Raw genomic sequence first — 144179 nt, forward strand, 5'->3', positions numbered from 1 at the left:
AGAAATAGTATAAACTGAGAAGAACACATACTTTTGTGGTTATGAGAGGGGTAGGGAGGGAGGGTGGGAGAGGGTTATTTACTGATTAGTTAGTAGATAAGATCTACTTTAGGCTAAGGGAAGGACAATACTCAATACATGGAAGGTCAGCTCAAAAGGACTGGACCAAAAGCAAAGAAGTTTCCAGGATAAACTGAATGCTTCAAAGGTCAGCGGAGCAAAGGCGGGGGTTTGGGGACTATGGCTTAAGAGGACTTCTAAGTCAATTGGCAAAATAATTCTATTATGAAAACATTCTGCATCCCACTTTGAAACGTGGCGTCTGGGGTCTTAAATGCTAACAAGCGGCCATCTAAGATGCATCAATTGGTCTCAACCCACCTGGATCAAAGGAGAATGAAGAACACCAAGGTCACACAATAACTATGAGCCCAAGAGACAGAAAGGGCCACATGAACCAGAGACTTACATCTTCCTGAGACCAGAAGAACTGGATGGTGCCTGGTCACAACCGATGACTGCCCTGACAGGGAGCACAACAGAGAACCCCTGAGGGAGCAGGAGATCAGTGGGATGCAGACCCCAAATTCTCATAAAAAGACCATACTTAATGGTCTGACTGAGACTAGAGGAATCCCGGCGGTCATGGTCCCCAAACCTTCTGTTGGCCCAGGACAGGAACCATTCCTGAAGACAACTCATCAGATATGGAAGGGACTGGACAATGGGTTGGAGAGAGATGCTGAAGAAGAGTGAGCTACTTGTATCAGGTGGACACTTGAGACTGTGTTGGCATCTCCTGTCTGGAGGGGAGATGGGAGGGTAGAGAGGGTTAGACACTGGCAAAATTGTCACGAAAGGAAAGACTGGAAGGGCTGACTCATTAGGGAGTATGGAGTATGGAGTAAGGTGTATATAAGCTTATATGTGACAGACCCACTTGATTTGTAAACGTTCACTTAAAGCTCAATAAAAATTATTAAAAAAAAAATGATGAGTAAAAGGAAAAAAAAATGAAATGGAACACCTAAACATCGATATCCTAGGCACTAGTGACCTGAAATGGACTGGTATTTGCTGTTTTGAATGAGATGATCATATGGTCTACTACACTGGGAATGAAAGATTGAAGAATGGCATCACATTCAACACCAAAAAGGACTTATCAACTTCTGTCCTGAAGTACAATGCTGTTGACTATAGGATGATATCTATAAGCCTACAAGGAAAACCAGTTAATACTACTATTTTTCAAATTTATTCACCAATTGCTAATGCCAAAGATGAAGAAATTGAAGATTTTTTAAAACTTTCTGCAATCTGAAATTGATTGAACATGCAATCAAGATGCATTGATAATTACTGGTGGACCTTGCCTTGCGGGATGGAATACATAGAAATCAAATTGATTATATCTGTGGAAAGAATATGGAATATAACATGGACTGCCAAAACAATGAACAAATTTGTCTTGGAAGAAATGCAGACAGAATGCTTCTTAGAAGCAAGGAAGGCCAGGCTTTGTCTCACGTACTTTGGACATGTTATCAAGAGAGACCAGTCCCTGGAGCAGGAAATCATGTTTGGTAAAGCAGAGGGTCAGCAAAAAAAGAGGAAGACCCTCAATGAGATACCTTAACACTTTGGCTGCAACAATGAGTTCCACAAGCATAACAACGATTGTGAGGATGGCGCAGGACCAGGCAGTGTTTTGTTGTGTTGTACATAAGGTTGGCTATGAGGTGAAACCAACACGAGGGCACCTAACCACAACAACAACAAATATTTTTTCTTAATATTTTTTATTGAATGCAATACTAATATTTTCAAATGGCTGTTTATGAGATATAAATTACTTGTTAATAATATTAAATCAAGTGGTTACAGATAATTTGTCTGAATAATGTAAAACATACTTTTGTAGTCACTGACTTTTATATCCTTATACAGAATATGAAGCTAAACATTAACTGTGTGTAATTATAATTATAACAGCCTAATGTCAGAATATGACTAGTTTCAATTTTTCTTGATTTAATTTTCCTTAAAATTAAAATTTTACAAGCAAAACCTCTCCAAATATAACATCAATGCATAAATACTAAACCATAGCATTTTTATTTTAAAGGAGTGAAAAATATTCTCTGCATTGCCTTTCAGATTTACAAATATTAAAATGATTGAGAAAATTCTGTGTTTGCAATTGTATTATAAATGGCTACAGCATGGTACAAATGAAACAAATCAAGGAATCAAGGAATGAGGAATTCTCTCTCAGTTAAGTAACATTTCCTGGTCACTGGCTGGCTCTTCTCCATGTGGTGATTCATGGAAATGTGCATCTAGTGGCTATTTTATACAAGGAGCTCATACTCATTCACTATATCAAGCCAACATAAAGGAAAAACAGAGACTAGGAAAGGAAACTTTGCTTATTAAAAATCCTGGCCCTGATAAATGAATATCCCTGGTTGCCCAACTCATGCATACATAAAAGAGACCAGAAAGAGCACAAATTATACACACATCCCTAGGTACATATTAAGGATGTGAAAAATGCAGAAAGACATGCTAGTGCCCAGTGGAAAGGAAAAGCCAAGGAGGACATGAAAACTGCTTTAAATTTGATGTACTCCCCAACCAACATATATATCCATCCTTACTGGCTTGAAATATTTGACCACAATGTGTAATCAACTGTTGGCTGAACACTAAGCTATATAGACAAAGAGGCAACACCTAGGAATTCAAGTTTGAAAAAAAAGAAAAAAGATTAACACCACCACAACAGCATCGACAAACTGAGTCACATACGAAAAGGAGACAGACTCCTGGAAAGCTACTAAACAAACAAACAAACAAAAACCAGGGAAGGTACTAAACAAACGAATAAACATAAATGGAACCAACCCATGAGGTGAGGGAAAAATAATGCAGAGTTACTTAAATATATTACCTAAAATATCCAGTTTCCAACTAAATATATGAAAAATGCAAAGAATCAGAAGCTTGTGACCTGTATTTAAAAGCAATTAAAAAACAAACAAGCAAACAACAACAACAACAAAAAAAAATCCTGCTTCCGAAGGGGATATGAAGGTGTCCAGATGTTCTATTTAGGAGATAAAGCATTCAAAGTAGCAACTGTTAACATGATTCTAGGACTAAGAATAAAATAAAGTTTAAAGAGTTTAAAGAAAGTATGATGACAATGAATCACCACTGAAAATCTTCATAAAGTGGAGAAAGGCAAAAAAGAAAGGACCAAATGAAAATTTTGAAGTTGAAAAGTATAATACTTTACAAAAATATATGGCTAAGAGGCAAAACAGCAGATTTGATGTGACAAATGACATAGTAAGTAAACTTTCAAATTAATGAAGAGAAATTTTCCAATCTAAAGAACAGAGATAATCAAGTTTAAAGAGAAATAAGGAAACTCCCTATGCCTGTGGGGCAGCAAGTGTATCAACAAATGTGTAATGAGAGTCTCAAAAGGTAAAGGAGAAAAGAACACCTCAGGGGGAAAAAAAGAAATACACCCTACAAACTTCCCAAATTAGAGGGAAAAAAAATTAATCTGCCAAGAAACGCATCAAACCCAAATTAGGATAGTTCAAAGTTATGTGTATCTTGACACACAGCATAGGCAAACTGTTGAAAGCCAAAGAACAACACAAAACAAAAAAGATGCGTCATATAACTGGAGTATGCCAATACACATAATGCCTGACTTCTCACCAGAAGTAATAGAGGACAGAAGAAATAGAAATAATATATTTGAAATGTGTTACTGATTGGGGTCCATGTCCCGGAGCTGTTGAGGCAGTGAAATGTATACCAAGTCAGAAAGAGATAGAAAGTTTATTAGGAGGTGACACCAACAGGAAGTCTGGCAGCAACACAGGCTGTCTTTATGGAGTCCCGAAAAGCAATCTCTACATCAGAGCTTATATATCATTTTTGCGAAGATTACATAGTCTTCAAGCATGTGGCCCACAGATGGTTGGATGAGTACACATCATAAAACAACTACAAGAAACTCTTTTATCAGACCAAAAGTATGCATGCCAGTGGAACTGGCCTGCCATGTTTACTCTAACTGAGATAAGCAGCAAGAAGAAAGTTACAGACCAAAATTGCCAGGCAGCCTTCCTAGCTGCAGCCTTCCTAGCTGCCGCCTTGCAGGCTGAAGGCCATCTCCCAAGAGAACAAAGAAGAGGAGGGAAACCAAGGTCACAAGAGCCAAGAAGACCCCATACTCCTTTGGAAAGAGACCACTGCAGCTGGTGTAATACAAAAGGACATTGAAAGTGAGAGTGCACAACATTCAAAAAAAAAAACTTACAGGTTACTTACAGTATCATTATGGCATTAGTTATGTCAAGCTATCTATCGCCCATTTTGAAAAGGAAAAAACAAGTTGGGAAGCATTAGGGTCACAAAATGTGAAACTAAAATAAAATATGTAAGCCAAGAATTATATATTTAACAAAATCTATGTTGTTGTTGTTGGTAGGTGCCCTAGAGTCGGTTCTACTTCATAGCGACTCTGTGTTCAGCAGAACACAACACTGCCCAGTCCTGTGCAATCCTCATAATCATTGTTATGCTCGAGCTCATTGTTGCAGCCACTGAGTCAATCCATCTTATTGAGGGTCTTCCTGTTTTTCACTGACCCTCTACTTTACCAAGCATGATGTCCTTCTCCAGGGACTGGTCCCTCCTGTTAACATGTCCAAAGTACGTGAGACAAAGTCTCACTATCCTTGCTTCGAAGGAGCATTCTGGCTGTACTTCTTCCAAGACAGATTTGTTTGTTCTTCTGACAGTCCATGGTATACTCAATATTCTTCGCCAACACCATAATTCAAAGGCATCAATTTTTCTTCAGTCTTCCTTATTCCTTCTCCAGCTTTCTAATGCATATGAGGCAGTTGAAAACACCATGGCTTGGGTCAGGGGCATCTTAGTACTTAAAGTGCCATCGTTGCTTTTTAACACTTTAAAGAGGTCTACATGCCTTCCAAAATGAAGACAAAATAAAGACATCTCAAGATAAACAAAAATTAGGATAATTTTTAATTTACAGATCCATTTTGTAGGAAATATTGAAGAAAGTCATTGGAGTAGAAAGGAAATGATGCCAGATGGTAACTTATAACTGAGTGTGCAAATATAAAAGACTGTAAACATATTTTTCTCATTTCTGCTTTTATTTAAAGCACACAAAATTATTTAAAGGTATAATTTTGGGCTTTTGTTATATACAGGTTCAATACACATTGCAATGATAGCAAAATGTAGGAAGAAAAAACAAAGCTAAAATAAAGCAAAGTTTCTGTAACTTACTGGAATTAAAATAGCATTAAATTAATTGGATTGGGGTAAGTTAAGATGAATATTGACACCTTTGGATAAGCAATAAGAAAATAACTGAAAAATTAGTAGAAAATCACCAGAAAAATTAAAATAATACACAAATTTTTTATATGAAAGGAGATAAAAGAAAAATGAACAAATAAAAAGACATAGAAAACAAATAGAGAAATGTTAGATGTAAATCCAAATGTATCAATAATTACATTGAGTTATAGATTATACATTGTAATCAAAAGGCATAGTTGTCAAATTGGATATAAGAGCAGGACGCAACTATATGCAGTCTTCAAATACACGGAATGGCTGTAAGAAAAAATATGGCACATGCACTTTGAAAAATCATTTGGCAGTATCTTAGAAAGTTAAACATAAAATTACCATACAGTCCAGCAATATCACTCCTTCATATCTACCAAAGAGATATGAAAACATATCTCCAAAGATTTACATGAGATTGTTCATAGTATCACTAACCATAGTAGCAAAAAAGAAAAAATAACTCTAAATGTTCATGGTATATTCATTACAATGCAATAGTATTCAGGAAGTAAAAGAAATGAACTACTGACACGTGAAACAACATAGATGAGCCTCAAAAACATTTTAATTGATGAAAGAAGACAGACAAAATGAATATATACTGTATGATTCAATTTATATGAATTCTCCAGAAAAGGCCAGTCTATACACACGTGGTTGCCAGAGGCTAAGTATATTGGTGGAACTGACCACAAAGGGGTAGGAGGGAATACCTTTGGATAATGAAAATATTCTAAACTTGGATTATGGTGACGGTTATACAATTCTACACATTTACTAAAAGTCATTAAATTGCATATTTACAATGGATGAATTGCATGGTATAGAGATTATAGCTCATTACAGTTGCTAAAATTCCCATAAATTGCCCACATCATTTCCATTCCTATTCCATTAAGAGGTTTTTGCACACCCCACTACAAGCTGCAACAGGGGGTGGGAAAATCACCTTGGCTTGAGAATCATCTCTGAACTACAATTGTATATTCTAGAAGAGGACAATGAATTTTGGGAGACAGCAAGCTTTTAGAAAATTAGGTGCTCTTAGGTGATGACAGCATAAATTAGAACAAATTTTTTAGAGCTCTTTTGGACAATCTGTTCACAGCTGGAAATGCATCCTATGTAGAACAAATAATTGCATCCAGGTAAATCTATCAAGATAAGTTGCATAGTGGTATATACATACTATAGTGAATCATCTGTTAATGTGTCCCTGAAAAACTCCTCCCGTCCTAGTACACACACATCACTCCTCCTATTGAAGGATGGAAACTACTTTCTCTGGTCTGAATCTGGCCATCCCAGCCATTCCCCCGCGGGCGTTTTTGTGGATTTTCCAGGAACAGGTGAATGCAGCTGCAATGAGTAGCCACAGTAAGGCGAAATGAAGCAGAAAAACTCTTCAGCTATGGAATAATATATATTTGTGAGAAATAATGCGTAGTTCTTGATTTCGGCCACTAATTTTTTGGAGTGGTTTGTCACACAGCAATAGATAATTGAAAAATATACAAAAAAATCCGATGCGTTATTGAAGAATAATGATGATATATGTTGGTAACATTGTTTATTGAAAGAATCAGATTAAAGAGCAATATGTTTAGCATAAAGCTGTTTATGTAAAACTGATGCTATAAGCACATGGGCATTGAAAGATATCTGCCAGAAAGTTCTCCAAAAGCTTAATAGTGTATGTATCTAGAGAAATGAGATATTAGGTGACTTTTCTTATTTCTGAAATACTATCATTATTATTTAAATATTAGCAAACAGGAATAAGAAGGTCATTAAAAATTAATGACACCAGTTGAATATAATCCAAGAAGACTAATGCATCTTAGCAATAGTTCAAATAAAAATATTAACACAATTTAAATAAGCCTTCCAGAGTCAAACTCCTTTCTTATTTATTTTACATGTCTCTGAATTAGGAATAAACATGATAGAGAATAGATAATCTCAAACCAACAAACAATGTCATCTATATTACTATTTATAATAAGCTTGCATAACTTTTAACAAAAAGATAAAACTATTTGAGTCAATATAGTTTTTTGCCATTATTTTTAGAAAAAAGGATATAAATTTTTTTCTTATATAGGGCATTAAATGCTGGATAAAAACCAGCCCAAACCCATTGTCATCTGGTCTATTCCAACTCATAGCGACCCTATAAAGTAAAACTGCCTGCATAGGGTTTCCAAGGAACTGCTGGTGGATTCAAACTGCCGACTTTTTGGATAGCAGCCAAACTCTTAACCATTATGCCACCAGGGCTCCAAATGCTGAAGGAAAAAAAAAAAAAAAAAACCCATTGCTTTTGAGTAGATTCTGACTCATAGTGACCCTATAGGACAGAGTAGAACTGCCCCATAAAGTTCCCAAGGAGCACCTGGTGGATTTGATCTGCCAACATTTGGTTAGCCGCCATAGCTCTTAACCATTAGCCACCAGGGTTTCCAGAGAGCCTCTAATTAAGATGGACAGCAATACAGTTTAGAAGACATGATTTCAATCATTTAGAAAACCAAAACCAAACCCATTGCCACTGAGTTGCTTCTGACTCTCAGCAACCCTATACGATAGAGTAGAGCTGCCCCATAGGATTTCCAAGGAGCAGCTGATGGATTGGAACTGCCAACCTTTTCATTAGCAGCCTAAGCTCTTTACAACTGCAAATCCATATTAACAAGAATCTTTCCACTGCCATTACCGTGTGAAATCATCATTTTATTACGGAGTTGTAAGCCATTGTAAATTGCTACACAGTTTTGTGGATTTACAAATATAGATCTCTTTCACAATTCTGCCTGTAATGTTTTCTACCCTCACTACTTGGTGTTTCTCATTCTGAAATCTGGGATTTCTGTTTACCTCATCCCTTGATATGATATATTCTTTCAGGGCTGTTGGTAAAGTTTTGTTCTCATCTCCAATGATGACTACTCTTACACAACAGGTTTTCGCTGTGTCAAGTCCACTAGATAATTTATATATCATACGCAGTTCTTTTGGCAGGTCTCATAGATTACATTTTCAACCTTTAACATATTTAATAGCTAATCCATTAAACATGTAACGCATTTAAAAGCTCACAGCTTTAAAACTCAAACAATGTATTTAAGAAAAATAAACATTTCCCACAGCTACCAACTCCTTTTCATTTCCCTGAGGTAAAAAAGATTAAAAACCTTCTGTTTATCCACCCCAGTAATTTTCTCTGCACGTTCAGGTATACACAACCCTAACTGCTAATATTTTTCACACCCACACAGAAAAGGCAATTTACTCTGACTTAGACACACCCCCAGATCAATAGATACAAATGTATCTTGAAATTTAATCATAGTATATACATCATACATCAATTCTAATTCTTGGAACTTTGATTTGTTTAAGCAAGCAATACTATAAACAACATTCTTGCACATCCTTTTGTTTCTGTAGTCTAGATTACCCAACATCGTGCCAAGAGGGCATGCAAGTTTTTCTAAGTAATCATATTTCATAAACACACATATTTGGTACTTTAAAAATAGGCATAACATATTCATAAATATATCTTTTATGTGTCTCTATAAATTTATACTTCAACCGCTACTGTTTATTTTTAGACACGATGTCCATCATTAAAATTCATGAAATTAAAAAAATTAAGAAACTTTAAAATAAGCAGGAAAATGAGATACATATTTAAGACAAACCAATCAATATATTCATAGACATTTTAGTTGATAAACTACTAAAACTTATATTTTCCTAGTTTTTATATATTATGAAAAAAGCATCTATGAACATATGAACTCTGGGATAGTTGCACGAGGGGACTTTTTGAGGGCATTAAAATGGCCTACATATTTATTTCAGTGGTAGTCTCCCAGATGTATACTTTTATCAAAAGTAGTAAAACTATATATTTTAAACATATTATTTTATTTAAATTATATCTCAAAAGAGTTTATTCAAAAATGTTCAGAGCCAAGGACAAAATATTTACAATGTATAACAAAGAGCTAATTTAAAGCCCTTCTTCAAATTAATAAGAAATAGACCAATAATTAAATAGAAAATTGGACAAAACAAAGGGAATAGAAAAATGGTTAAAGATATGAAATATACTTAACCTCACTGACATGAGAAACATTTTTTATTCTTAAGTTTATCCAAGAACAAAAGTTTCAAAGTATCATCTAGGGGAAAGTATTGAAGCCTCCACGGAGACTTCCCCCCACTCCACTGTGGCTCCCCCCCCCCCCCCCCCCCCCGCTCCACACAGCCTGCCAAGCCACAGCTTCTAACTGAGGTTCGGCCGGGCCACACTGCGGCCCTAACCACAGTTTGAATTTGGTGCCAGAATCAAGATTTTAGAGCATGCGCAGGACCTAAGAGCTGTGTCCTCAATCTGTCCTTGGACCTGAACATCACCGACCTGCTTCAACATCCGGACCTCCAAATGTGGACATGGGAGAGCTAAGGGCAGAGAGTTCTGGGCACCAAACCCAACCCCTAGACACCACTGGAAATAAGCTCCCCCGCCCCCTCAGACAACAAGCATGTGGCTTTATGGTTACTGGACCCTGCACTGCTCCTTGTCTCTGCTGACAATAAATTTCCACTTTCTGTTTCCCTTGCAACTGGCAGTGTGGTGTCTGTCTTATTTCAATCCGATAATAAGACAGGACAAGAACCCTGGCTCGGTTGCAGTATGAGCCCCAATTTTACATTTATAATGCAAATAAAATTGTTACAATCTCTAAACAAGAAAATTTGGCAATACTTATTGAAATATAAAATTCACTTGTCCTTTGAAACTCTCAGCTGTTAGTTTAATCATCGGTTTTCATTGGCTGATTTTTCAGAAGTAGATGATATGGCATTTCTTCCTAGTCCATCTTATTTTGGAAACTCTACTGTCATGTGTTGAATTGTGTCCCCCCAAAAATATGAGTAGCAATCTGGCTGGGCCGTGATTTCCTGGTATTGTGTGATTGTCCACCGTTTTGTCATCCGATGTGATTTTCCTATGTGTTGCAAATTCTGCCTCTATAATGTTAATGAGGGGGGATGAGTGGCAGTTGTGATGATTAGGCAGGACTCAATCTACAAGATTGGACTGTGTCTTGAGCTGGTTTCTCTTGTGATATAAAAGACAGAAGTGAGTAGAAAGACCTCATACCACCAAGAAAGCAGTTCTGGGAGCAGAGCCTATTCTTTGGACCCAGGGTTCCTACACGAAGAGGCTCCTAGTCCAGGGGAAGACTGATGAGAAGAACTTTCCTCCAGACCCAAAAGAGAGAGAAAACCTTCCCCTGGAGCTGACACCCTAGATTTGGACTTTTAGCCTACTTTACTGTGAGGAAATAAAATTCTTGTTGTTAAAGCCATCCACTTGTGGTATTTTGTTATAGCAGCAGTAGACAGCTAACACATCTACTGAAGCATATTCGGTATCATAGCAACATGCAAGCCTCCACTGACACACAGGTTGTAGCTGCAATGGGGTGCATTGGCCAGGAATTGAATGGGGTCTCCTGCAAGGAAGGCAAGAATTCTACCACTGAGTCACCAGTGTTTTATAAACCAATTGCCACAGGGTTGCGTCTGACTCATGGCAACCTCATGCATGTCAGAGGAGAACTGTGGTCCGTAGGTTTCTCAAAGGCTGATATTTCAGAAGTAGATCCCACCAGGCCTTTCTTCCAAAGAGCCTCCAACCTTTCACTTAGCAGTTGAGTATTGTAACCATTCACACGATCCAGGGTCTCTTACTAAAAGCGCAGAAAGCTCATTCACTTTTATAGAAGGAAGGTAGATTGTTTGACGACAGATATCCTTAGGTTGTCAGAGCTGGTAAAATGACTTTTTTTCTTATTAATGTGGTTAAGCATCTTTCTTTCTATATATTTAAAAGCCATTTGTATTTGCATTCCTTTGCCTAAGTTGGAGAACGAAAAACTTCCTTCTTAATTCCCTTCAATGAGGTAATCAGTGGCGAGCAAATAGCCAGAAGAGCATGTTGGAGTCTTAACAAGATGAAAAGTATAAAATTGCCCTCTTCAATATGTGGTAGATGAAACCACACTGGGGTGACATGATGCATTTACAGGGATATTAATTCCAATATTAAGAGCAAAAGATGGAAAACTTTTGAAATATCTATCAATAAAAGGCTGGTTAAATAAATAGAGGTGAGGTATATACATTAAAAGTTATACAAGATATACACATTGTAAAAGTCAAAGTCAAGATTATTTTATATATAAAACCAAAAAACCAAACCCGTTTGCCATTGAATCTATTCTGACTCATTGTGGCCCTACAGGACAGAGTAGAACTGTCCCATTGAGTTTCTGAGGAGCACCTGGTAGATTTGAACTGCTGACCTTTGGTTAGCAGACGTAGCTCTTAAGCACTATGCCACCGGGGTTTCCATTTTATATATGAAAAAAAATAATTATATTTATACATTTATTGGCATAGAATATATCTGAAATAATAGCAAAAAATAATAATTGGTAACAGAGATCACACCCAACGTGTGAAGCTGAATGGATTGGGAACCTGGAGGAGAAGAAACCTTATTTTTCCTCTCTATTCTTTTGCTCCTTTTACATTGGTGCCTATTTTGCGTGTATTTTACAAAAACAAAATAAGACATTGCCTACTTGACATATTTTATTTGTAAAATATATATTAGAATAGCACATGGTAGGAAAAAATGGAAAAGAGAAAGAAACAGGGATTGAAGTTTCTGCCTTAGTTTGTAACACAGTAACACCTGGTATAAAGTAGGTATTAAAAAAAATAGGAAATTAATGAATTGATTAAAGGATAAAGGAATGCTCTTTTGTAAGCAATTTTTTGTTAATCTATGGAATGTTAAGTATCATCTGATATACATTCCTTTGGAACAACCGCTGACCCTCAAATCAAGCTTGTTGTATTTATAATGTATATTATTCACAGTACAGATATTAATTTGAAGTGCAAACTTTTGATAAAATACTGTTTCCATTTTACTTATTATGTTAATGCCCCATTCACTAGATCCTCACCTGCCATAGCTTTCAACATTGAAGTAAAAGAAACAAAATAGAAAATAGTAATAATAATAGGCCACAATTTAAAGAAAATGTTATGGGACTTCAGCAACCACCGTTACAGTAAAACTTTAATTTTTTCATTTGTAAGGAATTTCAACTGCATCAGTGGTTGTGTTTTTATGCACATCCCTCTTTATCACTGAAGTGCTGTTCCAAGGGGCTGAAAAAATAATCAGGTCCTTTGAAATCATTTGGTTAGAGCTAAAGAAGTCCTAGTTCCAATGACACTAATGAAGCGGTGAAGGGAACTGTTCCTTTAGCTATACTAAAGTGTCTGATTGTTGCTCGTACAGCAGCCTGCAAGACGTACATATTAATGCTTTAGAGTTCTATAGCTGCAGCTGAACTTGGTGAGTCTTAATAATATCCCCAGGGTTAATAAATCTGCATTTTTTAAATCAGTTTGCCAATGAAATTCAAATTTATATATTTAATGACTCTCCAAAAACTATGAAAACGGTTTGTTCATTATAATATGTGGACTACTGTAGGCTCTTTGTTTTTTGGAGATTTATTTGATTCTAATGACATTCACAATGGTTGATGTGAATTTTTTCTCGCTGGATTGAACTACTATAATCTACCTCTTCATATTGTTCATTCTTCTATGCATCATCTAATATCAATCTTTTGGCTATTGTGTTTGTTTTATTGAAATGGGGTGTAAGACATTAGTTTCTTTGATGAAAGACCTTTTTTTAATTATTCTAATTTTAAAGAAAAAGTGAAGCATATGAATTTTAACTATTTTTTAAGAACTACCCAAAAACTGACCTCCTCCATTGTGGGTTTTTCAGGGCTAATGGTCAGAAACAAACTCACTCTTTCCCCACTCACATTTCACAACGTTTTCTCTAGTATGTCATTTTCATATTATGCTTTTTGATAGAATTATTAAGAAAATATATGTGTCCTTCATTAAGCTGAGATGCAGGAAAACTAGAGACCTAGTCTTACTTGAATTAGTTATCAATTCAGTATTCTAAGTAGAACAACATCATGATTGCTCTGAATTACTCTACTACAGTCCTCTATATTACAGTGATTTGCCCACCACAAGCTCTACAAAGGAGGTAGAACTTAGTAGACTTATACTTTCCCACTGCCTCTTATAAGGCCTATGTTGCACCATACCAAGAATTCATTGAATGGTCGACGCTTTGTGGTTAAATATAAAATAATTTTTTTAACAAATTCAAAAAATATATGCTTTCTAAATACAAAGTCTCTAGCAGCTGATTTACATATGTCTGTTAGCTCCCCTCCCCAACCCTTTGTTCACATATTTCTATTGTGAAGTATTCCACTGAGGGATGAAAACAAACCAACATCTGTGTAACCTTAGACTAGTACCAAAACTAAGACGAGCAAGGTCAGTGCCTGTGATCAGTGTCTAATATATTACAGAAACAATGAAATATGCATCTAAAAGTAAATGATCAATTGTGAGACCCTTGACAACTAAGAAGAAAAAAAGTATTAGAATATGTAAGCTAAATAATAATTAATCAATAATAAATTTAAAAGGCATTACTTTTACATTTGATATGGTGGAAATTATTTCTCTGGTGTCAACATGTCCTATTTTTGTTTAAAATTATTATTATAAGGGAAATATCTGCTTAATTTAGGAACTTATAAAATACTGGGAACTATAATAAACACACAAAATAACTATAGTAAATCCATATCCATAACAATACCACTACATGTAACACTATTAACAATCTGGTGTAGTTTTTGAAATTTTTCAGACTCGAGTCTCTATAAAACAGTGGTGTTTTATTTATGAGTATGACCTTTGAAATCTATTCAGCTCTTGTACTTACTAGCTGTGTTTTATTGGGCAAGTCATTCAACCACTAAATATTTCAGCCTGAGTTTCTACCAGTAAAACGGAGAGGATAAATATGTTAATATATATTAAAAAATGAAATAATGTGTGCAACAGTTATTGTAGCTTGGATAATGGTGATAGGCATGATGATAATGATGAATTTTCCCCAAAAATTAGCCAAGTTTGAAAAAATATGGGAGAAATACTACACATAAAATTGTTCCTCTATTCATAAATCAAATATATAGAAGGTCTATATATTAACTACTATGTTCAGTGGAAGGCTTTAGAAATGAGTTAGAATAAATTAAAATATCTTGGAAGCTGGGTTAAGTAGAAAACATTTTGCTTTAGATCCTTTATAAAATGTTTCTAAAATATTCATTCTATGTGTTCTTCAACAAGAAGCGAAGCATAAATAATAAAATTAGAATTTATTTTCACTTTTAAAGACTGCAAAAAATTCCAAGTTCATGCTTCTAAATCCCCAAAACTTTTGGATATGAAATCATCATGTACTCTTCTACTATTTTTCTTCTATTAAAAACACAGCAGACTCTCTTTTCACCGGAAGAAAAAATAAATAAATACAGCTAAAGGTTTTGGTTAATTATGTTTTTTCCTTGGCTTGAAATAGCCTAAGCTCTATGCTCAGTGTAGGAGGCAAGATAGACAAACCTTGGTCAGCTTTGTTTTTGTCAGAAAAGGGGAAGGTACTGAAGAGAAAGAGGATGAAGGAAGAGATGGTAAAGGAATGGACTTGGGGAAGGTGGATATGGAGGAAATACAGCCATTGGAGGAAGGGAGGGCAAGAAATACAAGAATAATAAGAAAAAAAAGAATAATAAGAAGTCAGCAATAATTTATGAAAGAGCTTTTTCTCTTCACTTAATTGATTAATCTTCAATTAATACTTCAATAATGAAATTCCTTTCCTTACAGCAGTTGTACCCATTGCTCAAAGCAGCATTCGTAGTGTGATGATTTCCACACTCTGGCCACGTTCTCCCACTCCTCTGCAGAGGTGCAACATGACTTAACGTGATGGCTCCGAGGAATGCTAGGGAAAGCTGAATGGATATTGGATTTCCTATTACTGCTTTAGAATGCAGAAAAGTTGGTTGTCAGTGCACTTATATTTATTTAATTTGAAAGTATATATATATCAGCAGTGGGAAAAAAAATGAAAATCTTTGAAAGAGTGAAGAACAGATTTTTTTAGTTTTTTTTTTATACTTTTTATTGTGCTTTAAGTGAAAGTTTACAAATCAAGTCAGACTCTCACACAAAAACCCATATACACCTTGCTACATACTCCCAACTACTCTCCCCCTAATGAGACAGCCTGCTGTCTCCCTCCACTCTCTCTTTTCGTGTCCATTTCACCAGCTTCTAACCCCCTCCACCCTCTCATCTCTCCTCCAGGCAGGAGATGCCAACATAGTCTCAAGTGTCCATCTGAACCAAGAAGCTCACTCCTCACCAGCATCCCTCTCCAACCCATTGTCCAGTCCAATCCATGTCTGAAGAGTTGGCTTCGGGAATGGTTCTTGTCCTGGGCCAACAGAAGGTCTGGGGGCCATGACCACCGGGGTCCTTCCAGTCTCAGTCAGACCATTAAGTCTGGGCTTTTTATGAGAATTTGGGGTCTGCATCCCACTGTTCTCCTGCTCCCTCAGGGGTTCTCTGTTGTGTTCCCTGTCAGGGCAGTCATTGGTTGTGGCCAAGCACCATCTAGTTCTTCTGGTCTCAGGATGATGTAGTCTCTGGTTCATGTGGCCCTTTCTGTCTCTTGGGCTCAAAATTACCTTGTGTCCTTGGTGTTCTTCATAAAACAGATTTTTTAGAGAAATGTTTATTCTTGTCATGGCCCAATCTGTTCATATCGGCTTGTGCAATGTTATCTAAGTTAATCACTTTGGTTTTGATTTTGTTATCCACCTAGTAAAATATACAATTTTAGTGTCCTCCTAGGAAACTCCAATTTAGCTTTGCTATATAACCAGAAACCATACAACATTTCTTAGTCTACAAGGCTTTTAAAGACACTAGCATCATTTAAATTTAGATACTACTTGGATCCCTTCACATAGTATTGATACTGGTTGAATAAGGTATATTTATAGACATAATATATACAGGCATTCAACTGTGTGGATCATAACAAACTATGGATAACACTGCGAAGAATGGGAATTCCAGGACAGTTAATTGTGCTCGTGAAGAACCTTTACATAGATCAAGAGGCAGTTGTTCGGACAGAACAAGGGGATACTGATTGGTTTAAAGTCAGGGAAGGTGTACCTCAGGGTTGTATTCTTTCACCATACCTATTCAATTGTATGCTGAACAAATAATCTGAGAAGCTGGACTATATGAGGAAGAACGGGGCAGTAGGATTGGAGGAAGACTCTTTAACAACCTGTGTTATGCAGATGACACAACCTTGCATGCTGAAAGTGAAGAGGAGTCGAAGCACTTACTAATGAGGATCAAAGACCACAGCCTTCAATATGGATTACACCTCAACATAAAGAAAACAGCAATCCTCACAACTGGACCAATGAGCAACATCATGATAAACCGAGAAAAGATTGAAGTTGTTAAGGATTTCATTTTACTTGGATCCACAATCAACAGCCATGGAAGCAGCAGTCAAGAAATCAAAAGATGCATTGCATTGGGCAAATCTGCTGCAAAGGACCTCTTCAAAGTGTTGAAGAACAAAGATGTCACCCTGAAGACTAAGGTGTGCCTGACCCAAGCCATGGTATTTTCAATCACATCGTATGCGTGTGAAAGCTGGACAATGAATAAGGAAGACCAAGAAAGAATTGATGCCTTAGAGTTGTGGTGTTGGCAAAGAATATTGAATATACCATGGACTGCCAAAAGAATGAACAAATCCGTCTTGGAAGAAGTGTGGCCAGAATGCTCCTTAGAGGCAAGGATGGTGAGACTGTGTCTTACATACTTTGGACATGTTGTCAGGAGGGATCAGTCCCTGGAGAAGGACATCATGCTTGGCAGAGTACAGGGTCAGCGGAAAAGAGGAAGACCCTCAACGAGGTGGACTGACACAGTGGCAGCAACAATGAGCTCAAGCATAACAAAGATTGTAAGGATGGCGCAGGACCAGGCAGTGTTTCATTCTGTTGTGCATAGGGTCGCTATGAGTCGGAACTGACTCAATGGCACCTAACAACAACAACATAGACATAATACTGAACTTTAAGCAAGCAGGAAACCATATGACATTAGAAAACCCTCCATTTGAGAAAGACTATTTCACATAGTTATTATGATTAAGCATCTATGTTTGAAAAAGTGCCTTGAATGCGGATGACTAACAGAATTTTTGCACAGGAGATTAGTGATGCTGCCTATCAGTCAAGAAGTAAGTAAATAGTTCCAATTCCTAAACAAAGTGTTCAAGGTCCTTGGACAGCTGGCCTCCTATGCAGTTCCTGGGCTTCACATCCCATCAGTGCTTCAGAGCAGCCTGAATTCTAGTAATCTTAAACTATTCACTTATCTCCCAAGGCACTGTGTTCTCTCATACCTCCAAATTATGCATTCCTGCCTTCTCCATAAACTTTACCTAAGCAAGCATCCTTCAAGACTCACCTTATTTGGGCAGCTTCAGTTGATGCTCCAGGCTGAGTTAAACTCCCTCTTCTTTGAACTTTATTAGCATCCTGATAATAGTTTCATAATTAATTATATTTTATTATAATTACCTGACAACAAGTTATGTGAGTCACTGTCTTTATCTTAATTATTTTTATCCCTGAGAAGACACCTGGCATATACTATAAAACAATTAATATTTTTGTGTGATTCTTGTTACTCCTATACTTCACGTTTATTATTTCTTAGACTGACTTAGAGTTATTTGAGTATACTTTTTTTTTTCCCTTCCACTACATAGGGGTGAAGAATGGGAATGATGCTGGTATATCCAAAGGTGTTTGGGATCCTAATCTCCTGCACTGTGCCTGAAGGTTGCATTTCAAAGCAATTACAGGGCTCTTTATGTTTCAAAGGGTGAATGAACACATTGTGAAAATATTAACATAACATTCTTTTAAGTCCTTAACTTTTCTCCATGCTATAGCTTTCATGACAAAAAGGAGTTTGCACGGCATAAGAAGCAACAAAATGCAGCATAGTTTTTAGACTCCAGAAGGGATAAAAAAAAGTAAATAAGAAACATAGCAAATGTTAAGGAAATGTTAATGTTGTCAGTTTCAGTACAAAGTGAAGAAATATAAAAGTTAACATTCTCATAATATCATCAGGTCATCTATTCTGAAAATATATACTGCTTTTTTTTTTTTTTTTTAGTACTTAGTGCTAAGGCTGATTCCATGTGATGCTTCATATAAAAAATGTGAATTTAGATAATAAAAAACCACCTTATTCATATTAAGCACTAAAAAAGATCAGGAAACAAACAAAAAATACAATACTCTTTAATTTTAAACCTTGCAGTATTTAGGTCACTATATGTAATAAAAACAAAACAAAAAAAAAACCCTGTGGACAGAGTAGAACTCATTAATAATAAACACTTCAGATGAAAATTTAGAGAAAAAACATTATTATGCTCTTAAATTGTTTATATTAACAACATAGCATTTGGTCTATTTACTAAATATTTTAGGCCAATCTTTTATTATGTAGACACCCCTGATTTCTTTTCTGAAAGAGACATACAGACAGACCCAGAGAAAGGGAGAACAAGAAGGAGGAGGAAGAAGAGAAGGAGACAGGCAGAAAGGGAGAGGAGAGGGGAGACGGGAGGGAAGAGGAGAGAGGATGAGAGGAGGAGAGGAGGGGAGAGAAGAGGAGGGGGAAGGAGAACAGAGAGGGGGAGGGGGAAGAGAGGAGAGGAAGAGAAGAGAAAAAGAAGTGGTTTCTTTTTAAAATGCCTTTGACAAGGTCTTTGACTAGCTAAAAACATCAAAAGCTTTCTGCTGGAGAATGACTTGCAATGATAGGATTTAAGAAAATTTGAAACCTATGTATGTCAGAGTAAAGCAGATTAAATATGCACAAATTATACTTTGATGATTTCTAATATCCTTAAGCCTATTCAAGGGAATGGAAACCCTGGTGGCGCAGTGGTTAAGAGCTACAGAGTGCTAACCAAAAGTTCAGCAGTTCGAATCCACCAGGCACTCCTTGGAAACCATATGGGGCAGTTCTACTCTGTCCTATAGGGTCCCTATGAGTTGGAATTGACCCCACGACAATGGGTTTGGGTTTTGGTTTATTTAAGAGAATTAGTCAATATTAATCTAAATTTATTGAATCATAATTGTCAGATGACTCACCTTAGATCTTATGTTAGTAAATACAAAATCATTTGCTATTCATGTGACTATATATAATAAATTTTAAGTATTGTTTAAACTAGCGCAATACCCACTATCCACACGTAGCTATTAAATTTAAATTAAAATAAATAACCTTCACGATTCAGTTCCCTGGTCAATGGCTCGTGTGCTTCGTGGCTACAGTATTGAACAGAAAAGATTTACAGAACATTTCCACCAACACAGAAAGTTCTAGTGGTTACCACTAGTCTAAATGACACAAAGTCCTTACTTCTTGTGTTGTTGTTATTGTTGGGTGCTCTCAAGTCAGTTCTGACTCATAGCGATCCTTTGTACAACAGAAGGAAACACACTCCAGTCATGCGCTACCCTCACAATCTTTGCTATGCTTGAGTTCATTGTTGCAGCCACTGTGTGAATTCATCTTGCTGACGGACTTCCTCTTTTCACTGACCCTCCACTTCATCAAGCATGATGTCCTACTCCAGGGACTCGTCCATTCTGATAACATGTTCAAATTACCTGAGAAGAGGTTTCATCATCCTTTCTTGTAAGGAACATTCTGGTTGTACTTCTTCCAAGACACATTTGTTCATTCAGTCCATGGTATATTCAATATTCTTTACCAACAATGTTATTCAAAGATGTTAGTTCTACTTTGGTATTCCTTATTCATTGTCCTATGAGTCTGAATGGACTAGATGACAATGAATTTATTTTTCTGTTTTGTTTTGTTTTAATTCATTGCCCAACTTTTGTGTGCATAAGATGACTGAAAATAGCGTGCTTAGGGTCAGGTGCAACTTAATCCGCAAAGTGACATCTTTGATTTTCAACACTTTAGAGAGATCTTTTGCAATAGATGTGCCCAACACAATATATGGTCTGATATCCTGACTGCTATTTCCCTGGGTGTTGGTTGTGGATCCAAGTAAAATGAAACCCTTGACAACTTTAATATTTTCTCCATTTATCATGATGTTGCTTATTGGTCCACTTGTGAAGATTTTTGTTTTCTTTATGTTGATATGCGATCCATACTGAAGGCTGTGATCTTTGATCTTCATCAGCGCATGCTTTAAATCGTCTTCACTTTCAACAAGAAACGTTGTGTCATCTCCATATTGCAGGTCATTAATGCATTGTCCCCCAAGCCTGTTGCCCTGTTCTTCTTCATATAGTCCAGTTTCTCAGATTATTTGCTCAGTTTACAGATTGAATAAGTATAGTGAAAGGATACAACCCTAACACACACCTTTCTTGACTTTAAACCACACAGTATCTCCTTGTTCTGTTTCTAAATGAAGTAGAATTCCCATTATTCACAATGTTATCCATAATCTATTAAGATCCACACAGTTGAATGCCTTTGTATAGTCAATAAAACACAGGTAAATATCTTTCTGGTATTTTTTGCTTTCAGTCAGGATCCTTCTGACATCAGCAACGATATTCTTCCTTCCACATCCTCTTCTGAATCCCACTTGAACTTCTGGAAGTTCTCCGTGGATGTACTGCTGCAACAACTTTTGAATGATCTTCAGAAAGATTTTACTTGTGTGTGACATTAATAATATTGTTTGATAATTTTTACATTCTGTTAGATCACCTTCTTTGGAATGGGCCCAAATATGGATCTCTTCCGGTCAGTTGGCCAGGTAACTATCTTCCAAATTTCTTGACAGAGATGAGTGAACACCTCCAGCACTGCATTAGTTTGTGGAAACATCTCGCTTGGTAGTCTGTCAATCCCTGGAGCCTTGTTTTTCACCAATGAGTTCAGTACAGCTTGGGCTGCTTCTTTCAGTAGCATCAGTCCTTGATCATGTGCTACCTCTCGAAACTGTTGAAGGTCAATCAATTCTATTTGGTACAGTGACTCTGTATATTCTTTCCATCTTCTTTTGATGCTTCCTGTGTCGTTTAATATTTTCCCTGTAAAATCCTTCAATACTGCAACTTGAGATTTGAATTTTAATTCAGTTTTTTCAGCTTGAGTATTGCTAAGCACGTTCTTCCCTTTTGGTTTCCTAATGCCAAGTCTTTGCACATTTCATTATAATACTTTGTCTTCTCAAGCTGTCCTTTGAAATCTTTTGTTCAGCTCTTTCACGTCATCATTTCTTCTGTTCACTTTAGCTACTCTACATTCAAGAGCAAGTTTTAGAGTCTCTTCTGATATCCATTTTTTTTTCTGATATCCATTTTAGTCTTTTATTTCTTTTAAATTAACTTTTGCTTTCTTCATGTATGATGTCCTTGATGTCATTCCACAATTTGTCTAGACTTCGATCATTAATGTTCAAAGCATCAAATCTATTCTTGAGATGGTCTTTAATTCAGATGAGATGTGCCCATGGTCATATATTGGCTCTGGTAGATTTGCTCTAATTTTCTTTGGTTTTAACTTGAACTTGCATAGGAGCAATTGATGGTCTGTTTTTTTCTACATTCGGCCCCTGGCCTTGTTCTGACTGATGATATACAGAAAACTACGATTTCAATAAAAACTTCCTTAAAAAAGTTTGAAGAAAAGCTTTCTTTCCTTCCAAAATCAATGACCAATTTCATATTATTTAAATAAGTAATTAGAGTATTTTTTTAGGTTAATAATACTGAAGATAAACTGAAGTAACTATATCCTCATGTTATTAGTTAATAAAAGGTTAGTAAAACGCCAATCACTTAGAGACGCTATACAAGAAACAGCGTAAGTTTCAATTCCATTGTTCTTGAGGAACTTGCAAGTAGGGAAAACATAATAATTAATGTGAAAACATATGCAGTTTCAAAGAAATTTTATGATTTTTTATATAAAATTGATATTTCATGTACAGCAGGGATTTCTTCAATCCTACCCAAAAAATGTTTTCTCAATTTTCAATTTGCTGTCAAAGAATGTGGAAGCTAAATGTATTATTTGTGATCATATAAGGCAGTCACTTTATTTTACAAATGTAGTGAGAAAGATTAAGCATTATATTTTATTAAGAGTTTTAAAATATGATGCCCAATTAGATCCTTTTGTGCCATTCATGCTGTATGAATTTCTTATCCTTGGAATGATGAGTCAACACCTACATGTCACATAATAATTTGCCAACCATTTTATCAGTGTTTCATGAATACAAATAAATTAGGAACCTGTGCAAGGCAAGAGATATGAACTTATATCTATTACTGTGATGAACACAACTGAATAGTTTGTAATTTTTTTCACGGGTTTCATTGTCGCATCATCTTTTTATGATTAAATTAGACTTAGTATTTTTAAGGCTGCACTCTGTTAAGTCTATAGCTTTTATGCAACTAGGAAGTTACAAATGTGTTAATACCTATGTATACTTTTGGTGAAATATATTTACTTTCATTCTGAGAATTTTTTTTTAGTGTTTTAGTTGAATCTATTCATTAGAAACTCCTTTAGGATATCTCCAGTAGAATTTCAAATACAACACATATTCCAGAGCCTGAGACCATAGTCAGCTAAAACTGTGTTCCCATACTTCTTTAAAGAGCTCCATGGGAGAGAAAAGAAGGTTATGTGAGAAAGATCTAAAGCTCTGTGTAGAAGGTCAAACAAAAATATAGTACTTAGAATTCAGTGCTGATTCCTACAATCTTGAAAATATTTTACCAAAGACACTTTCCTATCATTCCATCCTAAGGGCATTCTTCTTGCTGTACGTTTGAATTTTCCTTACCACTACCACATCTACATTGTGGCATGCAGGAAAAGGGAAAAGGAAAAAAAAAAAAAACTTCAATGACCCGGTCATTGTTGTTATTTCAAGCTAGTGGAAAATACAAACAATGACCGCATAAGCAAAAAGATTATAAGTTGCAGACTGAGATATGTGTGCCAGACACCTCATAGAATTCTCTTTACTGTCATGAAATGCTATAAAAGGGTATGGCGCATATAGACTGTAGGATCCTACCCATGTGCCTTGTATTATTTAGGATATTGGTTTGCTCTGTTTAACAGAAGTTAAATAGAAGTCTGAACTGGTAAGACAGTCCAGAAAGACAAGAAGACTTGGAAGCACAAGGTCCCTTGAAGATGAATGTTCCTTCTTTCTTGATTATAGAGTGTCTTTTTTTTTTTTTTTAGCAGATAGAAGATACTCAATAAGTATTTCAAGTGAATGAATGAATGGCATAACCCATGTATTTGCTCATCCCACACACACTCAAACTGTCTCTTGCTCTCACGCTGTCTCACACACACAGAGAAACATAGAAAATAGTAGACCAGGGTAGATCTTAATTTAAACAAGGCCCACCAAACTCTGGCAGTGTCATTAGACAGTAACCAGATGGTGCTGGATAATTCATGATTTATCTAATTCATATTTTCATTATGTATCTAGCTGCGTGCTCTGGAACTTCTAGTGACTGCCACACCTTGTCTTCCTACAATATGTTGCAGGAGGGAATTCTTGTTGGAAATGGCATGACCCTGATCTATCTAATTATTAGGGTATACTATGAGTCGGAATCGACTCAATGGCACTGGGGTTTTGGGACTCCCAAAAGACTTCTGTTTTTGGAAAATGCCTTTTTTCAGAATCAAGAATTTATGATCTGCCTCACTTCAGATAGAAACAGGAATGTATGCAATAATGTGCATTGCTACTGCCAATTAACCGAGCTGAAAAATATAATTTATATATTTGGCAAAAATGAAGTGAGGATGGGATGTTAAAGAAAAGGAAAGAAGATATAAAAATAGAGTTTAAGAATCAACTGCTGGCAGTTTATAGCCAGCAATGGATAATGAAAGAAACACTTTGTTTTGCTTTGTTTCCATGGTTAGTTATAACAATGTTTTTTTCCTCTCAAGAGCCAGTTATTTTTGTTATCATTGTTGCTGTTGTATTGTTGTTACCAATTGGGGAAAAAGGGATAAATATAAAAGATGGAATATAAACACTGCCAAATAGGAAAATAATACAAATGTCAGATAAATATTAATGAACGTTGAGAACTGTATAAATCGGTCCCAATTGAAGATTGTACGTGTTTTTAAAAATACATCTGATTTTTTTATTGTACAATAAATATCTTCCTGTTGGTCGAAGAGATTAATGAATTCTGCAACAAATGAGGTATACTTCAATTTGTGCTACATTTTTACGGGAAAAGTATCAGGTGAAAAACAAAATTAGATTTAAAAAAAGACTCAGTGAATGATGTTAACTAAGAAGATGCATTGTTCACATCTCAGGGAATTTGATGGGGATACAAAGTCCAAAAAGACAGCATTTTCAGCAAATTTGAGGTACCTGGTTTCTCATGCACTTTGTTGGCTATTTTTGTTCTTTTTGTGAATGCTTGATCTTTGACAAATACGAGAACAAAATCCTCATAAATGTGTGATGTTTGGTATTTAATTTTGAAATTTTGTTAGGTGACAAAATGAATACTTTTTTTCTAACTTAAATATGTACACAAATATATAGGTGTTAATATAATAAAATGTCTCATTTTCTACGAAAGGTATTATTTGTTAGTAAATTATTTAAGGCAACTAAAATTATGGGAATGAATTATTTTCTCTTATCTGTTTTTTATGGATAAAAGAATTTAATTATGTTAAAGTATAATTTTATTGGAATTTGGGGTTTTCATTATAATTCTATTAAATCTGGATAAAATACCTACTGAGTGAGAAAGCTGTGTTCCTTTCATGCATTTGCAATTAATAGAGAGTAAAGGAAAACAAACTGCTAACACAGACACTCCCTCTTCAGGTTCCTATGCAGTGTAAGTATCTGTGAAATAACAATGATAAAACTAGGGACAGCATTATCTCCACTAAAAATGAATAATCCTCTGAAGCAGATTTGTTGCATGTCCTTGGCATTTTTTTTTTTAATGTAATGGAAAATATACTATTTTTTAATTTTTCAGGAAGTACTTTTCATTATAAAATCTATAGTTATTTTGTAAGCTGTTACTCCTAGAGATAGTAGAGTTAACATTAAATGAAAAAAGAACAAGGTAAGGATTTCTGAAGGATGACAAAAGAATATCAATTTTTTTCCCTTTATTTAAATCATAACCTGATTTAACTAAAGATACCAGAATAAAAAAAAAAAAAAAAAGAGCAAAACCACCAAGCAACAATGTAATATGTGACCTGCAGAATATTTTCTTACTGGCCAATCTTAGAAATGATTTGCTTTCATTTGCGTGTCTAGGCTATTATGTTTCTTATAGAATGTTGTCGTTGGGTGCCATGAGTCAATTCCAACTCATAGTGACCTCATGTGACAGAGTAGAACTGCCCCACAGGGTTTTCTTGACTGTTGTCTTTACAAAAATAGGTTTCCAGATCTTTCTCCCACAAAGCCACTAGGAATAGAATAACAAATTGTTCCACAGATTTGTTAGGTCACAATTGCAAGGGCTCGTGAAGTAGAAAGGGAGGTGTAATTGTAGAGGGACAGTGAAGGATCATTTGGTTCTTTAAACGTGTGCAAAGCTCACTGCATCTCACAAAGCCCCACTTTGTGTAATGTATGCGTGTCCTGGCCTTGACTCAGATTTCAATATGTTTAGTCATGCCTTTGGATGGCCCTGGTGTGACAGCTGTCAGGTATTTAGTTGAGGTAGAGGCTAAGCTGCTGCAACGAAGAGATCACAGTAAATACTGGCCAAAAATTAAACAGAAATTTATTTTTCTCTCACAAAATTGTTCAAAGGAAGGAGTGAATTCCAAGGCCAGTGGCACTGTTCTGCTATCCTCAACATTTGCTTCTATCTCTGCATACAAGACAACTGCTCCTGTTATTGCAATTCTGAGTGAAAAGAAAGAGGAAAAAGAAAACATAGGGCAAGCAGCCTCCCTTTAAAGATACATTTAAGGCAACAGCTCATACCAAAAATAATGGTGGGTAGCCAAGGACAATTCTAAAACTAATTTCCTTTTTCTCTTCCCTCCAAAACTATGATTTATTCTGCAGGGTAGCTACAGTTGCTAGGCTGGAGTTCAAGGAAGAGAGGGGAAATGATTTCTTCTACTTGCTGGCTGGTCTTCCCTTGACCCCTCAAACTCCTCTTCCAATCATTCTAGGGAGACCCAAGAATAAATACCCACTTGTTCCTTTTCTTCTTTGGGGTGGACAACAGATCTCGTTCATCCCCCGTACAAGCTTGGTGTCTGCTTCACCTTTGTCTTTCCTCCACAGCCACTCTCTAAGGTCTAGGCACTTCTTAAAGTGCCCAACCCACTCCAAGTGCACAGGGACAGATTACCCAATAAGCAAGGTAAGCACACATTTACTCCCAACACCCACTGCCATGAGTTGATTGCAACACATAGTGATGCTATAGTGACCCTATAGGACAGAGTAGAACTGCCCCATAGAGTTTCCAAGGAGCACCTGGTGGATTCAAACTGCCAGCCTTTTGGTTAGAAGCCATAACTCTTAATGAATACACCACCAGGGTTTCCAAGCACACAGTTAAGGCATCAACAAAACAAGGGCACCAGTTGTACAAAGCAAAGACCCAGAGATGCCAAACAGACAGGACACAAGGAAAAATGAGCCCTGTATTTGAAGGGAACTGGCAGGGCACTAAATGAAACTAATACCAGGTCCAGTGCATGAAAGTGTGCCAGCCAGAAATAAAGTTCACATTGGGTCACAAGTGCACCCACAAGCAAGGTTGTTTAATATGTGAGGGCCCTACCACTTCAACACCTTCATTGACATCTGTCTCCTACAGTCCCCAGACCCTTCCCATGTAATTGAAACTCCTTATTTCAGTGTGTCTATTGCGAGTGTACTATTTCTAATAAACAAGAGGTGGGGGTGGGCTGTCAAGTCTAACTCTTGCTACCTTCACCAGCTAAAAATTTAAAATCCAGTTACCTCATTCTGCTAAAATAGCGTATGCCAATTTTGCATTCAGTCGCTAATATTATAGTCACATTTAAAAAGAAATTACATCATGGATAGCCAACACAGATACACAGACACACACACACCCATATATATATATTTGGGGGGAAGGGAGGGGGAGGGGAGGGGAGGGGAAGGGAACCCTGGAGGCACAGTGGTTAAGAGCCTAGGCTGCTAACCAAACAGTTGGCAGTTCGAACCCACCAGCAGCTCCTTGGAAACACTATAGGGCAGCTCTAATTTGTCCTATAGGGTCGCTATGAGTTGAAACGGACTCAGTGACAATGGTTTTTTTATCGTTGTTCATATATATATATATATATAATTCATGTATCCCATTTGAATGCATAAGCAGAGAAGGTGGAACCACAAATTATCAGTGTTTAGGGAGCTCGCATGCCTTAATTTGGCCCCGAAGGTGCTCCAGACCCGTCTCATTGCTAGCTTCATTCTTTAAAGTTCCCTAAAGGAACCTGAGCTTCATGATCAAGTTCAAATTTAGAATTATTAGACTCCTCTTCAGTTCTGTGTTAGGAACATGGTAGTGTGTGGAGAGAAGGATCAAGGTTTCCTCCTTTTCCTACCCCCAGGCTCTTTCCACAGAATTCATATCTAGGTCAATTGGCCCCCACCTTTCATACTTGCTCAAACAACTGTTGCTTACCTGCCCCTCAGATATAGATGGTGTACCCATTAATTCCACCCTGGTCTTCGCTCTAAAAATATGGCCCAGGAGAAAGCAGGCTGAGGGACTTTGGGGCTGGAATTTTGCAATGGCTTACCCAGAGCATGGTCTAAAGGGCAGAGCAAGTTCCATGGACCCCATGAATTCCTTTGCTGCAGAGAAGAGCCAGTGATGGGCTCTCTCAAACCATGGAGCCTCCAGCAGGGCCCCTCCCACCTGTATAGGGTCAGTACTGATACTAGGGAATTACAATAGAGATATACCCAGCTAGATTGGAAGACTCATAGTCTTGATTCGACGGCACCGGGTTAGATGGGAAGAGCGGTGGATGGAACACTGCAGAGAGGTGCACGTGCTGAAACATGGTTTTAAAGAATGAGTGTAATTTAAGGACACATTTATTTTCTATAAACAGATACCTGCCTCAGGATCCCTTTTCCAGTGTTGGTGGCAATGTGTCCTCCAGAAAACCATAACCTACCCATCCTGTGTCACAGTATTAGTTTGAAATAGTCATTGCTTGAGTGTTCAAAGTTTGTTTCCTTTTCATTCTTATCATTTCTTATACAAATTGTTTCCTTATCAGTTTTATTTTACTTTCTATTCAAACATGTTTAAAATATTTTATTCTGTTTTTATCCTTTACATTTATATCTTCTTTCTGTGTTTCTCAGTATGCTTTTGCTACTCACTTGCTCTCAGCTAGGACCAGTTTTCCTTTTAAAGATCTTCATTAACCTCCTTTAACACACATTAATAAGTGTTAATCATCAACAACTTGAAAAGAATTAACAAAAGAAAGATGGAAAGGAACTGAGGCAGTGCATTGAGTTTTCTACAATTCCTGTGATGATTTCTATCCATTGATAAAATCATAAGTGTGGATATTAAAGCTTTTGATACCAAGAGATAGTTTCCCAAATTAATAATCAGGACACTATGAAAAAGTAAACACACTTTAAGACTATTTAGAGCAAAACCACAAATCACTATCTTGTCACTTGTCACTTTGTTTCATTTCTATGTCTGAGGGTCTCAGTAGACTGCAAGGCCATTAATGGCACATTTCATACCGTATTTATTTTTAAACTTAAGAGAGTGCCTGGTATGTGGTATGTAGACCAAGTTGACAATTGGACGCTAAGATATGTGTTTTTAAAATTTATCTTATTCTCTCTCCTTGTCAATAAAATTAAAGCAGCAGCAAGTGTATATGCACTAGCTTCAGAAGAATGGTGACCAAGAGAAAAACTCCTTGCTTTTGAATCCTAAATAGATGCCCTTGAAAATTGTTAGCAGAAACAAATCTTGCGAGCTATGTCTTTGAATCATTAGACCCAGTTGCTTAAGGGGTACAAGGGAAGCTGTGGAAAATTCCAGGCCTCCAAAAAGGGGTATATAAGTTGCCTAAGGACTAACAGATAAAAACTCTTCAAAATTTAGAAGAGAATGACTCAGAGTATTCTAACCCAACAACTAGATCTTGGAACAGAAATTATCAGAAGCTAACATCACAGGGACAGGGGAGACCTGCCCATACATCTCAAGATGACTTATGTCTCAGCAGGGGCTATTAAGGAAAGAATACAACCATGAACTGGCATGTATCTCAGCCTGACATCAGGATATATTGTAAGCTCCTTACAACCCACATATCACCTTGTGAAACGGAAAGGGATTGGGAAAGATATGTGAATGTTCAATTATTTAGTAGCTATGAGTCACAATCGACTCGACGGCACTGGGTTTTGGGTAGGGACACACCATGAGTTAGAATTGACTAGGGCTAGGGACACAAAAAAGAGTGAGTATGAATATTATTGTTTGACCATTCATGTATCTCTTGGTTTCCATGTTAAAATAACCATCTATTTGAGATGTACCTCATCTTGATCAGAAATACTGCTCTTGCATAAAATTCTTGTTGTTTTAATCTATCCTGCATACCACTGAAAAACTGTTGATTTTCTTCTATCAATCCACTTGCTCTAAAATCTCCACCACATTCCTTTTCTATAGGAAAAAAATCCAAACTTCCTAGCCAAGCATCACCATAATTTTTATATCTTAACGTTCAACATTAAACTGCTTAACCAGGTCCATGTAATTTTTACTTATATTTATTTTGCTCCATTTTAACTATGATTCTTTGCTAATACTCTCAGTCTGAAATGTCCTCCCCTCTCTAGTGCATTGATCAATAATATACAAATATTTCTGTATTTCAGGCAATATAAACATATCACCTACTACATTAATATTCTGGGTTAATAGAAGAACTCTTTGATTCCATATAATCACATCCTGATTGTAAAGGAGACAAAGCAGTTTTCTGTAAGTGCACACTTCTTTCTCTCAAGCATGATTGTAAGTTCCCAGATATACAGAAAATACCACAAATACTTTCCTAGACGTTTACAAATTCTGTGATCTTGAGTAATTCATGTAATCTGAGTACTAATTTTGTCATCAGTAAAAGGGAATAATAATAAATGCAACTATCCAGTTATATGGTAAATTTAAGGCAACGTATTATAAATCCTTGCATAGTGTCTGTTACATAGTAATCGTCCAATAGTTCATAGCTATTAATATTAATAATATAGTTTTTGTTGCTGTCATTATCTCATCATTACACTTTTTAACAACCTAAATTTTTTACATAAATGAATCAATAAAGAGAATTGAGACAAAACGTTACCACATATTTCTTTGTTCAAATGTTTTAGCTTTTTAATAGATTATTTCAGGTTGCAAGTAATTTATAAAGGCTTAATTTTAATTTTTTTTTTTCATTTTCAGATGATATTTTGTCTTTTAAAAATCTAAATATGGATTTTCCAGAAAAGACTATTTTATACTTGTATAATCTGTACATGAAATAGTATCTCTTCACCTGCACAAGTGATCTGCACATTGTTTGCCCAAAATTGACTGAAAATAAATTCTGATCCCAACATGACTTTTTTTCCATGCTCATGTAAAGCATTTGCTTCATTCTGTTAGGTCTATACCCACAATTAGGCTTCAAACTGATATCAGATTCTTGGTAAGCAGGCTCTATGTCTAGCACTTATCATTCTGCCATCAAGATATGATATTGATAAATAACAGGTGTATTTTTCAAAATCTCAACGGACACTCTAAGGTGTGCTTGTATGGAACTTTACATGCAAGGTGACATTTCGATTACACGTTATCACAAACATAGGTAGTAACATCGTGGGTCCAGAGTGAATTTTAAATGCATCTTATAATATACAAAGCTGGAATTTCAGTAAATTTATATTATAGTACATGAAAGGGTCTAATCGTCTTTTAGAAAGACAGGATAAGTGACCTTAAGTAATATCTTTGATTATTACCTTTATCTGTTCTTTCATTCCTTTTTGGTGCATCTGCTAAAAATAATAATAAAAAGAAAAACTATTACAAAAAAATTCACAAACTTTATAACAGCTTTAAGGAGAACTGCAATTTTTATAAAATTTCTGGATTTAAACATTACCAAGGCGCCTTTATGGTTTGGCTTTGTTTTGAATACAAGAGACGTTCCATGTCAGCAGTTGCAGGATTACACACAACTTGAAAACAATGCAATATCCACAATTCAATAAAAATTCACTCAGCAAATATTAATTGGCCAGCTGCATTACTCAAGATCTATTTTAGATTCTAGAGATACAGGGAGAGCCAAAATTGTCAAAAGTCCCTGCCCACCTAAAGCTTACATTCTAGTTAGGCAACATCAATAATAAACATAAGAACAGAGTTATATAATTTGTGTGACAGTGATAAGTGCTATGGGAAAAAAAAATTAGTAAGGAAAAGTGAAGGGGACTTTAGAAGAGTGGTTTGCAATTTACAAAAGATAGTCACATTAGCCCTCAATGAGATACACATTCTCAACATTTTATTCTAGTGCTGGGATTAATATAAGATTGAGAATCAGGGCGTTGTTACTTTTGCAAGAAGAAATAAAGTAAAGCTGAAACAAAATGAGTTAGAAACATATACAGAGTTTTGAAGATGTGCCCAGCATAAAAAATCAAAAAGGAAGCATATATTAGCAATCTTTTAGTACAAATATTCAATAAAAATGTGAACTTCATGTGAAACTTTACTAAATATCTGGGAACTTGACGTCACAGAAAAAAAAAAAAGAATAGCTAAAGCCCTATATCTAATAATATTTTGAAAGTATTATATATATTAGATACAAGAATAATTTTTCTTTCAGAAATGTTATAAAAAAATAAAAAACATCTGTTATAACATCTTTCCAAACTCATCATATATAAAAAACTCATTGCTGTTGAGTTGATTCCGACTCATAGTGACCCTACAGCACAGAGTAGAACTGCCCCATAGGGTTTCCAAGGAGAGGCCGTTGGATTTGAACTGCCAAGTTTTTGGTTAGCAGCCTTAGCTCTTAACCACTGTGCCACCATGATTCGCATCATATAAAAACCAAAAAACTTGTTGCTGTGGAGTCGGTTCTGACTCATAGCAACCCTATAGACAGAGTAGAACTGTCCCACAGGGTTTCCAAGTAGCTCCTGGTGGATTTGAACTGCCGACCTTTTGGTTAACAGCTGTAGCTCTTAACCACTACACCACCAGGGTTTTTAAAGTCAGGTAAGTTAATGGATATAGCCTCTGCCATTGATAACTTAAGAGGAATAGGCTTTGTGAAATTTAAGAAAAAAAAAATTACTTTTGAGAACTTATAAATTCATCAATTATATCAAGAGTGAATTTATATGCAAAAATGCTAGTATGTCTATATCTTAATATCAAAACAGGCTCTCATTTTGAGGCAGCTTTATAACAACAAGACAAAAATCATAATACCCAACCCAGTGCCGTCGAGTCAATTCTGACTCAAAGCGATGATGAAAACCATAATAGAAATTAATTTTTATCAGGAAATACTATAAGTACTTCACATATATTTTATTTTTTAATCTTCAAAACAACCTTATAAGGTAGGTAATGTTATTCTTCCCAACTAAGGCAAATAAATGAGTAAGTGGTTAAGAATGAAACGCCCAAGATGCACACCCACATATAGAACCCTTCACCTACTCTTTGCTGTGTTCTCACAAAGATCAACCAAGTTGGGAAATGCATGAAATGCAATCAAATTGGAAAACATCAGCGTGGCAAAATGAAGAAACTTTGTCTCCTCTGATCCTTCCTTTTCTTCCCATTCCCTCTTTAGCATCTAGCCCATACTACCTCAGGTGCCATGATACACCAGATGCTAGACTACATCAAAACAGAAAAGGATCTGAAAGACATTCCTACTTTGATTAAAACTCATTTCAGTGTTTTTCTCAAATAATGTGTAGTTTTAGTCTTCTCTCTGTAATTATATAACAAGAGTGGCTTGCTTTTAATTTTTTTTTTTTTTTTTTTGCCACCAATAAACCTGTTGCTATCGAGTTGATTCCAACTCATCCCTACAGGACAGAGTAGAACTGCCTCATAGAGTTTCCAATTAGCACCTGGTATATTCAAACTGCCATCCTTTTGGTTAGCAGCTATAGGATTTAACCACTGTGCCACCAGGGTTTCCTTGCCACCAATAGTGTATGGGAAAGTTATTAAGAAAAAGGACATGGGAGCTAGACTATTTCTAAGACTAGAAATGATGGCAGTTCTGATACTGCATCTTCCCTTTGCCTCTTCCTCCTGCTCAGTCACTGTTCCTCTCCCTTCTCTATCCCCAAACTCCCAGGTTCTACAGATGATAATCAGGCTGCTACAGTGCTGTGAAAATTCACAGACACAGGTCCTAGAGTCCTGCTGCCTTAAGCCTTCTAACACTCAGGATATTAAAAAAAAAAAAAAATTGTGCCACAAGTTATCATCTCCCTGATGTAAGTCTGTGAGGAGCTGTGAGAAGGGTTAGTGAGGCAATGAAATCGCAGCACATAGCCAAGTTTTAAAATGGCTTCTTTTCCAGGTGGCCTAAAAAAATACTTGCAGTAGTCTACAATCTACTTTATTTGTCATCTAGCAGTAAAACTCAGCACATTACTCCTCAATAATCTGATTTATTTAAGACTTTCAAGTGTGTCACTCTTTATATACGTTAAAAATCTTACAAATAAATGGATCTTAAGGAGGATTAAATAATAAAAAAATAAATTATAGAGGTTCTTATGTTTCCTTCCAGAAGCCCTATATGTTTCATTGTGTACACCCTAATGTGCATGCAATACGCTTTGAAGACAAGTGCTCCATAAGTCTCAGGAATCTCTCTGACTTTTCCTCATAAATTCAGTTTTAACCTCCCTTGATTTATTCTGGCACTGTTTCCTTTTCTACTTCGTCCTGTTTAGGAAGAGGCAGTCTAAACAGATTCTACCTCTATAGAGTCATTTTGAATTTTCTACTTGGCTTTTCATTTCCTACCTTGGATGTTATTTAGGGTATTACTATGATTCATGTTTTTTACTATATGGATAGCCCTGCTCTTAAAAGTCCAAATTAGACCCACTGGAACCGGTATCGGGCTATAGTCATTAACATGAAGTTGTCAAAGGTTGTATGTGTGACAATGGTATTAATATAAAGTTGATAAAAATTCATTCACTTACTAATTTATTCTATAAATATTTGAGGGCCACTATTTTTATGAGCTAGATGTGGGAAATCTTGGTGGCGCAGTGGTTAAGTGCTATAGCTGCTAACCAAGAAGTCAGCAGTTCAAATCCACCAGGCGTTCCTTGGAAACTCTATAGGGCAGTTCTACTCTGTCCTATAGGGTCGCTAGGAGTCAGAATCGACTCGATGGCACTGGGTTTGGTTTGGCTTTTTATGGGCTAGACAGAAACCCTGCTGGTGGTTAAGTGCTATGGGTGCTAACCAAAGGGTCAGCAGGAATCCACCAGATGCTCCTTGGAAACCCTATGGAGCAGTTCTATTCTGTCCTATAGGGCCGTTATGAGTTGGAATCGACTTGAACTTTTTTTTTTTTTAATGGGCTAGACAGAGCCCTGGTGGTACAGTGATTAAAATCTAGGGCTGCTAACCAAAAGGTGGACAGTTTCACCTGCCACTTCTTGGAAGCCCTGTGGGGCAGTTCTACTCTGTCCTGTGGGGTTGTCGGAATCAACTTGACGGTAACTTTTTTTTTTTTTTTTTAATGGCTGGACAATATTCTAGACAATGAAATTTAGCAGGAAAAAAACAAACGAAAAAGCAACAAAGCACTACTGTATCCGAGCTTACATCCTGGTGGGAAGAGAAAATAAACACATGCATACATATTATGACAAGTGACAATAAGTTCCACGAACGTATGGTTGTTAAGATCACAAATTCCAGAGCCAGACTGCCAGGTTTTAAAATCTAGCACACACATTACCTTCCCCCAGGCTTACTAGCTGTGTGCCATTGGCCACATTACTAAGTCTCTGCATGCCTCATTTTCCTGGTTTGTAAATCACAGATAATAATATATATCTCAATGTAGTTGCAAGGACTAGACAAATTAATGTCTGTTAAGCTTTTATAACGTGTTTTTTTTTTTTAGCTATATTATAGTGCAATATGTGTTAGCTATTATAAAAAATCGGAATACAGAGCACAAAGAGAACAGAACATAGCTTCAGGGAATGTCATTTCATATAGGAAGGTAATAGAAAACCCTTAGGGTAATGAGGCATACTGTACTTGATCAAAAATATCTATATTGACATTTTTTATATGTAGACTCATGCTAGGTCCCATGCTTCCTGGGACAACAGTAATTTCCTTCCATTTTATTGTCAAATATTGAGACTCAGCTTAACCAATAAATTATAGATTCATTCCACTTATATAATGGAGAAATAACAATATGAAAAAAGGCAAAGCTACAGAATTACTTGGGAATTATACAAGTTATTACAATTGTTTTTTGTGTTAATGGACAAAATGTATGCATTAAATTATCAGAATAATAATACATACTTAAACATTTAATATTTTAGATAAAGTTGAATGTGCTGATTACTTAATTTAAAAAAAAACAATACGCAACTTACTAAACCCTTGCTAAATATACTGAATGAAGAAAGGACAAATGTATAGCTCTTTTCTTCAAGAAATGTATCACCTAGTCAAGAAAACAGACACATAAATAAACAGAATGAACAGAGTTAGGGAAAATATAAGTAGATATAGTGAGCTGATTATGAAAATACACAGAATAAGAACATTGGTGCTTTTCTGTGTACCAGACTTAAACCTACTCCTGCATCAAAGTATATGCTATCAGGTTCTTCCTGTATCTGGGCCACAGGGGTATATTTCACTGCAACAGTCAGTTCAATACATATATGCGTAGTCTTCAGAATTTGCCCCTCAGCTCTATGGCTGCTCATCTACAAACAGTCACAAAACTGGAGGTGATATTAGTCTCTACACCGTACCATTTTTTCTTCTGTTCTTCTAGTACAACTAATGCCGTTTCTCAGACCTTGAACAAGAACATTAAGTGACTCTTACTTACTTCTGCCCAAAATAATATTCCTTGTCCTCTTTTCCTGCATGAGAAAAAATAATCAACCTGTCTCTCAGCATTATCTTAGTTTGGATACATGCTATCTTTGAAATTTTTTATTTTGGAATCCAGCTCTATACCACAAGCCACAGAAAACCACTTACTTTTAATTTAAAACAGGAACTTCAGTTTGTTAGACTCTACAATTTATTAATGTTTTCTGAAACCCTTAATTTTTTCTGCCCAGATATACAAAAAACTTTCAAAACATAAAATTTGTGTTATATAAATCATTAAATATTTCACGTTGAAAACAATCATATGAATCCATAATCAAAGAAAAATTAGGTTAGAGATCTTCATTATCATCATGTTTGAAACTTCTGTTTTACAGGGCACCTTGCCTTAGCTGGAGCCCTGGTGGTGCAGTGGTTAAGAGTTACTGCTGCTAACCAAAAGGTTGGCAGTTCAAATCCACCAGCCATTCCTTGTAAACCCTATGGGGCAGTTCTACTCTGTCCTGTAAGGTTGCTATGAGTCAGATGGGCCACAACGGGTTTGGTTTACCTGAGCTAGTGAGTTGGAACCCAGCCTGAAGGCACTCAGTCTGTTCTGTTTTCCTCTATTCCTTCAATTCAGGCTGTTGAGTTTACTTCCCAAAAGAATATATTTTGTTTATTTTTTTGAACCAAATAGCTTATTTTTGCTCTCTCTGAGCCAAAAAATGTCCGAAGTGTTATGCTGTGCCCACTTGCAGTGGGAGGGGCCAGATAGGGCAGAACTTCTGGCTTCTGAGCTGAGTGGGGCCAGCAGGAAGTCCATCCCGGCCTGCAGATCCCATCAGGTAGTGTCACAATTTGGGCAAGGGAAGACAGTGGCTAATTTGGCAAAATATACTGAGAGATGGCCTAAGAACCTTGTGGAGGAGTTAGAGGTGATGGAGAAGGAGCCCCTAGGATGACCTCCAGGACTCCACTAAGAGCTACACATCGTTGCTGAGTTTTGTTATTGTTGTTTGTTGCCATGGAGTCACTCATGGCGATGCCATTCACAGCCGACCAGTTCTATGCCATCCCTATTGTCTTAGTCTGAATTCTCTAGATGAGCAAAACATATATGGATATATATTTACTTCGAGGAAACATCTCACACAATTGTGAGAAAATGGCTCATGCAGTTGTAAGGGCTGAAAAATTCCATATCCGTATGAGGACAGACTGATGATCTCCATTGGCTGTAGGGCTGACAAATTCAAAACCTGCAAGTCAGGCCACAGGCTGCAGGCCTCTGCTGGCTTATATCCCAGGAACCAGGCTCAGAAGCCTAGAAGAGTGCAGGATCACAAACAGTGAGTTTTGCCAGAACATTCCTTTTTATCATGGATGTAGGTCACACTCCCAAAGAAACTCCTCCCCCAACTGATTGGCTGCTCATATCAGATCACAAAATAAGAGGTGATACATAGTGTCTGCCAAACCACTGAGAATTATAGCCTAGCCATGTTGACACATAACATTAACCACCACACCTATGATTGGGTTTGGATCAGGCTATTTCACAATGAAACCACAGACTTTTCATTGGCTGATATTCAGAAGTAGATTGTCAGGCCTTTCTTCCTGGTCTGTCTTAGTCTGAAAGCTCCACTTTAACCCGTTCAGCATCATAGCAACACACAAGCCTGCAACGTTAGATAGTGGTGGCTGTATATGAGGTGCATTGGCTGGAATAGAACCCAGATCTCCCACATGGAGAGTGAGAATTCTACCGCTGAAACACCCATGTCCCCTTCATAATCAGATTAGAGGATTCTCCTCAGCAGATGTAAACAATCAATCAGGAACAGTTATTGAAAATTGAGTATTTGACCAAAAGGTGGAGCTTCTGAGGCAAGTGAATCAACAGCATGTAAAGGTTTATGAGGTATTAGATGTTACAGTAAAGGAAATGGAGGGGGCAAAATGTTTTCTGATGGCAAAGCACCATGAGAAAAGATTATGAATCTTTGCCACACAAAAGTATAGGGCCGAGTGTTTGCAGCTGAGAACTGGGCAGATGTACTGTAATCCTCATGAATAGGGTTTTAATATGTCTTTTTCTTCCTAAATGCCCATCCTAATATTTCTGTCATTTTTGTTTTCTTTAACACCTTTGGGGCCTCTTTATTCTTTATAAGATAGTTAATATGTCAAAATGAGGTGACAATATTTATCTGTTGATTTGCCATGAACAGCCCTGACAATTATTTTTGAACTTTATATTCCTATGTCACATATACACAATTTTTAGAGGCAACATTATTTAGTAGCAATAATATTATTTCAAAGTCTAATGTTAAGTTTTTTAAAAAATGGTCTTAGATCTACAATAAGCAAGAAAATTATATTTTCTATCAACAAAGTAAATCAAAGTAAATGTAAAAATACCACAAAACTACAGACATAAAATATATACCCTAAGTTGAAATTATTTTCAGAGATATGTTGAACATTTTTGGTAGGAATATTCAATTAAATTCTACTTGTGTACTAAAACTTTTATAATAAACAAGACAAAACAGTAAAAGCAGTGTAAATTGAGATATTTTTTAATACCTGAAGAAATTAATTGAGCCTTTAAATATGCTTTGTATTTCTTGAAATTATGTTTTCATTATTTTAACCTGAGCTATCATAGAACTTTTTTTAAAATTGATGATTTGACAATACCATATTATGTCCATGGGTATATTATTTTTTCAAAGATAAAAAAGCTTAAATATTATATTTTTAATTATTTCTAGTCTATCATAATTTTAGTTTAATTCTTAATAATTATTGCTTGAGTAAAATGCCCTTCATCATTGTAATGATAACAGAATTTAACTAAAAAATAATTAACATCTGTTGGTCCCTTGCTATGAGCCAAGCACTGAGTTAAATGCCTATGTGAGGAATTACTTTTAATGATCACAAAAACTCTATGAAGGAGACAATTTGTTACTACTATTTTATAAACTGGGGAATTGTGGCTGATAAGAGAATTGCTCAAGGTACTAGAGCTGATAAATAACAGACACAAGTTTGTTTGAAACCAGCACCTGTGCTCTTCATCTAGAAGTTACAATACATCAAGGTATGTCCACCTGTCCATGAGACTGAAGAGAAAACTTTTCATATACAGAAATAAAAATTGTAACCAACAAAAAAATCCAACCAGAAAAATCAATCATTATTCTTATATACATCATGACCCAGTTGGTAAAGTTCAGTAGAAGAGGAGAAGGATGCTGCGAGTGCCCACCACCAGTCCATTGTCATCACTGGATTCTGCATTTGATCATACTTCAAATTTCTCAGGGCAATCAGCAATCAACCTTAGGGAGAAATATAATTTTGTATTATTAGGTGGTGGGAGGAGGACTGTTGTTACTTAGCAAAAATCAGCTCTCCCACAACTTTCATTTTTAAGTCTTTATTTTTAAACATATATTTGAAATATATATATATGTGTATATATACACATGTGTAGATTTATTTCAAGGAAATTGCTCATACAGTTGTGGAAGCTGGTAAATCCCAAATCTGCTCATCAGGCATCAGACTGGAGGATTCTCCTGGCTCAGGGGGCTGCAGGAACTGATGAATCCCAAGATCTACAGGTCAGGTAGCAGGTTGCTGGCTCACAACCCAAAATACGGAGGTCAGAAGAAGACAAGTTGGATGCAGGATTGAGACAGTGTGAGCTTTGCCAGAACATCCCTATGTATTGGATGCAGGCCACACCCCCAAGGAAACTCCTCCTACATTATATCACAAAACAGAGGATAATTACATAATACTGAGAATCATGAGAATCATATATATTTTCACTGATTTTGCTCCTCTAGAGATCCTGGCCTAAGACATTTGGTACAGAGAAATGGGGCTGCTGCTCTAAAAAAATACCTAAAATGTGGAAGTGGTTTTGGAATTAGGTGATGGGTAGAGGCTGAAAGAGTTTTAAGAAGCCTAACAGTAAAAGCTTAGATTGCCTCGTATTGGTAGAATTATGGACGTCAAAGGCAATTCTGGTGAAGGCTCAAAAGGAAGTGAGGAGAACTATAGAGAAAGTCTCTATCATATTGGAGAATACATATGGCACCAGCAACAGAATGTTGGTAGACGTGTGATGTTGAATGTGCTTCTGGTGAGCCTTTAAAAGAAAATGATGGACACATCATTGGACAGTGGAGGAAGGGTGATGCTTTTATGCAGTGGCAAAGAACTTGTCTGAACTATGTTCAAATATTTGGTGGAAGGCTGAACTTGTAAGTGATGAACTTGAATATCTGGTTGAGGAGATTTCTAAGGAAGATATTAGAGGGGCCTCATGGCTTCTCCTTGCCACTTGTGAGGGGAAAGAAATGGACTTAAAAACTAACTGTGAAACATGAAGACAGAACTTAAAGATTTCGAAAATTCTGTTATACAAACTAAGGACACATGTCCTAGAATGTTCACCAAGGATGTGGCTATGCAATATTTTTCTAAAGAGATTAAGCCTGTGACTGATGGATCTAATCAACTACCACAACAGAAAACACATCAGCTTAGACTGAAGTGGACAGAGAGAGGACAAAAGGAAAGAAAACTGTCGGCCTCTTGGATTTCCACAGGCAGGAAACAGGCGAAAGGAGCTACATCTGTTGTCCTCCAAGAAAAGGAAAGGACTATCTGTGGAGTAGCTCAGAGATCAGCAAAAATGTTTGAAGGAACGCAGGAAGCAGGGCTTCTTGGTTTTAAAGGGTGTAGCCATGGTCTCCTGGATATCAAAGAGTGGGGTCACAGCTGCCTAGGTTTCAAAGAGTCAGATCTTTACCAAGTCATTTCTGGAGAATGGGGTCACCACCCGAAGCAGATGGTGCAGGGCTGCCTTGCCCAGGAGCCATAGAGATTAAACAAGCAAGAGAGGCAGACATGGGAGAAGACAGATGACGTACCACATGAAGATCGCCAAGGAACAGAAGCTCAAAGAGACAAGGACCTTCCTCTAGAGGCTACTGAGAGCCTTTCCTTGAACTGGCACCCTAGATTCGGAATTCTAGCCTCCAAAATGGTGAGAGAATTAATTTGTTTGTTAAAGCAACCGATTTGTAGTATTATTCAATAGCTTCTCTAGATAACTAAGACAGGGACTGTACACATACGAGGAGCTGCCATATTTTATCCTATTCTTACGTATAGTTTGTATGCATAAGAGGCATGCGCTGTGTGAATGAAAGGAGCTGTATGAATAGCATTGTCCATATAGTATTAAATGGAACCACATGGCTGAAGTGAACTTTAACAAGATGATTTTTTTTCAAAAGAGGAATGCAGAACATCATTAGTGTTAAAATATAGATTTATGAGGAAGCCAAAAGAGAAAACTGTAAGTTTTCCTTATTTATTTACCCAGTAAATATCATTTCTTTGGTTCTTCTTTATATGTTGCAATTCAGTATAACAATGATTTTGATCCAGATGAGATGAAGCATGATTGTAGAAGATGTCAACAGGCAATACACGATACAAACAACTTATTGCACTCTTTGGTCAGACTAAAAATATTTACACTCAAATTCATTCATACATTATGAGTTTTTGAAGTCATTATAGAAATACTGCGTGTGTATAATCTTTATTATTCCAAAAGAAAGAATCCACAATCACAATCCAGGTTCCAATCTGCTTTCCTTTCATTGCTTTGACTTTCTTTAATTTGAAGTAAACACAAGGCCTTACCAATTTTATGCCTCATAAAACTTGCTAAACTCATTTAAAAAAAAAAAAATTGCCTGTAATATAAAACCGAAACCAAACACACTGCTGTATAGTTGATTCTGACTCAGAGCAACCCTATAGGACAGAGTAGAACTGCCCCATAGGGTTTGTAAGGATATGCTGGTGGATTGGAACTACCGACTTCTGGGTAGCATCTGAGTTCTTAACCATTGTGCCACCAGGGCTTCTACTGTAGGACTATGTTAATGTTAAACGTTAATGTTATTTCTATTCTCATCTCCCTAAAACTCCTGCCTGTATTTCCATTTGGAGGCCCTGACTTGTCCTTAAAAATCAACATGTCTAAAACTAATTTATTTCTCCTCTTACAAATCCAAACCCTGACTCTTGTAGTTCTGGTCTTTGAACCACCATTTATTCTCCAATTTTCCCAGGCTAAAAAATGTGTTATTGTCATTGATTTTTCTCCTCATGGGTAACTAGCCAATAGACACCGCTGACTGAATATTCCTTCGCAATTCACTTGGAGTCATCTAATCATTTTGATTTCCTCAACCACTACCAACATTTTTGCTACTTTTTCTCCCATTCTGCACAGTCCCCTAAACTCACTGTTCTTTAAATATATCTTATATCAAAAGAGCTAAAATTGAAAGATAACTCTGTTAGGACTCTAATTATGCCATTAATAGCTGTAGTTATTAGAAAATTACTTAAGTCCTTGACCTCAGAATTCTCAGCTAGAAAAGGGCAATATTAATACATAACCCAAACATAGATTACGAGGATTAAATAAAATATTTTGGGCAAACACCTATGTCATACAGAAATATGGACATAATTGGAAATATGACTTATTCTCTAACTTATATTTTTTAGTTTTCTTTTTCTTCAATCAACAAATCAATCCATTTAGACATTCATTATTTTCATCTTTTCAGCCAACAATCACATAGGTTCTACTCTGTGGGAGACATTAAGCTAGGCCCAGAAAGTACAGGTGTATTTTATTGAACTTAGAGTTTCACTACGAAGTCTCTTGTTCCTCACAACGAACTAAACACATATCCATTCCAGAGCCCAAACACATGCCATTACATTTCCTGACTCTCTAATTTGATTCCTAGCCTCAAGAAACTTATATCATACTGGGGCAATAACTATATATGTAATTACTTAATGTTTAAAATACTATAAAATGAAAGTATTTACAATATTTTTCAGCACAGAAGATTTGGAACACAGATTCTCAAGGTAGGTCAATGGGAGTGATGGTAAGCAAGGTCACTCCTATTTTCAACACCTAATTCATGGACAGATGTATTCTACTCAGCCGGGAGAAAACACCATGTAATTTTATTGCTTTAGGGTATATGCCACATCCTCAAGGATGATACCCAATCCTCACAGGGTATGATCTCCAAGCTGAACACTGCATCTCAACCACTGCACCACCAGGGCTTCTAAATATTTAATTACAACAGAAAAAAAAAATTACTGCAATATTTGGACATTATTGTTCTCAAGGGGAATGAAAAAAAATGAACAAATAAAATAATTTTTTAAAAAAGGCTGGCTAATCCCAAGGTACTCTTACTCAGCCGTTTCTTAAAAATAAAGTAAAAACGTTGACGACCGAGACTGAAAGGAAAAGCTCTAAAACCAGGTGGTTAAATAGCAAACAAAAAGATGGTTGTCATGAAACAGGCTTCTCAAAGTTCATAGAAATTATAGTGAGATGCATAGTACGTATACTTTGGCATATGGTGACTTTTCTATTGCTTTGTTTTTTTGGGTTTTTTTCTTTTAAATTTCTCCTCTAGTATTCAAGGAGCCCTGGTGGCGAAATGGTTAAGAGCTCAGGCTGCTAACCAAAAGGTTGGCAGCTTGAGTCCACCAGCCACATCTTGGAAACCCTACAGGGCAGTTCTACTCTGTCCTATACGGTCGCCATGAGTCACAATTGACTTGACAGCACACAACAACAACTAGTATCCAAGGCATAATGTTCAATGATCTCCAAACTCCAAAAAAGTTAATGTTAAGAGGAAACGTTTATGAATAAGCCATGAAGACAATTTAGATAAGCAGATTTAGAGAAAAGTTGCAAATTGGCTGGGGGTTAGTGAGAATGTTTCTCCTTTTATTCTGTAAGCAGCCATAATTTGTTTTAGGCCAAAACTCTGGGGCTTCTGTCTCTGTTAAAAATGGAAAGACCATTATAAATTATACTTATTTTGAAATCTATTTCTATTTAGTACTGTAACAACTTTTTATAAACCTAAAGAAAACCATTGGTATTAAAAAAAAAAAAAGCTACCTTATTATTACTATGGACTCCCAGTGGTGTAGTGGTTAAGAGCTCAGGCTGCTAACAAAAACCTCGGCAGTTCGAGTCCACCAGCCACTTTTTGGAAACCCTATGGGGCAGGTCTACTCTGTCCTATAGGGTTGCTCTGAGTTGGAATCGACTCAATGCAACGGGTTTGGTTTTATGGGCTTATTATTGCTGTTTTTGTTTTGTGTTTTTAGAGAACTTTAAGGCTCGTAAAGCACATTTGCCTAAAATATTTGAACGCCACAATGATTTCAAAATATGTTATAATATGTAAATAACACTAACCTCATGAAAACAAAGAAATTAGGGTTTAGATGTTGTCGTTGTTAGCAGATATACGCTATGTATAGCAGAACAAAACATTGCCCTGTCCTCTGCCATCTTCGTGATACTTGGTATATTTGAGTCCATGGTTGCAGCTGTTGTGGCAATTCACCTAGGAGATGTTTTCTTTCTTTTTCCTTGTCCCTTTACTTTTTTTTTTTTTACTTTATCTGCCTTTACTTTGGTAAAGTAAGGATTCAAATAGGATAGGTCAAAAGACAGATTTAGAAACAAAATCTCTGGTTTTCTACATTTTCTTAGCTCTACAAAATGCAAGGGTACTTGCAAAAAGGAACAGTTCTCTGTGAGGCAAAATCACCCAGGCAGCCTATGTACAGCTTTGAAATGCATTCTTTTATTTACCTTTCCATCAATCAGAAATAAAATTGAAATCACTGAAGATGACAGAGTTAGATTCTTACCAGTAAATAATTGTCCAGATCCACTGGGAAACAATCATCATATAGTTATAACTCCCTACTCGGTGCTGTTGCCATTTAGCCTATTCCGACTCACAGTGATCCACTCGTAAATGGGGCATTCCTAAAAGCAACATGGGGAACGTAAAAGGAGTGCCTATGTGATTCAATGAAGTAAAATTTCCAGGAAGGACTTGCATATTCTTGCATCTTTATACTAGTTATTCAATAAAATGTACTGTAATTTCTTTTTTAAAAGAATATTTTGAAATCCCAGAAAATACAAAAAAAAATATATAAAGTAAAAACACTGAGAATTGAGTCTAAGACCCAAAGCAGATAAAACATATCATGATTTCAAAATTAGGCTTAGTTTGAATAATTAGCAACAACATATCTTTACAAATGTCCAGGAAGCAGAAGAGACATACAAATATCTTCTGTATCCACAAGTATACAAAAATTTCCTACAAAACCATAGATACCTGTGATTAATAAGATATGGTCAAATAGTATCATTATACTATTGAGTACAAGTAAATTAAGACACTTAAGAACATTACCGATGTTCAAAGTGTTATTCTCTACAGAAAAATCATCAAGATGGAGGCCAACAAGAACAAAAAGTCAGCGAAGAGATGAATGCCAGTTTTTTTTTTAATCCATAAGGAATATGATAGACCTTTTGTGTATATTTTAATTTTCACATTAATTGGAGTTATACAATGGTTATACGCTGAACACTAACGAGCATGTTAAGCATTTGGGAGATATAACATGGAATGGGCACATACCTTAAAATGTTCGATAACAATAAACAGAGTCCCCTTTATTTTTCATTGACTAGATAGCTTTTTTTTTTTTTTTAGTTATGGAATATTTAGGAAAGTGTGTGTGTTTTTATGTGTGTGTATTACCAGTTAGTTATTGTATTTTACTTCAATTGTTCCTCTCTTTGACTCTCAGTCTGAAGAACTCATTTTTAAAATTCAACCAAAATGGAATTTCTTAAATTATATTCAATGGAAACAAAGAAACCAACTAACCAACCAGTTAATCAACAAATAAACAAACAAAAAAAGGTAATTTTCACAAAGACCCAAAGGAGAGATGTTATAAGAGGAAAGAAATGATTAGTTTTGTTTGAGGAAAGAAAAGAAAAAAAATCACTTCACTGTAGAGGAAGCCAAAATTTAAAATCTTTTTTCCTAACTCTGGAAATGCTATTTTTAAAACAATGCTTTCCATATCACAAAGCTCTTTTCTCTTTCTAATACTGCTGGTGAGTGTAAGATGAAGCTTAACTACTGGTTTGGAAAGTTAAAAATTATTCATCATATCAATTCCTCTATATTGTGATCGATAGTCAAAATTGAAAAATTATCCCGATATGTTTTAAAATAGTAGAAATGAACTATAATCTGCAATTCTCAGATAAGTTTGTTGCCAACACAAGGAAAACAACAACAACAAAGACTGAATAGTGAATATCCATCAAATATGACAAAAGTAAGAAGCCTGAATTTTTTTTCCTTTTGTTTGTTTTGTTTCAAAATCAGATCCTTGAACTTCCTCTGTAATGCAACTATTAACAATGGTAGCTATTTGCTAGAATAAAGCTGATGTACATTTAATATTCCAGAGAGAATAGAGTCTAATGATAGACTAATGATTCCTTTCCCCAGCCTTACTGATAAAAGTGCTAACTTGCTAATCAGACCACTTATTAGTATTTAATAAGCTAATTCACTTGCTCTCACAATTAGCATTATCAATTATGTTTCAGAATATTCATAATAGAAACAAAAAATATTCATGACCAAATATTAAGTTGTTATAATTTTGGAGGTTTTTGCTTTTTATCCAATAATATAAATAAAGTCTAAACAAAAATCCTCACAACAGGACCAATAAGCAACATAATGATAAAAGGAGAAAATATTGAAGTTGTCAAGTATTTCATTTTATTTGGATCCACAGTCAATGCCCATGGAAGCAGCAGTCAAGAAATCAGACTACGTATTGCATTGGGCAAAAATGCTGCAAAATACCTCTTTAAAGTGTTAAAAAGTGCAGATGTCACTGTCAGGTCTTAGGTACACCTGACCCAAGCCATTGTATTTTTAATCACCTCATACATGTGCAAAAGCTGAACAATGGATAAGGAAGACCGAAGAAGGATTGATGCCTTTGGATTATGGTGCTAATGAAGAATATTGAATATACCATGGACTGCAAGAAAAAGGCATAAATCTGTCTTGGAAGAAGTACCGCCAGAATGCTCCTTAGAAGCAAGGATGGAGAGACTTCATCTCACATACTTTAGACACATTATCAGGAGAGACCAGTCCCTGGAGAAGGACATCATGCTTGGTAAAGTAGAAGGTCAACAAGAGAGAAGAAGATCCTCAGTGAGGTGGACTAACACAGTAGCTGCAATGATGGGCTCAAGCAAAGCAACAAGTGTGAGGATGGTGCAGTACCTGGCAGTGTTTTGTCCTGTTTTACACAAGGGTGCTATGAATTGGAACCTACTTGACCGCACCTAACAACAATTTTAATTCATTCAAAATTATTTTTAAAATACTTCATGTAGAAACAACTGAGAAATAGTTTCTTAAATGTTTTTATTATGTACATGAAATACTGAAAAAAAAAATGAATTTGTAACAATAGTCAATATTTTCTCTTTTGACTCTCTCCACTTAAAAAAAAAGGCAGTGAAGTATAGAAAAGTATATGTTTTCTTTTTATACATGCATAAACATTTCATGAATACTGTTTTTTCCTTTGTTATAAATACCACTTATGACTAAAATTAAAGTTTTTCCTTGATATCGATTACGTCCATTAAAGTTTGGCTAGATTCAGTAAAGTTGCTGTGCTACCTCCATAGCCTTTTTCTTCTCTTTAATATCTTTACTATTCTTCATAATCATTCTTTTTCTCCTGCCCTTCTTTGGTCTACTTTGTTTTCTTTCATAGTCTTTTTATAAAATTTAATATTAGCTTTCTCTTTTTATAAAATTTAAATATTTTTCATTGTCATATATTTGCATCACTTATATCTAAAGAAAAAATTTGCATTCTATTTACCTAGATTGGATTTTAAAATTTTGATGGGATAGAATATATATTAGTAAGTGTACTTATTATTTACTCTCTTTGACCAGAAGATGGTTGTTCAGAAGCTGAAGATATTCTTAGAAACTATTAATATTACAGATGGCCACTTAAATAGCTAAAATATTATAAAGATTATAAGAGATGCTCTGTTTAAATATTGTCTGTTAATTTTTTCAAAAAGCACATAAAATGATGTAACCATTGGTAAATAACCTTTAAATAAATTATTTACATTTTCAGTAGTATCTATGCTTGTTGAAAAACAGTTGCTCTGCAGACTGGTTGAGCGCTCTTTTTTCTTTTTTAATAGTCCTGTTTTTCATGGGCATAATGAAAGCAAAGGAATTTTAAAATAGGAAGCTACTAAGTTAGTAGTTGATTCTTAGGCTTATCTCCAACATAAATTGCTAAATCATAAAATAATCTTCATAAAACATTTGGGGGAGAATAATGTGTGGTCTTTTGATGAAGAATTATCTAGCTTCCTAGCTTCCTATGAGCCATCAAAAACTAACTACATACTTGTGTACTTTCAGTGACTATTCATATTATTATTACCCACTATTATTATTCTGTGGATTGTGTGATGTTCCTATAGATATTTTACTTTTTGATATTAATTGTACAATCGATATCTTTTAGGAAGGCTTGATGAGATCATCTTACGTAAGCTGGCTTGTTATATTTCTTATTTATTATAGAACATTAAGTTTCATGGCATAACTTTGTATTTATGGTTGTCAGAAGAAATTGAATTTGCTCACCAAAATTGCAATGTAAAATTATAACTTCATCAATTTAATTATATTTAATTTTACCACTATATAAACTACATACATTTTCTCAGCAGTTAAGGAAATACATACAAGTCTGATTCCTTCTTTGTCCTTTGTGCATGGAAAAATAAAATAATATTTATAGAAGAGTCACATGAATAAAATGCAAAATATTATTTCCAAAGTGAATAATTAGGTATATAGCAGCAGTGAATATGTTGTGCTGAATCTAGGATCATTTATAGGATTCTGGCATAGATAGGCAGATAGATAGACAGACAGACAGATAGATACTACTTCTGTTTTCTGAAATAAGATTGCATGAAAAAATACAAGCCTTTGGGGAAATTTGACAAGTTCAACTCTGAACAGGCTGAATTTAAAGACTCTGTGGAGAATCAATATATCCATTAAGCAACTGGATTGTGGATGAGTACTCATAAGACAGATGTGGATTGGGAAATAGATATAAAATCATAAACAGGTGAGTGCATTAAATAACCCAAAGATATTATGTAGATTAATCCTCAGATTGAACTAGGATACAATGCTGAGAAATACCAATATTTAAGGTGTGGTTGAAAACAGACACCTTAACATTCATATACATAGATCACAATCCACAATAGAGTAGCATTATTAGAGCCAGTGGGAGAATATACTTCATGGCTGAATGACCAGAGGTACCAAGCACTTGGAAAACTGTGGCAGCCTAATGTGATTAATATCAGCAGAATTATATGTATGGAAAGCACGTTTTAGAGCATGGTGATAAAGAGAGGCAGTGTATATAGACAACTCTTTCAATAAGCACACTAGTGCACCATTTGTGGCTAAGACTTAAAACGAAACTGTAGTTCAAGAGAGTAATATGTCTACGAAGACTAGCAATGAAGTTGGGCTTTCAAAAATATGTCATAGTCCTGAAGGTGACTTGGAGGAAAAGATGGGGGGATCATCTAGAATTACGAACCAACTCTGTGTTTCAAATTCCAAAATATTTCTGATAGTAGGTAGTGTTTATATACTGCTTGCCATGTGCCAGGCACTGTTCTAAATGCTAAACCCTCACTAGCGGGTAAAACTGTGATAATTACTACCTGAGGTAGGTAGAGGATCTATCATCATCTTTATTCTACAGGTGAAGAAGCTAAGATCTAGTAAAGTTAAGTAACTTGTCCAAAGTCTCTGAACAAAAGAATGCTAGAACATTATACCCCAGCCCATTTGATCCAGAATCTAGGCCCCTAAACATTATGTTCACAGCCCCTCCTTTGAATCTGTATAACAAATGAATATTTATTGGCTGACTAAAAGAATGAAAAAATGGTGGATAGTGACTAGGAAAGAAACAAATATGGGCTGGGATAGGGGTTAATAGCAGTAGTCCTGGATGGGCTTTTGGGCTTTTCTTTTATTTGCTTTACTTCTTTGAAATATTATTAACAGTCTATCTTAATCAAGCATTTTACATTAAATAATCATTCTCAAAGTCCTCAAATGGCAAAACCCTCTGCTGAATTTGCAAATGCTATCATCATCAAATAGCAGGTTACTACGCATGTGGTTATGTGAGAGAATGTTCTTGTTTCTAGAAAACATACTCTAAGAAGAGATTGGATTGGTAACTTATTTTCAAATGACCCAAGAAAAAAAAAATTTTATACAGTACTTCCAATTTTTTTTGTAAGTTTGGTATTATTATTTTTTAACGAGCAGGTGTATCAGGAGAGAGGCCAAAGTGACTGAAAGCAAAGATATAAAATAATTAATCAAAATAGACCTTACCTAGATTTAGCTGAAAATAATTTTTAAAATAACTATGCTGGGGATTTCCAGTTTCTAACCCAACATGTCAAGAGGTTGGAAGTCACTCCTCCTGTCCTCACAATAAAAATAATACAGGTGAAAACTAAAAATTAACAACTCTTGTTAGATCCCTTAAAGAATTGAAGTCGCCAAAAGCAGTTTCCTAAATAAACTGAATGCTTTGAAGGCCAGCATAACAGGGGCAGGGGTCGGAGGACCATGGTTTCAGGGGACGTCTAAGTCAATTGGCATAATAAAATCTATTAAGAAAACATTCTGCATCCCACTTTGAAGAGTGGCATCTGGGGTCTTAAACGCTAGCAAGCAGCCATCTAAGATGCACCAATTGGTCTCAACCCACCTGGATCAAAGAAGAATGAAGAACACCAAGGACACAAAGCGATTTCGAGCCCAAGAGACAGAAAGGGCCACATGAACCAGAGTTTACATCATCCTGAGGCTAGAAGAACTAGATGGTGCCCGGCTACAACCGATGACTGCCTTGAAAGGGAACACAACAGAGAACCCCTGAGGGAGCAGGACAGCAGTGGGATGCAGACCCCAAATTCTCATAAGACCAGACTTAATGGTCTGACTGAGGCTAGAAGGACCCTGGTGATCATGGTCCCCAGATCTTCTGTTGGCCCAGGGCAGGAAACATTCCCGAAGCCAACTCTTCAGACATGGGTTGGACTGGACAATAGGTTGGAGAGGGATGCTGGTGAGCAGTGAGCTTCTTGGATCAGGTGGACACTTGAGACTCTGTTGGCATCTCCTGCCTGGAGGTGAGATGAGAGGGTGGAGGAGGTTAGAAGCTGGTGAAATGGACACGAAAAGAGAGAGTGGAGGGAGAGAGTGGGCTGTCTCATTAGGGGGAGAGTAATTGGGAGTGTGTAGCAAGGTGTATATGGTTTTTTGTGTGAGAGACTGACTTGATTTGTAAACTTTCACTTAAAGCACAATAGAAATTATAAAAAAAAAAAAAAGAATTGAAGTCACAGGGTAAACTGCTACCCTGGAATCTGGGAAGAATCACATCTTTCACAGGTTTTTAAATTATAGTTTATTAATTGCCTTTATCAAATTCTTTCTTTCTAAGCTAAATCAAACTGAACACAAGCTTATGGTAACTATGTTATGTGCAAGCTGGAGCGGAATCCACCACTAGAACTGCATCAGGTAGTCGGGCGTAAAGGGTAATTGACTAACTGCTAGAAGACTGCTGGGCTCCATTGCTCAAGTGGAATAGCTTGCAAAAATAAAACTTCTGGAGTTCCAGCTTCAGGGAGGACGACTCACTTTTGTGAGTTTTATCACCACGAGCCTCACCAGGTGGGGAAGATCAGTAATGCTTGCCTTGTAAAATGAGTTAAAAAGTGGTCCCTCTGTTTCTGTAGGGTCGCTATGAGTCAGAATCTACTGGATGGCAACGGGTTTGGGTTTTTTCTCTGTGAAAATTGGAGGAAAATCCCCTAGTGCTTCCAGCAGGGGGAGGAGAAAAGAAACCACTTTTTTGAAACATTTTTTTTTTTCTTGTCGAAAATAAACCAACCCACTGCCGTCAAGTTGACTCGGACTCATAGCGGCCCTGTAAAGTATACACAGCAAAACACACACCAATTCAACAGTTTCTACATGTACAATTCAGTGACACTGATAACAGTCTTCACGTTGTACATCCATTCTCAACCACATTTCCTCCTCCTTTAATATACATTCATGTTCCCTCCCCGTTAACATAAACTCGCTGCCTTCCCCCAAACTTCCTATCTAACTTTTCTAGTTGCTGTTGTCAATTTGATTCCATATAGACAGTTCTTTAAAAAACCACAATGTTTAAGACAGATATTCTTTACTAATTAAGCTAAACTACTCTTTCGTTTAAAGACTTCGGGGATATTTTTGGTTTAAGGTTTAAAGATTATTTCAGGGAAATAGTTTCATGGGTTCATCCAAGCTCAGTGGCTCCAGAAAGCATAGATTTCATAGGAGTTTGAAATTTTGTTCTAAAAAATTCTTCCTTTTGGTCAGAATTCTTCTGTAGAATCTTTTATCAAAGCATTTAGTAATGGTAGCTGGCACCATCCAGTTCTTCTGGTCTGGTCTCATGGCAGAAGAAGCAATTGTATAGTACAAAGTGGCTAATTCTACATAACTTTTTCCTTTTTAAGTCCAGATGTGGTAACAGATCGGCTGCTACAACTTGTCATTCCCCTACCCCATGCCTTTAAAAATAGGCTCGTTTTAATTAGACTCTCCTTGAATTCTATTTTGAATTTCTAAATGTTTTCTGTTAAGTCACTGACCAACATACTAGATTTTGATGAGGCAAGCATCATATTAAGGCTTGAGAGACACAGTACTTAGGATATTTTTAGAATTACACTGAAAAGAAGAAAGCCTCAAAATTAAGACTCTTTTACTATGTAATTCATGAATTTAGAAGAAGAGCAAACTACAGCAGAAGCAAGTAGACGGAAGGAAATTCCAAAGATAATAAAATAACCAACCAGACAACTAAGAAGCAACAAAATGAAAATAAAAACATAGTTTTTTTTTTTTCTCTCCTAGAAAATCAATTATGAAATTACCAAGCATTTGACAAGCTCAATCAAGGACAAAGAGGTAAGAAACAAATTAAGGAATAGAAATGAAACTAGGAGGCACAACAGGTGGAGTAGAGTTTAGACAATTCTAATCCTTCTCAAAAGTGAGACAGTTGAGAAAGTATTGTCATTAAAAGAAATGTTGAATGTTCATAGCTTTATATACACTAACAATTGGAGGAAAAATCCACTGACAATTGAATGGATAAACAAATCATGGTGTACCAATACAATGGAAAGCATTGTACTATGCGTACACATCAAGTGAAACACAAAATAATTATGCTGAGGAAAGAAGCTAGACAAAAATGAGTACATGTTACATTATTCATTCTTATAATAACGCTGTTGTTGTTAAGTGCCTTCAAGTCAGTGCCGACTCACAGCAACCCTATATACAACAGAAGGAAACACTGCCCAGTCCTGCACCATCGTCACAATTGTTGTTATGTTTGAGCCCATTGTTGCAGCCACTGGGTCAATCTATCTTGTTGACGGCTTCCTCTTTTTTGCTGATCCTCTACTTCACCAAGCACAATGTCCTTCTCAAGCGACTGATCCACTGATAATATGTCCAAAGTAAGTGAGACAAAGTCTTGCCATCCTCACTTCTAAGCAGCATCGTGGATGTACTTCTTCCAAAACAGATTTTTTCATTCTTCTGGCAGTCCATGGTATATGCAGTATTCTTTGCCAATACCATAATTCAATGGCATCTATCAATAAATAGACTCCACTAACTCCTGTAAAAATTTTCTTGCAAAACCAACTAGTAAACTTATAGCCTTTTGTTGAGGTGTCGAGTGAGGCAGAATATTTTTCCACAGATAAATACATTAAGTGATTTTTATTCAGATGTACAATATCATTCAGTTTTATTTTGTATTTAACAATTTCCAGAGGAGAAAATTAGGGGCATATCAGTCAATTGATATAGTAAAATGAAGTGTCTTTCCATTCTGTCTTTGCCTAATAACAAATGCTGATACTCTATATGTGAAATTCAGCTTATTTACTAAAATAAAAATTTGGATAACTTTAGAATTTGGCTTCTGAGTGTTCTTTAACATGGCACAATAAATTTGTAATGTCCCTATTTAAGAGTTTGAAAATTTGAATGTAAATATATATGAAGCAGCTTGGTATACATTTATTTCATTTCTCTCACTAATAAATGCTAAGGGATGAAAGCAATTGGAAAAAAATAAACATATCATTGGAAAGTATGCATACATATACATAAAAACAAACCTTCAAAATGACAAAACAAGAAATTTACTTATTCTCTGCCAACCAATAATATCTGAAAATAATTGTAATGATCCTTATACCTTAGAGAAAGCAGAAAATTTCTCTAATACTATGATAAAGTATGATGTATAATTAAACAATGAGCATTATGTACGATTTAGGAATCTATTAGTAATTAGAAAACATTCCTTAGAGAAACGCAACTTATTTGCTTTTAGGCACGGTGTTTTTAAAATGTTTTTTACCAGTTATTCATGTGTATTTTTCCATAAATAATGTTTCCAAGTATTTATTTATTTTACTGTCTGATGAAACAGGGATTGTATAGCATCAGAAGATACATATCTTTTGTTAAATTGGCATATCAGAAAGCTCAGACCAAAATAACAGATCTTAAGTTGATCAACTTTTACATTAATATTAATTTTCCATAGTGGACAGCGCACAAAAGTGTTAAAGTTTAAAAAGAAAAATAATTCTTTGCCTTGAATTTCTTCCTAGAAAAGATTTCATTACTTTTGTATGCTAATATCTTAGAAATGATGGGAAAAAAAAAACCTGAAATGAAATCTACAGATCATATAGGGGATTGCTTTAATACTTTCTCTCCTTAAACTGCTCAACCACTCATCTGCCTTAGTGTATTCACATATTATTTTTCAATGAACTTTTGCAATGATTCATCACTGAATCCTCTACCCATAGATGTGTATTTCTGTGTCCCATAGCAATAATGAAATTCTGAAACTAATTTTTCTTTTCTCCTTGGATAGAAATATTTTATTTGTAAAAAGTATAGTCTTCAACATTCACATTCAACTTGAATTAATAACTTGCTAAACATGACAGTGGAAAAAAAGCATAAATATGAAGGAGTATAATTTAAAAAATATACATGCAAAAATTTTGCCAGGAAATATGAATTCAATTATTGACATACCTGCTATGTAAAGCTAACAGTATTTTTTATTTATTTTGAAGGCAGAATTTAAAAGTAAACCTAAGAGTTAAACCACTGTGTTGCATTTAAATTCTCCATGTTTATAAACATGCTGATGTTTTTGTAGTCATTATTAAAAATATCACATTCATAGCGCTAACCCAAACAACCAGTAAGTTCTGCTCAGGAAACTAAAACCTACTTTGTTCTTTGTACTTTATACATTAATTTAGTCTAAGCATCTAACAAAATATTAATTTAATTTTATAAATGAAAAAATTGGAAGTTAACATGTATTGGATTACTTGTCAAAAACACACACCTTGCAAATAGTGAGACTAGGACTTGAAAACAAGTCTTTACGACATTAAAATTCTGGTGTATCTTGCTGTACCAAAAATTCTCTTCTATATTTGTTGTACAAAGAAGTGTAGTTGATTAGATAGCATGCTCAGGGTACTTAATTATTTCCTAAAATCAATGAAGTCAATAGGCAACTGGGATAATTCTCATTTTGCATACCACTGTATAGATTCCCTAGCGGCATAGTGGTTAAGAGCTTGGCTGCTAATCAAAAGGTCAGCAGTTCAAATCTACCAGGTGCTCCTTGGAAACCCTATAAGGCAGTTCTATTCTGTCCTTTAGGGTCACTATGAGTCAGAATCGACTTCGTGGCAACAGGTATACAGATTCCAAAGTTCTTTCACAAATATTGTTATTAACTCTGTGAGTTTTATCTTTCTAGCCTATTTTACAAATAAGAATGCTTGTATGCAGACTTTAGCTGAATTGCTTCATGTTTCCCAACTGGAAATTTCTACATAATTCAGGCCCAAAAAACCCAAAGCCTCCCCACAAAAGCATAATAAATCTAAACAAAATAGGACAAAGACAAGAAACCTTATCTTTACTCAACCTCTGTCATTCCCTCCCCCGCTCCCGCCCCCCAAAACAAACAACAGCTGAAAAGGCCAAATAAACATAAATGAATAGAGAAAAAAAACTTGCACAATTTTAGGAAACTAAGAATGCTAGAAAGTTTGGGGAATGTCTTCTAAATTCAATGGGATCTGCTGGAGAAAAATGTAGAATAAAATTCTAACTCACAAAAAGAGAACAGACTTACTGGCTTGACAGAGACTAGAAAAGCCATGAGAGTATGGGCCCCCAGACACACTTGTAGCTCAGTGATGAAGTCCCCCCTGAGGTTCACCCTTTAGCCAGAGATTAGACAGGCTCATAAAATAAAATGAGACCAAAGCGGCACACCAGCCCAGGGGCAAGGATTAGAAGGAAGAAGAGGATAGGAAAGCTGGTAATAGAGAACCCAGTTTTGAGAAGGGAGAGTGCTGACATGTCATGGGGTTGGTATCCAATGTCACAAGACAATATGTGTACTATAGTGAGAAGATAGTTTATTCTGTAAAACTTCATCTAAAGTACAATAATAAAAAAAAGAGAGAAGAAAAAGAAACTATAAAAAAATTTAAGCCCCTACATAGTGCAAACAGTCAATGCACTTGACTGCTAATAAATAAGTAAATAAATTCACTGGGATCAAATTAAAGAAACCTTGTAAGACAAGTCTCACATTTGCTTCTGAGAAAGAAGCCTAGTAACTTGCCCTGGCTGTTAAATGGAAGAGATAATGCACTAATTATCTTCTAATTTGGAGGTACTAGGACCTTAAACTAGCATAGTGGTTAAGAGCTACGGCTGCTAACCAAAAGGTCGGCAGTTCGAAAACACCAGGCGCTCCTTGGAAACCATATGGGGCAGTTCTAATCTGTCCTATAGGGTCGCTATAAGTCAGAATTGACTCCATGGCAACGGTTTTGGTTTTTGGTTATTGGTAGGATCTTAAACAGTTCTATTTATATTAGACTATTATATTTGGACTGCCCTTACAAAATGAGAGCATTCATATTGAAAGGAGGGAGAAGATAATGCACTACTTATTTTCTTTTTCTCCTACAGCCATCTCTATCACCTACTACTTCAAAAGATTCAAGTATTTTCCTAAATGCATACCTAAATGGAAACTACCTCAGGAGTTCTAGTAACTAATCATGAACACTTTTCTATAGTAATACATCATTAACTTGAAATCTAATACTTTGAATCATCACTTTGCTGCAGATGAGAGTTGAAATGTTCCTTCACAGCTAAGCTTTGATCTGCTTGTCAACAAGGATTAGGTGATATTTTATATCCCAATTTCCCAGCACAGTATCTTACACCAAACAGTTATGCAATGTTTATGTATTGAATTAATGTTGAATGTTAGGTAAAATCTTTATTTGTAAATAAGGAGAAAATACGTATTGAGTAAATCTTTAAAATACACTAATAAATTAGCTACACAAAACTTTATAATAACTTTAAACCATTTTGGCTATTCTGTGAAATGTATTTACTTAGGTCCAGATTTAGGGGTTTAAACTGTTTGATAAAACTGAATGTTTCACATATTTAAATTTTAAGTGGTTTTTTTCCTGTCTTTCTTAGTGAAGCAGCCAGACTGTACTGTATTTACCCTAATATAAGTTGAAAAGATGGATATGTTAATTTTACAACTGACAGAGAATGAGTCGATAAAATAATAAACTTGAACACCAGAAGAGATTTACAACTTGATATTTATAAAAAGATAAAATATGTAAGAAGGGCATATGTATTTCCTTTCTGTCTTCCTATTATGACACAAGGAAAGTTTGCGTTAAAGTGTGGTTCTATAGAAAGGATGTCCAGTAGGACCCATAGATCTGGAAGGTAATGACTGCATGATATATCTGCACTGACTATGCTTCTCAGCTAAGTTAGAAACTTGCCATTTGTGAATCAAAATATTCTCTAAATTTGTTCAAAGCAAAACAGCCATATCCATAACCTTTTATTATGACTAGTAATTTTTCAGTGAACTTGAACATTAACTCACCCATTTGCAGCCTCCTTCTATCCTCTGAGATTGATTATGGCTGACATTCTCAGCAGTCAAAACATCTTGCAAATGACTTCTTAGCCTGGAGAGCCCTTCCAGAATGATGTTCACTTTGCTGCCTACCTAGCTTGTCTCCCATCTAGCCATTGAAGCATTTACAGAACAATTTTATTAAATTCGTTCCAACATGTGTTCAATTAGATGAAATCTTCTTAAATGTTGCACTAGATGTGAATTGGGAAATGCTAAATTGTCTCTGTATTTGTTAAGCGTATTCTCAGAGGTAGATGAAACCATATTATATCATTGGATTCAGGCAATAAAGTAAATAGAAGAAAAAAATGTGTTATTTTAGTTTGGCTATGTTTACACATTGTTTTCTTTTCAAGGTATATTTGACTCTAGTAAATAAATTGAATTTAAATTGGCAACCCTGGATGAAATGTTACACTTTATTTTCTATTTCTTAATCAGTGGAAAAATGTGTTCTAGAACATAACATAAAGAAGAGTATAGAGGAGAGAACTAAAAGTTGACTTAGAGGATATCATTAATTCTCCTTAGTTTATAATTTCTAAACTAAATAGTCTTTGTTTAGTCAAAAAGCAAATACTTTTAGAAAGAGTAGAAATTTCAATCATATCATTTTCTAGTAATACAGACTTGCATGTTATACAGAGTATGTTAATATTATGCACTGCAGATCATATCAATTTGATTTTCTCAATATTAATTGTTATTTTATGACAAGTATTCCTTAGAGGGATATTTAATATGAGTAGTAGGATACCCAGAAAGGGCCAGGAACTCTACTTCTGAAAAAAATTAGCCAGCGAAAACCTTATGAATAGCAGCAGAACATTGTCTGATATAAAACCCAAACCCAGTGCCGTCGAGTTGATTCCAACTCATAGAGACCCTATAGGACAGAGTAGAACTGCCCCATAGAGTTTCCAAGGAGTGCCTGGCAGATTCAAACTGCTGACCCTTTGGTTAGCAGCCATAGCACTTAACCACTACGCCACCAGGGTTTCCCTTGTCTGATACAGTGACAGAAAATGAGCCCCTCAGGTTGGAAGGCGCTCAAAATATGACCTGGGAAGAGCTGTGTCCTCAAAGTAGAGTTGACCTTAATGACATAAACGGAGTCAAGCTTTCAGGACCTTTATTTGCTGCTGTGGCAAGACATAAATTGAGAACAGCTGCAAACATCCATTAATAACTGGGATGTAGAATGCACTCAGTATGAATCTAGGAAAATTGGAAGTCATCAAAAATTAAATAAAATGCATAAACATAAAAAAAATTAGTATCCTAGGTTTTTTTTTTTTTTTTTTTTTAGGTATTAGTGTGCTGAAATGTACTGGTATTGGTCATTTTGAATCAATCATATGGTTTACTATGCTAGGAATGATAAGTAGAAGAGAAACGGCATTGGATTCATCCTGAAAAAGAATATGTCAAGATCTATCATGAAGTACAATGCTGTCAATGATAGGATATTATCCATACGACTACAAGGATGACCAGTTAGTACGACTACCATTCAAATTTACACAACAGTCACTAAGACGAAAGGTGAAGAAACTGAAGATTTTTACCAACTTCTGCAGCCTGAAATTGATCAAGCATGCAATCAGGATGTATTGATAATTAGAGAGGATTGGAATGCAAAAGTTGGAAACAAAGAGTAAGGATTGGTAGTTGGAAACATGGCCTTGGTGATAAAAAAACAATGCCAGAAATTGCGTAATAGAACTTAGCAAAACCAATGATGTCATCATTGCAAATACTTTTTTCAACTATATGAACAACAACTATATACATGGACCTCACCAGATAGAATACAGAGGAATCAAATCTACTACATCTGTAGAAAGAGACGGTGGAAAGGCTCAATATCATCAGTCAGAAAAGGCTAGGGGCTGACTGTGGAACAGACCAACAATTGTTCCTATGCAAATTCAAGTTGAAACTGAAGAAAATTAGAACAAGTCCACAAGAGCCAAAGTATGACCTTGAATGTATCCCATCCAAGTTTAGAGACTATCTCAAGAATAGATATGAGGAGGCTGAGACAAGATGGCGGAATAGACAGATGCTTCCGGTGAGCCCTCTTTACAACAAAGACCAAAAAAACAAGTGAAATGAGTATATTTGTGACAAGCTGGGAGCCCTGAGCATCAAAGCGCAAGCTTAGACAATGAACTGAGGCGCAGGGGGAGGAAGAGACTGTTCAGAAGTGGAGAGGAGTTACAAGATCTGAATCGCAGGGAGCCCTCAGGCACCATTCCTGGAGTGCCGGAGGCAGCAGTGGCAGGCTGGTACTAGCATTTGGCCGCAGTTGTCTCAGGGAGAAGCAGCCATCCAAGCAGCCTACTCACACCTCCGGAACTTGAGAATGGCGCTCTAGGCAAAAGCTAAGCACTTGTGTAAAATTTACTGCACCCCCCCTTCCCCCGGCAAGCCGGCTTCAGCGGCTAAATCCCTGGGCCTGAGATAGGCCCTGATGAGCACCTAGAGCCATCCTCCTGGCCTTGGGGAAGGAAAAAAATTGCAATGGGGGGAAAAAGATAATTTGCCAGCTCCATTAATTGGGGGTGCTCAGGACAGAAGTGGCTCCTGTCCAGGCATAAACCGTCCATGGACCTTGAGCACCTTTCCCTTCTGCATGGACCTGTGTGGGCCTATTTGGAGAGAATAGTCCCTTCTTGGCAAACTCCAACCATTTCAGCTGTGCAGTGGAGAGGTGGGTGTTTGATGTTTGACATTGCTTTGCCTATTAAACAAGGTCCTCACCTACACACATCAGGGACCTAAGGACTGGTAGCTCTACTCAAGTCACCCAGCCACCTGCGACACGGGTCCAAAGATAACTGGCACCACCCAGTCCTTACAACCAGAAACCTTGGGTGCCTATGGTCCGTCTGCAGAACCTACCCACCAGCACGCTCTATGAAGCAGGGACGTATTTTCCTCAGAGACACTTGGGGGTCGGTTCTCAGCCCCCTGCCTTGTTCAGAGCATGACCCCCTGCTGCAATCAGATACTGGTATATACACCAATCACCCCTGCCCCTCTAAGACTGTAGGACAGAGCCTGTACCACACACTTGATATCAGCTACCTGGAAATCTAAGCTGAATTCACACAAGAAAACCGAATGGACTCCTGGACTGATATACCTAGTAACAGCTCTAGCCAGCTGGGGATAGAACACCAGAGTTCCAAAGGTGAAAATAATCATGCTAGCTTACTCAAGCAACCCACAGGGGTATACCAAAACAAAACAAAGCAAGCAGCTACGACACAGTAAGCAAGCATATACTAATACAATAGCTTATAGATGGCTTGGAGACAAGAGTCAATATTAAGTCACATAAAGAAACAGACCATGATCTCCTCAACAGGATCTCAAAACAAAGAATCCAGGAATCTTCTAGATGAAATTGCATTCCTGTAATTACCAGATGCAGAATACAAAAGTTTAATATACAGAACCCTTCAAGACATCAGGAAGGAAATGAGGCAATATGCAGAACAAGCCAAGGAACACACAGATAAAGCAACTGAAGAACTCAGAAAGATTATTCAGGAACATAATGAAAAGTTTAATAAGCTGGAAAAATTGTAGACAGACAGCAATCAGAAATTCAGAAGATTAACAACAAAATTACAGAAGTAGACAACTCAATAGAAAGTCAGAGGAGCAAAATTGAGCAAGTAGAAGCTAGAATTTCTGAACTTGAAGATAAATCACTTGGCACTAATATATTTCAAGAAAAATCAGATAAAAGAATTAAAAAAAATGAAGAAATCATAAGAATCATGTGGGACTCTATCAAGAGAAATAACCTATGAGTGACTGAAGTACTAGAACAGGGAGGGATAGCAGAAAATACAGAGAAAATTGTTGAAGATTTGTTGGCAGAAAACTTCCCTGATATTGTGAAAGATAAGATATCTATCCCAGATGCTCATCGAACTCCACATAAGGTAGATGTTAAAAGAAAGTCACCAGGACATATTATAATCAAACTTGCCAAAACCAAAGATACAGAGAGAATTATAAGAGCAGTGAGAGATGAACGAAAAGTCACCTACAAAGGAGAGCCAATAAGAATAAACACAGAGAACTCGGCAGAAACGATGCAGGCAAGAAGGCAATGGGATGACATATTTAAAAAAAAAAAAAATGAAGGAAAAATATTGCCGGCCAAGAATCTGTCTCTTACTTATGAAGCTGAAATTAAGATATTTCCAGATAAACACAAGTTGAGGCAATTCATAAAAAGCAAATCAAAACTACAAGAAATACTAAAGGGAGTTCTTTGGTTAGAAAATCAATAATATCAGGTATCAACCCAAGACTAGAACACTGGGCAGAGCAACCAGAAGTCAACCCAGACAGGGAAATCCAAAAAAACAAAGCAGGATTATTACAAGAAAAAAAAAAAAAAAAGCCCCAAATAGGGTAACAGTGATGTTATTATATAAAAGAAGAAAACATTGAAATAATAAAGAGGGACTAAGAAATGTAATCATACACCTTCCATATAGAGAGGAAGATACAGTGATACAAAGAAATAAAAGTTAGTTTTAAATTTAGAAAAATAGGGGTAAATAATAAGGTAACCACAAAAGAGACAAAATATCTTACTCATCAAAAAGAATACAAGGGAAAAATAGAGACTCAGCAGAAACAAAACCAACAACAAATATGAGGAAAAGACAATATATAAAGAAAATCTACTCAGCACATAAAATTGAGTGGGAAAAAGAAACTGTCAACAACACACACAAAAAGACATCAAAATGATAGCACTAAATTCATACCTATCCATAATTACCCTGAATGTAAATGGACTAAATGCACCAATAAAGAGACAGAGAGTGGCAGAATGGATTAAAAAACAAGATCCGTCTATATGCTGCTACAAGAGACACACCTTACACTTAGAGACACAAACTAAAACTCAAAGGATGGAAAAAAAAAGTATCAAACAAACAACAATCAAAAAAGAACAGGAGTGGCAATATTAATTTCTGACAAAATAGACTTTAAAGTTAAATCCATCAAAAAGGATAAGGAAGGACACTATGTAACGATTAAGGGGACAATACACCAAGAAGATATAACCATATTAAATATCTATGTACTCAATGACAGGGCTGCAAGATACATAAAACAAACTCTATCAGCACTGAAAAGTGAGATGCGCAGCTACACAATAATAGTAGGAGACTTCAACACACCACTTTCGGTGAAGCACAGGACATCCAAAAAGAAGCTCAATAAAGACACGGAAGATCTAAATGCCGCAATCAACCAACTTGACCTCGTAGACATATACAGAATACTCCATTCAACAGAAACCAAGTATTCTTTCTTTTCTAGTGCACGTGGAACATTCTCTAGAATAGACCACATATTAGGTCATAAAGCAAGCCTTAGCAGAATCCAAAACACTGAAATATTACAAAGCATCTTCTCTGACCATAAGGCCATAAAAGTGGAAATCAATAACAGGAAAAGCAGGGAAAAGAAATCAAACACTTGGAAACTGAACAACCCTGCTCAAAAAGACTGGATTATAGAAGACATTAAGGATGGAATAAAGAAATTCAGAGAATCCAACGAGAATGAGAACACTTTCTATCCGAACCTTTGGGACAGAGCAAAAGTGGTGCTCAGAGACAAATTTATACCAATAAATGCACACATCCAAAAAGAAGAAAGGGCCAAAATCAAAGAATTATCCCTACAACTTGAACAAATAGAAAGAGAGCAACAAAAGAAACCCACAGGCACCAGAAGAAAAATAATAAAAATTAAAGCTGAACTAAATGAAATATAAAACAGAAAAACAATTGAAAGGATTAAAAAGACCAAAAGCTGCTTTTTGACAAAATTGATAAACCACTGGCCAATTGAGAAAAGAAAAACAGGAGAGGAAGCAAATAGCCCGAATAAGAAACGAAGTGGGCGATATTACAACAGACCCAACTGAAATTAAAAGAATCATATCAAATTACTATGAAAACCTGTACTCAATTTTTTTTTAATAATTTTTATTGCGCTTTAAGCGAAAGTTTACGAATCAAGTCAGTCTCTCACACAAAAACCCACATACACCTTGCTACACACTCCCAATTACTCTTCCCCTAATGAAATAGTCTGCTCTCTCCTTCCACTCTCTCTTTTCGTGTCCATTTCGCCAGCTTCTAACTGCCTCCACCCTCTCATCTCACCCCAGGCAGGAGATGCCAACATAATCTCAAGTGTCCACCTGATCCAAGAAGCTCACTCCTCACCAGCATCCCTTTCCAACCCATTGTCCAGTCCAATCCATGTCTGAAGAGTTGGCTTCGGGAATGTTTCCCGCCCTGGGCCAACATAACGTACTCAAATTTGAAAGCCTAGAAGAAATGGATGAATTCCTAGAAACACACTACCTACCTAAACTAACATAAACAGAGGTAGAACAACTAAATAGACCCATAACAAAAGAACTGATTGAAAAGGTAATCAAAAAACTCCCAACAGAAAAAAGCCCTGGTCCGGATGGCTTCATTGCAGAGTTCTACCAAACTTTCAGAGAAGAGTTAACACCACTACTACTAAAGGTATTTCAGAGCACAGAAAAGGACGGAATACTACCAAACTAATTCTATGAAGCCACCATATCCCTGATACCAAAACCAGGTAAAGACACCACAAGAAAAGAAAATTATAGACCTATATCCCTCATGAATGTAGATGCAAAAATCCTCAAAGAAATTCTAGCCAATAGAATCCAACAACATATCAAAAAAATAATCCACCATGACCAAGTGGGATTCATAACAGGTATGCAGGGATGGTTCAACATTAGAAAAATAATTAATGTAATCTACCACATAAATAAAACAAAGGATAAGAATCACATGATTTTATCAACTGATGCAGAAAAGGAATTTGACAAAGTTCAACGCTCATTAATGATTAAAAAAAAAAACTCTCAGCAAAATAGGAATAGAAGGAAAATTCCTCAACATAATAAAGGGCATTTATACAAAGCCAACAGCCAACATCACCCTAAATGGAAAGACCCTGAAAGCATTCCCATTGAGATTGGGAATCAGGCAAGGATGCCCTTTATCACCGCTCTTATTCAGCATGGTGCTGGAAGTCTTAACCAGAGCAATTAGGCTAGATAAAGAAATAAAGCACATCCAGATTGGCAAGGAAGAAGTCAAAGTATCTCTATTTGCAGATGACATGATCTTATACACAGAAAACCCTAAGGAATCCTCCAGAAAACTACTGAAAATAATAGAAGAGTTCAGCAGAGTATCGGGATGCAAGATAAACATACAAAATTCAGTTGGATTCCTCTACACCAACAAAAAGAACATTCAAGAGGAAATCACCAAATCAATGCCATTTACAGTATCCCCCAAGAAGGTAAAATACTTAGGAATAAATCTTACCGGGGATATAAAAGACTTACACAAAGAAAACCACAGTACACTTCTGTAAGAAACCAAAAGAGACTTACATAAGTGGAAAAACATACCTTGCTCGTGGATAAGACTTAACATTATAAAAATGTCTATTCTACCAAAAGCAACCTATACATTTAATGCAATTCCGATCCAAATCCCAACGACATTCTTTAATGAGTTGGAGAAACAAATCACCAACTTCATATGGAAGGGAAAGAGGCCCCAGATAGACAAGACATTACTGAAAAAGAACAAAGTGGGAGGCCTTACTTTACCTGATTTTAAAACCTATTATACTGCCACAGTAGTCAAAACAGCCTGGTATTGGTACAGCAAAGATACATGGACCAATGGAATGGAACTGAGAAACCAGACATAAATCCATCCACATATGAGCAGTTGATATTTGACAAAGGCCCCAAAACAGTTAAATGGGGAAAAGACAGTCTTTTTAACAAATGGTGCTGCCATAACTGGATATCCATCAGCAAAAAAAAGAAATAAGACCCATACCTCACTCCATGCACAAAAACTAACTCAAAATGGATCAAAGACTGAAATATAAAATCTAAAATGATAAAGATCATGGAAGAAAAAATAGGGACAACGTTAGGAGCCTTAACACATGGCATAAACAGTATACATTCATTATTAAGAATGCAGAAGAAAAACTAGACAACTGGGAGCTCCTAAAAATCAAACACCTATACTCATCCAAAGACTTCACCAAAAGAGTAAAAAGTCTACCTACAGACTGGGAAAAAGTTTTTAGCTTTGAAATTTCTGATCAGCGACTGATCTCTAAAATCTACATGATAGTGCAAAAACTCAACTACAAAAAGACAAATAACCGTATTAAAAAATGGGCAAAAGATATGAATAGACACTTCACTAAAGAAGACATTCAGGTAGCTAACAGGTATATGAGGAAATGTTCACGATCATTAGCCATTAGGGAAATGCAGATCAAAACTACAATGAGATTTCATCTCCCTCCAACGAGGCTGGCATTAATCCAAAACACACAAAATAATAAATGTTGGAGAGGCTGTGGAGAGATTGGAACACTTACATAGTGCTGGTGGGAATGTAAAATGGTACAACCACTTTGGAAATCGATTTGGTGCTTCCTTAAAAAGCTAGAGATAGAACTACCATATGATCTAGCATTCCCATTCCTTGGGATATATCCTAGAGAAAAGAAGCCTTTACACGAACAGATACATGTACATCCGTGTTTATTGCAGCTCTGTTTACAATAGCAAAAAGATGGAAACAACCAATGTGCCCATCAACGGAAGAATGGATACATAAATTATGGTATATTCACACAATGGAATACTACGCATTAGTAAAGAACAGTGAGGAATCTATGAAACATTTTGTAATGTGGAGGAAACTGGAAGGTATTATGCTGAGTGAAATTGGTCAGTTGCAAAAGGACAAATATTGTATAAGACCACTATTCTAAGAACTTGAGAAATAGTTTAAACTGAGAAGAAAACATTCTTTTGTGGTTAGGAAAGGGGGGAGGGAGGGAGGGTGGGAGAGGGGCATTCACTAATTACATAGTAGATAGGAACTACTTTAGGTGAAGGGAAAGACAGCACACAATACAGGGAAGGTCAGCACAACTGGACTAAACCAAAAGCAAAGAAGTTTCCTGAATAAACTGAATGCTTTGAAGGCCAGCATAGCAGGGGCAGGGGTCTGGGGACCATGGTTTCAGGGGACATCTAAGTCAATTGGCACAATAAAATCTATTAAGAAAACGTTCTGCATCCCACTTTGAAGAGTGGTGTCTGGGGTCTTAAAGGCTAGCAAGCAGCCATCTAAGATGCATCAATTAGTCTCAACCCACCTGGGTCAAATGAGAATGAAGAACACCAAGGACACAAGGTGATTACTAGCTCAAGAGACAGAAAGGGCCACATGAACCAGAGACTACATCATCCTGAGACGAGAAGAACTGGATGGTGCCTGGCTACAACCAATGACTGCCCTGACAGGGAGCACAACAGAAAACCCCTGAGGGAGCAGGAGAGCAGTGAGATGCAGATCTCAAATTCTCATAAGACCAGACTTAATGGTCTGACTGAGACTAGAAGGTGGTCATGGCCCCCAGACCTTCTATTGGCCCAGGACAGGAACCATTCCCGAAGCCAACTCTTCAGACATGGGTTGGACTGGACAATGGGTTGGAGAAGGATGCTGGTGAGGAGTGAGCTTCTTGGAGCAGGTGGACACTTGAGACTATGTTGGCATCTCCTGCCTGGAGGTGAGATGAGAGGGTAGAGAGGGTTAGAAGCTGGTGAAATGGACACAAAAAGAGTGAGTGGAGGGAGAGAGCGGGCTGTCTCATTAGGGGGAGAGTAATTGGAGCGTATAGCAAGGTGTATACAGGTTTTTGTGTGAGAGACTGACTTGATTTGTAAACTTTCGCTTAAAGCACAATAAAAATTATTAAAAAAAATAGATATGACACATCGAACACTCATTGCAGAAGACCAGATGAGTTTGGAATGACATCAAGGACATCATACATGAGGAAAGCAAGAGGTCATTAAAAAGACAGAGAAGAAAGAAAAGGTTAAAATAGATTTCAGAAGACACTCTGAAATTTGCTCTTAAACCAAACAGAAGAAACGATGAAGTAAAAGAGCTAAACAGAAAAATTTCAAAGGGTGGCTCGAGAAGACAAACTAAAGTATTATAATGATATGTATAAAGACCTGGAGTTAGAAAACCAAAAGAGAAGAACATGCTCAGCATTTCTCACATTGAAAGAACTGAAGAAAAAATTCAAACCTCAAGTCGCAATACTCAAGGAGTCTATGGGAAAAATATTGAATGACGCAGGAAGATGCTTTTGATGAAAGAAGGTGGAAGGAATACACAGAGTCATTGTACCAAAAAGAATTGGTTAACGTTCAGCCATTTCAGGCGGTATCATATGACCAAGAACTGATGGCACTGAAGGACGAAGTCCAAGCTGCACTGCAGGCACTGGTGAAAAACAAGGCTCCAGGAATTGACAGAATACCAATTGAGATGTTTCAATAATTGGATGCAGTGCTCTAAGTGCTCACTAGTCTATCCCAAGAAACTCAGAAAACAGTTACCTGGCCAACCTACTGGAAGAGATCCATATTTGTGCCCATTCCAAAGAAAGGTGATCCAAGTGAATGTGGAAATTATTAAATGATATAATTAATATCACACACAAGTAAAATTTTACGGAAGATCATTCAAAAGTGGATGCAGCAATATATTGACAAGGAACTGCCAGAAATTCAGGCCGGTTTCAGAAGAGTATGTGGAACCAGGGATATCACTTGCTGATGTCAGAGGGATCCTGGCTAAAAGCAGAGAATACGAAAAGGATGTTTACCTGTGTTTTATTGACTATGCGAAGGCTTTCAACTGTGTGGATCATAACAAACTATGGATAACACTGCGAAGAATGGGAATTCCAGAACACTTAATTGTGCTCATGAGGAACTTTTACATAGATCAAGAGGCAGTTGTTCGGACAGAACAAGGGAATACTGATTGGTTTAAAGTCAGGAAAGGTGTGTGTCAGGGTTCTATTCTTTCACTATACTTGTTCACTGTGTATGCTGAGCAAATAATCAGGGAAGCAAGAATATATAAAGAAGAAAGGGGCATGAAGATTGGAGGAAGACTCTGCAACAACCTGTGATATGCAGATAACAAAACCTTGCTTGCTGAAAGTGAAGAGGACTTGAAGCACTTACTGATGAAGATCAGAGACTTCTGTATGGATGACACCTCAACATAAAGAAACATCAAGGATCAACATCAAGGACCAAAGATCAAGGACTATCAAGAAACAATTGGATCAATAAGCAAGATCACAATAAATGGAGAAAAGAATGATGTTGTGAAGGATTTCAGTTTTCTTGGATACAGAATCAGCATTTATGGAAGCAGCAGTCAAGAAATTGAACAATGTGTTGGATTGGGCACAACTGCTGCAAAAGACTTATTTAAAGTATTAAAAAGCAGAGATTTCACTTTAAGGACTAAGGTGAGCCTGACCCAAGCCATGGTGTTTTCAATCACCTTATATGCATGTGAAAGCTGGACAATGAATAAGCAAAACTAAAGAAGAATTGATGACTTTGAATTCATGGTGTTGGCAAAGAGTATTGAATATACCATGGACTACCAGAAGAACAAACAAATCTGTCTTGGAAGAAGTACAACTAGAACACTCCTCAGAAGCAAAGATGGCAAGACTTCATCCTATATACTTTGGACATGTTATCAGGAGGTCCCGGTCCCTGAAGAAGGACATCATGCTTGGTAAAGTAGTGGATCAGCAAAAAAGAGGAAAACTTTCAATGAGATAGACTGACACAGTGGCTGCACCAATGGGCTCAAGCATAACGAGGATGATGAGGATGGCGCAGGACTGGGCAGTGTTTCGTTCTGTTGTGCATGGGGTCATTATGAGTTGGAACTGACTGGAGGGCACCTAACAACAGCAGTAGGGTATCTGGGAATTTCTGAATTAGTGAAATAAAAGTGAGATAAAACATTGTTTGGTAAATTCCCAATGTCCAAATTGGGACAAAAAAAAAAAAATTGCCCATGATTTTGTGTTTACTATGGTTATTTTGTCATTCTTCCAATCTCACTGGACACATCTAAATAATATCCAATGCTAAGTGTAGGCAGTTCTGCACTTTTTAATGAAGCACATTTCCACAGTATTATTCTTTACTACCCCATTATCAGGTATTTACTTATGTATTCTTTTCTTCTGAGGCTGTTTCTATTTGATCTGTTAGCCAAAATTGAAATTCTATCAACATATTTATGTTTTTTTTAAAAAACATATACATGCTAAATTTGTACATGCTTCTTTTTATGGGAGAGAGTGTCAGAGCTTCCATTAGAATCTTTAGAGGCCTGTGACCCTAACACGAACTGAAAAAACAAAAACAAAAAAAAACGTGATTTTAACTATTTTATGATGGATATTTCAATTTTACTTTATTTTACATACTGTAGATCAGATATTATTTAATTCTGTATAGAAAAATGTTTTTAATTCAAACACCTCATTTGTCTTTTTATCCTTTTTGCCTTTATTATCTTGGTTATCTTTATTCTAACTTAATGCAAGATAGTTTTGAAACAGTTTGTAAAAGACTAAAATGAACACAACAAATTCACAACAAAGGTAATATAAGGGTTAAATAAGAGAAGAGTTCTTCAGAACAGAAATAAATAGATTTCGAAGGAAAATTTCGGGCATATATGGAGTAGTTGGTTGGTGAAAAGAGGGTTTATAAAGGATCCTAAAAAAAAAAAATTACAAAGAAAAGTACGTAATTTGTTCTTATAATGTTCCTTCCATTATCATGTCTAAAATGAGGGAAGACTGTAACCTGAAGGATTTAACTCAGGTATCAAATTATCCTGTGCAACATCTGATTTTAAACCCTTTCACTAAGCCTTCTCTTTACAACTATAATTCACAGACTTTCTTTAAATGAATAAATAGCACTTATTTTGTCATTTAGGCTTGCAAAATGGTAAAGAATTAGAGTTTTCTAATTTTAGATATGCACTTTATAAAGGCTTTAAATGAGGTCTAATCACATTTAGCTTTATTTCAAATCTCAATTATGACATATTGGTATAGAGAAATATAATATTCATTATGTGTTGTATCAGAGTAATTATTAATTATAAATGGGTAAAAAGGACAGGAGATAATACAAAGGCAATAACACTCTGAAATGTGCTTTTGGGGTATACCTTCATAAAGCCATCTGAGTATGCATATATTTAATTTGGAGATACAAACTGGGATTTTAATTCTTTTGTTTTCTGCAGTATTGCCAGGAAAGAATACATGGCATATAATAATAACCAATAAGTATTTGTTGAACAAATGAACAAAATGAGTATCTGCTTTAAAAAAATCACTATTGTAGATATCAAACAGATTTCCCTGTACAAAGAAGAGGGAAAATTCTTCAAAATATCAGGGTTAACAAAACCTTTTTTAAAAAAAGATGAGAAGATGCATTTAAAATTCAAAAAATATTAAGGTCCTTGCATGCTGGGACTTGGGGTTGAAGGCAAGAACAATATGAGGCTGTAGATAAAAGCATCTAAATATCTATTTTAGGTGAGTGTCGATGGTGGAATTTGAAGGGAAGAATCAAGATTGCGAATTGTACTAGGGTAGTTAACACTGGAAAAGAGGGAACTACACGTCAAAGCAGGTTGTAGTACAAAACTCTGGAAAGGACATTAAGAATTCCAAAGATTTAAGGGCAGACCAAGAATCAGATTGTATGTTGGGGCAAGACTCAGAGTAGAAACAGACAGTATTGGTATAAAAACAGTCCAGGAACAATGGAAGAATGTTTAGCCCAAGTGCCAAAAATAGTGTGGGAGAGTTCATAATTTGACCCTAGTTACTGTCAAGCATTAAAGGGCAGACATTCAGGGGCTAGAACACGAACTATCTTGTAGGCCAAGCTATAGAATTTGAACTTTATCTGGAAAACTATGGGGAGCTTTGAAGGATTTTTAGCTAGGGAGTTAGTTACATGATTAGTTTTCTGTTACAAAGGTCACTCTGGCAGCTGTGTAGAACATGTAATTGAGAATAGTAATAAACTTGGAGAACAGAATTTAGACTTTCCTGGAGTAATTAAACTTTCTTTAATGAACAAGAACACTATTGCCTAACATCCAGATATATATACATATAAAACTTTATCAATAAAAGATACAAGAATTGCTGCTATAAAAACCAAATCAATAAGCCTATTAATGCAAGCAATTTCATTGTGTATTTAAAACCACTATTGCATATCATAAATTTGCTCTACCTTTGTCTTATCCTGACTCTAAATTTTGATGTTACTTCAGGTTGGATAAAAAATTAATATTGTGAAAGGTGGTCTAAGTACTTGTAAGGAATTTATTTCACAGATGTTCAGGTCCTTTGTGCCATACATATTTCCCTAACCAAGGCTTAAATTATGTAAGTGACAAGAGCTTCAGAACCTCCATGGATAGACCATGCCATCTTGACTCTTACCATGCCCTTTCTTATATAACACAAGCATGCCATTCACTTCCTTTTACCCATTGCTTCTCTTCCTATGCCAGGGTTTAAAACACGCTACTTTATTCATAAATTGGCTGTTGATTTGTTCCAAGGAGATGAAATATTTATTTTCCTTTAAAATTAAATACCTGTTCACAGTCTGCAGGTATCTTGTATATTTAAATATTTTAGCAATAATAATTCTCAGTCACAATGCATAATGCTAACAGAGGGAATGACAAAATAAAGTGGCACAATGTGTTTATTTCTGGTCTCTACAGATGACGAGTAAGGAGCCATGGTGGTGCAGTGGTTAAGTGCTCAGCTGTTGACTGAAAGGTTGGCAGTTCAAACACACCAGCTGCTCCATGGCAGAACGATCTCAGCCTTGGAAACCCTATGGGGCAGTTTCACTATGTCCTGTAGGGTTGCTGTGAATCAGAATCCACTTGAGGGCAACGAGTTTATAGGTGACAAGTAGTAAAATTTTCTCAAGGAGTTTTGTAGTGGAGAAGAAAGGGTCAATATTAATTCCAACAAACACTAATTAGAAGTCTATACCGTCTGCACTTTTCCTTGGAATATTTAAGGAAATGTGATATGTGACATGCCCCATTCAGATAAGAAGCTGGCATAATTCAGAATTCTTGAGGTTTCTTAAGTATAAAAATAGGAATATAACTCCTACTGTCCAATATTAATATTTTACTCTTCTTTATTCCTGTTTCTCAACAAAATCAACACCAAAAATCTTTAGCCTCATTCAAGATTATGGCTATTTTTTCAGGCTTAACTCATCTGTACACAAAATAAACCTATGCTGAAAGCTTATAAAATATGCCTGACATTATAAACTAGATTGAAAGATTCTATACAGATATAATAATTTTTTATTTTTTATTCAGCCATTAGAATCCTTGTTGCATACTATGAAAAGAAGAATGCCTCTTACAGTCAAAGCTAAGAATTACAATTGCATCCATACTTTGTTTTTTAATTATGCTTTAAGTAAAAGTTTATGAATCAAGTCAGTTCCTCATACAAAAACTTACACACACGTTGCTATGCACTCCTAATTGCTCTCCCCCTAATGAGACAGCACACTCCTTCTTTCCACCCGGTATTCCTTGTGTCCATTTAGCCAACTTCTGTCCCCCTCCACCTTCTTATCTCCCCTCCAGACAGGAGCTGCCCACATAGCCTCACGTGTCTACTTGATCCAAGAGGCTCACTCCCCACCAGTATCATTTTCTGATTACAGTCCAGTACAAGCCCTGTCTAAAGAGTTGGCTTTGAGAATGGTTCCAATCTTGGGCCAAAAGAAGGTCCAGAGACCATGACCTCTGGGGTCCTTCTAGTCTCAGACCATTAAGTCTGGTCTTTTTATGAGAATTTGAGGTCTGCATCCCACTGTTCTCCTGTTCCATCAGGGATTCTCTGATGTGTTCCCTGTCAGGAGAGTCATCGGTTGTAGCCAGGCACCATCTAGTTCTTCCAGTCTTAGGTTGATGTAGTCTCTGGTTTATGTAGCCCTTTGCGTCTCTTGGGCTCATATTTACCTTGTGTCTTTGGTGTTCTTCATTCTCCTTTGCTCCAAGTGGATTGAGACCAACTGATGCATCTTAGATGGCCACCTGCTAGCTTTTAAGACCCCAGACACCACTCACCAAAGTGGGATGCAGAATGTTTTCTTAATACATTTTGTTATGTCAATTGACCTAGACGTCTGCTGAAACCATGGTCCCCAGGCCCCTAGCCCTGCCACTCTGACCTTTGAAGCATTTAGTTGTATAGAATTGCATCCTTACTTTCATCCTAGAATCAATATGTAGATTTGTCAGGGGGGCTGTTAAAATTCAGTGATTTCTTAGTTGAATGTTATGTTAAGTAAGACCACAGCTTGCTAATTCTTATCACCTCTGGCAGAATAAGCAATAGTTGTCCACTTTGAAAAATGTTTTAAAGAGTTCACAAGTACAAAACTCAATTTGCTTTTCAATAGAAAGCTGGGGTAAATTGAAAATATCTCATTTCAAAATACAATTTGAATAGTTTTGCTTTCTTTCTTCAAAAAGAGCTTTCAATACATTATTCCATTCAGTGAGAAAAGTGATGGTGGGATAATACAGCAATTAAAATTTAATGAAAAGCTGTAGTCAAATTCTTTAATGCTACAGGATATTTTCTATTTCCAACAGTGTAATTTAAAGGCAGTGTTCTTGTAATTTAATGATTAACAAAAATGAATAAAGAGTTTAATAAACATTTAAAAATAAAAACGTGCCATTTTAGGGTTTCCATTAAATTAAATTACATTAATAATAAAGTAATAAAATACTTATCCATTTTACTCTTGGATATGAAATTCCAAATAAGTATGTGCTATTTTAGGACATATTTTTGAGATGGAAATTTAAAATTGTAAACTCTGTGAAATAACTGTATGTATCTAAGTTGAAAGGAAATAATAACAAATTCAATACCAAATTTTAGGACCTAAGATGGACTATTGTGAATTTTCCTTTTGATAGTGCCTCATGATATTTCAAGGCAAACACTCTTCAATGAATTCCTTCACCTTTCTATACCCTATCATTTTTTAAAATAAAATAAATGATGGGAAATGTTCTGTATATAAGAAAAAGTTGACTAGTTATAAAATAATAGCCCACAATACAATATGAATGCCCACCCACTGCTGTAGAGTCAATTCTGACTCATAGCAATGCTGCAGGACAGAGTAGAGCTGCCCCATAATGTTTCCAAGGCTGTAAATCTTTACAGAAGCAGACTGCCACATCTTTCTCCCACATTGCAGCTGGTGGGTTCGAACCACTGAACTTTTGATTAGCAGCCTAGCACTTTAACCACTGAGCCACCATAATGCTGTAAATAAGATACCTATAATTGTTTCCTTTTGCCTACCCTGGCAATCCCTCTCCACACAAAATCAAAGATTTCCTAATCTTCTCAGATATTGACAGATTGAGATCAGAAGCTTAATCCCTAAATAATGGACAATCAGCTAATTGGTGATTCTAAATAATGTTGTGTTTTACAGGTCTTATGTTATTATTCCTGCTTAAATGAGATTACCATGTGATGTGTCCTGCCAGTTACCTGTAGAATGATACATATAAATGATCTATTATCTTTACAACTACTAGGTGATCGTTGTGATTATCGTTTAAGGATATGCAAGCTTCTCCATCTCCCTTTTCTTGCTTGACTTGTACAAGTTTCCCATTTTTTTTTTTTTTTTTTTAAGAAACGCAAGCAACACTTTTATAAATGCTTTAGTACATCGCTGACATTCCCCTCTCGGTACTAAAGAACTGAGATCAAGATCAATCACTGCAAGTACCGTAACTGTCCTCTACTGATTCAGACACATGAAGAGCCCAAAATGGATGTGCGATAGTCTTAACTTCCAGTTCAGTTGAACTATTGTTTTGTCTCTGGTGGAAAAATTTGTTCCTTTGAAACCATTAGATCAGGAGAGCATGAAGTCATGGGAACAGAAACCAAAAATTTTGCTAGTGGATTACTAGGGATAATAGTAAGAGATGCCCCTCTCATTTCTACGGCTTAATTCCTGGACCTGTGAATCTTGGCTGTGGTAGAAATAGTTACATATAGTGGATGCTGATTTACAGCATGTAAAGTTTCCTGGAGAGCCTTGTCCCAGTGCTGCGTGTGATGTATCACCCTGTAGCTGGCTTTGTAACTGAGTCTTCAAAAGGCCATTCTGCCAAACTATTAACCCAGCTGCTTCAGGATGATGGAGAGCATGGTAAGACCGGTGAATTCCATGAGCATGGGTCCATTGCTGTACTTCATTTGCTGCGAAGTAAGTTCCCTGATGGAGGCAATGCTGCGTGGAATACCATGACGGTGAGGAAGGCATTCTGTAAGTCCATGCATAGAAGTTTTGCCAGAAGCACTGCATGCAGGGAAGACAAATCTGTATCTGGAGTAAGTGTCTATTCCACTAATAACAAAGAAATGCCTCTTCAATGATAGAAGATTATCTTAGGATATGGTGTCATTTTGGGGACTCAATTTTGGTCTCTGCTCTTGGCAGGTTGGGTACTCAGGTCAACCTTGGTGAGTGGAAGTCCAGGTTGCTAAAACCCTATGATAATACCCCTACACTGACTGATTGACTACAGTGATGTTTGGGGTCTTCTGGAGCCAGTTCCAGTAACTCGAAAAGTATGATTATTTACTTTTCCTAATGTATATTGAAAACCCTGGTGGCATAGTGTTTAAAAGCTACAGCCGCCAAACAAAAAGTCAGAAGTTCAAATCCACCAGACACTCCTTGGGAACTCTATGAGGCCATTCTACTCTGTCCTATAACATTGCTATGAGTCAGAATCAACTCGGCAATGGGTTTTGAGTTCATCGTATAGTGTAATGGTTAAGTTTCTGTGTCAACTTGGCTGGACCATGATTCTCAGTGGTTTGGCAGTCATACAATGTTGTGATCACTTCCATGATGCGATTTGAAATAATGTGATTACCTCCATGATGGGATCTGCTGTGAGTAACCAATCAGTTGAAAGGGAGTTTCCTTGGGTGTGTGGCCTACATTGAATATAAGTGGACATTGTGGCAAGGTTTGTGGGCTCCTGCTTGCTCTGGATCCTGTAGCTGGCTCCTGTTCATCTGACCTCTGTTTCTTGGGATTTGAGCTAGCTGCTTACCTGCCTATTTTGGGATTCACCGATCTTTGCAGCCTTTGAGCAAGAGCTTTGATCTCTGACTTGCAGATATTGGGCTCAAAAGCCCCTGTAGCTACATGAATCAGGAGATGCTTCTATCTTGTCCCATGGACTTGGGACATTACAGCCTCTACAACCACGGGGGCCATTTCCTTGATATAAATCTTTCTAAATATATATATTTATATGCTTTACTGGTTTTGCGTCACTAGAGAACCTAGCCTAAGACATACAGTCACCCTGGTAAAAGGCTGTATGTTCCTTTGGAAAGACTGAGAAGAAGATTAACAAGATAAAATTTTTGATGTGTATCATGCTCCTTCCTCAAGAGGACCCAGCCTCCCCTCCAGTCAAAGGGTTCTGGGTCTTAAACTAGCTCAAGTCTGAAAATTGATTGGGGAGTCATGGCTCTTTGTTGGTGATTCAAATAAGACTTCACTAACTTACATAGATCAAGTAAGTATTTAATAGACTGCCTATCTATTTCTCTTTTAGGGACACTGTAATCAATAGCCAAGACTGGTTGTCAGTGAGTCAGACTGTTCTGATCAGTGCTTTGACTCTGCTGTCCATTAGAGTAACTGTGTGCACCTTGTTTTTGGCTATTAAGTACCACCACTTAACTCTTGTTACCTCAGGACTCAATTATCCCCTATGCATTTAAGGATTCCAGTTCCATGGCAGCAGTTTCCACTGTAATTTCCAACCTGCAGGGAAGAACAACCATTCAACTTTTCATAAATGTGGAGTTGCCATCACTCATTTACTTTTCACAGTTGTGGTGAAATGAGTGTCCCCTGGACCCTCACGAGTAGGTGACCTGGTCTTATGTGGTAAATATACTCTAACATCCTAAAGTCCCTAAGCTTTGGATAACTTCCTCTATAGTACGCCAAGGCAATTCTAGAATTTCAGCTTCATTTAATGAAGGCCATCTTTTGGTCCATGTTATTTCCAGCATTTATAGTTGGAAGAAATGAGGAGGAGTGGGGAATAATGAGTCCACACCATTTGCTCAGACTGAAAGTCTTCCATTAATGTTCAATGAGAGTTTTGTGTTTTTGTTTTTGCTTTTGAGGACAAAGAAAGGTATGCTTGTACAGAATTAAAAAAAAAAAAAAAAAAAAAAAAACTTATCCATTTTGACGGCACTGGGTACTGGGTATTACGCTAAAAATGCTAAATATATGATAAGGTTGTTTCCTCATGGGAACCTCTTATATAAAATAAAAGATATCCTGAGTTTTACACAGCAAAATTATACTTTATTAAGCATTTCTGTATACAATCCTCATACAACTCCAGCAAGGTAGTGGATGCTAGAGTTCAAGTGCCTGCCACCTAAAGAAATGTAGGAAACTTCTATTTCAAAGTTAAGGCCATATTCAAATTATTTCTGTTGTAATTTTCTATAATCTTTAACTGTTCCTAGGTATATTTGGAGCTTCCTCAAAGACCTGATTAGTTATTATTGATGCCTATTAATAGTAGGTTCATCTGTCTTCCCCAATCCTAGTGACAAGGGAACAATAAACTATAACTGAATATGCAACAATATAAATTTGTCCATTGAAATTAAGAATCTCTGCTAACTGGGAAGAAACAAAATAGAAAATCACCTACTGGCCATAGAGAAGCCTGAGCAACAAGGGATACATGAGACAGAAGATAGACGATTAAAGGGCATCTGTTTGTATGCCCAAAAGAGACATTACTGTGCCAAAACTATGGTGCTACTTTCAATGCTTGTAATTTTACATATTATCTACATTGTGCACACTGCTAGCTTTTCAATATGCTTATTAATGTGCTTATTAATACCTCAAATAAAAAAAAGTACAAATGCTAATCCTAAACTAAGATTAGACTAAGAAGTTTGAAAATGGGTCAGAAAATTTAGAGTGGGAGCAGGACTTAGATCTGGAAATTTTATGTTTAGCTTCTGTATTCAGCTTCCCCTGCCAACAGCTGGCATGTGGCAGTCCCTTTGATATTCTACACAAATGAGGAAATAAAACTCAACAAGACATCATCGTATCATAGCCCGTATATGCCTATGAAATACGGAGACAGGTTAGGTTTCTTGAACACTATCCGTAGGCAACCTTAGCAAATAAGAGAGTAAAGGACAAGAATATATTCTGCCTAGAAACCTAGGGAGTAACATAAATACCCATCTGCCTGAAATAGTTTAGAGAATGCCTCTGCCAATGGAATGGTCAAGGTAACCTTGGAGTTTATTCCAGCTCACTGGTTTCTGGCTCTTCAGCAAAACAGAGGATGAGACAGAGCTCAAAACTAAGAATGCTGAGCCAACCATTCCATGAGACTTACCCTGAAGCCTCTCTGGAGGAACACCACCTGTGCATGTCAGACAGGCAGCAGACACTGGTAGCTTGTAATATCTCCTCTTTCCTTGTGCATCATATGCATTTGTACTTCATGTTTTCCTCAAAGTCATGGTAGGATGCTGTCTGTGCTAAGGTGTCATACATATGCAGCTACCTCCTAAAAATCAGTCCAAATTACATTTTTGAAATAGTCCCTGATAAAAAAAAATACATAAGTAAATATTCCTATCAAACTTGTAATATTTCTTGATATTCCTATTACATAAATTGACTTCCCTGAAACCAATATTTGTATAATGACCCTGAGTTTGTCTGGTCCCATCAGGGATATGAGCCATAAGGCTTAGAAGTCAGGGCACTGGGGCTGCAGCCTACTGGCCAGCAGCCTGAGATTGTGCATACTGCCAGCTAGCTTACCCAAGGCCAGCTGGCAGAATGAGATGTGGGGACAGATGCATCTTACAAATGGACATCTGTGAGAAGGCTGTATTCCAGGTCTTCCAGGTTGGCATGGAATCAAAGGGATCATTCTTCTTCCTGGATGATGGGAAGTACGACCTAACCAAAGATGTGATACCCAGTTGGCAGAGAAAAGACAGAATACTCCAAAGGCTGAGATGTTAAATGGACCAAAATTGCAATCTCTTAACCCCATTCAATAGGAAAAAAAAAAAAAAATCCTATTAGAATGGTGAATTTGTTTTGCCTTTCCTTGGTCTATAAGATCGAAGCAATAACAAGCTACAGAAAAATAAATAAATAACTTTGATCATTATATGTAGTTCTTCAGAGAGTAAAAGCTGTATGTATTTCTACATGAGCTGCATGTATTTGTGTATACGTGTGTGTGTGTATACATGGTACACATTCCTAAAATTTCACAGAGAAAATCTTAGCCTTTTTATGTCCTTAAAGTTTAACCATGACTGGGCACTAACTAAACGGAGCCCTGGCAGCACAGTGGTTAAGAGCTACGGCTGCTAACCAAAAGTGCAGCAGTTCAAATCCACCAGCTGCTCCTTGGAAACCCTATGGGGCAGTTTTACTCTGTTGCATAGGGTCTCTATGAGTCAGAAACAACTCAACAGCAACAGGTTTTCTTCTTTTTGCGGGGTGGGGGGGCACTAACTGGTGGGCCACTTTGTACAATGGATCTCTCAGAAGTATTTAATCATGAAAAGAAAAAAAAATCTGTTGCCATTGAGTAGATTCCAACTCATAGCAACCATATAGGACAGAACAGAACTGGCGCACAGGGTTTCCAAGGAGAGACTGGTGGATTCAAACTGCCAACCTTTTGGTTAACAGCCAAGCTCTTAATCTCTGTGCCAACAGGGCTCCTCTCTCACCACGAAAGAATGATTACATTAATATGACAGATTAGCCTTTGAGCAAATCGTCAAGAACATAGCTAGGTCCCGTAAGAAAACCATCTAGCGTTTTCACAGAATACTAATTCTATCAATATGGATTATGTATTACTAACATAGAGAGAAAAAAAGGAGAGAGAGCATCCTTTGAGAAAATAAGGAAGGGATACAATGAATTAGACAAAGAAATGCTGATTTCCTCACTGAAGCATTTCACAGAGGTTTTTACAATCCTAGGTTCCCTGGGTGGTGCAATCGGTTTGAACTCGGCTACTGACCAAAAGTTTGGTAGTTTGAACTAACACAGTGGTGATGCAGAAGAAAGGCCTGCTGATCTGCTCTATAAAGATTATATCCAAAAAAAGACCTATGTAGCAGTTCTCCTCTGTAATACATGGGGTCATCATGAGTTGGCATCGACACCAATGAGTTTAGTTTTTCTGGTTTGGTTTACAAGCTGGCTTATGGAGGGGCCCTGGTGGCTCAGTGGTTAAGAGTTCAGGTGCTAACCAAAAGGTCAGCAGTTTGAATCCACCAGCCACTAGTTAGAAACACTCTGGGGCAGTTCTATCCTGTCCTATAGGGCCGCATTGAGTCAGAATTGACTGAATGGCAATGGGTTAGGGGTCTCTATATATTGCACACATGTACGCTGTCATGATGGGAATATAATATGCCATACTACTCCTAATTTTTCTTATCAAGAATATGCTACCAAAAAAAGAATATGTCACAGAACCACATTTAGCAATCAATAGAGTATGAAGGGATTCTGGTTTTAGCTTAGCATGATGTTTAAGAAGTAAGCATATCTCTTAGCTTAGTTATTTAAGAACCCAAATCCAAGAACAGATTACAGGAGGAAGAAGGAGTGAGGGAAGAGCAGGGAAGATAAATTGTTGATACCGCTGACTGACCTGGAGGAATAAGGAATGCTACCAACACCGCTGGGATCTATATAGAAAAGTTTATCACTTCCCTAAGGAATATCGCCTTAGCACTTGGACAATCCCAGCACAGCAGTGGAAAACCCAGGGAAAGACAGCAGCACCCACGAGCACTGGTGTCTGTGCCCACCAAATACTTGGATACTCTGGAGGGTGTGGTTGAACCCAGATGGGTGACACCCAGCTGACCCAACGGTCCTCTGCAGGATTCACAGTGCATGAAAAAAAAAAAGGAGTAATGGTTTTCAGCAGTTGTGATGGTGTCCAGGAGCACATAGTGCCAGGTCGATACACCAGTGCTCCACAAAACAGCTAGAACTTTCCATTGCAGTGAAATGGTGCACATGCCCAGGCTACCCACAAGAATAAATGTTATCTAGCCTCAGTGTCCTGGAGACCACAGGACGTGGGGCTTCTTGTCAAGAACAGCAGGAGCAGCAGCAGCCCTCCCCAGCAGATGTTGCAGGCACAGTTAGGCACTGGTGCCCAGTAAAGTGGGTCCTGCCCAAGCAGCCAAATAGTTTTACTTATTGGTAGGCTATGAATTGCCTCCTGCATGCCCTCTGAACTATTTTTCAAAGGGATAGAGTCTAACTCAGCAAATAGGAAGACAATTTTACGTGTCAATCTCTAAGGAACTATTTTGTTTTCTCCCCAGTGAAATTGTATTTCTTACAACTTCATGTTAATAAAACTCAATATGGGAATTGTGAGTCTGATAAAAAGGTTATAAATATGTCTGGTATATTAATATAGATGAGAGATTAATATGGAAGTCTGAGCAATTGAAAAAATCAATGTAGATAAAGCTGACATTGATATAATTCTATCTGAGAGATGACCATTTATAATGCACACATGTAGAGAGGAATATTTCTTCAGAGAAGAAATATTTGACAAAAACACAGTATATAAAAACTTTCTTATTTAAAAAGTTTTTTTCTGGTTTTCAAAAGCTTCTCTGGTGATACTGGAATACATTTGGTTTGGGAGAGGAGGCATGTGATCATGCATTCAAGAAACATTTCAAACATTAATTTAGAGCTTACTACATCTGAAACTATCTGCTTTTCCTTGGGGAGAAAAAGTTGAACAATACATAGTCCATGCATGCCAGAAGCTCAAAGAATAGCAGAGCTGTCAAGCTGGGGGATGGAGAAGGAAGCATAAACAAGCCATAATGATGCATTTTGAGAGGATCCATCGTAGATATATGTACAGACTGCTCCGGGAATACAGAGGGAGGCAAAACTAATCTTGCAAAGGGTACCAGGAAAGATTTCCGAGAAGGATGGCATTAATGCTGAATTTTGAAGGGTAATTAGAAATCTTCTCAGCAGAGAATGTGAATGTAAAGCAAAGCAAGTAGTGAGGGCATTGCATAAAAGCGTATTTGTCGAGGCGGAGCCAAGATGGCGGACTAGGCAGACGCTACCTCGGATCCCTCTTACAACAAAGACACGGAAAAACAAGTGAATCGATCACATACATAACAATCTACGAACCCTGAACAACAAACACAGATTTAGAGACGGAGAACGAACTAATACGGGGAAGCAGCGATTGTTTCCAGAGCCTGGAGCCAGCATACCAGTCAGGTACGGCACAAGCACAGAGACCTGCTCCACCCCCCTGAACTAACCCCGGGAGGGGGACTAGCCGGTTCCACGGGCGGCGTGGGACGCAGCCGTTAGGAGAAGTCCCCGGGAGGCAGTGACTGATCTTGGAGCAGAAAGAGCAGCACCCGAGCCGGGGAACCGTCCCACAGGGATTTGGACTGCACGCAGGTACGCCATAAACACGGAGAGTTGCTCCACCCCCTGAACTAACCCCGGGAAGGTGACCATCCGGGTCGCGCGGGCGGCGTGGGACGCAGCCGGTAGGAGAAGTCCCCGGGAGGCAGCGACTGGTATTGGAGCGGGGAGAACAGCGTTCCAGCCGGGACACTCAGTCGCGGCACAAGCACGGGGAGCTACTCCACCCATCTGAACTAACCCCGGGAGGGGGCCCACCTGGTTCACGGGGGCGGAACGGCCACGCGGCTGGAGGGACGAGAAGTCCCCGGGAGGCAGCGACTGATTTTGGAGTCGAGAGTGCACCGTCCCAGTAGGGGAGCCTTGACGCTGGGCGTGGGGCTGGAAGCGGAGGATCTGACCGTGACTCCAGCGGGCCAGACCCCCCGGGGGCAATCTCCACACAGACAACACACATAGGCGATGCACCCCACGGGAATCTCAGATATAATAGTCTTTCCAAGCAAGACAAGCAACTCTGGCTATATTCTGAGGTGCTACTCTCCTATCTCTCTGTTCCCTCCCCCACCCTCCCCAGGCGGCTTCATTAACATCTGAATAGCCTGAGCCAGAGGGAGAACTCTGATAGGGATCTGACTGCAGTTTTTTTTTAGCGGATTTTCTGGAAAAACTAGTTTCCCAGTGATGGCTCGGAGACAACAATCCATATCAAACCACTTAAAGAAGCAGACCGTGACAGCTTCTCCAACTCCCCAAACAAAAGAATCAAAATCTTTCCCAAATGAAGATACAATTTTGGAATTATCAGATACAGAATATAAAAAACTAATTTACAGAATGCTTAATGATATCACAAATGAAATTAGGATATCTGCAGAAAAAGCCAAGGAACACACTGATAAAACTGTTGAAGAACTCAAAAAGATTATTCAAGAACATACTGGAAAAATTAATAAGTTGCAAGAATCCATAGAGAGACAACATGTAGAAATCCAAAAGATTAACAATAAAATAACAGAATTAGACAACACACTAGGAAGTCAGAGGAGCAGACTCGAGCAATTAGAATGCAGACTGGGACATCTGGAGGACCAGGGAATCAACACCAACATAGCTGAAAAAAAATCAGATAAAAGAATTAAAAAAAATGAAGAAACCCTAAGAATTATGTGGGACTCTATCAAGAAGGATAACCTGCGGGTGATTGGAGTCCCAGAACAGGGAGGGGGGACAGAAAACACAGAGAAAATAGTTGAAGAACTTCTGACAGAAAACTTCCCTGACATCATGAAAGACGAAAGGATATCTATCCAAGATGCTCATCGAACCCCATTTAAGATTGATCCAAAAAGAAAAACACCAAGACATATTATCATCAAACTCACCAAAACCAAAGATAAACAGAAAATTTTAAAAGCAGCCAGGGAGAAAAGAAAGGTTTCCTTCAAGGGAGACTCAATAAGAATATGTTCTGACTACTCAGCAGAAACCATGCAGGCAAGAAGGGAATGGGACGACATATACAGAACACTGAAGGAGAAGAACTGCCAACCAAGGATCATATATCCAGCAAAACTCTCTCTGAAATATGAAGGCGAAATTAAGATATTTACAGACAAACACAAGTTTAGAGAATTTGCAAAAACCAAACCAAAGCTACAAGAAATACTAAAGGATATTGTTTGGTCAGAGAACCAATAATATCAGATATCAGCACAACACAAGGTCACAAAACAGAACGTCCTGATATCAACTCAAATAGGGAAATCACAAAAACAAACAAATTAAGATTAATTAAAAAAAAAATACACATAACAGGGAATCATGGAAGTCAATAGGTAAAAGATCACAATAATCAAAAAGAGGGACTAAATACAGGAGGCATTGAACTGCCATATGGAGAGTGATACAAGGCGATATAGAACAATACAAGTTAGGTTTTTACTTAGAAAAATAGGGGTATATAATGAGGTAACCACAAAAAGGTATAACAACTCTATAACTCAAGACAAAAACCAAGAAAAACGTAACGACTCAACTAACATAAAGTCAAACACTATGAAAGTGAGGATCTCACAATTTACTAAGAAAAACGCCTCAGCACAAAAAAGTATGTGGAAAAATGAAATTGTCAACAACACACATAAAAAGGCATCAAAATGACAGCACTAAAAACTTATTTATCTATAATTACCCTGAATGTAAATGGACTAAATGCACCAATAAAGAGACAGAGAGTCACAGACTGGATAAAGAAACACGATCCATCTATATGCTGCCTACAAGAGACACACCTTAGACTTAGAGACACAAACAAACTAAAACTCAAAGGATGGAAAAAAGTATATCAAGCAAACAATAAGCAAAAAAGAAGAGGAGTAGCAATATTAATTTCTGACAAAATAGACTTTAGACTTAAATCCACCACAAAGGATAAAGAAGGACACTATATAATGATAAAAGGGACAATTGATCAGGAAGACATAACCATATTAAATATTTACGCACCCAATGACAGGGCTGCAAGATATATAAATCAAATTTTAACAGAACTGAAAAGCGAGATAGATACCTCCACAATTATAGTAGGAGACTTCAACACACCCCTTTCGGAGAAGGACAGGACATCCAGTAAGAAGCTCAACAGAGACACGGAAGATCTAATTACAACAATCAACCAACTTGACCTCATTGACTTATACAGAACTCTCCACCCAACTGCTGCAAAATATACTTTTTTTTCTAGCGCACATGGAACATTCTCTAGAATAGACCACATATTAGGTCATAAAACAAACCTTTGCAGAGTCCAAAACATCGAAATATTACAAAGCATCTTCTCAGACCACAAGGCAATAAAACTAGAGATCAATAACAGAAGAACGAGGGAAAAGAAATCAAATACTTGGAAAATGAACAATACCCTCCTGAAAAAAGACTGGGTTATAGAAGACATCAAGGAGGGAATAAGGAAATTCATAGACAGCAACGAGAATGAAAATACTTCCTATCAAAACCTCTGGGACACAGCAAAAGCAGTGCTCAGAGGTCAATTTATATCAATAAATGCACACATACAAAAAGAAGAAAGAGCCAAAATCAGAGAACTGTCCCTACAACTTGAACAAATAGAAAGTGAGCAACAAAAGAATCCATCAGGCACCAGAAGAAAACAAATAATAAAAATTAGAGCTGAACTAAATGAATTAGAGAACAGAAAAACAATTGAAAGAATTAACAAAGCCAAAAGCTGGTTCTTTGAAAAAATTAACAAAATTGATAAACCATTGGCTAGACTGACTAAAGAAATACAGGAAAGGAAACAAATAACCCGAATAAGAAATGAGAAGGACCACATCACAACAGAACCAAATGAAATTAAAAGAATCATTTCAGATTATTATGAAAAATTGTACTCTAACAAATTTGAAAACCTAGAAGAAATGGATGAATTCCTTGAAAAACACTACCTACCTAAACTAACACATTCAGAAGCAGAACAACTAAATAGACCCATAACAAAAAAAGAGATTGAAACGGTAATCAAAAAACTCCCAACAAAAAAAAGTCCTGGCCCGGACGGCTTCACTGCAGAGTTCTACCAAATTTTCAGAGAAGAGTTAACACCACTACTACTAAAGGTATTCCAAAGCATAGAAAATGACGGAATACTACCCAACTCATTCTATGAAGCCACCATCTCCCTGATACCAAAACCAGGTAAAGACATTACAAAAAAAGAAAATTATAGACCTATATCCCTCATGAACATTGATGCAAAAATCCTCAACAAAATTCTAGCCAATAGAATCCAACAACACATCAAAAAAATAATTCACCCTGATCAAGTGGGATTTATACCAGGTATGCAAGGCTGGTTTAATATCAGAAAAACCATTAATGTAATCCATCACATAAATAAAACAAAAGACAAAAACCACATGATCTTATCAATTGATGCAGAAAAGGCATTTGACAAAGTCCAACACCCATTTATGATAAAAACTCTTACCAAAATAGGAATTGAAGGAAAATTCCTCAACATAATAAAGGGCATCTATGCAAAGCCAACAGCCAATATCACTCTAAATGGAGAAAACCTGAAAGCATTTCCCTTGAGAACGGGAACCAGACAAGGATGCCCTTTATCACCGCTCTTATTCAACATCGTGTTGGAAGTCTTAGCCAGGGCAATCAGGCTAGACAAAGAAATAAAAGGTATCCGGATTGGCAAGGAAGAAGTAAAGTTATCACTATTTGCAGATGACATGATTATATACACAGAAAACCCTAAGGAATCCTCCAGAAAACTACTGAAACTAATAGAAGAGTTTGGCAGAGTCTCAGGTTATAAAATAAACATACAAAAATCACTTGGATTCCTCTACATCAACAAAAAGAACACCGAAGAGGAAATAACCAAATCAATACCATTCACGGTAGCCCCCAAGAAGATAAGATACTTAGGAATAAATCTTACCAAGGATGTAAAAGACCTATACAAAGAAAACTACAAAGCTCTACTACAAGAAATTCAAAAGGACATACTTAAGTGGAAAAACATACCTTGCTCATGGATAGGAAGACTTAACATAGTAAAAATGTCTATTCTACCAAAAGCCATCTATACATTTAACGCACTTCCGATCCAAATTCCAATGTCATATTTTAAGGGGATAGAGAAACAAATCACCAATTTCATATGGAAGGGAAAAAAGCCCCGGATAAGCAAAGCACTACTGAAAAAGAAGAAGAAAGTGGGAGGCCTCACCTTACCTGACTTCAGAACCTATTATACAGCCACAGTAGTCAAAACAGCCTGGTATTGGTACAACAACAGACACATAGACCAATGGAACAGAATTGAGAACCCAGACATAGATCCATCCACGTATGAGCAGCTGATATTTGACAAAGGACCAGTGTCAATTAACTGGGGAAAAGACAGCCTTTTTAACAAATGGTGCTGGCATAACTGGATATCCATTTGCAAAAAAATGAAACAGGACCCATACCTCACACCATGCACAAAAACTAACTCCAAGTGGATCAAAGACCTAAACATAAAGACTAAAACGATAAAGATCATGGAAGAAAAAATTGGGACAACCCTAGGAGCCCTAATACAAGGTATAAACAGAATACAAAACATTACCAAAAATGATGAAGAGAAACCCGATAACTGGGAGCTCCTAAAAATCAAACACCTATGCTCATCTAAAGACTTCACCAAAAGAGTAAAAAGACCACCTACAGATTGGGAAAGAATTTTCAGCTATGACATCTCCGACCAGCGCCTGATCTCTAAAATCTACATGATTCTGTCAAAACTCAACCACAAAAAGACAAACAACCCAATCAAGAAGTGGGCAAAGGATATGAACACACATTTCTCTAAAGAAGATATTCAGGCAGCCAACAGATACATGAGAAAATGCTCTCGATCATTAGCCATTAGAGAAATGCAAATTAAAACTACGATGAGATTCCATCTCACACCAGCAAGGCTGGCATTAATCCAAAAAACACAAAATAATAAATGTTGGAGAGGCTGCGGAGAGATTGGAACTCTCATACACTGCTGGTGGGAATGTAAAATGGTACAACCACTTTGGAAATCTATCTGGCGTTATCTTAAACAGTTAGAAATAGAACTACCATACAACCCAGAAATCCCACTCCTCGGAATATACCCTAGAGATACAAGAGCCTTCATACAAACAGATATATGCACACCCATGTTTATTGCAGCTCTGTTTACAATAGCAAAAAGTTGGAAGCAACCAAGGTGTCCATCAACGGATGAATGGGTAAATAAATTGTGGTATATTCACACAATGGAATACTACGCATCGATAAAGAACAGTGACGAATCTCTGAAACATTTCATAACATGGAGGAACCTGGAAGGCATTATGCTGAGCGAAATGAGTCAGAGGCAAAAGGACAAATACTGTATAAGACCACTATTATAAGATCTTGAGAAATAGTAAACCTGAGAAGAACACATACTTTTGTGGTTACGAGGGGGGGAGGGAGGGAGGGTGGGAGAGGGTTTTTTTATTGATTAATCAGTAGATAAGAACTGCTTTAGGTGAAGGGAAAGACAACACTCAATACATGGAAGGTCAGCTCAATTGGACTGGACCAAAAGCAAAGAAGTTTCCGGGATAAAATGAATGCTTCAAAGGTCAGCGGAGCAAGCGCGGGGGTCTGGGGAACATGGTTTGCGGGGACTTCTAAGTCAATTGGCAAAATAATTCTATTATGAAATCATTCTGCATCCCACTTTGAAATGTGGCGTCTGGGGTCTTAAATGCTAACAAGCAGCCATCTAAGATGCAGCAATTGGTCTCAACCCACCTGGAGCAAAGGAAAATGAAGAACACCAAGCCCACATGACAACTAAGAGCCCAAGAGACAGAAAGGGCCACATGAACTAGAGACCTACATCATCCTGAGACCAGAAGAACTAGTTGGTGCCCGGCCACAATCGATGACTGCCCTGACAGGGAGCTCAGCAGAGGACCCCTGAGGGAGCAGGAGAGCAGTGGGATGCAGACCCCAAATTCTCATAAGAAGACCAAACTTAATGGTCTGACTGAGACTGGAGGAATCCCGGCGGTCATGCTCTCCAGACCTTCTGTTGACACAGGACAGGAACCATCCCTGAAGACAACTCATCAGACATGAAAGGGACTGGTCAGCGGGTGGGAGAGAGACGCTGATGAAGAGTGAGCTAATTATATCAGGTGTACACTTGAGATTGTGTTGGCAACTCTTGTCTGGAGGGGGGATGGGAGGATAGAGAGAGAGGGAAGCCGGCAAAATTGTCAAGAAAGGAGAGACTGAAAGGGCTGACTCAAGACGGGGAGAGTAAGTGGGAGTAGGGAGTGAGATGTATGTAAACTTATATGTGACAGACTGATTGGATTTGTAAACGTTCACTTGAAGCTTAATAAAAGTTATTATAAAAAAAAAATAAAAAAAAAAAATAAAAAAAATAAAAAAAAAAAAAAAAAGAAGAAACGGTTTATCTATAGGGGCAAAACAAGAAACGTTAAAACTAAATAAAACTTTCCCACCTTGAAACAAAAAAAAAAAAAAAAAAAAAAAAAGCGTATTTGTCAAAGGGCACACGATATTCAGGGAGTCCTGAACAGATCATTGTGACCAGAGCGCAGACTATGTCCAGGTCAGACGGAGGAGAAGTGGATACTACACTAGTAAATGAGAAAAAAAAAAAGTAAATGAGAAGCAGGATAAAATTAAAGTTGTATTTACATGAAAACAGGAAAATTGGTTAAGGGATTATTAGAAAGTGCCAGGTAAGAAATGATGAAGGCCTGAACCAAGGCAGTTAGAATTCAGGCAAGAAACAAATTCTAGATATAGTCATGCTGTGACTGATTCATGGTATATGGACAATGAGAAGGCAGCTAGGACAACTCCCAAGTTTTAGCTGAGTCCCTAGAGTGATCCCCTTGACAAGGTGTAAACTCTAAGTAAGAACACATCTGAAAGAGAGATCCAAGTTAATTCTGGACATACTAAGCTTGATAACTGCTGATTTGTTATTCTTGTTTGCACTGTCTAATTGAGAGCATGTGCAAACTGGAACTTGAGATCTGTAATTCAGGATGTAAACACTAGAAAAAAAGGATTTTGAAGTTGTCTAGATACATGCACATATACAGTCATTGAAGACATAGGGATAGATGAGACTGTCCGGGGAAAGTGTAAAGTGCAGAGGAGTGTCGTTGCAACTTTCTTGATTATACCCCTGCCACACACACACACACTTCCTCCTTTCTAATACTGCCTTCCCCCAGTTGTGTTTGGATATTCTTTTCCTCCTTTTCACGGCCACCTGTTTGTTCATGCAGGGGCGGGTTTAGGAATGAGCACGTGATACATTTTTCATCAACGACCATGAAGGAGAATCTATGTGTATATGTGGGGTGGGGCGGCAGTGTGCTGATTATTTGAAAATCTTTTTTTCTTTTTTTTTACTATAAAGTGAAACAGATTGAAAGAGACTAGGGTTAAACAAATAAAAAATAAAATAAACGCTGCCATCGAGTCAGTTCCAACTCATAACGACCCTATAGGAGAGAGTAAAGCGGCCCCACAGGGTTTCCAAGGAGCGGCTGGTGAATTCGAACTGCCAACATTTCGTTTAGCAGACAAGCTCTTAAACACTGCTCCAGCAGGACTCCAAGGGTTAAATAAGACATTTCTAATTCTCCCCCAGGAAACTAGTTATATAAGCTTATCTCAGGAACAGATTTCTAAGTTGTTGTTGTTAGGTGCCTTCCAGTCGATTCCGACTCATAGTGACACTATGCACAGCAGAACGAAACACTGCCCAGTCCTGCACCATCCTCACAATCATTGTTATGCTTGAGCTCATTGTTGCAGCCACTGTGTCAATCCATCTTGTTAAGGGTCTTCCTGTTTTTCACTAATGTCTACCCTACCAAGCATGATGTCCTTCTCTGGGGACAGATCCCTCTTGAAAATACATCCAAAGTATGTGAGACCCAGAATCGCCATCCTTGCTTCTAAGGAGCATTCTGATTGTACTTCTTCCAAGACAGATTTGTTTGCTCTTTTGGCAATCCATGGAATATTCTTCACCAGCACCACAACTCAAAGGCATTAATTCTTCTGTCTTCCTTACTCATTGTCCAGCTTTCACATGCATATGAGGCGATTGAAAACACCATGGCTTGGGTCAGGAGCACCTTAGTCCTCAAGGTGACATCTTTGCTTTTTAACACCTTAAAGAGATCTCTTGCAGCTGATTAGCCCAATGCAAGGTGTCCTTTGCTTTCTTGACTGGTGTTTCCATGGATGTTGACTGTGGATCCAAGTAAAATGAAATTCCTGACGACATCAATCTTTTCTCCATTTATCATGGTGTGGCTTATTGGTCCAGTTGTGAGGATTTTTGTTTCATGTTGAGGTATAATCCATATAGTAATTCATAAACCAGTGATGGGAAAAATTCATGTTAAATAATTATAGTATGATGAAATCTGTGGGAAAATAAAGGGTAAGAATTATGCACTGGATATTTTACACAGATTGTCTCATTGAATATTTTTAATCTATATTTTTTGGAGGTAGAAACTGAAACTTACTGGTTTGGATTAATTTTCCCTAAGTGGGTCAGCCATTAAATGGGTAACATGGGATGATTCAACTTCCTGTTCAGTCAAAAGAAACTAATTTAAATGACCCGAAAGGAGGTTAAAAGGTTTTATTCCACTGACGCACATCAGGGAGTACCTGAAGACCAGTGCTGTCCAAATCGAAGCAGGGTTAGACTTCTATGAGGTAAGGAGAAGAGAGGGGCACGTGTGCTGTGATATGGCATAGGTAGCCGTTTTCTTCATTAACTGCTGCAAAATCTGCTGTTGAAATGTTTGAAGATGGTTTCAGTTTTTCGTGCCTCTTGTTTGGTATCACTGGTGCATCATCCCAACCTGGTAACTAACAAAATAATTCCTTCAAGAGCTTTTTTTTTTTTTTTGCCCCAAGCCTTGTAGCTTATCAAAGTTCAGGGACATTGGTGGTAAGCTAGCAAAAAAAGACAAGAAAATAAAAAAAGGAGATAGAGGAATAAAAAAAGAAACAGAGGCAAGGGTCGAAGGCAAGGGAAACTGGGGACACTCTATCCTAACTTGCTTTAATATATTTCAGTTTGATACCCACATCTCCTTTCTATGACATATCTCTGCCACACTGCTCTGACATTGGTAAGTAGAATTTGGAGTGTGAGCAGAGAAGTAGCAAAAAATTGCCTGAGAGAGAAGCTAAAGGCTTTATAGAGGAGATGATATGGGATTTAAGCTATAGAGATGAATAGTGGTTCAACAGTTGGGGAAAGGGGAAGCATAGGAAAAGAGCACAGTATCTTGGGAAAATAATTCAAGGTAACAGTAAAGAGGACATAGGATTGAATGACAGGAAAAGAGGGCAGAAATGCTGCTTAGAATCACTGAAACAGAACATGGCAGAAATGAAGACTAGAGGCACGCTTGGGAAGTTACAGTTTTCTGATCACTGTCAGGTCTAGTAAAATCCATTGTCCTAGGAGACTTGGTGGCACACTAGTTAAAAGTTTGGCTGCTAACCAAAAGATCTGCAGTTTGAATCCACCAGCCACTCCTTGGAAACCCTATGGGGCAGTTTTACTCTTTCCTATAGGGCCAGGATAAGTCAGAATCGACTTGATGGTTTTTGTTGTTGTCAGTAACAAAGGGTTTTTGCTGTTGTTGTTCAGGCAGATAATAAACAGTCAATAAAAGTTTTAAAAAGACCCATTTCAGGGGTAGCCTGAAAGAAAAAAAAAAACAAACATATTTTCTTCTGTTCCCTAGTAACCCATAATCCAGTGATGGGAAAAATATATGTTCAAATAATTGTAGTACAGTGGAATCTGTGGGGAAATAAAGGGTAAGAAGAATGATGTACCAGGTGTTTCACACAAATTATCTCATTTAATATTTTTTGAATCTATATTTTATAGAGGTAGATACTAAAATTTACTAGTTTGGATCAGGGACAAAGTTGAGCTAGCGATATCAAAGGGAAGAGATATAACACATAGGAGTAAGGTTCAGTGAGAGGTTTACTCACATACATTTCTCATTGATGATTGAGAAGCAGTTTAGTGTAACGGCAAAGCACATGGATTCTTGAGCCCTGCATAGATTCTGGAGCCAAACTGCTAGGAGTTCAAATCTTATCTTTAACATTTATCAGCTGTATGATATTGGGCAAATTATCGGAATGTAGATAAATTGCATACTCACTTCATAAAGTAGTTATGAAGATTCACTGATCTAATGTACATAAAATACTTAAACTGCTGTTTGGTAACTAATACTTGTCATGTCTTTTTAATCCAGCAAGGTGACCATTTTTGCCCAAGAGCAATGGTTCTTAAACTGTAGTTCTCAGATTAGAAATATCAACATCTCCTGGAAATTGTTAGAAATAGAAATACTTAGATCCTGCCCCAGAGCTATGGAATCAAGAACCGTCTGATAAGGAAGTCAACAATCTGAATTTTAACATGGCCTCTTGTTGATTCGATAAACTCTAATGTTTGAGACCTACTTTCTAGAGCATCCTAAAGTTTAGCAGAGTCTATAACATACCTGTGCAAAAGAAGAACCATTATTTAAGCAGGTTTTAAGCAGGAGTGTGACAAGACAAATTATGTTATATTATGGCCACAATATTGGCCATATGGAAATATATACAAAGATGTATGCCATGAGCTAAATGTCTAGTGATTTGTTACTTTGAGTTATGACTGTTACAGATGTCCTCTTTTTGAAATGCAAATGAACCTAGAATAGATAGCATTGTTAGGCAAGCTGTAAGACAAGTCTGACTTAATACTTGACAATAATATGATTTACAAAGTAATATCTCATAATAACAAGGATTTACCCAGGCAGACATTATTACTACCTCTATTTAAAAATGAGAAAAATGAGGCCTAAAAATTTAAAATGATTTTACTAGAATTATTTTGTCTTTTGACCTCAATCTCATTTTTATTTTATTTTTACTTATTTAGCGTAAGCTTATATAGCACTTGTTATGCACCAGGAACAATTTGTTCCTTACAATTATTGATATATCTTCCAGTATGTTTTTACTCTGGGTTCAATTTATTGAAACTGACATACATTAATTATATACTTTGTCTCAGGCACAGAACTAGACACTGGGATACAAAGACAGGCTGGATGCAGTGCTTTTGCTCAAAGATCTTACAGTTTGATTCAGGATTTTACACTTAAATGAAAACTAACCCAGAAAGTGACTAGAAAATAATGCTGGTGACCAGGGCAAGATTTAGGCATGTGAGGACGCTGTTGTTGTTGTTAGGTGCACGTCAAGCCAGTTCAGGTTCATAGTAACCCTGTGTACAACAGAATGAAACACTGCCCAGTCCCATGCCATCCTCACAATTATTGCTGTGTTTGAGCCCATTTTTGCACCCACTGTGTCAACCTATCTTGTTTTGACTGCCTTGAAACCTGAGAGGCTCATCTTCTGGCACTAAAGCAGACAATGTTCTGCTGCTATTCATAAGGTTTTCACCAACCAATTTTTTTTTTTTTTTAGAAGTAGATCTTCAGGTCCTTCTTCCTAGTTTGTCTTAGTCCAGAAGCTCTGCTAAAACCTGTCCACCATGGGTGACCCTGCTGGTATTTGAAATGCCAGTGGCATAGTTTCCAGCATCAAAGCAACACACAATCCACCACAGTATGACAAACTGACAGATGAGTGGTGGATGAGGGCCCTAAGCACTGATAATCTGTGCTACCCCCTCCTGTGCTCACTCACTCATTAGAACGGGTTATGTGACTTATATATATATAAGTGTATATGTATATGTGTGTGTGTGTTTTAGCTATCCATGATACAACTTCTTTTTAAATGAGACTATAATATCAGCAATTGAACAGAAAAGTGGCATACGCCATTTTAGCAGAGTGAGAACAAGTGGGCTATAAAATTTTAAGTGAATATGGAGTACTAATATTCTTATTATATACCACATTTTCTACAAAAAGAATATTCCATGTATTTTACAATGAAGAAAATGAGTCAGTGAACTTAGTTGTCTGCACAATCAATGTAAAATTCTATTGATCTCCCACAACAAAAAAATTGACTTTCACTAATTTTGCTTTAAATGGCTCATACTTCAATTTTGATCCTTGTTTCATAATAGATGGTACAATTATAAACGAACAAATGAAAAGATGTCATAAGAGGCGGCAGGGCCAAGACGGTGGAGCAGTCAGATGCTTCCAGTATTCCCTCTTACAGCAAAGACCTGAAGAAACAAGTGAAGTGATTATGTATGTGGCAAGCTAGAAGCCTTAAAAATCAAAGGCAAAGTTAGGAAATTGGACTGAGTGGTAGGGGGAGTGAGAAACAGTTCAGAAGCAGCAAGGAGTGGCCAGACCTGACCTGGCATGAACCAGCACCCCTCAGGCATGATCTCCTGGCATGACCATGGTGGGGCTGGGGGTAGTGTTCAGGACATGGTTTCCTCAGGGAGAGACAGTGAGCCATACAGTCTACTCATGCCTCTGGAATCAGAGAACAGTGCTTTCAGCAAAAACTAACTACTCGTGTCTAATTAACCACAGCCCTAGCCCCCAAGCCGGCTTCAGTGGCTGTCGATTTCCTTGGGCCTGAGATAGGTCTGGCTGCATACCATGAGCCATTCTCCCAGCCTTGGAGAAGGAACAAATTAACAACTGGGGAAAAACATAATCTGTAGGCTCCTCTACACTGAGAACTCAGGGCAGAAGCAGCTCCTGTCCAGGAACAGTCTGCAGATCTTGAATACCTTTCACCCCTGCATTGGTCTGTTTGGGTTCATTTCAGGAGCTTAGGCCCTTGTTGGCAGACTGCAGCAGCATATGTGCCTGCGATCTGACTTCAGCTGTTTCAGCTGTGTGGTAGAGAGGTGGATTTCTGATGTTTGACACCTCTTTGCCTATTAAAAAGGGTCATCGCCTACCCACATCAAGGGCCTGAGGACTGCTGGCTCCACCCACATGCCTAGCCACCCATGACAGAGGTCCAAGGAAAAGCGGTGCCTCCCAGTCCTTACAACCAAAAGCATTGGGTGCCCATGGTCTGGCTGCAGAACCCACCCACCTGTTCACTCTAGGGTATAGGGATGTGCCTTCCTCGCAGACACACAGGGAACAGTTGTCAGGCCCCTGCCTTGCTCAGAGCGGGACCCCCCGCTGCAACCAGATACCTGTGCCTATACCAATAACCTCTGCCCCTCTAAGACTGTAGGACAGAGCCTGCACCACACACTTGGTGACCAATAGCCTGGGACACCTCAGCTGAATCCATACAAGAAAAGTGAATGGACTCCTAGGTTCATATACCTGCTAACAGCTGTAGCCGTCTGGTGACAGGATGTTAGAGCTTCAAAGATGCAAAAAATCAAGCTAGCTCACTCAAGCAGCCTATCTGTGCATTTTAAAACAAAACAAAGCAAGAAGCTAGTATACAGTAAGCAAACATAAAATAAATTAATACAATAATCTATAGATGACTCAGAGACAACAGTTAATATCAAATCACATAAAGAAGCAGACCAGGGTCACTTCAACAAGCTCTCAAAACAAAGCATTAAGGAATCTTCCAGACATAGGTCTTCATGGAATTACCAGAGGTAGAATATGAAAGATTAACATATGGAACTCTTTAAGAGATCAGGAAGCAGGTCAGGCAAAATGCAGAACAAGGCAGGGAACACACAGATAGAGCAGTGGAAGAAATTAAGAAGGTTATTCAAGAGCATACTGAAAAATTTAATAGACTGCAAGAATCCATTGAGAGATAACAATCAGAAATTCAGATTAACAATAAAATTTCAGAATTAGACAACTCAATAGAAAGTCAGAGAAGCAGAATTGAGGAATTGGAAGTCAGAATTACTGAGATTGAAGGTAGAACACTTGGCACCAACATATTCTAAGAAAAATCAGATAAAAGAATTTTTTTTTTAAAAATGAAGAAACCCTAAGATTCATGTAGTATTCTTTCAAGAGAAATAACCTATGAGTGATTGGAATACCAGAACAAGAAGGAGAACAGAAAATCCAGAGAGAATTGTTGAAGATTTGTTGGCAGAAAATTTCCTTGATAATGTGAAAGATGAGACGATATATATACAAGATGTTCATCAAACCCCACATAAGGTATATCCCAAAATAAAGTCACCAAGATATATTATAATCAAACTTACCAAAACCAAAGATAAAAAGAGAATTTTAAGAGTGGCTAGGGATAAACAAAAAGTCACCTACAAAGGAGAGTCAATAAGAATATGCTCGGACTACTCAGCAGAAACCAGGCAGGCAAGAAGGCAATGGAATGACATATATAAAGCACTGAAGAAAAAAAAATTGCCACCCAAGAATCACATATCCAGTGAATATGTCTTTCAAATATGAAGGCGAAATTACATTTCCAGATAAACAGAAGTTTAGGGAATTTGCAAAAACCAAACCAAAACTGCGAGAAATACTAAACAGAGTTCTCTGGTTAGAAAATCAATAATATCAAATACCAACCCAGGACTAAAACACAGGACAGAGCAAACAGATATCAACCCAGAAAAAGATATCACAAAAAAAAATCAAGATTTAAAAAAATGCTCAAAACAGGGAAACTGCGATGTCACTGTGTAAAAGATGACAACATTAAATCCACAAAGAGGGACAAAAAATTGTAATCATAGATCTTTCACATGGAGAGGAAATCAAGATGTCATAAAGAAATAAAAGTTTGGTTTAAACTTAGAAAAACAGGGGTAAATATTAAGGTAACCACTAAGGAGACTAACAATCCTACACATCAAAATAAAATACAAGAAAAACAAAGACTCAGCAGAAACAAAGTCAACAACAATAAAAAAGAGGAAAAGAGAATGTACAAAAAGAAAAATTACTCAGCACAAAAAATTAAGTGGAAAAAAGAAACTCAACAACACACAAAAAAAGACATCAAAATGACAGCACTAAACTTATACCTATCTATAATTATGCTGAATGTGAATGGACTAAATGCACCAATAAAGAGACAGAGAGTGGCAGAATGGATTAAAAAACAGGATCCCTCAATATGCTGCCTACAAGGGACACACCCTAGACTTAGAGATACAAACAAACTAAAACTGAAAGGATAGAAAAAAATATATCAAGCAAACAACAATCAAAAAAGAGCAGGAGGGGCAATATTAATTTCTGACAAAATAGACTTTAAAGTTAAATCCACCACAAAGGATAAGGGAAGTCACTACATAATGATTAAAAGGACAATATACCAGGAGAATATAACCATATTAAATATTTAAACACCCAATGACAGCGTGTCAAAATGCATAAAGCAAACTCTAACAGCATTGAAAAGTGGGATAGCTCTACAATAATAGTAGGAGACTTTAACACACAACTTTCAGAGAAGGACAGAACATCCAGAAAGAAGTTCAATAAAGACATGGAAGATCTAAATGCCACAATCAACGAACTTGACCTCATAGACATACAGAACACTCCACCCAACAGCAGCCAAGTATACTTTCTTTTCCAACGCACATGGAACATTCTCTAGAATAGAGCACATATTAGGTCATAAAGCAAGCCTTAACAGAAACCAAAACATCAAAATGTTACAAAGCATCATCTCTGACCATAAAGCCATAAAAATAGAAATCAGTAACAGAAAAAGCAGAGAAAAGAAATCAAATACTTGGAACCTGAATAACACTGCTCAAAAATGACTGGGTTATAGAAGAAATTAAGGACATGATAAAGAAATTCATAGAATCCAATGAGAATGAAAACACTTCCTATCAGAACCTCTGGGACACAGTTAAAGCAGTGCTCAGAGATCAAATTATATCAATAAATGTACACATCTAAAAAGAAGAAACCCAAATCAAAGAATTTTCCCTACAACTTGAACAAATAGAAAAAGAGCAACAAAAGAAGCCCTCAGGTACCAAAAGAAAACAGAAAATAAAAATCAGAGCAGAATTAAATGAAATAGAGAACAGCAAAACAATTGAAAGAGTTAACAAGATCAAAAGCTGTTTCTTTGAAAAAATTAAGAAAATTGATAAACCATTGGCCAAACTGACAAAGGAAAACAGGAGAGGAAGCAAGTATCCCGAATAAGAAATGAGATTGGTGATATCACAACAGACCCAACTGAAATTAAAAGAATCATATCAGATTACTATGAAAAATTGTACTCTAACAAATTTGAAAACCTAGAAGAAATGGATAAATTTATAGAAACACACTACCTGCCTAACCTAACACAAAGGTAGAACAACTAAATAAAGCCATAACAAAAGAAGAGATTTAAAAGGTAATTTAAAAACTACCAAGAAAAAAAGCCCAGGCCCTGACGGCTTCATTGGAGAATTCTACCAAACTTTCAGAGATGAGTTAACACCGCTACTATTAAAGGTATTTCAGAGCATAGAAAATGATGGAATGCTCCCAAGCTCATTGTATAGAGCCAGCATAACCCTAATACCAAAACCAGGTAAAGACACCATGAAAAAAGAAAATTACAGGCCTATATCCCTTATGAACCTAGATGCAAAAATCCTCAAAAAACTTTTAGCCAATAGAATTCAACAACATATCAAAAAAATAATTCACCATGATCAAGTGCGATTCCTACCAAGTATGCAGGTATGGTTCAATATTAGAAAAACAATCAGTGCCATCCATCATATAAATAAAAGTAATGACAAGAACCATATGATCTTATCAATTGATGCAGAAAAGGCATCTGACAAAGTCTAATGCCCATTCTTGATAAAAATTCTTAGCAAAGTAGGAATAGAAGGGAAATTCCTCCGCATAATAAAGGGCATTTATACAAAACCAACGGCCAACACTATTTTAAACAGAGAGAGACTGAAGGCATTCCCCTCAAGAACCAGAGCCAGACCATGATGCCCTTGATCATCACTCTTATTCAACATTGTGCTTGAGGTCCTAACCAGAGCAATAAGGCAAGAAAAAGAAATAAAGGGCAACCAGACTGGAAAGGACGGAGTAAAAGTATCCCTAATTGCAGATAATATGATCTTATACACAGAAAACCCCCAAGAATTTACAAGAAAACTACTGGAACTAATACATGGTTTCAGCAGAGTATCAGGATACAAGATAAACATACAGAAATCAGTTGGATTCCTCTAAACCAACAAAGAGAACTTTGAAAAGGAAATCACCAAATCAATACCATTTAAAATAGCCCCCAAGAAGATAAAATACTTACGAATAAATCTAACCAGAGACCTAAAATACCTATACAAAGAAAACTGCATGACACTACTGCAAGAAATCAAGAGACCTACACACATGGAAAAATATACCTTGCTTATGGATAGGAAGACTCATCATTGTGAAAATGTCAATTCTACTCAAAGCGATCTACAGATACGATGCAATTCTGATCTGAATTCCAATGGCCTTTTTTAATGAGATGGAGAAACAAATCACCAACTTCATATGGAATGGGAAGAGGCCCCAGATAAGTAAAGCATTACTGAAAAAGAAGAACAAAGTGGGAAGCCTCGCACTACATGATTTTTGAACCTGTTATACTGCCGCGGTACTCAAAACAGTCTGGTACTTGAACAACAACAGATATATAGAAAAATAGAGAATTGACAACCCAGTCATAAATTCATCCACCTGTGAGTAGCTAACATTTGAAAAAGAAAATGAAACAAGACCCATATCTCACACTGTCTATGAAAACTAACTCAAAATGGATCAAAGATCTAAATATAAAATCTAAAATGATAAAGAAGAAAAAATAGGGACAATGCTAGGAGCCCTAATACATGGCATAAATAGTATACAAACCATAATAATGCACAAACGCCAGAAGAAAAACTAGATAACTGGGAATTCCTGAAAATCAAACACCTATGCTCATCAAGAGACTTCATCAAAAGTGTAAAAAGAGAACCTACAGACTGATAAAAATTTTTTGGCTACCACATATCCTATAAGGGTCTAATTTCTAAAATCTACAAGATACTGCAATGCCTCAACAACAAAAAGACAAATAATCCAATTAAAAAACGTGCAAAGGATATGAACAGACATTTCACCAAAGAGGGCATTCGGGTGGCTAACAGGCACATGAGGAAATGCTCATGATGGTTAGCCATTAGAGAAATGCAAATCGAAACTACAATGAAATATCATCTCACCCCAATAAGGCTGGCACTGAACCAAGGAACAGAAAATAACAAATGTTGGAGAGGTTGTGGAGAGATTGGAACTCTTATGCACTGCTGGTGGAACGTAAAATGGTATAACCACTTTTGAAAATGATCTGGCACTTCTTTTAAAAGCTAGAAATAGAAATACCATAGGATCCAGCAATCCTAGAAATATATCCTAGAGAAATAAGAGCCATCACACGAATAGACATATGGGCACCCATGTTCATTATGGCACTATCCGCAATAACTAAAAGATGGTAACAACCTAAATGTCCATCAATAGACACAAATTACAGCACATACACACAATGGAATACTGTGCAATGATAAGAACAATGATAAATCTGTGAAATATCTCACAACATGGATGAATCTGGAGGGCATTATGTTGAGTGAAAGTAGTCAGTCACAAAAGGACAAATATTGTTCGAGACCATTATTATAAGAACTCAAAGAAAGGTTTAAACACAGAAAAAAAGCATTCTTTGATGGTTAAGAGGGTGGGGAGGGAGAGAAAGCAAAATCACTAACTAGAGAGTAGACAAGGATCAACTTCAGTGAAGGGAAGGACAACACACAATACAGGGGAAGTCAGCACAATTGGACTAAAGCAAAAGCTAAGAAGTTTCCTGAATACATCCAAACACTTTTAGGGACAGAGTAGCTATTGGCTAGGGTCTGGGGGCCATAGTTTCAGGAGACATCTAGGTCAATTGGCATAACAAAGTTTATTAAGAAAATGCTCTACATCCCACTTTGGTGAGTAACGTCTGGGATCTTAAAAGCTTGATAGTGACCATCAGAGATACATCAACTGGTCCCATTCCACTTGGAGCAAAGGAGAGTGAAGAAAACCAAAGATACAAGAAAATATTAACCCAAAGGTCTAAAGCACCACATGAACCAGAGATACCACCAGTCCACGACCAGAACAACTAGATGGTGCCAAGCTACCACCAAGGATGGCCGAGACAGGGAACACAACAGAAAGTCCAGGACAGAGCACGAGATAAATGTAGAACAGAACTCCAATTCACATAAAAAGACCAGACGCAATGGTCTGACAGAGACTGGAGGAAGCCCCGAGACTATTACCCCCCAGACATATTGTTAACCCAGAACTGAAGCCATTCCAGAGGCCCACTCTTCAGATAAAGATTAGACAGGTCTATGAAACAAGAAATAATACACATGAGGTATGCGCTTCTTAGTTCAATCAGATATATGAGACCAAATGGAAAGCTCCTACTCAAGGGCAGGATGACAAGGTAGGAAGGGACAGGAACTGATCAAATGGACCCAGGGAACCCAGGCTGGAAAAGGGGAGTGTGCTATCACATTGTGGAGATTGCAACTAATGTCGCAAAACAATATGCATGTGAATTTTGTATGAGAAATTAACTTGAGCTTTGTACTTTCAACTAAAGCACAATTAAAAAAAAACCATATATATATATATAAACATACATATATATATATGAAATCAAAGGACATATTTCATTGGGCAAATCTGCTGCAAAAGATCTCTTTAAAGTTTTAAAAAGCAGAGATGTCACTTTGTTGACTAAGGCGCACCTGACCCAAGCCATGGTATTTTCAACCACCTAGTATGCATGTGAAAGCTGCACAAGGAATAAGGAAGATCAAAGAAGAATTGACACCTTTGAATTATAGCGTTGGTGAAGAATATTGAACATACCATGGACTGCCAGAAAAATGAGCAGATCAGTCTTGGAAGAAATACAGTCAGAATGCACTCTAGAAGCAAGGATGGCACTTTGAACATGTTGTCAGGAGGGACCAGTCCCTGGAGAAGGACACCATGCTTAACAAAGTAGAGTCAGCAAAAAAGAGGAAGACTCTCAACAAAATGGACTGACAAGTGGCTGCCAGGATGGTATCAGGCATAATACTGATTATGAGCATGGCACAGGACCTAGAAGTGTTTCGTTCTGTTGTACACAGGGTGGCTATGAGTTGGAACACACTGGACGGCACCTAACAACAACAACAACATAGAGTAATATCAAGATTGTGTCCTGCACAATAAACATTAAAAAAACAAAACTCCTTTCATAAGTAATTTTTTTAGATAAATATTAATACTTCCAGTATTTTTGGACATTTGCTAGGTTAGCATTATATTATTACCCATGTTAGTATTATATTAAATGTATGCTAGATTGCATCCATGTGTATGCCAAACATATTTTAAAGTTATATTATTGTTTACAAAACTTAGGACATAACTCTGCATGTAAATGCCATACAGTTAAAAAGTGTTGTTGTTAGGTGTCGTTGAGTCAGTTTGGACTCATAGCAACCCTATGTGCAACAGAACGAAACACTGCCCGGTCCTGAGCCATCCTTACAATCGTTGTTGTGCTTGAGCTCATTGTTGCAGCCACTGTGTCAATCCACCTCGTTGAAAGTCTTCCTCTTTTCCGCTGACCCTGTACTCTGCCAAGCATGATGTCCTTCTCCAGGGACTGATCCCTCCGACAACAAAGTATGTAAGATGCAGTCTCACCATCCTTGCTTCTAAGGACCATTCTTGTTGTACCTCCTCTAAGACAGATTTGTTCGTTCTTTTGGCAGTCCATGGTATAGTCAATATTCTTTGCCAACACCACAATTCAAAGGCATCAATTCTTCTTTGGTCTTCCTTATTCATTGTCCAGCTTTCACATGCATATAATGCCATTGAAAATACCATGGCTTGGGTCAGGCGCACCTTAGTCTTCAAGGTGACATCTTTGCTCTTCAACACTTTAAAGAGGTCCTTTGCAGCAGATTTACCCATTGCAATGCGTCTTTTGATTTCTTGACTGGTGTTTCCATGGGTGTTGATTGTGGATCCAAGTAAAATGAAATCCTTGACAACTTCAATCATGATGTTCCTAATTGGTCCAGTTGTGAGGATTTTTGTTTTCTTTATGTTGAGGTGCAGTCCATACTGAAGGCTGTGGTCTTTGATCTTCGTTAGTAAGTGCTTCAAGTCCTCTTCACTTTCAGCAAGCAAGGTTGTGTCATCTGCATATCACAGGTTGTTAATGAGTCTTCCTCCAATCCTGATGCCCCGTTCTTCTTCATATAGTCCAGCTTTTTGTATTATTTGCTCAGCATACAGAATGAATAGGTATGGTGAAAGAATATAACTCTGACACACACCTTTCCTGACTTTAAACCAATCAGTATACCCTTGTTCTGTCCGAACAACTGCCCCTTGATCTATGGACAGGTTCCTCATGAGCACAATTAAGTGTTCTGGGATTCCCATTCTTTGCAGTGTTATCCGTAGTTTGTTATGATCCACACAGTCGAATGCCTTTGCATAGTCAATAAAACACAGGTAAACATCCTTCTGGTATTCTCTGCTTTCAGCCAGGATCCATCTGACATCAGCAATGATATCCCTGGTTCCACGCTCTCTTCTGAAACCGGCCTGAATTTCTGGCAGTTCCCTAGTGATATACTGCTGCAGCCATTTTTGAATGATCTTCAGCAAAATTTTGCTTGAGTGTGATATTAATGATATTGTTCTATAATTTCCATATTTGGTTAGATCACCTTTTTTCAGAACAGGCATAAATATGGATCCCTTCCAGTCAGTTGGCCAGGAAGCTGTCTTCCATATTTCTTAGCTTAGATAAGGGAGCACCTTCAGCGCTGCATCTGTTTGTTGAAACATTTCAATTGATATTCCATCAATTCCTGGAGCCTTGTTTTTTGCCAATGACTTCAGAGCAGCTTAGACTGAAAATTTAAAGTTAAAAAGTAACTTGATTGAATTCATTGCAGTGATTGACTTATTTGAGTTCCCTTGCTTTTGTGTGTCATCTAGGACTGAAATTCCCATTGGTTGTTTACCAAGATATGCAGAAGAGCATACCCTTGTGTTTGTATCATGGCTGGAGTTGCTGGATCAGCAGATGTGTATGTATAAGATGGTTCTCTCAAAATGGATCAGAGACCTTTTATCTATTAATATAATCTGTCCTTGTCCAGTAACCACTCATGTTGGATCCAGTTGCATAGTGGGTGAATGTAGCAAGAGTTAGTCTTGTCAACCCACCCCTGAGTCTTGTTTCTTAGAAAGAAAGAGAATACTGAGATAAGGAGTTTCATTTACGCAGGAGGGGATCATAGTGACAGATGTCAATGAAGATGTTGAAGTGGTGGGAGCCTCATAGCTTAAACAACCTTGTGCATGGGCACCCTTGTGACCCTGCATGAACTTTATTTACAGCCAGCACATTCTCACGCATTGGAGCTGGCATCAATTTCATTTAGTGCCCTGCCAGTTCCTTTTCACTGTGACACCCACTTTTCCTTGTGTCCTGTCTGCTTGGCATCTGTTGGTCTTTGCTTTGTACAACCGGTCCTCCTGTTTTGTTGATGCTTCTAAGCATGTGCCTACCTTGCTTTTTGAGTGAGCCTTCCCTGCTGGTGATAAAGAAATAGCTATTACTTATTTTATTATGTTCCCTTTGTTTTATCATACACAATGATTGGATAACTTCCATGAATTATTTCCAGAATTCACGGGCACTAAGTTGACCACTTGGCAGAGGATGTTTGTTAAAATATCATGGACATGTCATCTTTTTGGTAAATTCTTCTAAATCCCATCTGACTTCCTTACGTCCAAGCATTATTGGAACTGTAACTTTAGCACCTTCCGATAATTTATTGTGTACTATAATTGTGTAGATGTTCCAGTCTCAATGTTCTTTGGGACAGCAAAAACCTTCATGTCTTAAGGTCACTTTGACGCTAGCTAAGGACCCCTGGTGGAGCAGTGGTTAAAGCGCCAGGCTGGTAACATAAAGGTCAGCAGTTCAAACCCACCGGGTTCTCCATGGGAGAAAGATGTGGCAGTCTGCTTCCATAAAGATTTACAGCCCTGGCAAACTTATGGGGCCATTCTACTCTGTCTCATAGGTTGTTATGAGTTGCCATCAACTTGACAGTAGTGGGTTTTGGTCTTGGTTTTTAACTCTAGGTATTTCACTAGGCACTGCCTTAGTTTTCTGTGACCATGCTGTCTCCGTACTCATGCAGTGTCCGTGAGTTGTATAGTTCTCAGGTTCTCGTTTTGATGCCCCATACCTTTTCTCAGTCCCTGGTTTGCTCTTCCTAGGCATGACTTCTTACTGAAGTAATGTCTGCGAAACCAGTGTCAGGAGTAAGGTTAACTACTTAGAGGTACTCATTTCTCTGATTGTTATTTAGATGCTAAACCAGTTGCCTGTGAGTTATTTCCAATTCCTGGTGGCCACATGTTTGTCAGAGTATACTTGTGCTCTGTAGGGTTTTCCATTGACTGGTTTTACAGAAGTAGATTGTCAGAACTTTTTTCTGAGGCAACTCTGGGTGAACTTGAACCTCCAACCTTTCAGTTAGCAGCTGAGAATTAACAATACGAACCACCCAAGGACTCCATTTATATGCTAAGTAGATACTATTCTATTAGATATTATCCTAATAATTTTTAGGCATTCAACTTAAAGGGTAACTTGTTTCATGTGTTTATTTTTCTTTACTCCTCAGTATTAGATGTATCTAACGTGATGTGATTGTTATCTGACAGTGTTCAATGTAATCACCAAGCTTACTCAAATGATTGAGTTAATTATTTGGTCATAATGAATTATATACACCAGGTGCCACTGCAGAAGCTAAAGAAATTATGAGCAATCCCAGCCCGTATGGCAGACTGAATTATCAAAACAAATCCCCTCTTCCTTCCAAACACAGCAGACTGCTCAAGAGAAACTTCATGTGCCTAGAAATTGAAATAGTATCTTCTAAATGTTGAAGGGAAATAGTTATAGACCCAGAATTTTATGCCAAGATAAACTGTTGTTCAAGACTGAAGACAAAATGAAAACATTCTCAAACTAACAAAAAACAGTTTTCCACTCAGAGATTTCTGGTAATGGAGGTTATAACAAGTGTTTACAGGAAGAAAAAAAAGGGAGGGAAAATAAATAAGTTACAAGAAACAATGGGGGATAGTAATACTGGCAAATATTGGGAAATATGAATAAATATTAGCTGTAAAAATTAATGAGTAGCATCTGGGTTTTAAGTAAGAGCTACTAGTAAAATGACATGGAATAAGTTGATCAGATTTAAAGGTGTCCCAAGGTCCTTATATAAATTTACTAAGATAAGAGCAAGCTTGATTAAAGAATTTGCATTAAAAATTTTAAACCTAACCATTTTTAGAAGAGAGATGCAGTCAATGGCTCCCAAACCAGTACAAGAAATAAAAGGGAAAAATGAAACCTTGTGAACACCAAAGAAGGCAGAAAATGTTAAAAAATTAAATGCAGTTAAAAAATCAATTATTATATTGAGAATATAATTTTACATATAAAATTATAAAATATAGTATAATAAAGCAATTATTATTTATGTGTATATCTTTATATATTAAATATGCAATGGTGGACTTGCAGGACACCTACAATATTCACAACGTTTGTTGTCAGTAGGAAGGATAGAAGGGGAGTGAGCCTTTGACGTGGTGAAAAATAGGTGAAATTGTGTACTACAGATTAGCAACTGGGCAAATTAAACCCATGAGTACCTTGCTTATTGGGCAATCCATCCCTGACCCTACCTATAAAGTGCTCTCTGCTTCTGACATTTTCTAGTTCAGGCCCTCAATGATATTAAAAGGGGAAAAATATGGTTCGTGTTTTCATCAAAGACAGGGACTCTAAGAAATTTTAAAATTAAAACGATGTTAGTTGTTGGTATGAAGTACTGCCAGTTATTTTATGCTTTTAGTGACAAGAGGAATTAAGCAGGTTCAAAGTAAAAGGAATAATGTAGTATTCTATTCCATAATGTTTATCTTAGTAATTTTCAATTTAACTGTGAGTAAAATACAATTGGAATAAGAGAGCATTTATTCATTTGTGCTTGATTACTGAATCATTACTTATGTAAACCTCACCCAATTTTAAATAGGATTTGAGGTCACTTACAAAAATCTCATACATATTAATAGAAAAATAAAATTTTCAGGAACTGGGAAATTTACAGGTAGAATAAGGGGTCAGAAAGAGAGAGGAGAAAATTAGACAGATTTAGATTATAAGATCTCATGGTTTTCTATATTTGGATTCCAAATTTACTTTGTGCTTCCTGGCACCCAAATACAAAAGAAAGCACGGTCAGTTTCATAGTTTGTGTAGCCTTGAAGAAAATGCTATCTATCTATCTACACATACACACATATACACATATACATACATATATAGACATATACATGTATACATACACATATATTCTTTAACAGGAACACAGCTTTCTGCCAAATTAATTTCTAATTTGTAAAATACATTTTTAATTAGAGGCTCATCTAGAGGCAGTGAAAGTTGTTGTGAACAATGTTCTCTGCTCCCACCCAAGGCTTTGTTTATGTATTATCAATTATGCATATGAATTTCATTCATCCATTCATTTGCTCAGTTATCTGGGGTTCACTGAATGTCTGCAATGCTGAGGCAACATGCTAGGTACTGAGATACAAAAGTGACCAAATTAGACATGTTCGTTATGTTTATGGGAACCCTGGTGGTGTAGTGCTTAAGTGCTATGGCTGCTAACCAAGAGGTCAGCAGTTCGAATCCACCAGGTGCTCCTTGGAAACTCTATGGGGCAGTTCTACTCTGTCCTGTAGGGTTGCTATGAGCCAGAATTGATTTGACGGCAGTGGGTTGGTTTTGGTTATGTTTATGAAGTTATTCTTGTTTGGAAGAAAGAAATAAATTACATAACAGATAAATATGATTAAAATTAAAGCTTGTACAGGAATATCAATGATAAACAGGTAATAGATGATATATATATATTCACAAAAAAATTACAATGGCTATTTCATTCACATATAAGATGATAATAAAAAGATCATCTTCAAGTCAACGGACATAAATTGTGAACTTAAAAATTCAATATACAATCAGAAATGGAAATGAATACAAATTATGTGAAACCAAAAGAGGAAAAGTAGAATGGTTCAATCATGAAGCTATTAAAAAGACATGGTTAATGATTTTTAAATGAATTATCTTTACCTTCCTTTCCCCTGACAATTCTTCTAACTCTTAAGTCTTTTCAAATCAGCTGTTTATTTCCTGATTTCTGTCGTATATATATATATTTTTTCTCATATTCTTCCATCTTATAATCTTATTGTTTTTATGCTTAAAAATGACATTTCTCACTCATCCAACTTTCATAAGTTATTTCTGCTCTTACCTTTTTTTCTACATTTGTGAAAAAGCAAAATGTTGAGTTTCTCTTGCTTTATAATTTAATATTTTCGTTGTTGCTGTCAGTGTTTCTTCCCCAGATTATGACAAGCAAGATATTCTCTTATTCTGAAAGCCAATCGCATTAATATTCTTTATCTCATTGCTCAGTGCCTCCTAAGGACAAACATGCAGTAAAACAATACCCATAAATCAAATTTAGGTGTAGCGCAGAGGTAATGGGATTGTAAAGATGTCACACTTTGACAGTGGTTGAGTGCAGAATGACCCATTATCATATTAAAGTGACAAAATCTATGCAATAAAAGACATAAAAATTGAAACATTTCTGCTATTGGGTAACCCAGCTGATTTAGATCAAAGTTGTAGCATCAGATTGAGTCCCAATAATTTAAAAATAAATTGAACTTTCAAATAAATTGGGGAATTTAAAAGTATTTATTTTTCTTTGTACCTACGTAAGATATCTGTGAAGAGATATTTGCGATAAAAAGTTTCCGGAATTTGTAAATTGCTGTGCAATGTAACAGGGGCTAGCGTGAAATGTTTAAAGATGTTGCGAGATGAGTTACCCTTAGATAACACAGAGGCAGCCAGTTTAAACTACTTTCATATTACAAAAAAAAAAAGGTTTCTATGTAATATATTGACATATGGTTCAGTTATCCTATAATAGTGACTTCTGATTGGATTGAGGGTACACGAAGAACTAAGAAGCGTAATAAATACAACCAACTAGAAAAAATTTCCTCAGAACTTGAAGATTATTAATGCTACTCTTTGATTTTTTACAGGTGTAAAAACAGGTATTTACAGACCAGACGTAGATACTAATAACTTTCTCCTGTCAATGTAAAAGAACCCTAAAGAATCCCCCAAAAACCAACCAAACAAAGCAAAGCTTATCCAGCCTCAAGTAATTTCATCCAATAATGGGATATTACATTATTTCTCACTGTCTAATTAGTTAGACCCCTTGGTCAAACAAATTACAGCAATTACATTGCTGACCTTACCAGCTTTAAGTAAGGAATAATACTGTTGAAAGCATCTAATTGAATGGCATATATACACACCATCATGAAATCGATAGGAAATTAGAGTATGTGCGCACAGAAACTGGGAAAATAATAGCTTTCTTTCCCAAATATCTAATTAGTTACAAATTGCAGTTTATTGCTAAATAGACAGAATTAGGAATGTGCTTCTTCAATAAATAGAGATTTGGCATTATGCTCTAACTAATTTAATATGTAAGAACACCATCTGAAGTGTATTTCGTTCGCATATGACCTCATCCAAAAATCACCTTTCAGCTGAAGAGTTGAAATAAATGATGAATTGAGTGATACATAAACTTTTAAATACTAAGAAACTTCCATTTATTTTTTATAAGGGAATTTACTTTTTTTTTTTTAACAATTACTGAAGCTGTAACTTATTACTTTATTTTGGTTAAAGATTTTAGAAACAGCTTTGTTTTCAAATGATTCAGGTCTTGACTGAAGAGAAGCTTTAATTGAAAGAGAAGCTGTTAACTTTTTGAACCAGTTCTACTCAGAATGGGCAAATATTAGATGACTCATGACTTTTAATGAGAAGATATCTTTTTACGCTAATTTAAGTGTCTACTTACAGGGAGACAAGCCTCTGTGGGTCTCTTTCTGCATATCTTGAAGCAGAGATAGCCACAACTTTTATTTCACATTATCTTTTCAAGGATATTTGTATAGCAAAAGCCTTCAGAGACAGAAATAGTGTCACGTCACCCTTCTGACCCAAGGGCAGGTTTGCTTACCATTAATACCTCCCTTCAGGGCAAAGATTGGGCCGTTTGCTTGCAGCTCTTAATCAAAGATCCTTAAACTTGTATTTCTTCAGTCGTGACACAAATCCACTGTGTACAGAGCACCCACATAGACCCTTCTGAGTCTCCCATATGGGAAACCAAAGTGAACATGAAGCTCATGCTGCTTGCTGTGCAATAAGTAATAAAACCCGTTGTTTCTGACCTGAATCCTGTGTCTCTTGCCAACATCCATGAAACTATATTAAGCTAACCTATTAGCTTGCAAGTAGGGTAAAATCTCAGACCCTTCACAGTTCTGGAATTTACCCAACTATAATTTCCTGAGATACTTGGTGGTTCTCAGAGGAAGGCAAATTAAAACAACTAGGCCAAATACTACTACTAATAATATGGTAATAAATTTGGAAAGCAAATGCATATAGAGGCTATAATACTTATAAGAGCTACCATGGTTTAAAGTGTTAAAAAGCAAAGGTGTCATTTTGAGGACTAAAGTACACCTGACCAAAGCCATAGTATTTTTAATAGCCCATATGCATGTAAAAACTGGACAAGGAAGACCAAATAAGAATTGATGATTTTGAATTAAGGTGCCGACAAACAATATTGAATGTACATGGGCTGCCAGAAGAATGTAAGCCCTGGTGGCATAGTGATTAAGAGCTTGGCTGCTAATCAAAAGGTTGGCAGTTCAAGTTCATCAGCCACTCCTTGAACAAGCCCATGTGGCAGTTCTTCCCTGCCCTACAGGGTCGGTATGCGTTGGAATTGATTCAACAGCAATGGGTTTGGTTTTGGTGGCCAGAAGAACAAAAAAAATCTGTCTTGGAATAAGTACAGCTGGAATGCTCCGTAGAAGCAAGGATGGTGAGACTTCCTCTCACTTTGGACATGTTATCAAGAGGGTCCAGTCCCTGGAGGAATACATCATCCTTGGTAAGGTAGAGGGTCACTGAAAAAGAGGAAAACCTTCAATGAAAAGGACTGACACAGTGGCTGCAACAATGGGCTCAAGCACAGCAATGGTTGTGAGGATGGTGCAGTACTGGGCAGGGTTTCGTTCTGTTGTTCATAGGGTTGCTCTGAATCTGAACTTACTCAACAGCACCTAAGAACAACAACAACAACGCTATGACTGACAATCAAAATATAAATTTTTGAAGTTTACTAAAAAAATGGATGGACATATCACAGTAAAAATAAAAATTACATTATGTGAAAAGCAAACTGATTGGGGTCTGTATAATTATCTTGAATTACTACATCAGAGCCAGAACTCAATAGTTCTGGAGTGCTAACAGAGCAAGTAACCTGAAAAATTGTCCTATCTTGGAAGGTGTAAAAACAAACAAAACACATAGGCTTTTTTTAGTCTTTTTTCTTTTTTAATGGAAGAGTAAAAATTTTATCTGTGAAGGCAAATTAATTGGTAGAAATATCCCTAGTAAATATGTATGAGGATATAATTGATAGCTGACCCATCTACCTAATTACACCCAGATTAATGTTTACCAAGAGGTAGTGTAACAAAGAACTGTTTCTCAGAGTGGCTCTATTATTTTCTGTATTTGAAAGTTTGTTGAAGATATTTAATCTCCAATCTACTTAATTTTTTGCATTTGTAAAAATAAAAATAATACTACTAATCTTTTAAGATTTCTGGGAAATATAAAAAGGCAATATATTCAAAACATCTATCGTATTCCTAGTAGACAATGAATGCTCAAGAAATCTTTGAACCTTCTCCTTCCTCTAAGAATTTGGACACCATGGTATGACCAAGGTGAAGGTCCTAAAGATGAGTAAGGCATGTCCCCCTTCCCATATCTACTGGCAATATAATAAAGAGAAACATAAATATATGTCTGGAATGAGGTAACAGCCTAAAGTCACAATACAAGATAAATTGGAGGCCAATACTGAGTTTAAATTTTTCTCAAACTTCCCAAAGTCATTTATTTATTTTAGAGTAGCATTTTCATTAATGAAGTGAACTTTCTCTGGCTTTTCACTTTCTTTCACTCCCAGTACAAAATTAGTACTTAAGTGATATTATTACATTTTGTCTTTTACTCTCAATTTTTCTGTGTCACCTTAAAAGTGGACTTTTGAGAGACCCTACACTCTCACCTCACACCTGGGTTACTACTATAGTTAGTTTACTAACTCTCTTATCCCCAGTGTCTTTCCCATCTTATTTGCCTGTAAAGTTAAGGCAACTTTTTGGAAGTAGATCGCCAGAATCTTCTGAGGTACTTCCAGATAGACTTGAACTGCCAACTTTTAGTTTAGTAGTTCAGTGCTTAAACATTTACACCTCCCAGAGACTTCTTTGATATAGTTAGGTGCAGGTATATCATCTTGCTCTTTGTTTACTCTTTGTCCCTTCTGTGGCTTGTTCATCTATTCTTCTTTCATGCCTTCATTTCGTAGCATTTTATCTGGTTTGTTGCCTTATTAGTTATAGTCCTTTATTTACTTTTTAATTACTTGGTCCAGGGTTTACAAACTTGCAACTCTAACTTATTACAGTCTTTATAAACAATGCTATACCCCTTCTCATATATCCTATTTTTTAAGGATATCTAAGATTTTGGAAAGAAAATTTAGTATAGCTACATAACCTTGGGTAGACTAAAATTTTTAGATGGGTCCTAGGAAGCACTAAACACAAAAAGAAAATTGTGATGAAATTTTTACGAAGATGTAGAACAATCGTAATTCTACACATTGCTGATAGTTTTTTTTTTAATTATTATTTTACATTCTGGAAATCATTTTTTCATAAACATACACCTCTTCTGTTGTTGTTGCTGTGTGTCATTGAGTCCATTCTGACTCACAGCAACCCTATGGGACAGAGCAGAACTGCCCCATTGGGTTTCCAATGCTGTAACCTTTACTGAAGCAGATGGCCAGGTCTTTTCTCCCATGGAGCAGCCGGGTGGGTTTGAACTATTAACTTTTCAGTTAGCAGCCTGAGCACTTAAACCACTGTGCCACCAGGGCTCCTTACACCTCTTCTAGGACCTATCAGTTTCAATTCAAGATAGTTATCTGAGAAATAAAAGCATATCTTTAGAAAAATACTTGACAAGAATAGTCATAGCTGCTTTATTCATAACAGCTCAAAACTAGAGACAAACCAAATACTCATTTGACAGGTGAATCGATAATAAAATGGCTATATTTTTATACGGTGGAATAACTCACCAATGAAAAGGGGTAAACTACTGATAAAAACATGGATGGACTTCAAAAACATCACGCTGAGTGAAAGACTCCAGATACCACAGTTAGCATTCTATCCAATTCCATGTATATGATGAAAGAAATCAGAATAGTTCCTTCTTATGGGGGTGAAGGATTTGACTGGGAAGAAATACTCCCAATCTTTTGAGGACATGTAATTAAGAAGCCCTGGTGGCACAATGTTTAGTTTAAGTGCTCAGCTGCTAACCAAAAGATTGTTGGTTTACGCCTACCCAGCTTCTCCACAGACAGAGACCTGGAGATATGTTCCTGTAAAAATTACTGCCAAGAAAACCCTATAGGGAAGTTCTACTCTGTCTCATGGTGTTACTATAAGTGAAAAAGTGACTCGGTAGCACCTAACAACAAGAACAGTTCTGTATCTTGATAGGGCTGTAAGCTCTATGAGTATGTGTAATTGTCACACTGAGTATGTCTGCATTTCACTGTACCTATAGTACATTTCAACAGAAAAAAAAAGTCACTGCAGTGTTTTATTCAATAAAGAATTTGTTTTCCTCATCCTGATCTTACAATATTTAATCAGAAGTTTTGAGAGTGGATGTAAAAAATTCTGCACTGAAGACTTTTTTGAAGGAAGATTTTGATTCTTAACAGCTCTCCTTAAAGTGGCCTGCTATCCAGCTACAATAATTTCACAGCTGCACAGTTAGAGAAAGACAAAAGAGGCAGAACCACTTTATTGGGGTCCAGTCCTTACTCACTCTTCCAGTTAAGTGAGTCAATTATACTCATTTTTTAGGTTTTAGCTTAAAGGCTATCACCACCAGAAAGTGCTCCATTACACCTCAGGGTTCAATTAAGTGGTCTTTCTCAGTTTTCTACTAAGTCCCCTTAGTTCACCCACAACAGTGACTATGTATTCTTCCCAACTACTAGCAGAATACCACATGCATATGGTGTACCCAGTATCTGTTACGTGAAATGAATGAATCAGTGACATTTTTCCCTGCTTTATCGTATTCAAATCCCTACTCTATATGGCAGAGAGATATAATGAACATCTAGAACTACAAAATGTAAACCATGTAAAGGAAGATTTGTACTTCTAGTTTGCCAGTCTCCAATATGATATGTTGGGAAGAATACATTCTACAGCATTGGCTGTGGGGACCTGTTTCCATCTCCAGATGGTGGCTGAGAGTTGGGCTATTCTATGGAGTAAATTCAGGAAAACCATTGTGATACTTCACTTGATAAAGAAGTATTTATAATTTGGTGAATCTGATGGAAGAAATATTTCAGTGCCTTTTTTTTTCCTCCCCACTCTTTTCTTCCCCACCCACTTGAAACCACGTATAGAGTGGCTCAGCTATCTCTGAATTTCCTGTCTTAACTTTTTTCTTAATACTATTTTGCCCCAGTGTTTTTGGACTTATGTTTTTCTTTACAAAAAGCCTATTGAGCTAATACACATTTCTATTTCATTTGGACTCCAGTGCTTTGTTAACACTCATTTAGTGCCAAGTTCTGAAGGCAGTACTAGAACATCCCTCGACTAAGCCCATCCCAAAAAGAAATGGAATGCCTGATCATGGACATTCAAGCTCGTGGAACGTTAAAGACCAATAAAAATGTAGGCATAAGGAAATCTGGAGAAGGCTAAACCATCGTTTAGGTAACCAGTCCCTCCAGTTAATTCCCCAAATAATAAGTAAATAAAACTAAAACTCACACAATTTTCATGAGTGTTTCTCATGTGGATATCTCTAATGTGGCTGGCTGAGCATGCATAGTGTGATGCACAGTAGAATTAAACAAAAAAGCTCATAGCTCAAAGATACAGCAGTCAATGGACACCAGAAATTTCCAAAAGAGCAGGGGGAGGGTCACACACTCACAGGCTATGGAATTGGGTGATGTCTGTGCCAATCATACATGGATTTTCCAGGGTTTATCCAAGGGAACATTTCCCTTGATACCCAAGTTAAACATTACAAGGATAGAGAACAAAGCAGCAGGGTAAGTTGGCTGAGGTAGTATCATAGAGTTTGTTGGCTGTGCTTTAAATACTAAAATTTTTAAAAACTTGTTTAAAGGTCGTTGCTGATTATTCTTATTGAGAGTGGGGAGTGATAGTGGACGGTCAGTTTTGTTATGCAGAGTGAAATTTATTGCTAGATTTAATGGGAAAAAATTGCTGCTTAGTTCAGAGTTCTGTCAAAGAGAAATACATGAACAAAATTCCCTCCTGTTGAATTGTTTTTGACATTTCTTTTTCACTTTTTTCCTTTATTAGAAAGCAAAGTATGTTAATTAGCTGTTGAAACTGTTGAAATTTTAAATGCATAGAAGCCAGGAAATTCTAGGTTAAATTGTCTTATCGTTAAATTAAATGTTGCTAAATTTCCACTTGCTTCATTTTCAGGACATTAGGGCTGCTTATAGCCTTGAAATTACTTGGGATAATCGATCCTTTGTTGAATCATTTGTTAAGACACAAGAAAATGGGCTTTCTTCACTCTAAGATTATGTGCACAATTGGTAGCCTTGTTTATGGTTTCAGAGCATAATGTCTAAGATAAATTCAGAATTTTAGTTCTATGTTGAGAATGCCAATAGGTACAGTGAAGACTTTAAAAAGGTTTAATTATTTCTGATGAAAACTGAAAAATCAATATTGCCTAAGAATATGATTTGCATGGTTTTTCAATACATAGCAACCTTGTAAATTGGTGCTATTACTTGAAAAATTACTGTTGTTTCAGTTCAATTACTTACAAAATAATTTCCCAACACACTGGTGAAAACAGGGGGATTTACTCTGGTAACTTTAATCATCTTAAACTTTGTTCTATATGCCTTTTATTTTTTAAAAAAAGGCTTAATGAAAATAAGTTCAGAAACATGTGCATGTTTATATGCATACATTCAAAACTTGGTATATTTATTTTTTCACACTTTATCTAATGGAATAAATTATTTAATTAATTACATCACTGAGCATTTATTATAGGCTGGTTATTAAACACATTTTTGTGTGCAAATAAAAAACACATCTTATTCATCTTTAATAATTCTGAGTTCAGTGGAGCAAATGGAAATATAGAAAAATAGACAAGCAGCTGAGGTCATTCTGGTTCTCATGCCTGTTTGAGAATTATACTTTGAGGAATAAAATAATACAGTCTAAGAAATCTGGGAAACTGTAGAGTAAGGGCCAAGTAAGTGTTACAGAGAGTACAAAAGGATGGGAGGCTGATACCACATTTGATGCAGCTGGTTTGCCTGGCTCAGAGGTTGGGCCTTCCTACCTATAGGGAATGAAGGGCTGTTGAAAGATTTGTGCAAAAGAATAACATTACAAATTTTAAGTAGATAACTAGGGTTTGGGTTTCAACTCTGGTGATAGTGCAGATGATAAATTATGTAATCAAACAGTAAGAGCAAAATATTCTTAGAGCTTTTTGCTATAATCCAGTGGTAAACTTGAGGGGTATCATTGTGGAGGCAGAACGTGAGTACTTAATTCAATCACTTTGGATATCCAGCCACCTGCACTAGTCAGATAGCTGTTATGTCAACTGTGTTCAGACCATTCTTGTTTACAGGGGTGTATGTGCTTCTTAAAGCCATTTTTGCAACAATATATATGGTAAAATATATATTTGGTAGCTCTCATTTATTATTATACCATTTATTTAAAGGCAGCTAATCGGTTTTCAGTTTTAATCAAATTTGATATATTTAGTTTACTTTTTTTTTTTCTTTTTGTAGTGGTACATGTATTTTTAACATTTGAACTCATTTAACTTATATATGAAAATCCCATTTATTTAAATCCACCAGACAACAGCATTTGTAATAACCTCTTGAGAAGACATTATGTATTTTTTTATATTTAAATTTATATTTGTTTTTAATTAGTTTCCCTAATTAATAAAAAAATGAAAACTTCAGCTCATGTCATAATTAGACATTGTCAAAATTTACTTTTTATAACATTAAAAGGCAAAAGTGACTATGATGTAAAACCTCATCAAACAAGTTTCAGTAACTCAATAATGGAATATACACAGGCATACAGGAAACTTGCAAAGTAAACTACAAGTTTACTTCTATAGAACACATGAAAAATGCAAGAGTTTCAGCTAAATATCACCACAGGTACTCACATGCCTAATTTTCAATAGGTTATTTCCTGTGTTCCTTGAATGACTGTACCAATGGGCTGCAAAGTACCATTTTGATTTGGTTGCATTATTTAGGTGAACCAATGCCTAAGATTGTGGTTATTAGTAAATGTTCCTGTGTACATAATGTAACCTAGTATGAAAGTATGATGGAGCAAAATGTTTCCAAGTAAGTCTTCATGAGACGTGAGTATGAATCCTGTTATTCAATTAATACCTGTGCGACCAGGGCAAGTCACTTAATTTTTCTGAGACTGTTTTTTGAAGAAGTTCAAAATGCCATGGGGAATTTTGTTATGGAGACAAGGAAAGTCAGCATATAACTGAATACATAGTTCATATCATATCAAATAACACAGCATAGTTATTTTGCTTACTCAACAAATACTTGTTAAGTGATTACTAGGTACAAGGCAATATTGAAGTTACAGGTAATTCAGCAAGGAAATCACACAAGGTCCTTCTTTTTTATAGACCACACATTTTAGTGGGTAGCTTAACTGGGCTTTGTTGCAAGTACCTTCTTTAATTTCCCTATACTTTTTATTATCTGCAGTTTATTAAGTATGTGCAAAATTTTAATACATGATGGATATTCTTGAATTTTGTAGTTCTTAGTTCTAACATCTGCTGCAAAAGACCTCTTTAAAGTGTTGCAAAGATATCACCTTGAAGACTAAGGTGTGCCTGACCCAAGCCATGGTGTTTTCAATTGCCTCCTATGCACGTGAAAGCTGGACAATGAATAAAGAAGACCAAAAAGAATTGACACCTTTGAATTGTGGTGCTGGAGAAGAATACTCAATATACCACGGACTGCCAAAAGAACAAACAAATCTGTCTTGGAAGAAGTACAATCAGAATGTCCTTGGAGGCAAGGATGGAGATACCATGTCTCACGTACTTTGGACATGTTGCCAGGAGGGATCAGTCCCTGGAGAAGGACATCATGCTTGGTGGAGAGAAGCAAAAAAGAGGAAGACCCTCAATGAGTTGGGTTGACACAGTGGCTGCAACAATGGGCTAAAGCCTAACAACGATTGTGAGCATGACACAGGACCAGGCAGTGTTTCATTCTGTTGTACATAGGATCGCCATGAGTTGGAGACGACTGGATGGCACCTAATAAAAACAACAGTTCTAATATGTTTTAGTGTTCATTAGAACTCAAAAGTATCTCAGCCCTGTGATCAGTTCCTAAATTGTTCAGTTTAGTTCTTCCTGGTAGTCTTTTGCCAGGCTTGGTGATGTTTTCTCACTATACATTACACCTTTGTATTCAGCACATTCTCAAGGGAGACCTATACAGTTTTCTGTTTCTTTTATTTTTTTCTATATACCTATCTCTTCTTTAGTACTCTCTCCTGGAAATAAGTTCTCTCTGCCTTCCCAAACTCCAGACTCTGCGTCTTCAACACAATGTGATTGCCATGTTCTGCTTGGAGTGCCCCTCCTTTCTCCTGTAGTCTAGAAGTTCCCTTTAGGCTGAAAGCAAGGGGACCCCTTCCCTGGCCTTCTGGCTGTCCATTTTTCAAAAACAATGATTTCATATATTTTCTCCAATTTTCTTGTTGTTTAGTACCAGCTAATCCATGACAGTCAGGGTCACACACAGTTTTCTCCCTTTTTTCAGGATTATCTATTTAATTATTTTTTTGTCATTGCTGTTAGGTGCTGTCAAGTTGGTTCCAACTCCTAGCAACCCTATGTACAACAGAACAAAACACTGCCCAGTACTGTGCCATCCTCACAATGGTTGTTATGCTTTAGCCCATTGTTGCAGTCACTTTGTCAATCCATCTCATTGAGGGTCTTCCTCTTCTCCCTGACCCTCTGCTTTACCAAGCATGATGTCCTTCTCCAGGGACTGATCCCTCCTGACAACATGTCCAAAGTATGTGAGATGTAGTATTGCCATTCGTGCTTCTAAGGAGAATTCTGGTTGTACTTCTTCCAAGACAGATTTGTTTATTAATTTGGCTGTCCATCATATATTCAGTATTCTTCGCCAACACCACAACTCAAAGGATTTAATTATTCCAAGTTCCTTATTCATCGTCCATCATTTGCATCCATATAAAGCTACTGAAAACATCAAGGTTTGGGTCAGGCTCACCTTAGTCTTCAAGGTGACATCTTTGCTTTTTAACACTTTAAAGGGGCCTTTTGCAGATATTTGCCCAATGCTATTACTTTTTTATGTAATCAAATTATTTGCTGAATTGGTCAATGTCTTAATTTAGTTTGTGCACTGTTTTCTATATTTTTATCAACATATTAATCACAGCTATTTTAAAGTCCTTACCTAATAGATACAACAAATGAGACAGTCGTATACCTGCTTCTACTGTTTATATGTCCTCTTTTCAATAATTGTTTCTTGCCTGTTCATACGTCAAGTTATCTTAGGACGTATCGCAGATTTGTATATAAAACTCTACCCAGATCATATCATCATCTACCAATGATATTTTGCCCTTTTTTATTTAAGATAGTGAGAAACTGATCATTTCAAAACAGTCAGGTATTGAGTTTGATTGTGTTTAGTTTATAGTTTTAGAAAGACTAACCTACCTCTGGTTTATCCTTTTTTCTTGTATGTAATCCTCAAAGGATTTTTTTTTTTTAATTTTTATTGTACTTTAAGTAAAAGTTTACAAATCAATTCAGTCTCTCATACAAAAATTTATATGTACCTTGTTGCTCTCCCCCTAATGAGACAGCACACTCCTTCCCTCCACTCTCTATTTTCATGTCCATTCAGCCAGTTTCTGACCCCCTCCACCCTCCCATCTCCCCTCCAGACAGGAGCTGCCCACATAGTCTCATATGTCTACTTGATCCAAGAAGCTCACTCTTCACCAATATCATTTCCTGTCCCATAGTCCAGTCCAATCCCTGTCTGAAGAGTTGGCTTTGGGAATGGTTCCTGTCTTGGGCTAGCAGAAGGCCTGGGGATCATAACCCCAGGGGTCCTTCTAGTCTCAGTCAGCCCATTAAGTCTGGTCTTTTTACTAGAATTTGAGGTCTGCATCCCACTGCTCTTCTGCTCCCTCAGGGGTTCTCCATTGTGTTCTCTGTCAGGGCAGTCATCGGTTGTAGCCTGGCACCATCTAGTTCTTCTGGTCTCAGGCTGACGTAGTCTCTGGCTTATGTGGCCCTTTCTCTTAGGCTCATAATTACCTTGTGTCTTTGGTGTTCTTCATTCTCCTTTGCTCCATGTGGGTTAAGACCAACTGATGCATCTTAGATAGCTGCTTGCTTGCATTTAAGACCCCAGACACCAGTCTCCAAAATGGGATGCAGAATGTTTTCTAAATAGAATTGTTACGTCAATTGACCTAGATGTCCCCTGAAACCATGGTCTCCAAACCCCACCTCTGCTCCTTGGAAGCATTCAGTTTATTCAGGAAACTTCTTTGCTTTTGGTTTAGTACACTTGCGCTGACCTCTCCTGTATTGTCTCTTGTCTTTCCTGTCACCTAAAGTAGTTCTTATCTACTATCTAATTAGTGAAAACCCTTTACTCTCCCTCCAGCCCCACTCTCGTAACCATCAAAGAATATTTTCTTCTATGCTTAAACTATTTTTCAAGTTCTTAAAATAGCAGACTTATAGAATAATATCGTTAATATCACACACAAAATTTTGCTGAAGATCATTCAAAAATGGCTGCAGCAGTATATCACCAGGGAACTGCCAGAAATTCAGGTCAGTTTCAGAAGAGGACGTGGAACCAGGGATATCATTGCTGATATCAGATGGATCCTGGCTGAAAGCAGAGAATACCAGAAGGATGTTTACCTGTGCTTTATTGACTATGCAAAGGTATTCGACTGTGTGGATCATAACAAACTATGGATAACACCGCGAAGAATGGGAATTCCAGAACACTTAATTGTGCTCATGAGGAACCTTTACATAGATCAAGAGGCACTTGTTCAGACAGAATAAGGGGATACTGATTGGTTTAAAGTCAGGAAAGGTATGCGTCAGGCTGTATTCTTTCACCATAACGATTTAATCTGTATGCTAAACAAATAATCCGAGAAGCTGGACTATATGAAGAAGAGTGGGGCATCAGGATCGGAGGAAGACTCATTAACAACCTGCGTTATGCAGATGACACAACCTTGCTTGCTGAAAGTGAAGAGGATTTGAAGCACTTACTAATGAAGATCAAAGACACAGCCTTCAGTATGGATTGCAACTCAACATAAAGAAAACAGAAATCTTCACAACTGGACCAGTGAACAACATCATGATAAAAGGAGAAAAGACTGAAACTGTAAAGGATTTCATTTTACTTGGATCCACAATCAACAGCCATGGAAGCAGCAGTCGAGAAATCAAAAGATGCATTGCATTGGGCAAATCTGCTGCAGAGGACCTCTTCAAAGTGTTGAATAGCAAAGATGTCACCCTGAAGACTAAGGTGCACCTGACCCAAGCCATGGTATTTTCAATCACATCATATGCATGTGAAAGCTGGACAATGAATAAGCAAGACCGAAGAAGAGTTGACGCCTTTGAATTGTGGTATTGGTGAAGAATATTAAATATACAATGGACTGCCAAAAGAATGAACAAATTTGTCTTGGAAGAAGTGCAGCCAGAATGCTCCTTAGAGGCAAGGATGGCGAGACTGCATCTTACATACTTTGGATGTGTTGTCAGGAGAGATCAGTCCCTGGAGAAGGACATCAGGCTTGGCAGAGTACAGGGTCAGAAGAAAAGAGAAAGACCCTCAACAAGGTGGATTGACACAGTGGCAGCAACAATGAGCTCAAGCATAACAACGATTGTAAGGATGGCTCAGAACCGGGCAGTGTTTCATTCTGTTACATATAGTGTCACTACGAGTCGGAACCGACTCGATGGCACCTAACAACAACAAACAGTAATAGCGGTCTTATACAACATTTGTCTTTTGCAACTAATTTCACCTAGCATAATGCCTTCCAGATTCCTTCATGTTATGAAATATTTCACGGATTCATCATTGTTCTTTATCAATGCATAGTATCCCATTGTGTGAATATACCATAATGTCTTTATCCATTCATTCATTGATGGGCACCTTGGTTGCTTCCATCTTTTTGCTATTGTAAACAGTGCTGCAATGAACATGGGTGTGCATATATCTGTTCGTGTAAAGACTCTTATTTCTCTAGGATATACTCCAAGGAGAATGACTGCTGGACAGTATGGTAGTTCTAGTTTTTTAAGGAAGCGCCAAATCAGTTTCCAAAGTGGTTATACCATTATACATTCCCACCAGTAGTGTATAAGTGTTCCAGTCTCTCCACAACCTCTACAACATTTATTATTTTTTGTTTTTTGGATTAATGCCAGCCTTGCTGGAGTGAAATAGAATATTATTGTAGTTTTGATTTGCATTTCTCTAATGGCTAATGATCGTGAGCTTTTCCTCATGTATCTGATAGCTACCTGAATGTCTTCTTCAGTGAAGTGCCTGGTCATTTCCTTTGCCCATTTTTTAATTGGGTTGGCTTTTCGTAGTTGAGTTTTTGCAGTACCATGTAGATTTTGAGATCAGACACTGATCAGAAATGTCATAGTTAAAACTTTTTCCCAGACTGCAGGTTATCTTTTTACTCTATTGGTGAGGTCTTTGGGTGAGCATAGGTGTTTGATTTTTAGGAGCTCCCAATTATCTAGTTTCTCTTCTGGCTTGTTAGTAATGTTTTGTATACTGTTTATGCCATGTATTACAGCTCCTAGCATTGTCCCTATTTTTTCTTCTTTCATCTTTATCGTTTTAGATTTTATATTTAGGTCTTTGATCCATTTTGATTTCGTTTTTGTGCGTGGCGTGAGGTATGGGTCTTGTTTCATTTTTTTGAAGATGGATATCAAGTTATGCCAGCACCAGTTGTTAAAAAGTCTGTCTTTTCCCCATTTAACTGACTTTGGGCCTTTGTCAAATATCAGCTGCTCACATGTAGATGCATTTATATCTGGATTCTCAATTCTGTTCCATTGGTCTATGTATTTGTTGTACCAGTACCAGGCTGTTTTGACTACTGTGGCACTATAATAGGTTCTAAAATCAGGTAGAGTGAGGCCTCCCCCTTTGTTCTTCTTTTTCAGTAATGCTTTACTCATCCATGCCTCTTTCCCTTCCATATGAAGTTGGTGATTTTTTTCTCCATCACATGAAAAAATGTCATTGGAATTTAGGATCGGAATTGCATTATATCTATAGATTGCTTTTGAAAGAATAGACACTTCTACAATGGTCAGCCTTCCTACGCATGAGCAAGGTGTTGTTCCTCTTATGTAGCTCTCTTTTGGTTTCTTGCAGTAGTGTCTTGTAGTTTTCTTTATTTGGTCTTTTCCATCTCTGGTAAGATTTATTTCTAAGTATTTTATCTACTTGAGGGCTACTATAAAATATATATATATATATTTGGCTACTATAAATGGTGTCAATTTGGTGATTTCCGCTTCGATGTTCTTTTTGTTGGTGCAGAGGAACCTAATTGATTTTTGTGTGTTTATCTTGTATCCCAATACTCTGTTGAACTCTTCTATTAGTTTCAGTAGTTTTCTTGAGGATTCATTAGGGTTTTCTGTGTATAAGATCATGTCATCCGCACATAGAGATCCTTTTATTGCTTCCTTACCAATCTGGATGCCCTTTATTTCTTTATCTAGCCTAATTTGCTCTGGCTAGGACTTCCAGCACCATGTTGAATAAGAGAGGTGATAAAGTGCATCCTTGTCTGGTTCCCATTCTCAAGGGAAATGTTTTCAGACTCCATTTAGGATGATGTTGGCTGTTGGCTTTGTATAAATGCTCTTTATTCTGTTGAGGAATTTTCCTTCTATTCCTATTTTGCTGAGAGTTTTTATCATTAATGGGTGTTGACATTTGTCAAATGACTTTTCTGCATCAATTGAAAGATCATGTGGTTCTTGTCTTTTGTTTTATTTATATGATGGATTATATTAATTGTTTTCCTAATGTTGAACCATCTCTGCGTACCTGGTATGAATCCCACTTGGTCATGGTGGATTATTTTTTTTTTTTTTGATATGTCGTTGAATTCTATTGGCTAGAGTTTTGTTGAGGATTTTTGCTTCTAAGTTCATGAGGGATATAGGTCTGTAATTTTCTTTTTTGTGTGGTATCTTTACCTGGTTTTGGTATCAGGGATATGCTGGCTTCATAGAATGAGTTTGGAAGTATTCTGTCCTTTTCTATGCTCTGAAATACCTTTAGCAGTAGTGGTGTTAACTCTTCTCTGAAAGTTTGGTAGAACTCTGCAGTGAAGCTGTCCAGGCCAGGGCTTTTTTTTTTTTGTTAGGAGTTTTTTGATTAGCTTTTCAACCTCTTCTTTTGTTATGGGTTTATTTAGTTGTTTTACCTCTGTTTGTGTTAGTTTAGGTAGGTAGCATTTTTCTAGAAATTCATCCGTTTATTCTGTTTTCAAATTTGTTAGAGTACAATTTTTCATAGTAATCTGATAGGATTCTTTTAATTTCAGTTTAGTCTGTTGTAATATCGCCCATCTCATTTCTTATTTGGGTTATTTGCTTCCTTCCCGGTATTTTTTTGGTCACTTTGGCCAATGGTTTATCAATTTTGTTAATTTTTACAAAGAACCAGCTTTTGGTCTTGTTAACTCTTTCAATTGTTTTTCTGTTTTCTATTTCATTTAATTCTATTCTAACTTTTATTTTTTGTTTCCTTCTGGTGCCTGAGGGTTTCTTTTGTTACTCTCTTTCTATTTGTTCAAGTAATAGGGATAATTCCTTGATTTTGGCCCTTTCTTCTTTTTGTATGGCTGCATTTATTGATGTAAATTAACCTCAGAGAACTGCTTTCGCTGTGTCCCAAAGGTTCTGATAGGAAGTGATTTCATTCTCACTGGATTTTCTGAATTTCTTTATTCCATCCTTAATGTCTTCTATAACCCAGTCATTTTTGAGCAGGGTATTGTTCAGTTTCCAAGTGTTTGATATCTTTTCCCTGCTTTTTCTGTTGTTGAATTCTACTTTTATGGCCTTATGGTCAGAAAATATGGATTGCAATATTTCGATGTTTTGGATTCTGCTAAGGCTTGCTTTATGACCTAATATGTGGTCTATTCTGGAGAACGTTTCAAGTGCACTAGAGAAGAAAGTATACTTGATTGCTGTTGAGTGGAATGTTCTGTGTATGTCTCTGAAGTCAAGTTGGTTGATTGTAGCATTTAGATCTTCCGTGTCTTTACTGAGCTTCTTTCTCAATGTTCTGTCCTTCAGCGAAAGTGGTGTATTGAAGTCTCCTAGTATAATTGTGGCACTGTCTATCTCACTTTTCAATGCTGTTAGAGTCTGTTTTATGTATCTTGCAGCCCTGTCATTGGGTGTATAAATATTTAATATAGTTATATCCTCCTGGTATATTGTGCCTTTAATCATTACATAGTGTCCTTCCTTATCCTTTGTGGTGGATTTCACTTTAAAGTCTATTTTGTCAGAAATTAATGTTGTCACTCCTCTTTTTTGAAGGCTGTTTGCTTGATAAATTTTTTTCCATCCTTTGAGTTTTAGTTTGTTTGTGTCTCTAAGATGTGTCTCTCGTTGGCAGCATATAGACGGGTCGTGGTTTTTAACCCATTCTGCCACTCTCTGTCTCTTTATTCGTGCATTTAGCCCATTTATATTCAGCTTAGTTATGCATAGGTATGAGTTGAGTGCTGTCATTCTGACTTTTTTTTTGTGTGTGTGTGTGTTGTTGACAGTTTCTTTTTTCCACTTAATTTTTTCTGCTGGGTGAATTATCTTTATATATTGTCTTTTCTTCATATTCATTGTTGTTGATTTTGTTTCTGCTCTCTATTTTTTTCTTGTATTTTATTTTGATGTGTAGGATACTTTGTCTTCTTTGCAGTTACCTTACTATTTACCCCTATTTTTCTAAATTTAAACCTAACTTTTATTTCTTTGTATCATCTTGTCCTCCTATCCATGAAAGACCTATGACTATATTTCTTAGTACCTCTTTATTGTTTTAATATTGTCTTCTTTTACATAATAAACATTGCTGTTTCCCTGTTTAGAGTGTTTTTTTTATCTTGATTTATTTGTGTGACTTCCCTGTCCGGATTGACTTCTGATTGCTCTCCCCAGCGTTCTTGTCTTGGGTTGACCCCAATATTATTGATTTTCTAACCGAAGAACTCTGTTTTAGTATTCCTTGTAGTTTTGGTTTGGTTTTTATAAATTCCCTAAACTTCTGTTTATCTGGAAATGTCCTCATTTCACCTTCATATTTGAGAGACAGTTTTACTGGTTAAATGATTCTTGGCTGGCAATTTTTTTCCTTCAATGCTTTATATAAGTCATCCCATTGCCTTCTTGTCTGCATGTTTTCTGTCGAGTAGTCCAAGCTTATTCTTTCTGACTCCCCTTTGTAGGTGAATTTTCGTTTATCCCTAGCTGCTCTTAAAATTATTTCTTTATCTTTGGTTTGATTATAACATGTCTTGGTCACTTTTTTTTTTTTTTTTTTAATTTTTATTAAGCTTCAAGTGAACATTTACCATTCCAATCAGTCTGTCACATGTAGGTTTACATACATCTTACTCCCTTCTCCCACTTGCTCTCCCCCTATTGAGTCAGCCCTTACAGTCTCTCGTTTCGTGCCAATTTTACCTTCTTCCCTCTCTCTCTATCTTCCCATCCCCCCTCCAGTCAAGAGTTGCCAACACACTCTCCCGTGTCCACCTGATTTAATTAGCTCACTCTTCATCAGTATCTCTCTCCCCCACACTGACCAGTCCTTTTCATGCCTGATGATTTGTCTTCGGGGATGGTTCCTGTCCTCTGCCATCAGAAGTTCTGGGGAGCATTGTCTCTGGGATTCCTCTAGTCGCAATCATACCATTAGGTGTGGTCTTTTAATGAGAATTTGGGGTCTGCATCCCATTGGTCTCCTGCTCCCTCAGGAGTTGTCTGTTGTGTTCCCTGACAGGGCAGACATCGATTGTGGCCGGGCACCAACTAGTTCTTCTGGTCTCAGGATATTGTAGGTCTCTGGTTCAAGTGGCCCTTTCTGTCTCTTGGGTTCTTAGTTGTCGTGTGACCTTGGTGTTCTTCCTTTGCCTTTGCTCCCGGTGGGTTGAGACCAATTAATGTATTTTAGATGGCTGCTTGTTAGCATTTAGGACCCCAGGTGCCACAATTCAAAGTGGGATGCAGAGTGTTTTCATAATAGAATTGTTTTGCCCATTGATTTAGAAGTCCTCTCAAACCAAGTTCCCCAGACCCCAGCCCCTGCTTCGCTATCCTTTGAAGCTTTCATTTTATCTCGGAAACCTCTTTACTTTTAATCCTGTCCAATTAGGCGGACCTTCCTTGTTTTGAGTGTTGTATTTCCCTTCACCTAAAGCAGTTCCCATCTACAGATTGATCAATAAAAAGCCCTCTCCCTCCCTCCCTCCCTCCCCCCTTTGTAACCACAAAAGTATGTGTTCTTTTCCGTTTTTTCTATTTCTCAAGATCTTATAATAGTGGTCTTATACAATATTTGTCCTTTTGCAACCGACTCATTTCGCTCAGCATAATGCCTTCCAGATTCCTCCATGTTATGAAATGTTTCAGAGATTCGTCACTGTTCTTTATCGATGCGTAGTATTCCATTGTGTGAATATACCACAATTTATTTACCCATTCGTCCGTTGATGGACATCTTGGTTGCTTCCAGCTTTTTGCTATTGTAATCAGAGCTGCAATAAACATGGGTGTGCATATATCTGTTTGTGTGAAGGGTCTTGTATTTTTAGGGTATATTCCGAGGAGTGGGATTTCTGGGTTGTATGCTAGTTCTATTTCTAACTGTTTAAGATAACGCCAGATGGATTTCCAAAGTGGTTGTACCATTTTACAATCCCACCAGCAGTGTATGAGAGTTCCAGTCTCTCCGCAGCCTCTCCAACATTTATTATTTTGTGTTTTTTGAATTAATGCCAGTCTAGTTGGTGTCAGATGGAATCTCATCGTAGTTTTAATTTGCATTTCTCTAATGGCTAATGATCGAGAGCATTTTCTCATGTATCTGTTGGCTGCCTGAATATCTTCCTTAGTGAAATGTGTGTTCATATCCTTTGCCCACTTCTTGATTGGGTTGTTTGTCTTTTTGTGGTTGAGTTTTGACAGAATCATGTAGATTTTAGAGATCAGGCGCTGGTCTGAGATGTCATAGCTGAATATTCTTTCCCAGTCTGTAGGTGGTCTTTTTACTCTTTTGGTGAAGTCTTTAGATGAGCATAGGTGTTTGATTTTTAGGAGCTCCCAGTTATCTGGTTTCTCTTCATCATTTTTGGTAATGTTTTGTATTCTGTTTATGCCCTGTATTAGGGCTCCTAGGGTAGATCCTATTTTTTCTTCCATGATTTTTATCGTTTTAGTCTTTATGTTTAGGTCTTTGATCCACTTGGAGTTAGTTTTTGTGCATGGTGTGAGGTATGGGTCCTGTTTCATTCTTTTGCAAATGGATATCCAGGTATGCCAGCACCATTTGTTAAAAAGACTATTATTTCCCCAATTGACTGACACTGGTCCTTTGTCAAATATCAGCTGCTCATACATGGATGGATTTATATCTGGATTCTCAATTCTGTTCCATTGGTCTATGTGCCTGTTGTTGTACCAGTACCAGGCTGTTTTGACTACTGTAGCTATGTAATAGGTTCTGAAATCAGGTAGGGTGAGGCCTCCCACTTTCTTCTTCTTTTTCAGTAATGTTTTGCTTATCCGGGGGTTCTTTCCTTTCCATATGAAATTAGTGATTTGTTTCTCTATTCCCTTAAAGTATGACATTGGTATTTGGATTGGAAGTGCGTTGTATGTATAAATGGCTTTTGGTAGAATAGACATTTTTACTATGTTAAGTCTTCCTATCCATGAGCAGGGTATGTTTTTCCATTTAAGTGTGTCCTTTTGAATTTCTTGTAGCAGAGTTTTATAGTTTTCTTTGTATAGGTCTTTTACATCCTTGGTAAGATTTATTCCTAAGTATTTTATCTTCTTGGGGGCTACTGTGAATGGTATTGATTTGGTTATTTCCTCTTCGGTGTTCTTTTTGTTGATGTAGAGGAATCCAAGTGATTTTTGTATGTTTATTTTATATCCTGAGACTCTTCCAAACTCTTCTATTAGTTTCAGTAGTTTTCTGGAGGATTTCTTAGGGTTTTCCATGTATACGATCATGTCATCTGCAAATAGTGATAGCTTTACTTCCTCCTTACCAATCTGGATACCCTTTATTTCTTTGTCTAGCCTAATTGCCCTGGCTAGGACTTCAAGTACGATGTTGAATAAGAGCGGTGATAAAGGGCATCCTTGTCTGGTTCCCGTTCTCAAGGGAAATGCTTTCAGGTTCTCTCCATTTAGAGTGATATTGGCCGTTGGCTTTGCATAGATGCCCTTTATTATGTTGAGGAATTTTCCTTCAATTCCTATTTTGGTGAGAGTTTTTATCATAAATGGGTGTTGGACTTTGTCAAATGCCTTTTCTGCATCAATTGATAAGATCATGTGGCTTTTGTCTTTTGTTTTATTTATGTGATGGATTACATTAATGGTTTTTCTGATATTAAACCAGCCTTGCATACCTGGTATAAATCCCACTTGATCAGGGTGAATTATTTTTTTGATGTGTTGTTGGATTCTATTGGCTAGAATTTTGTTAAGGATTTTTGCATCTATGTTCATGAGGGATATAGGTCTAAAATTTTCTTTTTTTGTAATGTCTTTACCTGGTTTTGGTATCAGGGAGATGGTAGCTTCATAGAATGAGTTGGGTAGTATTCCGTCTTTTTCTATACTTTGAAATACCTTCAATAGTAATGGTGTTAAGTCTTCTCTGAAGGTTTGGTAGAACTCTGCAGTGAAGCCATCTGGGCCAGGACTTTTTTTTGTTGGGAGTTTTTTGATTACCGTTTCAATCTCTTTTTTTGTTATGGGTCTATTTAGTTGTTCTACTTCTGAATGTGTTAGTTTAGGTAAGTAGTATTGTTCCAAGAATTTATCCATTTCTTCTAGGTTTTCAAATTTGTTAGAGTACAATTTTATGTAGTAATCTGATATGATTCTTTTGATTTCATTTGGTTCTGTTGTGATGTGGTCCTTCTCGTTTCTTATTCGGGTTATTTGTTTCCTTTCCTGTTTTTCTTTAGTCAGTCTAGCCAATGGTTTATCAATTTTGTTAATTTTTTCAAAGAACCAGCTTTTGGCTTTGTTAATTCTTTCAATTGTTTTTCTGTTCTCTAATTCATTTAGTTCAGCTCTAATTTTTATTATTTGTTTTCTTCGGGTGCCTGATGGATTCTTTTGTTGCTCACTTTCTATTTGTTCAAGTTGTAGGGACAGTTCTCTGATTTTGGCTCATTCTTCTTTTTGTATGTGTGCATTTATCGATATAAATTGGCCTCTGAGCACTGCTTTTGCTGTGTCCCAGAGGTTTTGATAGGAAGTATTTTCATTCTCGTTGCTTTCTAAGAATTTCCTTATTCCCTCCTTGATGTCTTCTATAACCCAGTCTTTTTTCAGGAGGGTATTGTTCATTTTCCAAGTATTTGATTTCTTTTCCCTAGTTTTTCTGTTATTGATTTCTAGCTTCATTGCCTTGTGGTCTGAGAAGATGCTTTGTAATATTTCGATATTTTGGATTCTGGAAAGATTTGTTTTATGCCCTAATATGTGGTCTATTCTAGAGAATGTTCCATGTGCGCTAGAAAAAAAAGTATATTTTGCAGCAGTTGGGTGGAGAGTTCTGTATAAGTCAATGAGGTCAAGTTGGTTGATTGTTGTAAGTAGGTCTTCCGTGTCTCTATTGAGCTTCTTACTGGATGTCCTGTCCTTCTCCGAAAGTGGTGTGTTGAAGTCTCCTACTATATATGTGGAGGTGTCTATCTCACTTTTCAATTCTGTTAAAATTTGATTTATGTATCTTGCAGCCCTGTCATTAGGTGCGTAAATATTTAATATGGTTATGTCTTCCTGATCAATTGTCCCTTTTATCATTATATAGTGTCCTTCTTTATCCTTTGTGGCGGATTTAAGTCTAAAGTCTATTTTGTCAGAAATTAATATTGCTACTCCTCTTCTTTTTTGCTTATTGTTTGCTTGATATATTTTTTTCCATCCTTTGAGTTTTAGTTTGTTTGTGTCTCTAAGTCTAAGGTGTGTCTCTTGTAGGCAGCATATAGATGGATCGTGTTTTTTTATCCAGTCCGTGACTCCCTGTCTCTTTATTGGTGCATTTAGTCCATTTACATTCAGCGTAATTATAGATAAGTAAGTTTTTAGTGCTGTCATTTTGATGCCTTTTCATGTGTGTTGTTGGCCATTTCATTTTTCCACATGCTTTTTTGTGCTGAGACATTTTTCTTAGTAGCTTGTGAGATCCTCATTTTCATAATGTTTAACTTTGTATTTATTGAGTCGTTACGTTTTTCTTGGCTTTTTTCTTGAGTTATGGAATTGATATTCCTTTTTGTGGTTACCTTTTTATTTACCCCCATTTTTCTAAGTAAAAACCTAACTTGTATCCTTCTATTTCGCCTTGTATCACTCTCCATCTGGCAGTTCAATGCCTCCTATATTTAGTCCCTCTTTTTGATTATTTTGATCGTTTATCTATTGATTTCCATGATTTCCTGTTATGTGTATTATTTTGTTTATTTATTTATTTTTTAGAATTAGTCTTAATTTGTTTGTTTTTGTGCTTTCCCTGTTTGAGTTGCGTTGATATCAGGACGTTCTGTTTTGTGACCTTGTATTGTGCTGGTACCTGATATTATTGGTCATCCGGCCAAACAATCTCCTTTAGCATTTCTTGCAGTCTTGGTTTAGTTTTTGCAAATTCTCTAAACTTGTGTTTATCTGTAAATATCTTAATTTCTCCTTCATATTTCAGAGAGAGTTTTGCTGGGTATATGATCCTTGGTTGGCAGTTTTTCTCGTTTAGTGCTCTGTATATGTCGTCCCATTCCCTTCTTGCCTGCATGGTTTCTGCTGAGTAGTCTGAACTTATTCTTATTGATTCTCCCTTGAAGGAAACCTTTCTTTTCTCCCTGGCTGCTTTTAAAATTTTCTGTTTGTCTTTGGTTTTGGCAAGTTTGATGATGATATGTCTTGGTGTTTTTCTTTTTGGATCAATCTTAAATGGGGTTCGATGAGCATCTTGGATAGATATCCTTTCTTCTTTCATGATGTCAGGGAAGTTTTGTGTCAGGAGTTCTTCAACTATTTTCTCTGTGTTTTCTGTCCCCCCTCCCTGTTCTGGGACTCCAATCACTCGCAAGTTATCCTTCTTGATAGAGTCCCACATGATTCTTAGGGTTTCTTCATTTTTTTTAATTCTTTTATCTGATTTTTTTTCAGCTATGTTGGTGTTGTTTCCCTGGTCCTCCAGAAGTCCCAGTCTACATTCTAATTGCTCGAGTCTGCTTCTCTGACTTTCTATTGCATTGTCAAATTCTGTAATTTTATTGTTAATCTTTTGGATTTCTACATGCTGTCTCTCTATGGATTCTTGCAACTTGTTAATTTTTCCACTATGTTCTTGAATAATCTTTTTGAGTTCTTCAACAGTTTTATCAGTGTGTTCCTTGGCTTTTTCTGCATTTATCCTAATTTCATTTGTGATATCTTTAAGCATTCTGTAAATTAGTTTTTTATATTCTGTATCTGATAATTCCAGGATTGTATCTTCATTTGGGAAAGATTTTGATTCTTTTGTTTGGGGGGTTGGAGAGGCTGTCATGGTCTGTTTCTTTATGTGGTTTGATATGGACTGCTGTCTCCGAGCCATCACTGGGAAACTAGATTTTCCAAGTAGTCAGCTAAAAAAAAATGCAGTCAGATCCCTATCTGAATTCTGTCTCTGGCTCCGGGTATTCGGATGTTAATGGGGTCGCCTGGGGAGGGTGGGGGAGGGATCTGAGAGCTAGGAGTGTAGCACCACAGAATATAGAGCTGAACACCACGTTCATGCTCCGCCCCCGTTCGCCAAAATCTGGGCTGGACGGGTCCCTGGCTAGGACACTGCTTTCCTTGCTCGGAAACCAGTCACTTCCTCCTGGGGACTTCCTCCGGTGCGCGGCACCGCTCGTGGGCACTGGGTGGGCGTTTCCCGCACGAACGGGTGGGCCCGCCCCCAGGGTCTATTCAGACGATTATAATTAGGTCCCGCGGTCACGCCCCGCCTGTGCGCGCGCCCAAATCCCAGCGGGATGACTTCCGGGTTGAGACGCTGCTTTCCCCGTTCGGGAACCAGTCACTTCCTCCCGGGGACTTCTCCTTCCAGAGCGCCACACCTCTCGCGCGAACTGGGTTGGCGTCACCTGCACGGCCAGGTGGGCCCGCCCCCTGGGTCAATTCAGGGTAATAAAAATGGACCCCGCCCTCACGCCCCGCTCATGCATGTGCCCAAGCCCCGGCAGGACGGCACCCCGTCTGGGACGCTACTTTCTGCGCTTCGGGACCAATCACTTCCTCCGGGGGACTTCTCCTTCCGGTGTGCCACACCTCTCGCGCAAACTGGGAGGGTGTCACTCGCACGACCAGGTGGTCCCGCCCCCTGGGTCACTTCAGGGTAATAAAAATGGACCCCGCGCTCATGCCCCGCCCGCGCGCGCGCGCCCAGATCCCAGCGGAATGGCTCCCCGTCTGGGATGCTGCTTTCCCTGTTTTGAGACCAGACACTTCCGGGGATTTCTCCCTCTGGTGTGCCGTGCCACACGCGCGGACTCGGTGTGCGTCCTCCCGCACGAACGTGTGGGCCCCGCCCTGGGGTCACTTTAGGGAAATATAGTTGACCCCCCCCCGCTCGCGCCCCGTCGGCTTCTTGCCTAACTCCGGGCAGTACAGCACCCCAGCTGGGACGCTGTTCTCCCCCCTCCCAGATCAGTCACTGCCTCCCGAGTGCTTCTCCCTCCGACTGCGCCCCTACGCCGCCCGCGCCAACCTGCTAGACTTCCTCCCGGGATGGGTTCGGGGGGGAAGGGGTGGGCCCCCTTTCTGTGCCGTCTGCCCCCCTGGGCTCTGCCCCAGATAGAGCTCCGAAGGTCACCTGCCTGGTGCGCTGGCTCCTAGTTCTGAAAACAGTCGCTGTCTGCCCGTATTTGTTCGTTTTCCGTCTCTAAGTCTGTGCTTGTTGTTCAGAGTTCGTAGATTGTTATGTATGTGATTGATTCCCTTGTTTTTCCGAGTCTTTGTTGCAATAGGGATCCGCGGTAGCGCCCACCTAGTCCGCCATCTTGGCCCCCCTCCTTGGTCACTTTTTTTAAGATCTACTTTATGTGGAATTCAATGAGCATATCGGATAGATATCTTCTCATCTTTCAAGACATCAGAAAAGTTTTCTGTCAAGGAATCTTCAACAATTCTCTCTGTATTTGCTGTTATCCCTCCATGTCCTGGTACTTCGATCACTCGTAGGTTATTTCTCTTGATAGAGTCTCACATGATTCTTAGGGTTTCTTCCTTTTTTTAAATTCTTGTATCTGATTTTTCTTCAAGTATATTGGTGCCAAGTGTTTTATCTTCAGTGTCACCAGTTCTGCCTTCCACTTGCTCTATTCTGCTCCTCTGACTTTCTACTGAGTTGCCTAATTCTGTAATTTTATTGCTAATCTTCTGAATTTCTGATTGCTGTCTCTCTATGGATTCTTGTAGCTTATTAAAATCTTCATTATGTTCTTGAATAACCTTTTTAATTTTTTCAACTGCTTTATCTCTGTGTTCCTTGGCTTGTCCTCTGTATTGCCTGATCTGCTTCCTGATCTCATTCCTGATGTCTTGAAGAGTTCTGTATAATAATCTTTTGTTTTCTGCATCCAGTAATTCCAGGAAGGCACCTTCATCCAGAAGATCTCTTGATTCTTTGTTTTGAGAGTTTGTTGAAGCGATCCTGGTCTGCTTCTTTATGTGCTTTGTTATTGACTCTTGTCTCCAAGCCATCTATAAGTTATTGTATTAGTTTATTTTATGTTTGCTTACCGTATCCTAGCTTCTTCCTCTGTTTTGTTTTGATATGCCCAAATAGGTTGCTTTAGTGAGCTAGCTTGGTTATTTTTGCCTTTGAAGTTCTAATGTCCTCTCACCAGGTGGCTTGAGCTGTTATCAGGTATATCAGCCTAGGAATCCACTCTCCTTTCTTGTACGGATTCAGTTCATGTGCCCAGGTAGTTGGTCATCAAGTCTGTGGTACAGGCTCTTTCCTACAGTCTTAGAGGGGCAGGGGTGATTGGTGTAGGTGCCGGTATCTGGTTGCAGCAGGGGATCATGCTCTGAACAAGGCAGGGGGCTGAGAATCATCCCCCGAGTATCTGTGAGGAAAGTGCATCCCTGTCCCCTAGAGCACACAGGTGGGTGGGTTCTGCAGGCAGGTGATAGGCACCCAATGCTTTTGTTTGTAAGGGCTGAGAAGTACCAGTTATCCTTGGACCTCTGTCATGGGTGGCTGGGTGACCTGAGTGGAGCCACCGGTCCTTAGGCCCTTGATGTGGGTAGGTAAGGACCCTGTTTAATAGGCAAACTGGTGTCAAACATCAAACACCCACCTCTCCACCACACAGCTGAGAGTTGTAGTCTGCCAACAAGGGCCTAGTCTCCTGAAATAGGCCCTCACAGGTCCATGCAGGGGGAACAGGTATTCAAAATCCATGGACTGTTTATGCCTGGATAGGATCCATCTGTCCTGAGCTCCCCAGGTTAGTGGATCCTGTAGATTATCTTTTCTCCCAACTGTGAATTTATTCCTTCTTCAAGGCTGGGAGAATGGCTCAGAATGCTCAGCAGAGCCTATCTCAGGCCCAGGGAAATCAACAGCTGCTGAGGCCAGCTTGGGGGTGGGGGGGGGTACAGTAAAATATGTGCAAGAACTTAGCCTTTGCTGAGAGCGCTGTTCTCTGGTTCCAAAAGTGTAAGTAGGCTGTGTGGCTAGCTGTTTCTCCCTGAAGAAACTGCAGCCGAATGCTACCACCAGCCTGCTGCATTCGCTCCCGGGAATGGTGCATGATAGTTCCCCAGTGATTCAGGTCCGGCAACTCCTCTCTGCTTCTGAACCATCTCTCCTTCTCCCTTCCGCTCAGTCCATTTTCTAACTTTGCCTTTGATGTTCAGGGCTCCTAGTTTGTCATAAATATGTTTGTTTCACTTGATTTTTTTTTTTTTTTTTTGGATATTTGTTGTAAGAGGGATCACCAGAAGCATCTGACTACTCTGTCATCTTTGCCTTGCCTCCTGATCCTCTTAGGTTTTGATTAAGAGTTTATAGGTTTATCACTCACCAGCCTTAAGAACTATGAGAAATACAATCTTGCCCTTCAGATGTTCAGCCCAATTCTCCATGCTCCTAACCATTCAATTTCAAAACCTGAGTAATCTCCTGAGTAAAAAACAAGCTATCTGCTTGAGGCAAGATTGTTTCCTGTAGCTAGCCTTTCCTTAAGCACTGGGACAGCGTAGGAGATTTCGTTCTGCCTGTCCTATGCATGTAGCCTAGTTTGGCAGCTTCACATGCAGATATACAACTGGGCAAATGATTCATGAGGGAAACTAGTTACTTCTCAGTTGCTACATTTTTTACAATTTACACTCAATCCCTTGCAACCATTAGTTGATTTGCTGGTTTCTCTTAGCTCCAACACAATCTTTCTTAAACCAAATGCAAATTTAAGCTGATGTCTTAAATTAGCAAATGCCATAAGGGAAAAATACATAGAAATGCCACATCCTTTTAGAAGAGTTTCTTCTCTCTGAAATTTTAAAATAATTTACCTTGCTTCTATAACAGTGTAAGGACTGTTACAACATTTTTACAAATCTATCTCATTTTTTACTTGTTTTATTTGGAATGTAGGTATGCCTGATATACTATACCCTACTTGGAAGCAGAATTTTGTATTGGGCTTTTAATGGTAACAATTATATTTTTCATATCGAGAATCTCTACTTGGTTCTTAGTTTCAAATTCTCTTGGCCATTCTTTGTGTACTCTTATGTCCCCTTGTATTTTCAAGTTTTTCTTTTATTTTTTTGAACATATAAGCATTTTTTATATTTAATATCTGATAAATTTGCTATTTTGAAGTCTTAGATGCATTTTGCTACTGTTTTTGTACCCCAAGCTGATTTCTTTATGTTGAGTCGTTGTTATGAAGTACTAATATTATTTAACTGTAGACTTATTTACTTTAAAAGTTTATCTGTGGGAATTGGCCAAGGACTGAATAAAAATTGAGCTCCTCCACAGAGGACTTAAGCTTTGCTGCTACTATTCTTCTGCTAGCACTACAAAACAAACAACTTTATATTATGTGTTTTTTTTTTTGCTTAAGATTTTCAAACCAGGTTGCATGACATTGCACTAAAAACTTCGCTTTAGGCCATTTTATGGTTATACATTTCAGAAATTACTCATTTTCCCATAGTCGGATCCAACACAGAGACATATTTTCTTGTCATCTTTTTCTGATTTGGAGAACTTTCTCACAGACTTTACCCGTGAAGCTGTATTCCCATGGAGGCCTCAGTTTAGGGTGGTCTGTTCTATTAAACACCTCATTTGGGGAAAATCTTGTAATATCCTGTTCCCAGTTCCCCCAGCAGCCAGAAAACTAGAAGCTGAAGATCTCCTCAAAAATAAAAAGTGTATGGAGATCTTGTTTACTTTCAAGGGTTTCTGTCACTTTGAATTGGGGCACTACAGATTCCTTAATTTCATGCAAGCTCCACAATGCATTGTTACACGCACACACAGACACAAAGAAACACACACATACACATTTAAAATTTCATGTCGTGTTTTGTTTGTATTCATTTCATTTGGGTTAATTTTCAAGTTATCTAATCAGGTAGACTGCTAGAAACAAGAAGCCATTTTTTTTTTTTTAATTTTCACAACTTACATGAGAGGTACCATTATTACAGATTATGAACAATTTAATTACAGCAAGTGAACTAATTGCACATTATACTGTAGGTATTAAGGGTATGAGCACGTGCAATGTTACTCCATAGCTCATGTTTTCAACCATCATACCACAGTGGCTTGAATGAACAAATACTTTGAATAATAAAATGATAAGCACTAAGAGAAAGGAGAAAAAAAACATTTCATTCAGAATTCTCCATTAGGCTTTTAATTGTAACAATTATATACATTTTTTTTCTATCATGTGACATGCTAGAGTAGTTTAATTCAATTTAACCCCTACGTTTGTGGAGTTAACGCACAAAGCAAAAGGCCCCTCTTAAAATATAACAAAGTGGAGTTTACTTGCACTTTAAACAAGCTTCCTAAAGAAAAAAATATATATATACAGTTTACAAGTTGGAAGGACCATGGTAGCTTGCCATAACAGGGAACCTACCAGAAGCTGGACATTTGAAATTGGTTTTACAAAAGTGTAAAGTGAATGCTACTGCATCTCAATTTGGCAGAGCACTAGAATGATATAAAAGTATTATTCTTCCTTGTGCTGATCAAAATTCACACAAAATAATAGATCCATTTATACGGGAATTTTTATTATACTACTTTTTTATGATATACTTGTTTCCAAAACATAAAATACTATTTATTTTGCCACTGATTCAAATAATGTTCAAAGTAAGTTCTTGAATTCAAAATGTTACACAGAAAGAACACAGAATTCAATCCTAGTTCCAGCTCAGTTTCTAATGCTTTTCAATAGCCTTGTTTTCCTTCTTATTAAATAATTGTGTGTTTGCTACTCTTAATCAAATATAAGGAGTGCTGTTAGCACAGTGGTTAAAGAGCTCGGCTGCTAACCAAAAGGTCAGCACTTGGAACATACCAGCTGTTCAGTGGAAGAAAGATGTGGCAGTCTGCTTCTGTAAAGAGTTACAGTCTTGGGGTCCTCATGGGGTAATTCTACTCTGTCCTATAGGGTTACTATGAGTCAGATTCAAAGGCAGTGGGTTTAATTAAATATAAATTTAACTTTCCATGACAAATTGCACCACAGCTGAAACATTAAAATTGATATATTTGAAGTGTTGCTTAATTATTGTATTAGCTGAAGTATAATTTCCAAAAAGATAATATTATGACTGTAATGTGGATGATAACAAATTATGGATAACACTGCGAAGAATGGGAATTCTAGAACACTTAATTGTGCTCATGAGGAACCTTTGCATAGATCAAGAGGCAGTTGTTCGGACAGAACAAGAGGATACTGATTGGTTTAGAGTCAGGAAAGGTGTGAGACCGGGTTGTATCCTTTCACCATACCTATTCAATCTGCATGCTGAGCAAATAATATGAGAAGCTGGACTGTATGAAGAAGAACAGGGCATCAGGATTGGAGGAAGACTCATTAACAACCTGCGTTACACAGATGACACAACTTTGCTTGCTGAAAGTGAAGAGGACTTGAAGCACTTACTAATGAAGATAAGAGACCACAGCCTTCTGTATGGATTGCACCTCAACATAAAGAAAACAAAAATCCTCACAACTAGACCAATGAGCAACATCATGATAAATGGAGAAAAGATTGAAGTTGTCAAGGATTTCATTTCACTTGGATCCACAAACAACACCCATGGAAACATCAGTCAAGAAATTAAACTATGCATTGCATTGGGCAAATCTGCTGCAAAGGACCTCTTCAAAGTGCTGAAAAGCAAAGATGTCACCTTGAAGACTAAGGTGCACCTGACCCAAGCCGTGGAATTTTCAATCACATCATATGCATGTGAAAGCTGGACAATGAATAAGGAAGACTGAAGAAGAATTGCCACCTTTGAATTGTGGTGTTGGCAAAGAATACTGAATATACCATGGACTGCCAAAAGGACGAATAAATCTGTCTTGGAAGAAGTACAACCAGAATGCTCCTTAGAAGCAAGGATGGCGAGACTACATCTTACATACTTTGGACATGTTGTCAGGAGGGATCAGTCCCTGGAGAAAAACATTATCCTTGGCAAAGTACAGGGTCAGCAGAAAAGAGGAAGACCCTCAACGAGGT

This window comes from Elephas maximus, chromosome 9 (genome assembly GCF_024166365.1).
Source record: "Elephas maximus indicus isolate mEleMax1 chromosome 9, mEleMax1 primary haplotype, whole genome shotgun sequence".
In the NCBI taxonomy this organism is placed as follows: Eukaryota; Metazoa; Chordata; class Mammalia; order Proboscidea; family Elephantidae; genus Elephas; species Elephas maximus.